General features: G+C 39.1%; 7 protein-coding genes and 1 long non-coding RNA gene across 14 annotated transcripts; 2 read left to right on the top strand and 6 right to left on the bottom strand.

Moving 5' to 3' along the window:
* Nucleotides 1–3,983: 3,983 nt before the first annotated feature.
* Nucleotides 3,984–32,126, bottom strand: LOC146699159 (uncharacterized). The gene is made up of 2 exons (XR_014922785.1): nucleotides 30,238–32,126; nucleotides 3,984–4,835 (listed from the first exon to the last, which is right to left on the bottom strand). It is a non-coding gene; the product is annotated as an uncharacterized LOC146699159 (long non-coding RNA).
* Nucleotides 32,127–36,328: 4,202 nt separating this feature from the next.
* Nucleotides 36,329–38,303, bottom strand: mcl1b (MCL1 apoptosis regulator, BCL2 family member b). Its single transcript, XM_085472120.1, has 3 exons — nucleotides 37,700–38,303; nucleotides 37,223–37,473; nucleotides 36,329–37,098 (listed from the first exon to the last, which is right to left on the bottom strand). Exons 1-3 carry the CDS (start codon nucleotides 38,148–38,150, stop codon nucleotides 36,982–36,984), a joined length of 819 nt encoding a protein of 272 aa, XP_085328246.1. The 5' UTR covers nucleotides 38,151–38,303; the 3' UTR covers nucleotides 36,329–36,981.
* A 962-nt stretch (nucleotides 38,304–39,265) lies between these two features.
* ensab (endosulfine alpha b) lies at nucleotides 39,266–47,255 on the bottom strand. Its single transcript, XM_085472119.1, has 3 exons — nucleotides 46,924–47,255; nucleotides 44,206–44,328; nucleotides 39,266–42,893 (listed from the first exon to the last, which is right to left on the bottom strand). Exons 1-3 carry the CDS (start codon nucleotides 47,137–47,139, stop codon nucleotides 42,723–42,725), a joined length of 510 nt encoding a protein of 169 aa, XP_085328245.1. The 5' UTR covers nucleotides 47,140–47,255; the 3' UTR covers nucleotides 39,266–42,722.
* Nucleotides 47,256–47,272: 17 nt separating this feature from the next.
* hormad1 (HORMA domain containing 1) lies at nucleotides 47,273–80,163 on the top strand. 6 transcript variants are annotated; one of them, XM_085472113.1, is made up of 17 exons: nucleotides 47,275–47,349; nucleotides 47,871–47,905; nucleotides 49,570–49,714; nucleotides 49,824–49,887; nucleotides 50,586–50,622; nucleotides 50,770–50,790; nucleotides 50,988–51,014; nucleotides 51,328–51,395; nucleotides 51,864–52,015; nucleotides 52,773–52,930; nucleotides 53,096–53,146; nucleotides 53,596–53,656; nucleotides 53,892–53,944; nucleotides 54,685–54,768; nucleotides 55,614–55,671; nucleotides 79,446–79,571; nucleotides 80,015–80,062. In XM_085472113.1, the coding sequence occupies exons 1-16, from the start codon at nucleotides 47,298–47,300 to the stop codon at nucleotides 79,553–79,555; spliced, it is 1,176 nt and encodes a 391-aa protein (XP_085328239.1). In that variant the 5' UTR covers nucleotides 47,275–47,297; the 3' UTR covers nucleotides 79,556–79,571; nucleotides 80,015–80,062. The 6 variants fall into 6 exon arrangements, with proteins under 6 accessions (XP_085328238.1, XP_085328239.1, XP_085328242.1 ...); XM_085472112.1 differs by lacking the exon at nucleotides 79,446–79,571 and having other exon boundaries at nucleotides 47,273–47,349; nucleotides 80,015–80,163; XM_085472116.1 differs by lacking the exons at nucleotides 79,446–79,571; nucleotides 80,015–80,062 and adding an exon at nucleotides 56,688–56,728 and having other exon boundaries at nucleotides 47,280–47,349.
* On the top strand, nucleotides 80,163–92,679 carry onecutl (one cut domain, family member, like). The gene is made up of 2 exons (XM_085472111.1): nucleotides 80,163–81,392; nucleotides 87,689–92,679. Exons 1-2 carry the CDS (start codon nucleotides 80,348–80,350, stop codon nucleotides 87,997–87,999), a joined length of 1,356 nt encoding a protein of 451 aa, XP_085328237.1. The 5' UTR covers nucleotides 80,163–80,347; the 3' UTR covers nucleotides 88,000–92,679.
* Nucleotides 92,680–93,036: 357 nt separating this feature from the next.
* Nucleotides 93,037–104,916, bottom strand: LOC146699154 (cathepsin S-like). The gene is made up of 8 exons (XM_085472118.1): nucleotides 104,812–104,916; nucleotides 100,575–100,690; nucleotides 100,334–100,456; nucleotides 98,693–98,845; nucleotides 97,537–97,761; nucleotides 95,951–96,116; nucleotides 95,665–95,767; nucleotides 93,037–94,183 (listed from the first exon to the last, which is right to left on the bottom strand). Exons 1-8 carry the CDS (start codon nucleotides 104,828–104,830, stop codon nucleotides 94,084–94,086), a joined length of 1,005 nt encoding a protein of 334 aa, XP_085328244.1. The 5' UTR covers nucleotides 104,831–104,916; the 3' UTR covers nucleotides 93,037–94,083.
* A 1,542-nt stretch (nucleotides 104,917–106,458) lies between these two features.
* ctsk (cathepsin K) lies at nucleotides 106,459–139,663 on the bottom strand. Of its 2 annotated transcripts, none has more exons than XM_085472110.1 (8): nucleotides 139,546–139,663; nucleotides 137,843–137,966; nucleotides 135,460–135,582; nucleotides 132,925–133,077; nucleotides 108,355–108,573; nucleotides 107,236–107,401; nucleotides 106,755–106,863; nucleotides 106,459–106,573 (listed from the first exon to the last, which is right to left on the bottom strand). In XM_085472110.1, exons 2-8 carry the CDS (start codon nucleotides 137,963–137,965, stop codon nucleotides 106,474–106,476), a joined length of 993 nt encoding a protein of 330 aa, XP_085328236.1. In that variant the 5' UTR covers nucleotide 137,966; nucleotides 139,546–139,663; the 3' UTR covers nucleotides 106,459–106,473. The 2 variants fall into 2 exon arrangements, with proteins under 2 accessions (XP_085328236.1, XP_085328235.1); XM_085472109.1 differs by lacking the exons at nucleotides 106,459–106,573; nucleotides 106,755–106,863; nucleotides 107,236–107,401; nucleotides 108,355–108,573 and adding exons at nucleotides 127,601–128,349; nucleotides 128,540–128,648; nucleotides 128,970–129,135; nucleotides 130,089–130,307 and having other exon boundaries at nucleotides 139,546–139,655.
* On the bottom strand, nucleotides 113,751–123,681 carry LOC146699153 (cathepsin S-like). The gene is made up of 8 exons (XM_085472108.1): nucleotides 123,602–123,681; nucleotides 121,877–121,992; nucleotides 121,629–121,751; nucleotides 119,715–119,867; nucleotides 118,057–118,281; nucleotides 116,733–116,898; nucleotides 116,444–116,546; nucleotides 113,751–115,783 (listed from the first exon to the last, which is right to left on the bottom strand). Exons 1-8 carry the CDS (start codon nucleotides 123,618–123,620, stop codon nucleotides 115,684–115,686), a joined length of 1,005 nt encoding a protein of 334 aa, XP_085328234.1. The 5' UTR covers nucleotides 123,621–123,681; the 3' UTR covers nucleotides 113,751–115,683.
* Nucleotides 139,664–144,179: the final 4,516 nt, after the last annotated feature.

The raw sequence follows: 144,179 nt of genomic DNA, 5'->3' as shown, positions 1-144,179 counted from the left end.
CCCAGGCCCTGAGGTTCGAGGCCCCCCCCATTTCCCAGAAGGGGCCTGACTGAGCCACAGGTGCCAGTTAAATATCAGTTAGATCACATAATTGTAATTATTTAGAAAGAGATAAAAGCTTAAAAAATTTTTCAAAATAAACATGCAATCTGATTTATTTTCTCATCATGATTGCAGTTGGATGTATATCAATGATTAACAGTATCAGTGATTAAATATGCATCATTACTTTTTTTTTGCAGTGACAGAAAAACTCCCACTTAGCATGTTATGGCCATGTTTTTTACCCTTTAAATGTCAGGTTATATATTACCAGTAACTTTTCAGAAAGAAAAGGGAATAAGTTGAATATTTTTTTCAGTCATCAGTGCAGGTCAGTACCAGTAACAGTAACAATGATTTTAACTTTTTTGCATTATTACTTCTATTGATGAATAGCCAAAAAACAAAAAACAAAACCTTGTTCTCATTTTGTTGGCGAGGTGAGGTTAACCATCTAGTTCAGACTACTGTATGTTCGGATCAATGGCAGAAGCGGCTGAGCATCAGGAACAAGGCCGTCTTGCAATTGTTGAGATCATCAGCATGTGCCCCAGCTCTTCGAGGATCACTCTTCATTTGTAGGTTTTAGACAACTCCCACTCCTATGAAGTGGTTTCCAAGGGACAAATGCATTGTATTCCAAGACATCCAGGAGATAGTAGGGCAGAGGACTTCTTCCTATCCTTGCTCCCTGATCACATCATATGGTCAGGGAGCTTGAAGCAGTTATGACCTTCTTGCCATCTATTCATTCTTTTAAATCACAGCTTAAAACATATCTTTTTAAACTTGCCTTCTCCACCTTTTAATTGCTGGTTTGTTTGTTTGTTTGTTTGGTTGCTGTGACCTATTGACCTCTTGTATTAATTCCCTCCTATCTTTCTATTGGTGTCTTTTATTATGGTGGTACAGCTTTTATCTTGCTATTACCCATGTGCTGTAGTCATTCTTATTGGTAGCTTTTATCTATGAACATAACTCGTTATTTTTATTTATCCGTTATCAATGTTTGAACCTTTTATTGTTTTATGTAAAGCACTTTGGTATGCCCAAGGCTTTTAAATGTGCTCTATAAATAAAGATTGTTGTTGTTGTTGTTGTTATCTTGTCAGAAGAAAATTATCTGGAAGCTGTTGGGCTTACTTATAGCAGCAGCACTAACTGAACCTGCATAAACTGCAGGACAGATTTACAAACAGTGTTTGTTGTTGTTTGCGCTGCAGCTGCAGCTGTGAACTCTGCAAAATGTCCTGTGACACACACACACACATATATACATACATATACATATATATAAATTTTTTGAAAGTTAATATTTTGGGTATGGTATTTTCTATGAAAAGTACAAGAATAAAAGTGCTTTGAAGCTAAGTTTGCCTGGGAAACTCAAAGATCAATAGCCTGCATCTACAGAAACTCACTGCAGCCTATGTAATATTTGATGTGTTGTAATTTATTCCACTCTATCTTGCAGATACATATTTGTGCTGCAATGTCATGCACAAACACAAGCTATTACATCCTTAAGATCAAACCTATGGCAACATAGCGTCATTCTTTTGGTCCATTGGAGTGCAGTAAGCCACCGTACGCCCTTATACAAAACTAAGAATATTACATGAAATTGCTTGTTTGGCCAAAAATGGGTAAATGATGTCAGGGCTCGCAAAATTTCAAAACCCCTGGTAGCCCTTCGGGTAGGGACTCTTCAGTTTTTGGTAGCCCAAAATAAATTTAAGTAGCCCGAAAAAAAAGAGCAATTTTTTGATTGATGTTTTGTAACAAACAAAACAATCAAAAAATTGTTGAAACACAAATTACAACATTGTATAAAAATTACAATCATCAACTCAAATACTTGGTTCTAATTGAACAGAAATTTCTATGAACTTGTAAGAACTGTGTAGGACATGAATCAGTCTGTGTCAGATCCTGAATTTGAAATTTCCACTGAAGTCATGGGTAAGAGACAAGTGGAACCAAGATCTAGGCCATTTGCTTTTTGAAGTTTGCAAAGACTGCTAAATTTTGCCAGTGGTAGTTCACTCTTTGCAACATAGTACGCTGTTCTAAACAGATTTTTCAGGTTTATTTTTAGTATGTTATTTGCAATTGGTGTTTGTTCCAGGAAAGATATTGACATGGCAATATCTGAGCAATAATGCATTTCTTGCATTTCTCATGGGTTCTAATGGGGGGCTTTCTTAAAATTACTGGTCCCAGTAACAAAGGCGCTTGTCGATTCAGAAATCGAGGGAAAACCAACAACACACCCGACAGAACATTATGTTATTTACACGGGTGCACATAAGTGGTCCGCAGGTGCGCATTAGCTGTCAAAATAAAAGACGCGCACCAGATAAGAAGTTGCAACGCGCATTTGCGTCCATATAAAAAGGCAGTGTTTTTGTCCGCTAGAGTGGGATTTTCACGGCACATTCCGCACCACATCTCTGTGCGTTCATCATTTGTTTGAAGCCAGCTCACCTCCTGCAACCACTTTTTCGAGAATACGCGCTTCTTTTGTGGTTCGGACTCCTGACATTTCTTTGGAGGTGGAGGAACACCAAAGTAATTGCTTAAAAGAGCTTCTTCGACATCTTTAAGAGTTCTACACAAATGTCTGTCCTCCTCCAGAAAATCTTATGTACGCAAACACGCGTTGCAACTTCTTATCTTGTGTGCGTTTTTTATTTTGACAGCGAATGCGCACCTGCGGACAACTTATGTGCAGCCCTGGTTATTATTTAGCTCGTCATTTTGCAGCCACAGAAATTCTTTTGTCCATGAAACCATAGCGCTGGACTTTCTTTTTGCCTTATAGTCTGATTTGTCATAACTTTTCCGTTTTGTGGTAAGCTTTTCTTTGGCTGTCACTTCTTCACCCTGACCTGTCTTATTTGGCTCAGCAGAACTAAAATATATACCCTGCTGCTTTTACACACGGACTCACATAACACTCAACGATTCTCTGCGCGATCAACCTCTCATATGTTTAAGCTTGCTGCGGGAGATTTCACTTGTCATGTTTGCATAGTAAGCTAACGAATTGGTGCGCAAATTATCGTGACTCACCAATCAGTACTGTCGCTCTCTATACACAGTTCGTGCGATTGCAAAGTGAAAGCAAAAAACAAGCGCAAATTCAAACGCGATTTCAATATGTCACATATTGACAGTGGCTCACCGATGCCAATGACATAATTACCCAGATACATTTCTGAAAGGATGCAAAAGCATTGACATATATTTTTCCTTCCCATGATAGCCCGACGGGCAGGGCAGAGATAGATTTTGGTAGCCCGACTGGAAAAAAATCGCTAGCCGGGCTAGTCACGATTTGGTAAAAACAACAACAACAAACAAACAAACAAAACAAAACAACAACAACAACAACAACAACAACAACAATACAATATTCATGTCTTAAGTTTAGAATGAAAGCAATTTTACCTAAACTGCATGATTTATTACTGTCAATAACAAGGAATTAAAAAATGTCATTATAATGGGTTTCAATTGGCCAAAATGTGGCCACGATAAAGCTATAAGGAATAATTGGATGTATAGTGTATATTATTGATATATTCAAGGAGCTGAAGTTGAAAATTTCCATATGCATTAACACTGTAAAAATGATCAAAAAAGAAAAAGTGGTCAGAAATGGCCAGCATAGAGCCCAGAGGGTTCAAAGGACAATACGGCATCCAAATGTTGAAACCTTTCTGATAAGAACCTGCTTTTACTTCCAAAACTATTTAATGTTTATACAATGAAATATAATTTATTTAATTACATTTAAATGTAACTAATAATCCATTAACAATGTTAAGAATAAAAAACTGGAACACTAAATGAGGCATAACAACAATAACAAATTGCACACATAATACATAAAGTATAACCCCCCCCCCCCCCCCAAAAAAAACCCCCAAACAAACTGCATTTCCATTTCAGTTTATAAATTCTAAAAGCTCATTTTATTCTCTTTCCTAAGAACACAAAGAAGTTCAGTCAAAAACAAATCATGGTTGTCACAATCAATTTTTGACAAAGTAGATCCTCCCGTTAGAAAACATTCTTAATGGATTCTTAATGTTAAGAGCTTCATGTACTGTTTTCAGTATTTTCAGGGCCACAAGACTGACATTTGTTCAGTTTTATTAAATGGACAGACAGAACTAAGAAACATGTAACTCACAACTGAAGCAATTAAAATAAAGGTTCTTCATTCAGTTTAGTTTTATCTATTTATAGAGCGCTAAAATCACAACAACAGTTGCCTCAAGACACTTTATATTATAAGGTAAAGACCCTAGAATAATACAAAGAAAAGAGAAAACCAAGTGCTTTGGCAACAGGGGGAAGGAAAAACTCCCTTTTAACAGGAAGAAACCTCCATCAGAACCAGGCTCAAGGAGGTCATGGTTATAAAATAATAAAATAAAAATAATTAAACCAAACAGATCAGTTAAGTGCCTTCATTTAAATTAATAAATAAATAATAAAAAATAAAGTGCATGTTTGCTGCAAAAACCATGAGTTTTTTAGCTAATAGTTTAACAGCTGGGATAGAGAAGCTAGGCTTTGAGTTTTAAATGTGCAGGATTCCATTATGTTAAGTCGATCTACAATCACAATGTGTAATGTGATAGTGATGAATGGAAGATGCAGAGGATGAGGATGCGACAGAGCTGGATAGAAACGTTGGTGTAGAGTTTATTAAGCTGATGAACTTTCATCTTGGCAACACTGTCGTTCCAGTGGAAGGTCATAATAATGCATCCCAGCAACTGCAAAAGACAGAAAACAGCGGTTATTATACCATTCCTCTTCTGATACATCCATCCATCCATCTTCATCCGCTTTATCCGAGGCCGGGTCGCGGGGGCAGCAGCCTAAGCAAAGAGGCCCAGACCTCCCTCTCCCCAGCCACCTCCTCCAGCTTATCCGGGGGAACACCAAGACGTTCCCAGGCCAGCCGAGAGATATAATCTCTCCAGCGTGTCCTGGGTCTGCCCCGGGGCCTCCTCCCGGTGGGACATGCCTGGAACACCTCACCCAGGAGGCGCCCAGGGGGCATCCTTGTCAGATGCCCGAACCACCTCAGCTGGCTCCTTTCGATGTGGAGCAGCAGCGGCTCTACTCTGAGCCCCTCCCGGATGGCCGAACTTCTCACCCTATCTCTAAGGGAGAGGCCAGCCACCCTTCGGAGGAAGCTCATTTCTGCCGCTTGTATCCGCGATCTCGTTCTTTCGGTCACTACCCACAGCTCGTGGCCATAGGTGAGGGTAGGGACGTAGATCGACCGGTAAATTGAGAGCTTCACTTTTACACTCAGCTCCCTCTTCACCACGACGGACCGGTGCACTGTATCTTCTGATACAGTCATTTATAATATGCTTTCCTCCTATGTTTCAAACCTTGCTGATATGAGCTGACAGATCACAACTGGCACAAGAGAGCTATGCACAAAGTGGTCTATGGTGTTAGTGTCACGGCGCACTAGCAGCGCGAACAGTCTGCTAGTCAACTACAAAGTCCTCAGTTGAAGGATGGAGTGGTGGTGCTGGAGTAAGTCATGAGTTTGTCAGCCAGAAGACAGCAGTTCCTTTCCCTTTAAGGAGCTTTATGTGCAATTGCAAAAGAACCGTTTTGCTAGCTTTCAAATCTAAAATCTAACTTTGATATACAGTGGGGCAAAAAAGTATTTAGTCAGCCACCGATTGTGCAAGTACCCCCACTTAAAATGATGACAGAGGTCAGTAATTTGCACCAGAGGTACACTTCAACTGTGAGAGACAGAATGTGAAAAAAAAATCCATGAATCCACATGGTAGGATTTGTAAAGAATTTATTCGTAAATTAGGGTGGAAAATAAGTATTTGGTCACCTCAAACAAGGAAAATCTCTGGCTCTCACAGACCTGTAACGTCTTCTGTAAGACGCTTTTCTGTCCCCCACTCGTTACCTGTATGAATGGCACCTGTTTGAACTCATCTGTATAAAAGACACCTGTCCACAGCCTCAAACAGTCAGACTCCAAACTCCGCCATGGCCAAGACCAAAGAGCTTTCGAAGGACAGCAGGAAAAGTATTGTAGACCTGCACCAGACTGGGAAGAGTGAATCTACAACAGGCAAGCAGCTTGGTGTGAAAAAATCAACTGTGGGAGCAATCATCAGAAAATGGAAGACATACAAGACCACTGATAATCTCCCTCGATCTGGGGCTCCACGCAAGATCTCATCCCGTGGGGTCAAAATGATCATGAGAACGGTGAGCAAAGATCCCAGAACCACACGGGGGGACCTGGTGAATGACCTGCAGAGAGCTGGGACCAAAGTAACAAAGGTCACCATCAGTAACACACTACAACGGCAGGGAATCAAATCCCGCAGTGCCAGACGTGTTCTGCTGCTGAAGCCAGTGCATGTCCAGGCCCGTCTGAAGTTTGCCAGAGAGCACATGGATGATACAGCAGAGGATTGGGAGAATGTCATGTGGTCAGATGAAACCAAAGTAGAACTTTTTGGTATAAACTCAACTCGTCGTGTTTGGAGGAAGAAGAATACTGAGTTGCATCCCAAGAACACCATACCTACTGTGAAGCATGGGGGTGGAAACATCATGCTATGGGGCTGTTTTTCTGCCAAGGGGACAGGACGACTGATCCGTGTTAAGGACAGAATGAATGGGGCCATGTATCGTGAGATTTTGAGCCAAAACCTCCTTCCATCAATGAGAACTTTGAAGATGAAACGAGGTTGGGTCTTCCAACATGACAATGATCCAAAACACACCGCCCGGGCAACAAAGGAGTGGCTCCGTAAGAAGCATTTGAAAGTCCTGGAGTGGCCTAGCCAGTCTCCAGACCTCAACCCCATAGAAAATCTGCGGCGGGAGTTGAAAGTCCGTGTTGCTCGGCGACAGCCCCAAAACATCACTGCTCTCGAGAAGATCTGCATGGAGGAATGGGCCAAAATACCAGCTACTGTGTGTGCAAACCTGGTAAAGACCTATAGTAAACGTTTGACCTCTGTTATTGCCAACAAAGGTTATGTTACAAAGTATTGAGTTGTATTTTTGTTATTGACCAAATACTTATTTTCCACCCTGATTTACGAATAAATTCTTTACAAATCCTACCATGTGGATTCATGGATTTTTTTTTCACATTCTGTCTCTCACAGTTGAAGTGTACCTCTGGTGCAAATTACTGACCTTTGTCATAATTTTAGGTGGGGGAACTTGCACAATCGGTGGCTGACTAAATACTTTTTTGCCCCACTGTATTTCCATATTTTTAAAGCTGTTTTGGTAAGAAGCGAGTTATGTAACTCCATGTCTTTATAGTTTATTTTTGAAAAACTAAAAAAGAAAATGAGTCATCAACCTTGAGACCAGACTGATAAGATGGGTTTCCTTTTAAAATACTGGAATTTATTTGATATAGCCATGCCAATCAGTTATCAAGCTGCTCAGGCTGTAAACATCCGGGTATGAAGTGTTTACTGTGACAACATTTCGCATGGGACTGCACTTCTGTTTTATCAGCTTCTCTGTATGGCATGGGTGTGCTGCAAATGCATGACTGAATCAACATACTGTTGAGTACTTCACTGTTTAATCACTTCTTGTCTGCACAGCCAAGTCGATTGTATGGCAGCCAAATTATACACAGCGTGATCATGTTTTAAATCATCTTCCCGTAATGGGACTATGGTACAAGTGCAGCATTATGGTAAGTATTGATCCAAACAACATGCCTAATAAAACTGATGTACAAAGAATTAAGTCATGGATAAACAGCTGGATTGGACATTTCTAAGCACAAATGCAAACAGATGATTCGACAGTAAATTAAAAACAGCACACATAAAACTACATGAAGGACAGTAGGTAGTTGCCTGTCTTTAAAAAAAAAAGTGTACAGTGGCTGTATGATGTATGTACAGTGCATCATGTTTTGCATTCCCTGATCTTTGTCATTAAAAACAAACTCATCCCACAAAGTGTCCAAGTGACACTGTGTTTTGGCAAGAAACAGATTGAGTGACTGGGTGATGGCTGACGTAAGTCAACCTGTTAATCACCAATACGGGCTTCGTATGTTACGAGCGCTAGTAGGCTGTATGGGTCACCGCTGCTCTGTAAACATGCATGAGGTAAGGTTGGCTGTCAAAGTACAAGAGGTCACACTGATTTCAGAAATACGAAAATATAATATCTACAGATGATTTCATAGTTTTAAAATGCTGTAACTACATCATGCAAGTTTCACTCAAAACCGCGACATGATACAAGAAACCTGACAGCTTAATAAGAGAAACATGACAGATTTTGAGCAACCATAAACCAACATAACCATTGATTATGGCGTTCTAGTGGTCTACAATGGACCTAGTATCTAACACACTTCAAGACATCTCTCATTCTTGGGGAACCAGTGATTTATTTCACTGATGATACCATAAAGTTCACATTTACGGTTTTGTATGTGCACTGGGCAACATTTTTGTTTCTTTCAGACAAACGAAACAGGCAATTGCGGAGTGGCTTACAGCAGACAAACTATGCAACATAAGCACTAATGACATGGTTGAAGGGTGTTTTTTTCCATTTGTGTTACTTTTCAATTTTTATACTTTGGCCATTATAAATGATGATGCAGACTGGCTAATACCTATTATCTGCTGATAAAAATATTCAATGGGACTCTAAATGTTACTGTAATTGTGAGCACACTGATGTGGATGTGATACTTAAAATAATCCCCAGTACAGTTAAACCGAGACGCTAGGGTAGCCTGTGCTACATAAATGCACTTCAGATATGACGAACGTGATTTATACTAAGCTATTACCCTAATTTAGTTCATCTGACATTCCCCGTTTCTAATGTGCGCCAGCTTCTACTCAAGTTCCCCAGAGCAACATACATGTGACGTGTCTCTAAAACCAGACTGTATTTGCTGTGTGCACAAAGTGTAAGCCAAAAAAAGATATACTCAGCAAAACCCTTAAATATAGTTTAAAGGGCTATGAGGCCACAGGCAATAATTCACTAAAGTGGTCTTTAACTTGTTGTGCAATCCTAATTACAAATGATGTGAGCCTTTTATTTAAAGTGCATGATGTCATCCAGCTTTTTGGAGCCTTGATCCTCTCTCAGCTGTTGGGCTCTTCTGTGGAAACAGCTGCACTGACACACAGTTTAAAGAGAGCCTGCAACAAAGCTAAATATTAATCATGAGTTAGGACTGGAGGACTCATGATTATTCATGTTGACAAGGCTTATGTGTACGTGTCCTTAAAAGAAGATGTAATCGTTTTACGTGAAAATACAAGTTACCAAAAAAAGAAACTCAGATTACATTTCATTTACAGATGTCGTAATGTTTTGTGATGATGTGCCACGTTAAATTACAGTATTAAGACAAAATGCTAAAAACTAAAACATGACATCCTCACCATTTGATTGACTGAATATTAGTAATATTTGTTTGAAGCTCAAAGCTTCCTTTATCAAAATTTTACATCCTTTTACTTTATTCAAGTAAATTTTGTTAATAAACTAGTTCTAAATTTACATTTTCATAGATTAAGAAAGTGTAGGAAACCGTAAGCGGGTTTGGGACTCTAGTGAATAAGTATGATTGGGGGGCTTGTTAATAAAGGGGGTAAATTTAGTGATACACAGGAAGAAATCAGTTGTGTGAGACAAATTTTTTTCCAGACTTCACTGCCAGTAAGTAAGTTCGAGGAAGTATTGCATGACTTGTTCTAAGATCTTTTGAGAAGTCTGCTTTGGCGTCTCCACAGCAATGAGTACAGGGCAGTAGTGATGGAGACAAAACACATGAAAACAATGATGCTTTTTAAAGCCTTTCATAACTATAATCTGAACTTTTCTAAGCACCCTTTTCCTCTCTTTATTCAATTTATATTGAGTTACAGGAAGAGACACACCTCTTATAATAACAAGCCCTGACACACCTAAAGCTTTGAGGCCACAGCTGCAGCATTCTCAGTTGCATTCAGTCAAATTTAACAGTGAAACAAGAGCAGAATATGTCAACCATTTTGCACTAGTTGCAGTTTTCTCTTCACAGGTTTCTCTAACTGACGCAAGCATTTAGGTACTTTCCTCTTCACCAAAAAAAAAAAAAAAAAAAAAACAACAAACAGCTGATCCGGGCCGCTAACCAGCGATGTGCTCCACCCAAGCGTTTTGTGCAGAAACATCTTTAATAGTTCACTAGCCTCAAATAAAGACAATCGTTTCATACTGTAACCATTAGCTTGTCAAGAGTGAGCATGAAGATTTGTTTGTTTTCTTCAAAAGTGCACCATTTTTTGTAATTTGCCAATTTTTCTTTTAAAGGTTGTAATGCTGAACAACCTTCTTGTGACAAGTTGTCTGCTCATGTTCACTGCAACACAAAATTTGCGGTAATGGAAGGTTTAGAACAGGGGTAGCCAACTCCAGGCCTCGAGTGCTGGTGTCCTGCAGATTTTAGATGTATCCTTGATCCAACACAGCTGATTTAAATGGCTAAATTACTTCCTCAACATGTCTTGAAGTTCTCCAGAGGGCTGGTAATGAACTAATCATTTGATTCAGGTGTGTTGACCCAGGGTGACATCTAAAACCTGCAGGATACCGGCCCTTGAGGCTTGGAGTTCCCCACCCCTGGTTTAGAAAGATATTAACTGGGTCCTGTTGGGTCTTTTTTGTATGAGTTAATGATGGATGAAGGTGTCATGCATGAGTGTTCACATGAGCTCCCTCCATAACCCCATGCGTCCACATTCAAATCAGGCAGTTACGCAAATTCTCAGTTGGTGTGGGCCTCAGGCAGGGTTACCCTTGTCACCGGGTTTGATTTTACTTTTTTTATTTGACAAGAATCTCTGCTCAGCCGGAGCCATTATCGTGAACTAAGAGTTGCATCGGTTCTTTTTGCTGATGTTACTCTGTTAACTTCAGTGAACTGTGGCCTTCAGCAAAACTGCAACTGAGTACTTAAAGCACTTTTTACTACAAGCCACACACACTCACAATCTGATTGATACACTGGGGGAAATTTGGGGTTCAGTATCTTGCTCAACCTCCAAGCACACTTTGAGTCAGGGATTAACAAACTGATTAACCTTCAGATTTATAGACAGCTTTTAACATTTTTCAAGAGTCTAATCACTTTATCTACCCTAGAAAAGTAAAAGTACTTAATAGTGTAACAAACTACTTTCTTCGTGGATAAAATAAGTAATTGATGCCTTACATCCTTTCACCCATTTTGCTGTATGACCAAACCTGCCTTAAATGTTGATCAACAGGGAACATTATGAAATGAAAGGTTTCTCTCCTGGGCACAGTTAGACAACAAATAGCAAATAAGTAATTATGTGGCATGTCAGAGTGTTAAGTTACACCTACTGGTATAGGCTGAAGTCAAGACTGAAGATGCAGTTTCCCAAAAGCAGTTATTAAGAGTAGCACACAGCCACGTCAGCAGGGATGTAAATGTTGTCCCCAGCTAAGTTAGAGTGTAGGCGAACAACCCTCCTAGTCTGACACCTTTCATGTCAGTGTTCAGCTGTCAAATTAGGTTGAGATTGGTACACATCACCGACAGTTAGATTTTAACCTCAACAGGGTGGAGGCTGCCATTTAACGCAAAAGCTCGAAATTTCACACACGCTATTCATCTAAAGAAAGCAGATCACTACAGAGGAACATTTATAGAGAACAAACATATTTCCTTTGAGGTTGCTAAAAAGCAAAATACACCTAAATACAGTAAATACTGGCCAGCTAACGAGAAATGACAAATCTCCCACACTAACCACGGCCTGTATATTCAATACATGATAGACATGTCCTCTGGAACTGAAAAGTGTAACAAATGTGTAAGGTAAGAGCTTTAACCCTTGTGTGGTGTTCGTATTTTTGTTACTCAGCCAGTGTTCATGGGTCTGGTGGACCCGCTAGAGTTTTGGCTTTCCAAATTAACACTATCAAACAATTTTATGTTAAATTACTCAACAGATGTTTACTTCATCCCAATTACAAGACATATGAACAGCAAACATGGTTAATTTTTTCCCTTTACCTTTGTTAGATCACATTTATGAATTAATGTGCTTCTCGTTTTTCTTTTATATAAAATGTTATAAATAAATCAGTTATAATCAAGTGGAGTGAGTGGAAAGACACAACACATTTACACGTGAAAAAATAATTAATTGTTTAATTTTTCTTTTGAAAAAAACTGAACACGGGTCTCACAGACCCGAACACCATACAAGGGTTAAACCTGAACCAACAGGGGGGTGACTCCTCACAAAAATCATTTCTATACAAGATTAAAATTCTCATAATCTTCTTTTCAACTGCCATATGACCTCTGTGTGTCTTTTTCTAATAATGTTACGATTTCAGTTACTCGTTTAAAGTCTTGCTGAATACAGCATGCTGTTCATTTTGTAAATTATGATCACATTAAAGGTCTTTACACAACAAGTGCATTGCTAAAAAAAGAAAAGTGCTTCATATGCACTTCAGGATGTTAGAGGGACAGTTTGAACTCTTTTTGGCAGAGTTGGGACCACATCTGAGATCCGACTGACCTGGAGCAACATCTACCTGTGTGTCTGAGGTAAATTAGTATTATTTTATCTATGTTATGGTTTATAATTAGAGTTGCACGATTTGAGCTACAAGCGTGCTTGTTGTGAAATGTGCAGGTCTGATTGGTCAGAATTGTTATTCACATACAAAAAAAATCTGAACAGTGGTTAGCACTGTTGCCTCACACCAAGAAGGTCCTGGCCAGGATCTTTCTGTGTAGGTTCTCTTCAGGTACTCTGGCTTCCTTCCACAGTTAGTGGGGTTAGGTTATTTGGTAATTCTAAATTGCTCATAGGTGTGAATGTGAGTGCGAATAGTTGCTTATGTGTTAGCCCTGTAACAGCCTGGTGACCTGTCCGGGATGTACCCTGCCTCTCGCTCTATGGTAGCCTAGATAGGCTCCAGCTCCCTCGTGACCCTGACAAGGATAAGTGGAAGAGAATGGATGGATGGATGGTGTGTAAAGGCCTTAGTAAAACTGATAAGATTGTAGCAACCAGCTAACTAATGAGAATGCAGTGCGCCTAGGGTTGCTAAATCCACTCATCCTTTGTGATGTTTGCATAGAAATTACCAGCTTAACAGCTGTACTCAAGGCATAGTCTACAAAGTAATGGATGACATAACACTGATCAAGTCTATTGTTTTATGCCTAACTTTTTTTATATTAACACAAAAGAAATGTGTCATGGGTCACAATATGAGTCGGTTGCACCCAGATTGCCCCAAAATAGAGTGAAATAGATCAAAGCTCATTTCAACATGGCACTATCCCCGTCCCTGTTTCTATAATAAATCATTTTATTATAGAAGCCCACTGCATTTTTCCTCATAAACAAGGAACAGCCCTTCTTAACTGTCAAAATAGAAGCTAGACATAGACATACTGCCTGAAACACTGTGGTGTTTTATTTGCACTGGGTGTTTGCCATCTCCAAGCTGCTGTTTGCCTTCAGTCAGCTGAGATTGTTTATACCAAAAGTGATGACTTGCTTCTTGCCTATAAGTTTCCTGAACCAGGGAACTGCGTGGGAATACTATTAACTATAGCCCTGAAGTAAACCATCTGTTACCGACACACACACCCACACTGTCCTGTGTACCCAAAACAAAAGGAAAACTGGAAAAACTGAATCAGGACAGCAGGTTGGTTCTTGACTTGAGAGACAGCAACTGCAATTGGACTAGCAGCTGTGTTATGAGCCGCTTTCATTTTTCTTTTTTCAGGGCAGTGCTTTAAAGTCTACCTTGCTATTCAAAGCAGAGACAAAGGCCAGCCCTCAAAAGCTTTAGTGAGTCGTGGCAAAAATAAAAGCTCTTGATATTCCTGTTTAACCATCCACAGTTCAAATAACCTTCAAACTAGCACCTGGAAATTCAGTCATCACTAGTTCCATGTTACACACCCTCATGCACACAGGTTGTATTAGTACACCATGTTCCCAGAAATTTGTATCCCTCTTACTCTGGAGTAACGCCACGATATGGGCTGATCGTCATTCCTTTCATTCCTCACACTTATCCCACAAACAGCAACAAACTTCGCAGCAGATTTAGTGTTCAGGAAATGTTAAAATACAACAACGAAGGGACACGGAGCAATAAAACTGTACAGTAAAAAGATGAAAGAGAAAGAATGAAAGGGTGACTTGAAAGGCATTTACAGATATAGGTCTTTGCCAAAGACAAGCCTGTTCTTGTGAGTTGGCTTTCCAGTGAGTAAATTTGCTTTAGGAGGAAGCAAACAAAAGAAAAAACCCTCAGAGCTAGACTAAATAGCCACTTTGGAAGACAGCCTCGTTAAAGACTTGCATACTGTACATGACATGCTGGTTTTAACCGTTTATAGATGACATAAAAGAGAACGTGGAATAATGATGTCAGCACTTAAACTGGGTTCAAAGTTTACAGTACCAAGCACTTAGAAAGTCAGCTGATCAGTCAGCTGAACAGGAAGCAAGTAATTCCACAGTAATATTAACAATTAACAATAACAGGAAGTTCCATTCATTTGTTTCAGAGTCCAAAGTGAAGTGGAACAAGGAAGGCCATCTGTGAGATAAGTTAAATTCCAGTTTGCGTAGTCCGTGGTTAGGAAAACAGAAACTAAAGACGCAAAGCCTCAGAAAAAGCAGAAATGTGGCGTTTGCGACCATTATAACTGAGAAATGAGCTCATCTGTTTCCTGTGTAGACTGGATCTGAATGGCTGATGTGGATGAGTTCACATTGCACAGAAAGGAAAGAAATTCTGGGCAAAGTTCACGGACACTGGCATTAAACTAACCCAGGTAAATTAACCAGAAGAAGGTTGGGCGCAGTTCAAATGAACCACCTGACTCATTCAAAATCAGTTAAGACAAAGACAAAACATACTATTCATAATCCTCTTAAAGATGGCTGTGGTTTCAGTTAGAACAGGGACTATGCTCAGATCCAAATTCAGTTAAAATGATTTTCAATTCATTTTCATGTTCTTACAGTCTAAAACTCAAAAGAAGGGCAAGTTCTAACTCTTCATTATTCAGCTAAGAAAACTGGCAAGACAAATGATGTCAAGTTCACATAATCAACTGTGAACCATTTTGTAATTCTTATAGAAATCACTTCTTGCTCTTCAGCCCTTCAGTTCAATTAAATTTTATAGCGCCAAATCACAACAGCAGACGCTTCAAGGTAGAGACCGTACGATAATACAGAGAAAACACAGCAAACAAGCAACCAACTTTGAGCAAGTATTTGGCAACAGTAGGAAGAAAACTCCAGCAAAACCAGTTTGAGGCAGCTTACTCACTGGCTGCCTTCTGACTGACTTTTGTCAGGAATTAGTTTCTACGAGTGACCTGAGTTTCACATATCTGACATATTCTAATTGCCAAAAATATCTTAACTGCTATAAGGTGGTTTGGTGTAGAGGTTTGTAGGACACGTGCCAGCCACCATCCACCAGTATACTGAATGTTTACGTTACTTTCACGTGGCCTCGATTGTGCATTACACATATCCCACAAGGTCACTACTAGTTTTTTTTTTTACTGCTGTACAGAGAATCTATGCTATTTTTATATGTAATATGCATAATGTTTGCACAAACTTTCTTGGATCTACTGACATGTGACTAGAATTCCTAAACCAAGTTTCACAAATCTTGTGACTGCTGCGGGAAGCTATGATCACACAAACTTCTGTGACGAAACTAAAACTAAAGTTTCCTTATTTTCCACCGTCTCCAGTATTAAAAGCAATTGATTTGTTGTGGATTTGTGTAGAATCTCTTGTTAACAGCTGCCCTTATCACCAAAGGCAAAAGACTGAAACTTGTGTAGGAGACTCACTTTATACAGCTGCACTGTGAAACTGAATCAGTCTTTGAGCGTGGGCGTGCAGCTCAAGAATGTGGAGAGTGTGCCAAAGCTACCTCACATTTGGTAAACAGACATGTACTTCCCCAGTCCACAGACTCCTGTGTCAGGACCTTTAATTATGTCAGATATGTGAGTGGGATGTAAAAGTCTGCCAGTATTTCACTCAAAACACCGAAGGTGTCAGATAATTTTTTATTTTTTAGGTGGCAGAAGAATTTTTCTGCGTGGGCTGATAAAGCACAGAAAAACATGTCTTTTGGGATATGACATGAAACCATAACCAAGTCTTATGAAAACATAGCACATGGAGACCAAATCTGTTCAGGCAGGCAAGTATAGAAAGGTCTTAAATTGGGTGCATTGCACACCATCAGCCTGAGGTGCATGCCATATGCTTGAGGCTAAGGATGGATTTTTGAAGTGTGCTTCCCATAAAGCCACAAAAAAATAAATAAAAAGAACAGCCAAGGCTGGAGGAAAGAAATGTTCCTCCAGACAACAAAGATGAGATTTCTGCACCTATGTTGGTTAACGGTGAAAAAACAAATGCTTTCTATAATTTTAGTAACAGATTTCCTGGTGTTTTAGCAGATTAAAGCCATTTAGTCTACATTTAGGTATGTTCTGTGATTTTATTAAGAGACTAGCTGTGTTTCTGTTCCTTTTACTGCACAACAGACTATCAAATAGCTGTGAACCAGATTCTTCCAGACAAGGCGGGGTGCAAACCTTACACAGGAAAACATAACTGTTCCTCTCTTTCTGTAAACTGAGGAGCCTGTTCGAGGTTCACTGAAGGGCTCTTTGAATTCCTTTGGACTAAGCTCTTGTTTTTCTGGACTAAAAAGGGAATGTCTGGGTGCTCATACTGAAACTGGAAAATGCCTTGGATCACTAAACTAAAGCAACGCAACTCATGTGCACTTCATGCAGTCTGCATATGACTACATTAGCTTCTCGGGGTCTAATTCCAGGGCACACAGACCTGTGATTATTCATCATAGTATGCCAAATAAACTTAATGCAGAGACTTACAAGCTACATCACAATCAAAGGTGAAAAAAGTAGATGGAACAAACTAGCATGGTGCTACAGCATTATGTCAGGATAGCAAACTCCTTTTGACATAACTACCGTACTAATGGTTGATACTCTTTGATAATCTTCATTTAACCATTTAGCACTAACACTGATACTAGCAAAAAAAAAAAAGCAAAAAAAAAAGCTATTAGTTGTATAGGTAATCGATTATAGTCAAAAGTACTGGAGGAAAAATGAAATTTTGACCTGGCCCAAATCTGCATTTGAGGTTAACATGCATCTGGAGACATGTTAACTAGACCACAAACAAAATGCACATGTAGGCACTACAAGATGAAGGATCACAAAGTTGATAAGAGACATAATCTGTTCACGTTAGCATATCAAATATTACGTGTATGCATGATGTATGTTTAATAAAGTTTGTGTATTTTTCTCATGTAACTGGACGTGAGGACAAACATCAAGCGTGTTTCTCCTTGACCTTACGTACATGTCTTCTCCACGTGCCGTCATTGAGCTTGGGAACACCATTTGTGTTAATCATTGCTCGTTGCACCATGTCTTCCCATGAGACTGTGCACTTCTTCCTTGTCTCACGCCTATCAGGTTTCATTGCCAGAATCTGATGCAGTGTCAGCTAACACCTATTTTCCCCCAAGTCCTACAGTAAGCCTAACCTGAATGTTTTTCTTGGATGCTCTGGGACTTTCTCACCTGTTTAATCCCATGAAAGAGAAAAAGAAAATATTCTCCTTTTCCTTCCAGTCAATAATCAACAACAAAAAGCTTACTGAAAACACATTCAGTTGTCCTGGTGTAAACAGTTCCCACACTCAGCTGGTGTTGCTACTACTACAGAAAGAGCTAACGTCACTAAAGGGAACGGCCCTTTTCAACGATAATAGTTGTAGGATTGTTTGGGAAATGTTACGAAATGAAAACACATTACATCACGTTGAGATTTTATCGTTATGTTGATACTATGTGGGTACAGTGTTCTCACGAGAATTATTTTATCTAAAAAAAAAAAAAAAAAAAAAAAAAAGGCATTTTCTCACACGATCCATGTCAGCTATAATGGTCACAAATCCTGACAGAGCAAGTGTGGAATACATTCATAGAAACACAAAAGTCTGCACACAGCACATTTGAGATCAAATGCACTCAGAAGCATACTGTTCTTACAGAAGTCACGCAGCAGAGGTCACACACAGAGGTTATACAGTTTACCCCAGATTTATCAGAGCGATCTGCTTCCAGTCAGCAGGTATGGGATAACTGCACAGTTTTGTGACACGTCTAATGAAAATGTTTGTTCAGGTTGTAACCTGTCCATTTCTGATTAAGAAACAAATGGGGTAAAAAAGGTGAATGAAGGAGGTTCATCACTGTATATTGAAGGTGGTGACGGAGGAGTGATGAATAGGGTCTGTCATCTCTGCTCACATACAGAGATGAGTAGGAGGATGTTGTTTACAACCTATTTCCGACAAGTGCTTTCAAGTAAATCTATTTGGTTTCCTCTGTCACTGTTGTGAACAAGTTTATATTCTGCATAAGACGCTCCAGGCTTTTGAACTCCCTTTTATTAATCAATTTAAATTTTATTTATATAGCACCACATCACAACAACAGTTACCTCAAGGCACTTTATATTGTAAGGTAAATAACCTTCAACAAAATAGAGAAAACTGCAACTATCAGACGACACCCCCCTATGAGCAAGCACTTGGTGATTTGAGTGGGAAGGAAAAACGCCCTTTTAACAGGAAGAAACTTCAGGCAGCACCAAGTTCAGAGAGTGGCAACCATCTGCCGGATAACTGGAGGGAAACAGAACAAAAGATAACTATGTAAAAGAGGCAGAGATTATAATAACCAATTAAATGCAGAGTGGGATATAAACACACACGGGAGAGAGAAAATAAGTAGGACGTGAAGAAGGAACGCTTGGTGCATCATGGGAAGCACGCAAAACCCTAGGCCTAATGCAGTATAACAAATGATCAGATGATTCAGGATCACCTGATCCAGCCCCGACTATGTGTTTCATCAAAAAGGAAAGTTTTAAGCTTCAGCTTAAAAGTGCAGAGAGAGTGCATGTCCAGCCAGCTTCCAGTTTGTCCAAATTCAAACTGGAAGCTGAAAGCTGAAGCATTTGCCTTCCATTCTACTTTTAAATATCTTAGGAACCACAAGTAAGCCCACAGTCTGAGAGCATCGTGCTCTATTGGGGAACAATGCGGTCTTTAAGATAAGATGGGGCCTGATCATTTTTAAAAACATGTGCTTGTACAATGAATACTGAACTTGAGCTGACTGTTACTGTGATTTGGTGCTATATGAATAAAACTGAATTGCATTGAGCTGGCATTAGAACCTGGTTAGCTTTGTCTTCTTTAGCTGATGTGAGAGGAGAATAGCAAGAATTTTCACAGTTCACCAAAATTAGACCACAGAAGATATTTTCTTGGCACAAAACTACATAATTTACACACCATCGGCTACCTCTGACCATGTCTATGACTTTATGACCACAGTCAAAGCAGCCATCTTCTGATGGCTAATTTCAGCATTGTGATGTACCAGGTCACAAAGCTCAAATTATACAAGACTTGCTCCTTAAATGAGGTTATTGTACTCAAATGGCCTCCACACTGATCAGATTTCAGACAGAGTATCTGTGGAATGTGGTGGAATGGAAGATTTGTAACACAGATGTGCAGCCGACAGATCTGCAGCAATGACGTGAAGTTATCGTGTAAATATGGGAAAAGATCTGAGGAATGTTTCAAGCACTTTGTTAAATCTATGCCACGAAGAACGCAGTACTAAAGACAACAAGAACTCCAACCTGGATAAACAAACATGGTGTAACCAAGTGAAGTGTCTCTTACATTTTATTGTGGCAGCAGCATCTCTTGGACAAGGTGAATGTTGTGTATGTCAACCATCTACCAAACATGGATTAGAACTTTCCTTTCAAACCTATAGTTAATATTATTTTTGCTATGAACATTCTGCCTTATTAGTCTAACCAAAGTTCTTCTGTATATTCCAGGGTGCCGTTTTCAAGATTGTAGATTGTGGTGGGTTAAATATCACACGTGAAAATGTTGCCCTTCTCATTAAAGAGGCACATTTCCTAAATGTGAACCTTTTCATTCAAGGCTGAGCTCATTGTTGAAGCAAACAAATATAGAACTGCAAACAGCGTCTGCACAAACACCACGATCAGATGACATATAATATAGCCCATGGCAAACAAGTGGCATGTGTATATGCACATTTCGCGCTGGTGTATACCTGATATCGCCTGAGTTTTCAATGCTTTTCTTTCTCCATTACTGTTCATTAGATACGCAATGAAATCAATCATGGTCAGGCCAGGTCCTGTGTCCTTGGTTTTATGAAGTGCTTTTTAAAGACAGAAAAGCTTAAATGTTAACCTGGTAAACATAATCAACTTGCTTTATATTCAGACTTTAGACCTTCATTGCAATCTTAAGGTTTGCTTGTGGTAACACATGAATTACCACAACTTCCCGATAAAGAAATTATTCACAGTACTTTTTGAAAAATGTGTTTTTCTAAAAAAAAATATCTCCTCTTTTTTGGTGAAAGTGTATAATAAAGTAAAGACCAATCTTTAGCAGCAAGTCAGTGGTGGTATTGACATATTGTTCCACTGTTATTGGCTTACATTTGCTTAGTATTATAATCACACCACCCACGCAGTAATTTCCGTTTGATGCCACGCTTACCCAATCTATCAGATTTCTATCTTGATAAGTTTCTACCTTATTTAGCAAAGCATTTTTAAGAAAGATTTAAGCAAACACCTTCCCAGCTACATTTGGCCATTCAAATGAAGTGTAGCAAATATAACACTGTATTCTCGTTGCTTGGACAGAGGCGAGTGATAAAGTAATTTTGAACTGCAAAACCAGTACAAGCAACCTGATGCCTGGCACTGGCCACTGTATTGCAAGCGTGACATGCAGCAAATTAAAGTTGAGCTGGCCTTAACATTTTCAGCTCTGCAATGATGCAGTAAAGCATCAACCATATGTTCATATGTTTGTGCACACAATGTAGCTGGCCACACTCTGCTGTTGTGTGCAGTACAGGAGCTTAGCCTAAACCAGTCTTGTACAGTCTAGCTAAAGTTGACATTCATGACCAACGGTGGTAAGGAGCTGGATGGACACAGATCAAGTGTCCTCAAGTCTGCTACCAAGGTACGTAAGCAATGCCTCCATGAGTGGTCTCAACTGACCGCCAATGTTCACAGACAAACAAGACCACGGGTGATGTCAAAAAAGACTTAGCAACAGTGTAGCCACACTTGGCTTAATAAGCTTTCAGACTGCAGTAAACAATAGATTTGCTGGGGACTATCTTCAGCTGTGGATTATTACATGTTTCATGAGTCAAAGTAAACTACACTAAGTGTTTGTGCGTCACCTATTATAACATTGTGGACGTCTGATGAATTAAAAGTTTGGAACATTGATGAGAATCTGTTGCAAAGAATGAGATGATATGCATCAGTTTGGTCAGGTTACTGCTGGTTGTACTCTTCTTATGGAATTTTGTAATAATTGGGAAAATATCCCCAACTCAGTTCTGATTAGAAGAAACTTCATACAGTTCACGTTGTTGTTTATGAACACATTTGATCTTCAGCTAAACCGCTTTTCTGGTTTGGACTTTGATTGAATTCGTAGGATTTGTATAGTAAAACTGGATTAAGGCATTGGAGGAATGCGCATGTATATATAAAAATTCTTAAATCAATTTGATAAGCATTCATGGCAGAATTAAGTGGATTATGTTTTTAAATTGTGTTTTCCACAACACAATGACCAATCTTTTCTTTGTCTTTATGAAATGACAGCCTACCAACACAGGGATCAACACTTTACCAAGCAGCTTTTTTCTGGTAATGTGAAGGCGACAGGCTCGAGCTAGCAGACCTCTCTTTTTGTCTTTGGTTATCAGCTGAGCTTGTATTTTGTCTGTGAAGTAATCCCTCGTATCGTCATGTATGGGGGAGGATGAAAGACTTTAGACCTGACCCAAATTCACAGAAAGTCCTTGAGACATAACAATGGCAAAGCCTACAGCAAAAGCCCCTAATTATCATTTTTGTAAGTGCGTAGGTATTCTCTGAGGCATGTAACTGGGGAACTATGCACTGAAAACAGTAATTTAATTCTCTTAGTAAAACATTTAACAGAACTTGGACTCTAACTATTTTATATGCTACAACTACTAAGTTATTTAAACCCCATGTTGTTCTGTATACTATAAACTTTATTTAAAAAAAACAAAAACAAATAAAACCTCCACAACTTTAAGGTTAAAAGTAGAGAGGGTGTCCAACTCCTGAATACAAATTGGGGGTTGGTTCAAGAGCAGAAGCACCTGATAGCTGAAGGCTCTGCCTCCGATTCTACTTTTGTAAACTCCAGAAACCGCAAGTAAGCCTGCAATCTGGGAGCAAAGTGTTCTGATGGGATAATATGATACTATGTAGTAGAGCTGGGCGATATGAGATTTTTTCATATCCCGATATGTTTTTTTTTCATTTCAGGCGATAACGATATCTTTAACGATATAAGCCAAATAACTATATTTGTAAGATTTAAATGTGCCGTTGCTCACAAGTAAAATGTGAAATAATCAGCAGCTTGTTTTTATTTAAATATTTATTTCCCATAATAAGTTCAACAGGGTAGATGTACTTAAGGAACGTGAGACTTTTTCAGATAAATAAAGGCAAATATTGCAAACTACACAAAAGGCAGCCGCTAAAGCGTTTAAGTTTCAAAATAGAACAAACGAAACAGACTAAATTGTCAATTCCACTTAGAAACAAAATATTAATTCTAAAAATAAATCTTAGTTTGTTTTAAAGAAGAACAGACAAAACTGACTAACTTTTGTCAATATCAAATAAACTGAGAACTAAAAGGAAATTCTCAATCTCTCCTTGTTGTATAGCTGAGCTTTTCAAACAGTTTTAACAGTTACTTTAGTCTGACAAAAGCCGAATGACGAATTAGCGCTTCCAGTCAGAGACTGAGGCTACGTCCACATGTACACGGGTATTTTTGAAAACTGAGATTTTCCGTTTTTGTTTTAAAAAATAATCCCGTCCACACATAAAGGCAGAAATGAAGGAAAACGCTGCTATGAACATGCCAAAGCAGCAGGTGGCGCTAGATTCCTAACCGTGCAGAAATGTTGGCCAATCAGAAGTCTAGAAGCCTCGGTGGGAAAAAGTAAACAAAGCTGGGGCATAGAAGCAGAACCCAGTCGTATGTGTGGATGGACAGTAACTGTGTGTATATGTAAGCATTTAAACACTGCAGAGAGTACAATTAACAGTATTGTAGAAATTCATTTCACCGAAACAATAACGTGGCGCACAGTGTGACGCATGCACCAGTTTATTGTATTTCCAGACTTGCTTTCGGCACAATTTACAGTGCACGCTACTCTGTTTTTTGTCAGACTTGAAATAGCCGAAATACCTTCACACTACGGAACTTCTATGGCTCTTCCGTTCGACAATCTCTCCGGCATTGGAACCATCATCTGTTTTTTCTTCGGTCACGCTCGGTTGATTTTTCTAGTCGGCACACTCATTTCCTCCATTACGCGCTGGCTCCATTACCTGCTGGCTGCTTCCCAAACAAACACACGTGCGGCTTGGCACTTGTGCTGTACGTAACAAGTCACGCGACGTGACGCTGCGGCTGCGATTAGTTCGGCTCTGCGCTACTTAATTTGGATTGGCTGACCTTTTTTTTTTTTTTTTTTTAGAGGACAAGAGCGGCAAGGTCTATCGCGATAGCTTAATTTCTCTATCGAGTAAAAGTTATATCGCGATACATATCGTTATCGTTCTATCGCCCAGCTCTACTATGCGTGATCATTCAAAAAGTGGATTTAACAGGGAGCTAATGAAGTGAAACTAATAGTACCAACACAAAGTCATTTTAATGATTTCTGCTTATCTTGACTTTGATTGCCCCATATTTTAGCTGCAAAGTTCAGCTTATTCCAGTACACAAGTTGCATGCATCTTTTCACTGAAACTTCAAACATACCCTCTTGTCTTTAAGTTAAATTACAGGTGAACTGAGAAAATGAAAGACTCTTTGGTAAAGAAACTTCTATTACTTACACTTTATCTTTGCTTAAAAACAGTCACTCTAAGCAATCTAACACACCCTAACCTCAGAATTATCTTAGTTGTTAGTCTTCAAGGATAAGTTATATAGTGGGTAATATAAGTGGACAATATAAGGTTTCAGAAAAATGTGTGGAATCATATTACAGTACTCTTACTAGTAAACATATCTAATGTTGCAAAGGAATGAAGGCATAACACTTCTGTTTTTAAACATGTCCTGTTGCAATAGGGCTAGTTTAAGATGCTGTGGTGTTAAGAGAGGCATTGGGCTACCAACATATAGTGACTTAGCTAGAACTGTAGTCACAACCAGTGGTAATTTAGCACATACAATAGACTACTTGATACTCTAGCATCATATATTTCAACCTTTCCCCATGGGTGCGTCCAAATAAAAAAACGTTACTGTTAGGTAATGCACAACTCAGATCTCTGGAGGACATTGCAGTGAATTAATTCCTGCTACAGATATGCAAAAGAAACCGCGTAATGAGAAAATTTACTGTCTCTAGTACAGAATATTGGACAACATCTACAATTTCTTTTTGTTTCTATGAGAAGTTACACAGCAGATTTAAAAAAAAAAAAAAAAAAAAAAAAAAAAAAAAAAAAAAAATAGGCAACACTGAATTTGGGAGTCTCCAAATCTTCTAGGAAAAGGTTAAGAAAATATATAAAAGTAATGTTATTCGTTATAGCCTAGCTAAATACACTTCATTTTGAACACCATGATTTCATTATCAGTTAGAACCCATTAACCAACTTCCACATATCAAAGTCAAATTAGTGGTTGGGCTGGAGCCTATCACAGTTACCATTGGGCAAAAGGCAGATCACAGTCCTGACAGGCCGACAGTCTTCAGCAGGGTTAACACAGAGAGGCAGAAAACTCTTCACATTCTAGAATTATCGACTGAAAAGGCTAGCTCCCACACCACCACACCAAAAACAAATAGATGACAAAGAATCTATGGATTTCCTTCTTAACAATTGGCCAAAAAAAAAAAAAAAAAAAAAAAAAAAAAAAAAAAAAAAAAAGAAGTATCTATGAGTATGCCTACTAGTGAAAAACGGAACAATCCAGACTGCCACAGTCATAGGCCAGCTGATACTATTGAGACAAGGGACTTTATAAAACATTATAGAAGTGAGAAATACCTTCCATACTTAAAATTCTAAGTAAACTACACAAATATGGTACTAGAAATCTACCAGGAAGCTTACATGTAGCTCTTGTGCTAAGCCTTCTGCCCAGACTGCCCTATTGTGCCATATGACTGGGACCACTAATGAATGAATGATGCGTCAGTCAAGCTTAGCTCATGACATTAAAGTATGACTCATTTTTGTCTCCTATGCAGCAGTAATATTTGCTAGTCCAACTGAAAATCTGTGGGTTTGCTTGAGAAGTAAATTTAAATCTCAGACACCGGAGATTCATTTGCAAAGGGTCTGTGTTGAATCTTTTTGCTGACCAAGTGCTGAAACAAGAAAAGTGGATGTATAAATCCTGCTGACAAAAGAGACACGTGTTTCAAAGCACTCATCCTTTCAGCAAGAAGAATCATGGAAAAAAAATTCATGTGATACAAAGACGCATGATCCCATATTTTCAGTGGTGAAATGGTAGTAAGTCATATGAATTATGTTCAGCACCGAGGTTCTCGAAAATGACCACATAAATGGATAACTATCAGGAGCATACTGTGTTTTTTTTTAATAAACACAATAACCTCCATTCATCTGGGATCAGTGGCTTTTAAACATTGAGCTCCAGAGATTGTTGTGAGGAATGTTAAAAGCTGCAGATCTCAATAAACAACCAGCGGCAAACATGCAGTTTCCCAAAAAAAGGTGAAGGCAGGGTGGGGGCGCCAACAACCTGTAACCAACACTGACCACCTGACCTCCACCCACCAGTGATATCATCATCACACCTTGGAACATTCAGGTTAAACAAGTTCAGACATGTCACAGTTTGACCCCAAAATACCAGAAGTCAATGGAAAGAGACGCCTTGCAGCCAAGTCACGATGCTTCTGAAAACAGAATGCAGGGCAAAATCTACTTCTGCCACAGGTCATAAGAGTTCAGTGACTAAGAAGGAAACATGATGCAATTCTCAGGTGGCTGTCACCCCCTGTTATTTTTCCCTTACAACTGTATCATCAACACAAACACAGAAAACATCATGAAAGTAACCGATAACATAAAAACTGCATGTATGAAGGTTCTCAGTCATCCAGGTCATCGTAATTTAAGGAGCTTGGAAAGAAAAGCGCTGGTCTGCTTTAAGTTTCCTTGAAGACGTTTCACCTCTCATCCGAGAAGTTTATTCAGTTCTAAGAGCAATTGGTGGAGAATCCCAGATTTTAAGCCCTATGGGAGTGTCCCCAAGAGGGTCATAGACCCCTTATTGATATTGATCCTCTAATTTACTGAGTAAATCACATGATAGGGTGAGACTAGGCTTCACAATGGGTTCAAGTGAAACCTTGGCTGATTGTGACCCAAACCCGTTTTCACACCTTGGCTCGTGTGATTAGGTAGAGGCTCAACAGGGGATCCATGACCCTCTTGGGGACACTTCCATAGGGCTTAAAATCTGGGACAATCCACCAATTGCTCTTAGAACTGAAGAAGCTTCTTGGATGAGAGGAGAAACATCTTTAAGTCCACACACTTTTCTTTCCAGGCTCCTTATAAAAACTAAATCCAAAACCAGATTTTATCAGGTGACACCAATCTGCACTTAAGAGTCTTTAGATTTATTATATCCCCTCACTGTCCAAACTCTTACGATAAATCTTCTGTTTATTATGATTATAACGTAATTTAGTTTTGCTTTCATTTTCATTCTGACTTTGAACTTGAATATTTTGCATGAATGCAGAGCTGGACGGGATTGCATTTTCTCGTTCTCTTTGCAAAATGTCATTGTAAGAATATAGATCATTGTACATTCTTCCTAGACCAGGTTCCCAACCAGACAATATCACCAACTTACATGGAGCCCCCAAAAGCTTCCACGAATTACTTTTTTTCTAGACTAACTGCATGTTTTTTCTGTCAATTTACAACTTTAAATATTCTTTATTGACTAAGATAGTTCCTGCATCATGTGTTAGGTTTGTGTGTGTATCTTATAGGCAGGCTGGCTCTGTGTCAATATCCAGCTGAATAGCTATGCTCAAATGGTACATGTTAAAAAATAAAGTTGTTTTTTGTGAAATTACCATATATGGAGATAAATGTTGACATAATTCCAGTATTGTACTTACAGTTCTAAACTCAGATGACGGCACAGAGTTGGGAGTCAGTAAGGACATAGTTGGAAATTTTGACCTTGGGCCACACTGATGGGTTAATCTAACCACTTCCATTTCTCAGGTCACTTTATTGTGTCAAACTTACGAAATCATGTTACTATAGAACTCCAACGGTAACCCATGTCTCAACAGCATATTTGTACATTGGGCTACCAGACTATATCACAGCAGAAGACAAACTGTAACTTCAAAAAAGCAGTCAGAAAGTTATTTTTCTGCCTTTGTGCTCCTTTAAGCCCATGCAAAGTAAATTCAGAGTAAAGTTTTTGTTGTTAAAAAAAAAAATATAAGAAGTATAAGAAAAGACACTGCCATCTCAAGGCTTAATAAATAGTTACTGATTGACAAGCACAGGCTTCTGTGGCTTGCTATTTATTCCTCAATGCGCTGCAATTTCCTTCCTGTTGGTAACATGCTGGGAACATTGCTGGGAACATCCCACCCTTCCAGACAGAATGTGACTCTTGTTACCAAACTGTTCTATCCTTGGAATAGAACAAAACACAACAAGCTTCCAATGACTTCACTCAGGGTCAAAGACTGGCTGTAGAGTACAAAATGTGCTGAGAAAAAGCCTAGCGTTAAGCTTCAGCTTGAGGAAATAAATGAAAATGTGCCACAACCAGCCAATAGCACGTTGTTGTTGGTTTTTTCTTTTTCTTAAAGGACTATTTATCTTTAAAGACGCATTATCTGTGCTCACAGGATTTCCTTCAGGCAGAATAAAGAATAAAGTCTTAAGAGGTTATTCCATTGACAGTTATCACACGTGTGTTTGCATCAAGGTCCCTGATGAAGGCCAATAGCTGGTGATTTGAACTAATTCAGACACCTTGGAAGTAGTTGAAGTTAAGCTAGAAACTTCTACACAGTTCCAAAAACATAGAACAGGCTTCATACACCTTTTTCAGGGTCAAATTCAAGCACTTCTTAAGCACTTTCAAGGTCCCTTTGCAAGCTTTTCCAGCACATTGATGCTTCTTTCCTGTGTGACAAGAAATAGGAGATGTTTGTTTTTTAAGTTAATTCCCAATTAAACCGCTTTATTGCTAACTACATTGCTGTCTGTATTATTGCTGAAGTCCTAAATGATCACCTTTAAAGTGTTTGTGCTAATAACATCATGTACAGTCAGACAGGCTTGGAGAACAGCACTGACTGGGAGAGGCTTTGAATAGATCACATTGTTCAATTCAACATATAAGACTTTAAGAAAATTTACAAGTATCTACTTAAAAGCTATTGAATTTATCATCCGTCATATTATCACGTACAATTCCAATGTATTTTGTTCATCTCCCTTAAATAAACAGGCAGCTTTAAAGTATGAAATATTCATATACAAATACACATAAATGTGGGGCTGATTGTGCCCCACAGGCTTCAGTGTGAGCTTGAAGACATTCATAATGTTTAAGTAGTTTAATGTGTAGGTGCTGGCCAGAAACACATTTTGAATGAAAGCCGGGGAACTTTGGTAGCACAGAAACAAGTGGCTATTCTTTGTGACCATATGGATCGGTCCCTCATATTACCATTATTTCACCCAAAGGCACCAAGTTAATACTCAAAAAAGCTGCAGCAATACACACAAATATAAACAGTACTTGGTGACAACTTTGCTTTTAGCCTTTAACCCTCTGGGGTCCAGGGTATAATTGGCCGTTTTTGACTATATTTCATCTTTGGCAAGATAGAGTTTTTAATCTGTTATTTTCTCATTTCGACATACTGTATCAGCACAATTTATCTAAATTCAGACAATTTAAAATACGAGTAGAAAGTGATATTTTTGACTGTAAAAACCACAAGCATGTTTAACACATCATTTTCATAAATTCAAATGCAAATAGAAATTGTACATTTTTAAATAAATTGTCAGTTTTGCAAACAACAAAGTTATATGGTACTATTTACCTAAAAATGCAGCCAAGGCTCAGTTTTTTACAACTACTTAAAACTACTTTACAAAAGAAGCAGCTGTTCTGCATCAGATAAGAAGGCACAAAAATTATTTATGCAAATTATTTATGGTCACTCCTAAAACTTCCCCCTCTTCCCAAACAACCAGATGCCACATGTTGCCATATCATTTTTTGATTGGTCGACATCAATCAGGATGGAGTGTTTTTTCTTTTTTCACTCACAGGCAAAACGTGTTTGCTAGCGCTCTCCTTAGAAAATATGTTTTTACCGTTTCTTCCCGGAGTAAACGCCACTGTTTTATTCAGAAAAAACCAAACACCGGTTTTACGTGGCCTATCAACACAATTTAACAACTGGTATACAGTTTGAAGTTCGCACTTTCAACCCAAGTTGAAATGGAGACTCTGGGTCCGTCGACCCCAGAGGGTTAATTAGAAAGCCTAAGTTGGCCAGTTATGTATCGGGCTAATGTTTAAAGCTTTCACTTGAGTAAATTAACTCATATCACTGCTAAGTAATGTTAGCTAAGTTCACAGCGTATTCCATAACAGCGCTGCCATACTGCATCACACTCAGTGTATTTCAATCATTTCTACAGCGAGTTTGATAGCAAAATAATAATCATAATTTAAAAAAAAATATAGCGTGTGTAACGTACGCGTACTGGAAAATTATTTACTAGCACTCACCTATCATGCGACTGGAGAGCGCAAACTCCGCCATTATCGTTTTCTGACATCACAACAGCAACCTACAGGTATGTTAGCGCACTCATCCCCGACTGGCCGAGGGAGGGGCGGGGTCACACATTGAAACAGACACAAGGCAGCCAGGCGGGGAAAATTTCCTTTTACATTTTGCGACTCATTTTATATCTATCTGATAGGAAAACTATTAAATCAGATAGTTGTTTGTGGTGAATGAAATACAGCTACACTTTCAAGCACTTTTAAGCACCACATCTGAAATTCAAGCACTTTTCATACCTTGAAAAGACAACATTAACAACAACATTTTCAAGGATTTCAAGCACCCGTACGAACCCTGAAAGAAACCTGTATGAGCCGATAAAGTTAGATGTTCAGTGCTGTTCCCAAAGCAAGTTGTAAGATGTTTAATTTAAATGCTACTTAATATTACTAACAAAGAAAACTGACACTAAGAGCTGTTACAATTTGAAAAGTCGATGCAAATCTTATTGCTAGCAAATAGTGAAGTTGGGTAATACCAAATGCTTTTGTTACATTCTGGAAAATCAGACAACTAATCAGGTTAATTGACAATAGGTTTGCAATGTGATTGGGTATTGGATAGTCAATCGTCAGTAGCACTTCAGTGTAAAATTACACAGAAATGGCAGCCAAACTATTGCTGAAGAAATTATAAGAAAGCTTGATTACAGTATTAGAGTTGAGGCTGTGCTGAAGAATGAAGATGGTCAGATGTTGACTTTCAAGTTTGTTAGAGTTGTACAAATTCTGTTTTAGGCTTATATACTGCATTTCCATGTAAATTTCAGTCAATCACACCCCATTTCCCTAGCAAAATATAAAGAGGGCTGGCACAAAACATGTGCACAGTATTGTGTATAAACAAGATCTAGGATCACTGGTGCCTTCTCTGGGCCTGAACTCATTTAAGATGGCGTTAATGAAGTGGAAAACTATCTCAGTTTTTTGATCTTGATCAGAACTGAAGAAGCTTCTCGGATGAGAGGTGAAACGTCTTCAAGCAACTTAAAGAAGTCCAGACACTTTTCTTTGCAAGCTCCTTTGACTATCTCAGTTTTGTTAACAGCATCTTAACGAGCAGAGAGACAAGGGACAATGTGTTCTGTTTAGAAGCTAACATCAAATAATAGCATCCATAATGATGGGGCACTAGTACACATTGCACAAGCAACTTAAACATCTTAATGCTGAGTAGCACATACAGGATTTAAGAGGAATGCATACTGCCATCTTCCTTACATCTTGTTCAAGGAAGGCCTTACTTATTTCAGCAAGATGTTCTACATCTACATGTTACAACAGCTTTGCTCCATAAGGTAATACCGTGTGGTTGCTAAACCGGCCTGCCTGTAGTCCAAACTTCTCACGCACTGGAAACATATGACCAAAGTAGGTGACACAAAATATTACTGTTGTGCAAGTGACATCCAATATAAAGCAAGAATGGGAAAAGAAATACAAGAAATGGTCAGTTCACAAATGACTTTTGTCAAAAGAAGAAGTGATGCAACACGATGGGAAATGCTCATCTCCATGATTGGACTTTTGTTTTTAAAATGTGCATATATTAAACAAACCACAGTAATTCAGATTAAAAATTTTATATGATTACCGACCCTTTCTCCGACTTTTGCTACACTACATGTCACATGTCTAATTTTTCTGAGTAGTGTATGAAGAAATGAAGGATGGATAAGACTTTTGCACATTACTGTAGAAGTGACTCCAAATGTTAAGCAGTCTTCCAGCTTCTCCACAGCAGCCATCGTGGACATTTTTCACAATGTTATGATGCTTATTGCTTACAAATGAAACCAAGAAAAACTAATAAAAATAATAATAATTATTATTATTATTATTATTATAAGACTTTGTGTGAACAGCCTACAATAAGCTATCTTAAAGCAAACACTCACTAAAAGAGAAGAGTGCATTTATTTCTATGGAGAATCCTAAACTTGCTTGGCAACTTAATTTGGAAACAAATGCATCATTTTCCTGTAGTTTGCATATCTTTGCGTACTAGACAGTGGTAGGCCTTAGCTATTTATAACATCACAAACTAGACGCCTATATCAAAATTACAGAGAACCTAGGCAGAGAACTAAAACTGATCCTGAAGTGATCTAGTCTGCCAAACAATATAAAATGTACTAATTTAAATAAATGTCATTAATAAGACTACTATAATAAGTGTTTTTTGTTTGTTTTTTTAAAGAAAAAGGTATGAACACAGTTTAAACGTACAGGGTGTCAAAAGAAAACTGAGGACTGCAGTAGAAACTGACAAGAGTCCAGCCTGTATGTCATAACTGCCAACACGGATAAGCCGATAATACTGCACTATGGTCATCAGTCAAGTCAAAGAATAAAGTTTCAGGAGGAGAGATGACTCCACTCAGGAAGGAACATGACACGTCACCCAGTGGATCCAATTTGATCTGAGATAAGTATCACCTCACCAAGAAGAGATTGATGTTCAAAGGTTCAGGCTGAGCCATTGACGAATGCAAACCACACAACCTCTGGTCTGCAATTATTATTTAAAAACAAACACACTTCTATTTAAAGACATTGTTTCCTTTATCTACATCCCGAAATAGCCGCTTCCAACAACAATGCTAAAAAGGCTTTGGAAATGCATGGGAGCAAGACACTCATATCTATGAACAGTTCCTACCACAGAACACACAAGTATGATTAGACAGGAGAAAAATAGAATTTTAAAGCTGAAAACCCAAAGACAAACAATATGGCAATCTGACACAGCAGTAGATGGCTCATTTATATTTGAATGCTTAATTAACAAAAAGCAACAATGGACGGAGAAATGCCAAATGGGAAGTCAGAATGAGTGGGACTTACTTCTGAACTGGAGTGGCTTTATTCTGTTTCCAGACCAGGTACACCGAATCAGCTAATTAAGCTGAGCTTTACAATGGTGCATTCAGGAATACCTAGGAAGACTGAGATATTAGCCACAGGCAGGGGCTTTCACAGATTCTGATACATCCTTCAAGTTCTTTTTGTTGTTGTTGCAACTGTTGTATAGTATCTCCTCTAACAATACCACATTAAAAAAAAAGGACTGCAGCCACGTTTCTACTTTCTGACACTCGAGGTGGCAGGTATCCACTGGGTGTAAGGTGAACTGAAGTCAACCATCTTATCATAAAAAGAAGAAGAAAAAAAAAAAAAAGATAGTGTGATGTAGTGAAGTCCAGTATCATGGAACCATTGTGGTGCAAAACAATCGCTAATGAACAGTCATATGAATAAAGTTGTTCATAAATTTGTTAAATTTGTCTGTAAATCTATAGAACTGTAATTTGTCCTTAAAGTTTTGCAATGTCATCTAAGTAGCACTGAGTGGCAATGTGGACTATATGACACAAAGTGGTTTCAATATTTTCATGGCAGGTTTCTTGCACAACGAGCACATAACAGATCATATGTACTCTTTGCTTCTGTTTGTTTCATTTATTTTTTTACAGACTGTTGACATCCATTTATAAGTAACTGAGCATGAATGAAAGGCTTGTGTGAGTTATAACAAGGACAGGTTTGTAGCTGCTTTTATCAGAGAGAATGTGCATGCACATGTCTGCTTTTTGCATAAATGGCATTCAACAGGCGTTTCTCTTCTGGGCAAACCAGTTATAGGTACAGATTCCAAAGAAGCGTGGGACACTAGTGTCAGCAGAGATAAAGGCTGTGAACGGGCCCCAGCCACCAAAAGTAACAGAGTGAATGTTTAGCTTTAATGTCTGCAAAATGTAGTGTAGAAACTAGGATTTGATCTAGCACTCAATACAGGCCATTTACATTTTATTTAAACTTGTTTAGCTCAAAGGAACTCCTGCCATTAAAGGAGAGCCATCAGCTGATACTTTGCACAGTTATTTAAACAGGTTCTCTTCAAGTCAAGCACAGACTTAGTCAAAGGTTTAATTAAAGTTTCCTCTCAAACCTTAAAGTAAACAGTGCAAGCCTCTAATTCTGCACCAGTGAAGCAGCTCTGAACTCTTGTTTTGTCTCTTTGTGGCTAGTAGGGCATGCAAGCACTTAACTTTTTAATCTAACAAATTTTGCTCCCCTTTTACGCAGTGTTAAAGCAAACTGCGAAAACTGGGCCTATCTTTGTATCTCAGGGTCAGAGTTCTCAGAATTCTACAGTGTGCAGCGTCGTTAAAGATTAACTTCTGCGTCAGCTGACTTCTCAGAAACACTGCTTATTTTAAAATCAAGGGGCGGGCTGTTGCTATGAGGAAGTAGAGCAACTTAACCAATACCATCTTTGCCAGGTCCTCAGGCTCATGTTTCAAAATTGCAAAAGAAACACTTGAGCAACTGAAATGGGTTTGACTTGAAACCAAAACTGTTTTCTGAAGTTTACTTTTGAATATCTCTGATGGGAGTTAAGGCAGACTGCCTTATCAGAGGCACTATAAAACAAAAACCTAATGAGCTGCAGACCAAAATCACTAGTTTTAAATGTCAAAGGGGGGTATATTGACTGATATCCAGAAGAGTTCTGCAGTCTGAGTAAAGACAGATTAGGCCCAACCATTTTATCTCTCTGCGTGGGTAGTTTCTGTGATGGTATGTGCAGACAAAGGTTTCTAAACCACTCCTCAAACTATCCCACGAAAGGAATTCAAGCTGATGTGTTTGAGTGAGCTTTTTCAGTTTACAGCTTCACTATTGTATCTGAACGTAACTAATGCAGCTGGAAAATTAAAAAGTTTAAGAAAAAAAACAGAAAAAGGTATATTGTGAGACTGTCACAGAATTCATCTTACAGCTTCCCTTTGCTGCTACTGACCACCTATCCCAGTGTATAAACCACAATGACTTTGAAATTTGCAAGCGCAACACCCATTTCAGCAACTGTTTCATTTTCAGTTCAATACAAAATCTTTGTTTTTACATTTGTCTAAATTACTGGTATTTTCAGAATTGGTTTGCCAATATGTAGTGACAGTGTGCTTCCCTCTTTTTGTGCACACCACTTTTGCTCTTTTATATCAGATCTTCCACTTCTTACCGCTGGAAAACAGCTTTAGTCCTTCAGAAGGAGAAATACACACACACACACACACACTCTCCCTCTTCCTAGTTACCAGTCTCAAGGTTGTTTAAAGATTGTGTGCTTCACACTGCAGAGCTTTCTTTTCTGCATACCCAGTCCATTCGGGTATTGCGCAAACTTCTCTATGAAATTACCTCAGCCTTAATTCCCTATTGTCTACCAGTCTGTTCTTCACAGTTAACTACAGGGGTAACCTGGGTGGTAGATAACATTAGCCACAGGAGAAGACTAGGGTAGGCCTGCTGTGGATCATCACCATGGCGAGACACTCTCCATTTCTTCCTGAGACCTGAGTGAGTGTTTGTTCTGTAACCCGAGACAACAGGAGGATCTGAACAAACATGGGTGAAGCCACGCATCAGGATTGCTTTCAACAAAACAGCAGCAGAACACCGTAGAAGTCAAGTGTACTTTAGAAACCTCCTGGATGGCAAAGACTTTAAAGATGTGTGCAGTTAAAAGACAAACTAGAATAAACTGCATCAACGCATGAAAATATACCCAGACATTAAAAATGCAAAGACCCAATCAAATGTGCCATATGTGATAAGTCACTAGTCTCTAGGTAGCTAAAAACACAGGAAGTAGACAATGTTATGTAATTTCAGGATGTTATGAACTCCTTTAGCCTAGTTTCACAATCTGCTTGTTGAATTCAGTTATTGTGCACCAGCTCTTTGCAGATAATTTGCTACAGATGCACCTAGAAGTGTGGATGCAGCTGAGCACTTAGTGTGAGGAAGGTGCTGCTGCAGCCTAAAATTTCTAGGAAATGGCAGCCATTGTGCTGCATTTGGGTTGTGGTGTGACTGTATAAAGGCTAACAAATGTGTAGGTGTCAACTTTACTGCACAGGCCTAAATAAGCAGCATTAGAACTAACGAGCATAGATTTAACCAACTTCCTGCTTTTGCGAATTTCCTTTTTAAGCAAAGAGTGTGAAAAGGCCAAACTATGTAAATTAAATATCTTTAATTGATCTGTACAGGGTTGTAGCTTACAGCTGGATCATAGACTGCTTTCTGTTCAAGCACATAGCCTCAGCCTCCCCCCACCCCCCCCAACTGTTCTTAGTCCTTGTTCAGCTTTTCAACAGATTCAAAATTTCCAGAATCCTTTTACAGTCAAAAGTCCATGTTGTTGGTCTTGTCTCCTAGTGCAGTTCCAGCATTTTCATAATCAGGAAGTACTGCCACACTCATGCAAATCCACCTCCTCCAGCACTCTCTTGACTTCAGATATCCTCAAAAGATTGTAGAAGATCTGAATGGATTTTGGAAACTGGAATCATGCAGGTTTCGCTTCCTAGTTTTGATCTGGGTCATTCTTACAAACCACTGCCACCAAAGCATTATACAACAAAATATAGTGAGTAAACAATCATTTAAAAAAGACTAGCAAAAAAGGAAAAAAAATGTCTTTTTCCTTTTTATTATGACATCTTTTAGCAAAAATAGACTTCTGAATTAAATAATGTATTTCTGAAACATTTTTTTCCTTTTGTCCATTCCACCTCCCGAAAGCGGTTTGAAAAGGTGTCCAATGGGGAAGGAAAAAAAAAGAAAAAAAGAAAAGGAAAAAAAAAGGTTGCTGCTCAGTGTCCACCAAATTCACCTGATCAACAGGGCCAGTGTTGCCCCAATACCAGCAAATCCAGCAAAGGCCATGAGTGTGTGCCTGACTATCGACTCAGGGTCTGCTACTCGAAAGAACTCCACAAAGCCATCCTGGAAAGGAAAAAGAAAGATGGGGTAAGAAAGAGGCAGATTATGTTCACTGGGCACAAAATACTTTCTGGGACAATAAAAGGAAGTTATGCAGTTATTTTCCCCCAATCATGTCACTACTCACCCATGCATTGTTTTTTACAATCCAGTCTCGCTGTTCAGACAGCAGGTATGCAGAAATCTCTTGGCTCACTAGCGCCACGTAGTTGTCCCTGCCCTTTTCCTTCAGGTGCTGAGAGACCACTGCCCCGAAGGCCATAAAGCTGACAATACGACCCCAGTTGGTCGTGTGGTCTCCAAAGAGGCTCTTCGCTACAGCACCGACAAATGACATATCCTCGTCTCTTTCATCCAATGACAATTTATTAATCATTCCTGCGAAAAGAAAATTAGACTAGATCAGAAAATCGAAGTCACTTATTTTAAGTCGAAGTTTAGTGAAATGTGTAAATTCTATTTTAGTATATTAGCAGTTTGGTCTCGGTTTAAAAATTGCAAGCTTGTGGTGACTTGAAGCAGTTAAAAGGCAGCCTGTGAGTGAAGCAGACAAACGCTCTGAAAGGTCTTTGTGCAAAATCCGCACAGACTGGTTTCAACTTACCGTTGTAAGCGTATCTGTGCTTTTCTAATACGTCCGCAACAACTCTTTTCATCGTCTTTAGTGCTTTGGTTTCTTTTCGTTGAGGCTGAGAAAGTCCAATAAAGTCACCCAAAAAACTGTGAATAAGGAGTTTCGTTTCTCTCTCCAGCTGCTCGTCGGATTCACTGTCCGAATGAAACTCCGGGGTGCTCGGCAACGAACCGTCTTCCTCCCGGTCCCGGATAGCTTTTGTTTTATACCCGTTTGTTGAGGTTACCTCGAGGTTGTCCGGCCGTTTGGGGGTACCATTGGACACAATCCCATTGCTAGAGTCTTTAGAGGAGCCTGTGGCGTTCTGCGGAGAGGAATTTCCCGATCCGTAGTGCATTGGTCCCTCCAAGACTCCATTTTGAGGAATAAGATATTCCATTAAGGTGCACTGGTTCCTTTTCAACATCATATAGTTGGCCATCTTGTTAACTTCAAACGAACACCAAACTGTTACACGAAAAATACTTCGACAAGAAAATCGGCGTTAGGCTATATTTGACAAAAAGCTAGCTTCTTGCCTAACGCTTCATCTCTGGCATTTTCTCTCGAGCGGAAGCAACGCACTGAAAACGGTTGAGTCCGCCTTTTATAGTCCTCACTGACGCACGACGTAGGCGTGGAAAAATTTCCAGTTTAAACCGTGTTAGGCATTGTCATAAACACTCCCAAAATTAATTCTAAAAATTTATAATAACAATACAACTGAAAACACGCACAGAGGTTATAATTAAAACTCTGTTGTTATGTCCTCATTATTAATTATTTTCCTACGCTTGGCAACATAACAACAAAAATAATAATAATGATAAAGCAAAGTAAAATATTTTAAACTCAAAGCAAAACACAATTTAATTTAACTAATAATAATAAAGTAGTTTAAGACTTTATGGTTAAAATATAATGTTAAAATTATAGTGTATTGGATTATCTTCTGACAGATGTGTTGCACTGTAGAGGGACATTCACCTAGGTAGGAAGTGACACCATTACACTCCTTTGATATCACTCCAACACTAATCTACCAATAAAGGAGTATAGGAAACCATCATCTTAAATCTCCGAGCTCCATAACGTGCCATTGATTTACAACAACCCTATCCTCACATAAGCAGAAGTGCATTTGATCTATGACAGAATGCCAATGTTGACACATTTCCTTAAGTTAAAGAACTGTCTTTGCTTTGCCAATGTCAAAATATATCCTAATTAGTAGCTTTCATCACCTTTCATGTTATATGCTGGTATAACAGAAACACCTAGAATTTTCCATCCTGGCTCGTCTCTCACACCTGCATGATTATGCCTCCCCCTAGTGTTAAATGTAAGCTTGCGCCTCCTATGCGTTTGTGTGTCTGAGAATGCTTCTTCCTTCTTCTGTTTTTTTTAAACCCAGAACATTCCGGGTTTTGCGCCTCATCCCAAGATTTCTTCTGTTGACCATGCAAGAAATCTTAGGATTTAATCAGCAGCTAATTCATCTGTTTAACATGTAACAAGGATGAACAACTGAACTCATAAAACAAAACCCCACAAAAGCACCTTATTAATGTAAAAGTTTATTTCAAATACTGACAAAAATCCTCTCACCTACTTCCACACAACTTAAACATTCCAAGTACCCTTGTACTTCTGAAGTCTTAAAATCATTCCTGTATTCTCCAGTCATCCTGTTTATCATGTAAACCCTTTTTTTTCTTGGAAGCAAGGGTGCATCTGATTTCCCTGCAGTCTTGGGCCAGGATGAAATATACTAATTATGCATTAAGAGAACACAAGAAAAAAAAATATTACTTGCAAAACAAGAAAACAGATAAGGTAAAAGCAGCACAAAAGTACTTCAGAGCACACAGCCTGTTAATTATTTTATACATTCTGGCACATATTTATCATAGCTGAACAAGAGACACCCTGTGTGTTGGGTATGAAACATACCCAGCTATTTCCTCTTGTTGCACTGCTCCTTGCAAAGCCAAACATCAAGTAGCATTCAAGAACATCTCTCCACTGTTGTTTCATAACATCACAGCATATTAACCTTTTCTTTATTTAACCTGGGCTTACTTCTTGAAGCAGAAATAATGTAGGCTTTTTAAACACAACACAATAGTCTGTTCTTATCAAAGTGACAAAGCAGCTCAGAATTTTAAGATCTGGCTAGACCACACATTTGTTCCAAACCAACGATGCATTTATACATACATTTTTTGGAATCTGCACTTAAGTTGAAGTTTAACATAGTTAACATGTAACCAGTTTTTGCCACAGGAGCTTTATGACTCTTGAAGTGAGATGCTTAAAGAGTCAGACTGGCAGAATCAAGAGGACAGATGTTCTTTACAGGGTATGCTCTCTTAGATTTGTCATTGACTGAATCAGCAGCATTTACACATATTTCCATTTGATACAGATTCACATAGCCTCTGCGATACAATAAGATACAGCAGAAGTAGTGTTAAACAGAAAGGAGAGAGGAACCATTGAATCAGAAATAGCTTGGGCTATGAAAGAGTGGAACGCAAGTGGGAAACAACAAAAATAATTTCCTGTTTAAGTCTATTTACAACAGCTGGAACAGAGAAAAGCAGTGCATTCATACACCACCACAACAACAAGCATATATGCACAAGTCAGTCCTCTTTCACCCACTGCAACTTTGACACATTTTAAAGTCTCATTGAAAAATAAGTGAGGTCGAGAACGTGATGGTGCATGCACCCTGTTACCTAGCCTACGTGGTGGAGTGTGCGTTTGTGAAGGTTCCCTGAAGCAGTAATTTACACTGATTCTCAGTGAGTGCCGGCATCCAGTTCAGATTCTTGACTGTGCGAAGGGCGCACATTCAAAGTATAGAGATTTAGCGATCGTTCCATTGACCTGTTTCAGAAGCTGAATCACGATAACAGGTGGGATTACCCCCTCACCATGTGTTATAAAATCTCTCTCTGCTTCGCAAGTGTTGGCGCTCCTGCAGATATGCCCTGTTCCACTTTAAGCCCGTGATGATGCGTTATAGAGCTGCACTTATCAGGTTGCCTGTCGTTTACCCTCTAACACCCCTGAGATCAAACATCCATATGAGTAGTGTGAGTTTTGGAGAGAATAAACTTCTACGACGTGCTGGTAGTAATGTAGGGCAATACTCCAGCTGAGATTTTAGTGAAGTAGTTGAACTTTTTTTAAACTAAGGTTAGTGTTTCATTATGTGAACTGCAGTGAAAGGAGGTCAGCTGTTAAGGGAACCACTATGACATACTGTTCATTCTTAAGTATTAAAACATTCTCTTACATGAAATTAGAAATCACTGTCAGAATTAGGTTTTTTTTCATAGTCAACCCTTAAATACTAAAAAAAATTTACTTTACATATGGCCTTGAAAGACACAAGTATGACTGCAACGACTCTGGGTACTTTTTGTCATCTCAATGAGACTTTTGTGGCTGGATACAAAACCTTTAGAAGTGCTTGCATCAGTGCTTCAAAAATAGCCAGAAAGATATGTGGAAGCCACATCACTCCTTACATCTCTAGCCAGATCAGTGTGGGCTCAAAGCTGCCTCATCACATTGCAATGTAAGCAGGATGATTGGATAGTAACAGTCACATTGAAAAGACAAGTGTATCCACAGTCTCTGGGCTTGCAATGTGGAATTCGGCTCAGTTGTTAAAGCAAAGAATATCCAAGCCAGAAATCCTAGGGTGTAATCCTTGATTTAGCACTACCATTTCTCTCAGGCATGCTAGCCGGTTTAGTCCTTAAAGCGCTAAGCTTATCACGAGTTACGTGCTTGTTTGAGTATTATTTACAGAAGCATATACACTATGCAGGGTGCTTCCCCCCCAACAAATCTTTTAGGCTCATAGTTAGCACATATCTTGATGCATCTCAACAGCAACCACACAAAGGCTGAGCTCATAGGCTGGCAGGGTTCCCAGCCTTTAAAAATAATACCAGGATATACTCAACTGGCTCCCACCCTGGGCAGCAAACAGGAGCGTGTGTACATGGATTGTCAGAATAGCATAAAGCAAAGCAAGTAAAGAAGTGTGACTGTGGACATTTCAGGACTTTAGGTGGTTGTTTTGATCACTTACTAAGCAGCTGCTCCACTCCTGTTACAAAAGCATGTTAATTTTTTTTTTTGTTTGTTTGTTACATATTACAAACATGCAGCCATGTTTTTTTTAAATGAGAGAAACAGGAGCAAAAGGTGTAGGAAATAAAAGCAACAGAAGCACACAGACAGAGAAAAAAGTGTTTCAAATCCCTGCCTGGATGAGCTGCAGCAGTTGTCGTCAGATTATATTTGACTGAAGTGACTGAAGGGGTGAGATGCAAGGAAACTTCCACTCATTTCCCAATAGGGTGTTAGTGAATGCCAAGTATCCCTTAAGCTGCCCCTCACAGATTTGGTAAGCAAGCAATTATTCACATATATCTTCCAAACCCTCCCGCTGAAGCTAGCTACCAGCATAGAAAGGGAAGATGAAGCTCAAAGAACACATTGTGATCATGGTTCCTAACTCCCGTACACACATTATTTTGGTGTCATTCAGGATGCAAAAATGAAAAAAAAAAAAAAAATACTATACAGAATACAAAGTGCATTAACTCATCCCATCCTACCCCTGCCCGATGACACACACACCTACTGTAATGCATCTTGGAACACTGAAAACCAAGATATAAGGGAGGCGGTAGCGCAGAGTGCACAGAGGGGGCAGAGCTGTGCGTTGTGGGAAGGCAGAGAAGGCTGTGACCTTGTGGGCCGCCTAAACCTCCGTCCCTCCCATCCCGCCCCACCCACATATAAGCAAATGGAGTTTTAACTTATACAACTCTGCCCGATATGTTAAAGCCAGTGGTGCATGGGGATGTAAAAGGAAGAGAGGGGAGTGGATGGACATATTGGGGACACAGGTGAAGTGGAGGAGGGATGCTTGCTGGGAATCCCGGGGGGGAAGGGGGGGAGGGTGCTTCTTGAATGACAAAGGCTAGCCAGCTAGCTTGCTGGTCACCAAGGAGGACTTCCTCTGGGGTAGATCTTGTGGCGTGGGAATGTGGTCACCAGTTACCAGATTCTTGTCAGGCCCTGCCACAGGAAGCTGTTTGTTCTTCATCTTGGCCTTGGCCATGTTGTAGTCACCCGAATCAAAGTACTTTTGCTGCGTGAAAAGAGAGAGCAGAGGTGCTACAAAGTTTAGCGACATGCTAAATACTGAGAACAGTGCTTACATATTTGTACAAAGGGTTATTGCTGATTGCACTAGTGCTATAGAAAACTTTCCAAATGTATTCCTGTGTAACAGATGGAGGAAAATTCATACTCATCTTTAGCAGCCTGAGTTTAACTACCATATTTTTTTAATGCTGAACACCACAATCATACCCATAAACCAGAACAGCTTTAAAAACCGGTTTTGTGTGTGCCTAATAAAATTTGAAACAATGCTAACTGAATGTAGCTTTAAGACCCAGCCGCATCATCTTCTACCTCCTTCCAAATTGCCTTTTATAAAATGAGGATACAGTCACCATATAAGCTGTAATCATTATAAAGCATGCTTTGCATTTCCTTCTTTAATATTGTTCCTTACTATAAATTTAACAGTGTTCAGTTTAACAGCTAAAGAGAACTAGAACCAGCACAATAACAAATATGTCGATAGTGCTCACACATCAGAGAAGATACCACAGTGGTAATGCTATTCTCTTTAATCAAATCATATGCTTATGTTTCAACATTTAAAAAATTTAAGTATGAGATTACCTACCTCCTCAGTCTCTGATAGTGTTTATTATCTTATGATAAAACGCTTTTCCCTCTGAATGTCTTGGCTACTCCTACTCCTACCCATGTTTCCCAGAATGACTTTCAACAACCTCTAGAGGTGGAAGCATATAGAGCATGTGCAGGTGGAGAGAGACATACAATTTTAAATCCGGGAAAAGTGAGATTGGAGTTAAAGTTTCCTTTGGGTGCTCTGTTCTGCAGTTCAAAATACAAATTAAAGTTACTCTGTCACACAAGCTGTACTGCACGTGCCATCAATCTAGCAGCTTTGTATTCCAGTCTATTGAGGATGGAGAAATTATTTTTCTCTTCGTTTCAATTAATTTACCCTTGTAGCACTGATGAATCAACAACTCAATGGTGGTTCTAGGTAGAGCCTTGATTCTTTGGTTTCTAAGGTGAGCATAAACTTTATCAGTTGGGTTTTTAGATCGCTGATATCTTTATTAAAAATTAAAGATATGTTCACTGCAATTACATTCAAATTGTTCGTTGTTCAATAATAGTAACAGCAGCTTGACCATACCAAAACAACAGCTATCCTTTTTCAATTTTACGTGGGGTGCAGGTGTTTAATGACTTGTTTTCTGAGAAGCTCTCATTAACGCACAGTCCTGTTTTTCCACTGCTGTTGCGGCTGCTGCTGTCTCTGATCGCATCATAGGCAAACTATAGTAACTCACTCCTTTTTGTAGTCTCTTCATCAGGAAGTCTGACCCACCGGGTCTCTGGCCCAGACCAGGATATTTGGCCTTCAGCTTCGCCTCTTCTGCTTTAACTGGGTTTGCATTTTTCTCTTGAGAGTCCTGTAGAGACAAAAAAAAGGTTTAACCCTCTTGTTTTGCAGAAAAACAGGGATCCTTTAAAATGTCGGTGGATGCAGCTTCAGAAAAGTTCACAACTAGAACAGCTGGTCATGTGATAGCCACTCACTTCTGGCCACCCTGCAATTCTACAACTTTTTCCACAAAGACTACAAGTTTACTGTGGAGCACAGGACCAGTACATTAAAAACACCTAAAAGTAATGCTGTGAAAGGGATTCAAAAGCATGACAGTGACTAGCGGAAACTTCATATACTCCATGATAGCATGAGTCACAGCATGACTGTCCTCCTCTTACAGTCTCTCATAACACCATAATGCCTGAGAGGAAACTTGGTACGACCAGGGACCTTAAGAATGAATGCTGAATGATTTTAGAAGCTTATGATAGTAACAAACAACTAAAGCTCTATTGGAAAGTTGTGTTGCTAAAGATCTTGTGACCAAAATATTGTTTATGCATATATTAAAAATAAAACTAGAATGTATAAAGCTGAAATCTCAAAATTACTATAAAACTAAACGCTGTAACAGAGTCCATTATTTATAGTAACTGAATTCTGCAACTTTCCATTTTTTAAACAAGACACAAAATCTATGCTATTAATTGCTAAATCCTATTGTGATCTTGTGCTCAACTGTGTTTCTGGTAATAGTAACTACTATGTTATGTAGTCATACATTTAGAGAAAATCTGAAAATTTGGGTCAAGAAATAACAACATGACCGGGCTGTCCAAACAATGCTAGGGTTAGATTGCTGAAGCCTACAGTGGGAATTCTGAAACAATGGAAGGGCTTATGCTGATGCCTCTGCCGAATACTAGTAAAACTAGTCAGACATTGCCATTCAAGTACCCGACAGGTAGATACTGAAGCTACTAATCTGGGGCACCACCCTGTGCACACAGCAGGAGTCAAGCGCTTGACTCCATGTTAAAACTATTTCAGAAAACAGGCTAGTGCAAGACTATAATGGACAAACTCCAAAGGGCATTTAGACATTCCTTATAAACACACCTCAAGTGAGCTGCACAGCATAGACCTACTTCCACTATAGAGACAAGATAGGGCACTCAGCCTATAAAGCTTGCTGGGGCAGGGATAAAATGTGACCCAGGACACAGAAGCCGATGAACAGATTCCCTTGGGGGGGTGGGGGTGGAGGAGGTGTTGCACAGAGTGTGCTGATTCACTTGGGTCCATGAAGAGAAATTTATGAGGTACTATATTTGGTTTTGATGCAGGGAAACTGCAGATTCCAACACAGTCTTTGTGTACACAGTGGAACTGGGGAATATTTAGTTACAGTATAACTAAATATTCCCCTCAGGAAGGACTGTCTTTTTTTGTTCACTTAAAGCAACAGACAGGGTTAAAAGTCCTGTTTATAAGGTTTGCTTAAACTACTGGAAAAGCTTAAATGCACAGGCTGTGTCGCCATACGAAGAGATGAAATATTAAAATAATATTTCCTTTTGTGGCATCAGCTTAATTCACACAGAATCTCAGTAACAAAAACTCATGATTCAAATTGAGTTATGACAATATCAACAGTCATAAAGCAACATCTGTCACTGCAATACAAACAATTTCTATTCCCTTCAACTTTATGATTAGTAGGGCATGAACAGTAATGCACGGTTATAAACAGAAATCAACAAGTTTGCCAAGCAAAGTCTGAATTTTTAACTTCCTACCTTGTAAAGGCTGGGCAACGTTTAGTTTCCACTTTTCATTAGTTTTCTCGTATTGAGTAACGCAATTTAGATATGTGAATAATAAAAACAAAGTTAAAAGTACTTAAAATGAGAAAACTAGACTTTACATTATAACCTTTGCTTTATAGTGTTAGGACTGAACATCTTTCTTGTAAAGATAATAGATACTGACATTAATGTTAGCATCCACCACGGGTGTTTATCTTGTTATTTCTGCCCCACTGTTGGTACAGTGTAAATAAACTTAACGAGTGTCAACACTAATCTAACAGATACTGACATAAGAATGTTTGGCAAACCCTCGATCCTAATAATGGACTACATGGCATCGCTGCTGTGCTTATGGCATAGTATGGAAATGCGGAAGCACTGCAGCTGGTTGTCACAGTCAGTGCAAGACCACCAGGAATCCAGAAACTGCTAGCCATTCAGGAAAGACAGTTTTCTATTCGACTTTAGCGCAGTTATCTTTACTTACTCAGTGTGCACTGAGTGAAATTACCCAGTCATGCCTTTATCTGGAGACCGCAGGCCACACATTTAGTGCGTAAACCCCCCCTCGGGTACAGACCAATGAGGCCTGAGCTGCTGTGGACTCGCCAGCCAATGACACCAAGCAAGGGACAAAACAAAGTGACACACAAGCAAGGTGCTTCTATGCTATGGCAGCTACAACTAAACCACTTCCATTATACAGAGCAGCTCATATCGGCTGTACGCATCTTCCAGGTCTTCCCCGGTGCATTGGTGCAGCGCTAAGCTTACTGCAAACACTTATGCTAACTGATGCTAGCCACTGCTTAGTTAGCATGCTCTGAGGTTAGCTAACAACATCAAGATAGCAGGCAGAAACCCACCTGTTTTTCGTCCTCGTAGTCCACCTGAGTATCCGAGTCCAGGTTTTCTGACGACATTTTGTGAGTGTGGAGGACACGCAGGTGTCTCGTCGGTTGCTGGACCAACTCAAAGAGATGATTATTCAAGGTACCGTTTTGTGTACCTGTACTGGATCTAATCCTGCTTTTCTGAACACGACTGCTCTCCAACAAAAATGGCGTAACGACATATGACATCACCGTTAGGGCCGGCGTTTCCCTTGTAACTAACAAATACAGTAACCAATAGAAGTGGAGTAATATCCCACACGAAGCCAATAAGATTACGTTGAATGTGTCCCGGCTGTGATTGACAACCGGTTGGCCAATGAAATTACAAAGTGAAGACGGAGGCGATGCGGGGGCCGCGCTGCATCAACACAAATCACCACAAAAAACATATTTGGGGTAAAACGTTAGTTTTCAGTTAACGTTTGACATATCAAATCAAAATTATAACAATAAAAAAACAAAACAAAAAGCGGTAGACAAAAGGCTCTGAAGCCCTCTTTGTTTTTAGTTTTTATCTCCCTACTCTGTGATTGGCTCCCTGGTGGTGAACCTGTTGCTGCCATTGATTTCTACAGGTTGCTGCCCGTTAAACATTTAGCGGGAACCTTTATAATAGCTAACACCAAAAGGTTAGCTTTTATTTCCTAGTTCCCCAGAACGACTGTACCGTGTGTTTCTGGTTATTGTTCCCATGTAATTACAAGAGCATAATCTATAGAATAACTTCACGGTAGGTCAAAGTAGTGTGCTAGAGACAAGTAGAGGGCTACATCAGCTAGAAACTAGAAGGTCAGCTAGCTAGTTGCGATTTACAGTAAGTACAGTTTTCTGAGTAGACTCCTATCTGTCCTCAAATTTTCTCTCTTTGCTTTGCTTTTTTTTTTTTTTTTAAATTTTGTTGTTATTTTTCACCAAAGGTATGGCGTGTGCACAGCAAGTGAGAACATCACAGGTAAAATACATTACTCATATGATTTTATTGTGATGTAATCCTGCAAACACTAAGTTGCTTAGCTAGCAGGCAGTTTCCTTTTTTTCCAACGGCAGTTTTTAGTTTTGTAAAAAGTAGTTTTTGTATTAACAATGGATCACTATTAGTGCAAGAGCCAAGGCGTCAACATTATTGAAATAATGTGGAATCACCTTTAGTGGGAATGGAACAAAAGGAAGCCAACATCCAAAGCAGAGCTTTGAATGTCCTTCAAGAAGTGATTCATTCATGTATGGTTTTACTGCAGTAGCAGTGTGTTTGGGATTATTGTTATGCTGAAAGATAAGATAAGATAACTCGTTATTGTCATTGCACAGTCATACATAGTACAGTAGTACAATGAAATTGGAAAACTGTCCTACGTCGGCACTACATATAACACAACACAACACGATATGACACATCACAACGCAACAGAAACACAACACAGTATATTAACTTAGTAATAAAAAAGAAGAAGAAGAAGAAGTGTATGTGTACTGCACACTGTTATTATTGCAACTTGTTATAAATATAAATATTATTATTGTTATTGTTATTGTTTTTACCGTTGTTGCCTCCCCCCCAAAAAAGTCCAGGGAGGTAGCCAATCAGGTCAGCTATTTGCATTGATTAGGGCTATTGCCCTCTTGTAAAAGCTGTCCTTGAGTCTGTGTGCTGTGGTGTAGCTGGAGAACCATACAACGATGCAATATGTCAGCACACTTTCAATGGAGCAGCGGTAGAAGACGGTCAGCAGCTCCTTCTTCAGGTCCATTTTTCTGAGGATTCTCAGAAAAATGAAGCTGTTGTCAATCAGATGCTTTCCAGCTGCTACTGCATGGTGGATCAAATCTAATGTTACTTTTTTGCATTCATAATTACACTTTTGACAAGCTATCCAGTATCACTGACCCCAATCCATAACAGAGCCTCCACTGTGTTTTACAGATGGCTGTAGACACTCAGTGCTGTACCTCTCTCCTGACCTCTGTACATATTAATGTTGATTTGCAACAACATTTTCATATTTGGATTAATTATTTCATTTGAACTGTTGTCAATAATCTTCAGTCCAATTCTTTTGTAATGTGGCATACCTCAGCCTTTTCTTGCTATTTCAGTCCGTAAGAATGGCTTCTTAAAAGCCACTATTCTAGTGAGACTATTTATAATGAGACTTAAGACTTTTGAAGGACATGGTACAGATACTGAAAGCCAATAAAACTGCTGTAGATAGTTTTTAAGGCTTGCCACCTTTGTCCATCACTTTTCCAGTTTTCTAAGATTTCATTGTAAGAACACACGGCACACTATGCTGAGATATGAGATATACTAACAGTAGAGTCACTTGGTTTGTGATAAAAGTATTGTTTGTCATGCATGTTTCATAAGTAATTATTTAAGTTGCATCATGGGTGAAATAACATCAGTGCTTTTTTTTCCAAATATCAACAGACTTACACAGAAACAAATTGTGGCACTAATATTGAGGTCCACAAAGATTAGAAAAATTCTGTTTGTGTATGTATTAAATAAGGTGCTATAGCTGAAACGCAGCTGTTGGAGGGCAGGATTTCTAATAATTGTGTTACCTGTCATGACTAAGCAGTGCTGAGTCTGATTAATTTGTTTCACTCATACAGAGCACTCAGCTGTTTCCTAATCAGATTGCCTCGGAGCAGCAGTCATTGGTTGTTATGAAGAAGCTTCTGGCCATTGCAGTATCTGGCATCACATACCTCAGGGGCATTTTCCCGGGGAAAGCCTATGGGAAAAAATATGTGGAAGGTTAGATTACATATGAACCTAATTTGACTGTACATCCTATTAGCTTTCAAGTTCACTTACCTGGAAAAAGTTCCATAGAACATTCACGCGTTCTATTTTTTCTTTTTAGATCAGCAAGTGATGATCCTCAGAGAGGAGCACAGCTGTCCTGGTGCCACTCAGATTCTTCAGTGGTAAATTACAGCAGCTTGACATTTGCTAGCAAGAGCTGTTTATTAGGGTCACTAAAGCCAAATAGACACCATCTTGTGGAGTCATATCAACTGCTCCATTGTGATGTACCAGTTTTGATTTTGTCTTCCAGTGTTATCCCTTTGACAAAATCTGTTCATAGACAAACCCCTACAGAGGTACTTTATGATAGTTCTCGTTTTAGTAGGTGTCACCAGAACTATGTTTTACCATAGGTAGACAAACAGACCTACAAGGTAAAAATAAGACCATCATATCTTTTGTGGTTGGTCAAAAATTGAACTTGATTGAACTTGGTGAAGTTGAAATGATATTCTTGATCTGTTTTCATCAAGAAGATATTTACATGCAGTGAACAAATATAATCTAATTAGTGCAACAGACAATTATGCTTCATAAATAAAACGTTCTAGCTCTTAGGGTCATGGAAAATGAGATGAGAAGTATATTGTTATGTTACACGCAACAGTTTCAAGTGTGTAACAGTGTAAATAAGGGACAGGCTGTTGAAGAAATTAGTTTTTTTAAAATTTCTTTTAAATTTACATTACAATTAAATTAATGCCAGTTTGTTCATCAAGAAATAATTTCAGTGGCTCCTTGTTCTTGTTTCATTTTTTGTGCTTAATTTTAATTATTATTTTTTCTATGGATCATAATTGTTTTTAATTTCCACCAGGATGCAAGGATGTTTTGATGCCATCGAAAAGAAATACGTAAGTCACATTTGACCTTTATCAGTCAGAAGATTTGTAATGTACACATACGTTAGGGGAGATTTAAAAAAATAAATTGTAATTTCCACTTTTTTTTGTATCAGAGCAACTAATGCAGTCAAAATGTTGTTTTTTCTTCCTCACCAGCTTCGGACAGTCATTATATCTGTGAGTATTTTGCTAATACTTGAATGTGTGTTCTTGAATAATGACTCTTTGTATTAAAACCAGTTAGGGTCAGCCTGGAAAAGCGAGTGTATCTAACACATGAGCAACTAAATGTCGGAAGAGCTGTAATGTTTTAGATAATTTAGTCTTATATTCTATGCGGTACTGATGTTTGTCCATTTGGCCTTATTTTTTAGATTTATACCGACCCAGAGAACCCACAGGTAAATATCAGGTTATCTTTTTGCAATATTCACTGTTTAACAATTTGAAGGCTGCTCCAGTCTACAGTCTGCATGCCTAAGTATCTATGGGCAAGATACTGAACCCAAGGTTGCTGTCCCATGTGTTCATTGGGGTATGAATGTGTGTGACCGTTAGATGGAAAGAAACTGGTTGTAGAAACAAGTTCTTGTATTATTGGGTGAATGAGGCACTTTGAGTAGAGTAGAAAAGTGATATATAAGAAGTGGTCCATTTTCCGTTTACTGTCTCCATAGTGATTACCTATAACATCTGGCATGTCGTCTTTTTCAGAAAGTGACCGAGTTTTACCACTTTAGGATCCAGTACTCTGCAGCAGGGGCACACATGGATTTTGAAAGGTGGGGTGTGTTTATGCTTACAGATTACACTCACGTATGAGAAAGTAACTTGAGTTTCTGTTTTAATTGTTACCTAGTCAATCTTTGAATTTGCCTGTCTTTCTTCGGGCCAGAAGTTGCTTGAAAGTTGGAGAAAAGAAGTGAGGAGCTTAAAGAGTTTTATGTATGAGTAAAACTTAAACCCAAGGTGATATGTCTGTTATTGTGTCAATAAATCGAAGCCTTGAAAGAATGATTACTATATCATTGTATCAGCACTGGGCTACAACTGAATTAAAGGGTGGAGCTCTTAACATCTCTCCAACTGCATCATCTTTGAAATGTGACTTCAGAGTGACTGGCTTATGTTAGACCACCCCAAGAAACTATATACCCTTTACCTGCCAGTGTAATGATTGTCTGGCAGAGCAGCTGAAGTAGCGGGCCCTTTTATGCTCATTTTTCTTCTTGCTTGACTTTCTTGATCAGCAATAACAACATCAAAGTCTCATCAATGTCATGTGGAAACACCAGGAAAGCCATCATCCTGCTGGTGAGGAAGCTCTACACTGTGATGCAGTACCTGGGCCCTCTGCCAGAAAATGTCTACCTCAACATGAAGCTGGCTTACTATGACGATGGTAACACTCACATCAAAATTAATGATTAGCATTAATTATATAGAACCCACATTTTTTTAAGGCTTTGAACATTTTTATTATTTTTTTTTTATTAATTCATTATACCAATCACAATAAAGACTCTTAAATCCAGTGTTTTAGGTGGTGCTGCTTGATGTCTCATACGTGCCCCAGCTTTGATCTTTTTTGGCAGTTATTCAACAATGGTGATGTGCTTTTCTGTTTTTTGAAAAGTAGACAAAAAGAGATGAAGGTCTGGGTTTAGATGATTCATACGCAGGAAAAACAGAAAATTTTTCAGTGTGTTGTTACGATTTGCATATTTTCCTCAAATGGTGTCCAAGTGAATATTAACATATTAACAACAGTTCATTAACTTTTTTGTTTTTTTTACTGCCACTAAGTTTCTACACATACTCACACATTATATATCTATTCAGCTAATGCAAGTATCTAATCACACAATAACATAGTGAGAAACCCAGCCCATGCGCCAGACAGCAGTTGAGAGTACCCAGCCCTCTTGGAGTCACTGGATGGGGTGCTGGAGAGTGCTCCATCCAGAAACTTCATTGTTTCGCAGAGAGACTGTAACACTCATATGGGCAATAACAATGTGACTTGGAAGAACTGCCTGCCCTGACTTTGAATGTGGCATGGTCATTGGTTCAAAACAGGCTGGTCTGCGTATTTGAAAAAGCTGCTGATTTTCCCTTTCACTGTTGCTTCACTCTGTGTTTGCTTTTTTATTTTCCAGTTACTCCTCAGGCATACCAACCACCCGGCTTTAGGGAGGCTGACTGTGACACTATGGAGTTTGAACAGGAACCTGTCAAACTGACCATGGGGGAGGTGGTCAGCCCCTACCATACCTTAAAGTTTGACATGGCAACAGAAAGACACAGGCTAGAGCAGGTTAATTGAGAGAACTGTAAGATAAAGGGATAGAAAGTGATAAAAGACATTAAAATGCATATAAAGGTTTTTGTCTTTCTTTTTCATGAGGTTTATGTTAAATGTGCAGCTTTTTCATATTAGCCCTTCTGAGAGCTCAATAAGGCATATTCTTTAATTATTCAGGTGGAGGAAAAGTGGGTCTTGAAGATAGATGAAGAAGATGCCATCACCCAGGTCAGTGGACAAATACTTGGTTTTTTTAGCCCATTAAGTGATTTATGTTGTTTACAGTATTATTTATCCTGTGTAATAGCACATTATCATTTTAGACACAATAGTCTTTACAATGGCCAAAAAAGCATTGCTAAATGTGTTTTATTTACATAACCCTGGTAAATCAACATGATGTGTATAACTCGTTGTCATTTTTATAGCAGATTTTACAAATTTTCCTGCTTTTTTTCCTCGAAAATGTGCTCTACATATTCATTTTATGTTAGAATGAAGTATGTTCTTGAGATCATTGTCCAATGCACTGAAGTAGTAGCTTCACTACTAACATACAAAGTGGGAAGTACCTAAATGATGCAAAAACCGGTGAGTCAGTGTCAGCATTTTGTCATTGTGGTAAGTTTTGACATTTTCCAGTCATGATGTTCAGTAAAGCTGTTGTAACCCCATAGAGTGAAGACCCTAAATGTGTGGAGGAGGCTCAAAAGGAGAACACAATCCTGGAGAACACTGGTAAAAATCTGTAAACATAAAACAGTCTAAAACAAAGCAATAACTGAAAGTCTCCCATCTTATTTTGTTAAACTTATTTTCAGGATGTCTCAGTTAATAAACTGAAAAATCTTAAACTGAAAGATGTAGAATAAATATTATTGCTAGACTCTGTTAGTAGTCTTGACTAAATATGATAATAATAACTCAAGCTGAACTAAACAATCTTAAGGTATTTGTGTTTTATGAATTCTAGAGGTGCAGGTGAGCTGTCATGAGGAGATCAATACTTGTGAGGAAGTCACAGAGGTATGTGTGACTCACTGATGATGCTCAACACATTGTGAACAGGTGACATTTAAAAATATATGACGACTTGGCCGTTAAAATGCACTATATCTGTTACATATGCCTGTGGTTTGTAGCTTTGTTGTTGTTTGTTGCATCGACTCAAAATATAAAAGCCAAACCAAAGAAAAACTTCTTTTGAGAAGTTATAGGAGAAATTATAATATTTTGTATCTGAGCATTCTGAATATTGATATTCTAGCGTTTTTTGGGAGCTGAAACTAAAAAAGTGTTTCAAGAACTGTTTTGTAAAATTGACTGGTTAACTGATGTGGAGGTTTATGGCGAGGTGAGGCTTATCCCCTAATGTTTCCATGACAGATAGAGAAAATAAAAATAAAGATCTGGATTTGATTCCAAATGTTGATCTTGTAGCTGTTCATCGAAACTCTTACTATGAGGTCCAAAGAGATACAAGTTAAGGAAACCATTTATGAGACTCAATAAAAGGAATGAAACAGTTAATGCATTATTTTTGTGAATCCTTGAGTTAAAGCTGAAAGTCTGCACTATTTACAAAAAAACAGTGTTATTATCCAGAAATGTGGGGGGTTAACTTTTCCTTCAAGAGCGCTATAAATGCTAATACTAAAAAGTTAAGGACCTCTAATCTGTTCAAAACGCAAAAATGCTGACGGCAACCGAGTGCCTCAAGTGTACTTAATAATCACTGGCTTTAAGGATCATCTCTCCTCTGTCAGATGGACACTCTGGTGAAGAAGACTTCTTATATGGAGGTGGGGACGAAAAGGACCAGGAGTGGAAGGATCATCAAGCCAACTATGGTCAGTCTAACATTTAAAACCTATTAGCTACAGGTCCTCGCCTCACTCTATTACAGCTTGACAACCCCCTCCACACTAAAACACTTTGTAACTGTGCAGAAATTGAAATTGTACTTATGAAACTCTCTAGAGTTTGTAACATTTTGAACAGTGGAAGACTAGTTGCCTTTTTTAAGGCAGCAATTACTATATTATCATGTAAACCTGATGTCTTAATCAGGCACATCTTTGAAATATATAATAGATATGGGCCCAATAAGGTCATCTCTGCTCATTTAGGATGTAATGGTCTTCAAGCACAAAAAGTAAGCACAAAATCAGGCATGAAAATGGTCATGTAGCTGCTTAAGTAGCATTGCTAACATCTTCTGTAATTCTGTAATAATGAAAACTCTTTTTATTATACAGACTTTTGTAGATTTTGCAAGGTTGGAAAAGTAAAGTGTGTTTCTCTACGTTTGTCAGCAGGAGACAAACCTAAGCATGCATGGGCAACAAACAGACTGTAGTTAAATAAATGAAAATAATTTGGTAGTTTATCCAAAACTACTACCTGTTGTCAAAAGAAATGTAAATGTGGGTGGAAACATGTCCTCACATGACCTATCACTCGGTTCGTAAAAACACGATTTGATTTGTTTGATAATACTGCAGTATTCGTGCATAACCAAGATGTGTTCTGCAGATTTAGGATTAATAAGTGGAAAATGCGTAGGAACCGTTTGTTCCACAGATGAGTCAACACTGGTCGCTTTGGTTTCTCAGAGTGGGATGGTGCCTGTCAGTAGACACATAAAGCCGTGCTTTACTAAATGTCAAATGCATGTTTCTTCTGCTGTTTTCAGGCTTCTCAGTTTCCCACCAGTCAGGAAACGCCGTCCACCGACTTGCCTACGAAGAAACGTAAGTTTAGCGAGCCTAAAGAACGCTACTGACATCACAGCCTACTGTTAATCCAGCAGTGATGTTTTTTCTTTTTTGAATTTCGATTTTGATCACAAGTTCCACAGTTTGATTTTTAGAACGTGTTACTGACTTTTTTTGGCGATGTTTCAGAAACATTTTGAGGTTGTGCCATTACTGTCCGATGGTTAGGTTTGTTGTTTGAATGACATAGTGATCTGAAATACATTGTTAAATGATGTTCATCAGTAATGTTGGAATACCTATGCCCAAAACAGTGTTTGTTACTTTTTAATGGTTGTTTGTTTTATTGTAACCATTATATATGCCCTATGTATAAATCAGTTTGCAAACTTTAATTAAATAGAAAGAGGGCATCAAAGTATAACCTGTGTTTTCAACTTGTTAGTGGAAAGGGGGACAAGGTACTACAAATTTGGCTGTAAATTATAAAAATGAGTTTTTACACATAGATATTTTTGCTGTATTTCTAAGTTTGTGCATTTATTTGCTCCATAGTGTAAGGGTTTATACATTTTCCACTGGAGTGACAGAGCTCCAGTTTAATGAAATATGCAGCACTACCTGCTGTGTCAATATCTTATGAATAAAATAGGGCATTTAAATTTTTTCAGATGATACATTTTTCATTATTAGGTGTCATAAAAACACTGTGGTCATTTCTTGATTTGGGAAAAGATGATGTACTCAACCACTAAAGCTTAAGCACTGAACACTTTCAACCCATCTCTGAAAGAATGTTTAAAAAAACCCTGCCTGCCTCTTGGAAAAACAAAACCTCAGTCTTTGAATAGACCCTGAAATGCCACCATTTGCATGCGAGGTGCCTTAAATGAAGCTGTTAAGTGAAAGTGGATTATATCTGTACACAGTGACCTTTGGGCCCAGATAAGGGCCCATCAGCAGCCTCCCGCCCTGCAAGCTGTGTGTTTTTAATCTATTGTTTTTCCCAGAGAGAGGGACATTTGCTGATAGACTGCCTTAACCCACTGCAGATCAATACTGCAGGAAGCCTTTGTGATGCATATCCAAGCAGCCTGCCCCCTCTCCCCACGTCTGCAGCAGGCCAGAGTGGAGAAAGAGAGACTCCATCAAATCAGCCCTCACTTCCTAACTCAGGCATTGTCTTGGTCGTCACATTTATTTCATAGTCTTTGTGTTTTATGGGCATTTCTGAAAACAGAGAAGCATAAAGCAGAATGGACTGGGAAATCCATGGTGGACAATACCCACTCACCGATGCGTTGGTGCTCTTTATGAGCTGTGAAATGAATCAGGGTTACCTAACCTCTCAGCCTGACTTTAGTGCCCTTTTCAGCATTTTTATTATTTTAACAGCAGGAGATTCTCTTGCTGTTGATAAGTGATGAAATGCCTTGACAACAAAGGCTTCTTTACAGGTGTTTTCATGTATTGTTGATAAACAGTATCTCAGTTATAGTAGAGATATTGTTACAAAGAAAAAATGCCTCAAGGCCTGGAAAATATAATGGCCTGACAAATAAAAATATTGAGAAATTATCTTCACTCAAAGGGGTTAACCTCTGGTGATTCAAGACTTTAATGCTTAGAGACGCAGACACTGTTCACATTTTTGTTAAAATTGTAAGAATGATATAAGGCCATGCTTTAAGGGTTGGTCAGTGTTCCTGTTAGGCACGTTCCAAATATCTAATGATAAAGGGTGGAAAAGAAATCTAAATTGCATTTTTACTTAGATATCAGATGAAACCATCAATCCTTCATTTGATCCTGGGACTCTACATCATTTCTGTACACACACGTCCCACAGAAATGAATTCTGAAATTAAATTCAGAGACACACGTCCAGTGGCCAGTGTTAACAGATCAATCACCTGGTCAAACAGCAGGAGGGGCCCACCGGATGGCTCTGCAAACCAATCACAAATGTGGGTTCGGATTGTCTAAGTCGATAGCTCTGGTCCATGGCTGCTTATGTACGGTCAAGGCAAGACACACTGACAGGCTGATGGACAGACAGCCGCAGTCCATCCCAGGGCTCCATATAGATTAAATCCAGCTTCTGTGGGCCTATAGTGGCGTTGCAGTGATTGTGCCTGCAGGGCCTATAGGCCCCAAGGGGAGGCTGGGCTTTACAGCAATGGGGGAGGAGCACAGGATGGAGTGGACATCCAGCCCAGGGACCGTGACCCTTTTGACCTTGCCAGAAGGGCAGCAAATGTTTCCGAGCTGATTAGCGCTTCCCCAGCAGAGTGCCCTGCTCACAGTTAACCCCTTGGAATCAGATAGTTGGCAGAGATATTGGATGAAATCCAGAAAACGTGTCATTCACGTATCTTCTGGAAAACCACATAAAACAGTGAACCATATCTCAATGTATTCTTGATCACTATAATTAATGTTACTATTAATACTATTACTATTGCTTCGCAGTATTTTTTCTTTGCCTTATTTTACTGCCTTTCACCGATTCTCCTTGAAAATTTTGAACTTTGAATTTCCGAATTTGAAAGAGAGTTGCAAACAGGACTTTCCAGACAGTTTTATTGGTTAATATGATTAAAAATGTATCTTAATATATATTATTGAAATAATTCCTTCTGCATAATAAGTAGAAACTCACGTGCATTCTGCTAAAGCAAAGCAATTTTATAAAATGTAAGATAAAAAGACATTAAAACAAATTAAAGAAACTGAAACAATTAAAAATGCAGATCACTTTGATTTTAAAGTGTTACAAATAGATATAAATAAGCAAATACTCAAAACAACTTTACAAGATGTAAAAAAAAAAAACCCAACAGCCTTAATTTAAAAATGTATTAGTGTTGCACATGTTTACATGAATCTCATGTTCATTCTCCCACAGTCTGAAGTAATTCAGTAAAAGGACGAGATGTCCTTTTCCTGTTTTCCTTATGTGTGGCAGAAGGGCAGCGTTGCTGGGTAAACACTGCCCTTCTGCCATAAATAAGATAAACATTACAGGTACAGTGCGGTGGAAAGGATCATCCAATAATAATTTAATCTGATAAATGATAGTATGTAACAACATTGAAAAAGTTTACATACATATAACCAGGTAACCATATAGACCAACAGTCTCACCATAAAAAGAGTGGACAAATTTAAAAGCAGGAATGATGTATGCTGAATGTCCACAAGGGGGTGATAAGTAGCCATGGACTCTGCTGTACGTATGAGGCCTACATAGATAACTCTGTGCCCTGTGTCTGAGCAGAAAAGCATCTTCTCTCTCATGCACGCCTTAATCAGCTCATGCAGTTTTGCTGCCACACTGTAGACAATTTAAAAAGCATGCGATCCTACTGAACAGCCAGCACAAGGCTATTCAACTTGTCTTTTGAGAGATACTGCAGTGGAGTCAACAGTATTGATCCAAATAAGGAATAATAAAAGGAGGGGAGGATGAGAGCAGGTGGTAGTGGGCCAGCAGATTCAGGGATTTAGTTGCACACCGTGTTTGTATGGTCAACGCTGCTGAGCAGCGAGGGGACCAGTACCTACTCGAAACAGATGCTCAAAGCAATGGGATGTGCCCCCATTGTGATCAGAGTGGACAGCTGAATTGTTTATCACCAAAGGGTCCTTTTCTTCAGTGGAAGACCCGTGCACAATGGAGCCCCCACCGTACTGACATACTGAGGATTTCTGCAGGGTGAAGCATAGAGGTGGGGGGTGAGTAGTTTGTGTGCATTGAGTAATAGGGGGTTTGTAGGGTGAGCCTCTGCCCGTACCCCCTTTTTTCTTTCACTGTGCTCAGATGGACCTCTCTGTGGCCCCCCATCTACTCCATAAAGCCCCCCTAAAGCTACCGCAGGGCAGGGGTTTAAATGTCACGCTTGGCCATCAGAGCGCCCAGCCCCCGGCTCGTGTCTCCTGGGGGAAGCACGCCAAGAGACAGGGTGAGGGAGAGAGGAAAGCTTAGGAGAGGGAGACACTTGCCCTTGCCCCATTGTCCATTATGATAGGCGTGAGCTGGTAACTGACTCCAAATCAAGTGTATCCTCTCACCACGTGCCCTAGCCGTGTCCTGCTTCTGCTCAAACACAAAGGCCCTCTGTGTTTTTATTTTTTCAGCCATCCATAGGTGAATAGCTGCTTTGGTCATGGTATGTCTGAACGAGCAGCTTAAAGGAGGCTGCAGAGTCTAAATTCAGCTGGCCAACGGACTGAATGATAAACACAGTTTGTCACCCCGAGATGCTCGAGATCCATCCACATTGCACTCTGGTGAGCTCTAACATAGCAAGAATCAATGCTAACTTTTTGCGTTCAGTCACACAAGAGGGACTTCAAAACGTTAAAGTGAGTGGAGGGGGTGTGGGGTGACAAAGTGTCAAGCTGAAATACAAGTACAGGACGAAATATACGAGCTGCTGGCCAACTTTATCCCGGCCCAAGGTCCTGGCCCATACCTTATACACACACAAGATTGAGTGTTTTATGTATCTATTTGTTCTAAATAGTGGCACACTTGACCTTGAGGCAAGATGTGTGTGGTTGCAGCTTGGCCCGGGAATCATCTCTCCTGTCAGAGACGGGAGGGAGTGACCTTGAACTGCCGAGGCACAGGCGTAGCTGAGTGCACAAACTCATTTAACTCCTGGGTTTGTTATCGACATGCTGTAATCGTTAACATTATGGATGATGAATAACTACTGACTGCCTTATACCTACGCAATATGTTGCCGTGCCATGCAGACTTGGACCAGCTAGGGGCCCACAGTGGCATTCGTGATGGTCAGGTGACTAAAGGCCCACATCACTTAGAGGTGTTTTTCTACCCACTTACAGCGACAGCTCATCAGGAGAGCCAGCAAAGCACACCAAGGTGCTTAAGGACATAGATCACTTCTGCGCTTTACGCTTTTCTCTCATATATATGTATATATATATATATAATTATTTATTTATTTTTTAGCACACATACCCCGATGTGTACTCAGGAACACTTAACCTCTAGCATCGGCTGTTCAGGCATCTGCAGTGGATTTTTTTTTCTCTGAGTCTGTATTGATCGTTCTAAATGGTTGAATTTACTGTAGTTTCTGAAAAAACTCAGAAAACAGACAAAGAAATTATTATGGTCAACATTGCCACAGCTGGGGGCATGAATTTTACATTTTTAAGCAAGTTAATTAATGTAGAAGTCATTTGTGAAATGAGCACAGAATAAAAACACTATAGAACATTGAGTTCATTTTTTTTTAGAGCTGGAGTGATAGCAGTGTGGTCTCTGATCACCAGATGTTCACAGGAACTAAAGTAAAAAACTAAAAGTTCCTTTGGGCATTCTTATTTGCATCTCCCCCGCATCTGATGAATTTATCTTAATTTTGAATTAGATTAAAAGATCAGCCAGACACAATTCTGAAGTAAGTCTGTCAGCATTTTAACCTGTTAACAAGCTATAAGGACAAAAAAAGCAGATGTCAATTTTAGGCGAGGATGCTCTACATTAAAACAGAATCTAAAATATTCTTTCAATAAAAATTCTAGAAGCAATCAATCAACAATAGTCTCTCGTAGTCTATCAATATGTCAATATGTTTGTTTAAAAAACAAAGAAGAAAACAAAAAATGATGGACAGAAAACCTTTTTCATTACTAGTTAAACAGATAAGGAAACTTCATGTACTTTATGGTAACACTGACTTGTAAATGCTTTGTTAATGTCGCATAAATTTTGTTTGTTAGCACACTGTGTCACATTTGCAACATAAAGATAGTATTGTATATGGTTATATTTTGTATCCTTACCTGAGATCACCTTTTTCAGAAAAATAGACCCGTTCACTTAAAATCAGCAAGTGGAGCAAAACAAAAAATACATAAATAAAACAAAAAACCCAACAAAACAGCTGCTATTTCAATGAGAATAGAATCTTTTGTGTGTCACACATTATTCAGAACAACATATGTATTTGTCAAGCATTTTAAGAGGTAAATGTTGCTCTTTCTTGCATCACATACATATTGTGTAGTGCTCAAATGTCATGTGTTTGAGTAAGAATAATCTCATTTCAAGCCCTAATTATAATTGCAGGTTTGTTCTGGTACATTTCACAATAACTTTTATCAAAATTAAATAAAAAATGTACTACATGATGCAATACCTTGTGCAAAAAACATAAAATAAAATTGTGCTAAAAATTTCTGAAATTGTACTTGTCAAACTCACTGTACAGTGAAATACCAAATGCAAAACCAGGTCACTGCTGTCAGGCAGCTTTTCACAAGTTGCTCAGAAGTTTTCTGTGGCACTGAATGCACATTTCATATACAATAACTCAGTTTTAACACTAAGCCCTCAGTTTGACCACACACAATCTGCCAGAGGATACAAGAAAAAGTTTGGGATTTTTTCTTCTCTCTCTCTGTGGCCTTAGGAGTTTGACTTTTGCCCTGCCAGTGTTTTCCTGCTCTCCAGGCTTTGAGAGCTTTTCATCTCACCAAGGTGCAAGGGCAGCCACTTCTCTCCACTCCCAGCCCCTTCCCTCCCGTCCAACATGGACGTACACATGCGGATTTCCAATTCAGCTATAGTGTGAGATTAGCAGCTCCACCACCCCAAGGCTGGCTTAAGACAGGAGGGCAGACATCCAGCAGTGTTGGTGGGATGCATGCGGGGGAGCAGATCCCACAAGACTTGTTTGAGGCCACTGTGGATTCGATGGATGAATCCTCAAAACACTCATGTGGTTGTTTAGGCTGAGCTGTGTTCTGAAGTGTCAATTTGTTGTCAACTTGATGACCTCACATATAGCTAACTCTCCACTGCGTGGGGAAAAGACATTTAAAGATATGTTATGTTGAAGAAAGCTATTTGATCTGTGGGCTTTTTTTGTTTTCTTTACTACAAAAACCAATAAAGCTGCGTGATTTTTGTTTTTAATTATTGAGGTAATGAATTGATCCATATAACATGATCATGCACGCCGCCTTATTGTTGTATAGGCACAATGGTGCTGTAGGCGCTCTTTTTTTTTTAAACAAAATTTAACATATTTTCTGATATGTTTCTAATTGTGCCAGATGAACTGTAGCAAACCAGATCAGGAAACAAAACATGCGTAAAAGAATGGTAAAAGTTTTCAATAAATGCACACAAAGGTAGTAATTTTAATATACTTTTTTTTTTTGTTTATTGAACTTACCCTGCACCCTTAAGAACAAAATAGACCTTATTTATTTGACAGTATTACCATGACCTGCAATTGCACATTATTCTGAAATGCTTTTGGCAAAATTCAGCAGACTTACATGGAGATCTATATTAGTCAAAAAGTGATAGGACACCCAGGCCATTTGGCCACAAACCTCCTGCAAAACCCATCAGATGGAGCAGGCATCCGGTAGCAATAGCACCCATTACAACTGACCCGTAACATGTGGCCCAACTACAACTAAATTGTGGCTGAATTATTGATACAGTGGCGTCGGCCGCTTTGCAAGTGGGGGCATGAAAGGAAGCCAACATGGGAATGGTCTGCTAATTTTATATGGGAGCCTCAGGGCACATTCCTACCACTGAAGACCAAACATATTGACATATGTGTGTAGGGGGAGAGACTGTATATAAGTGCAACTTGGTTCGAAAGGAGAAAAATGGACAATATGACCCTCCATATAGGCTCAACCTCATCCACATGTATTAAGTCTTCAATTTTTTTTGTAAATATGGCTATAAAATGTGAAACTTTGAGAGGTGAAGTGGTGCATGAAAGGAGAACTTGACTGGTGGAGTAAAAATATATGCAATGTCCTTTACACTTTTGCTCTCCTGCTTTTCAGATTTCTTCCTAAACTCATTACATCTAAACTGCCTGTTTCACATTCATTTGTCAGTGTAATATCAATACTGTACTGAGAAATGGTGAGTTGAATGATGAGTGATGTATGGGATCATGTCATTTAGAAGGGTGGGCCAAGGGGGGGTGTGGGCTGTTTGTAGCTAAGCCAAGGTGGTTGACCATCAGTGAGCTGACCGGCTAATTTCTCCAGAAGTGCCAAAAGCCTTTGTGTTCTCAGTGCACTTTTATTTCCACCTTTCTTGGAATTGTGATGACCGTGCCTCGGGGCGACAGAGACACCTTGAGGAGTGCCCACCTTTAAATTTACTGCTCCATGACTTCAACCATGACCCCTCGCTTGAGGGATCCCTCAGGCGAGATTTAAACGAGCTCCCCCAGGTCTGCAGAGGCTCCTCTATTCATCGTCACGTTTTTAAAGACATGAATTGGACCTCTCTGATGGTTGATAGTAAAACTTAATTTAAATGAAAAAAGATTTCAGTAAATTGAAATAAAAAACATGCGGGTAAATGCAGCATGACACGTATGTGAAAATAGTCTGCCAGAGAGAAGTAAAAGGTAGAATTTGAAGTGACTGTGACAGAAGGACAGGAGGAATGTTGAGGTTTTCTACAACTTTCTGTCTTTCTTGTTTGCTTGCTTATTTGTTTTGGTAGGAATTTTCAGTTTCCTTAATACAAATACAGCTCCACAGTATTTACATTTCATCAGACTCCAGGCATTTTTCTCTTGATTTGATTTTTTTTTCAACTCATCTTTCCTATTAAATATGATCGCTTACATTTTTACAATTCTGCCTCTCTCTCTCTCTCTATGCTGTTTTTTTTGGGGGGTTTTTTGCTATTATGGAGGGCGAATGGTGAGAAAACCATACAATATACAGGCTATTGATCCACGCCCATCACTGCAGAAAAAAAGTCGGTACAGGGGGTGGGGGAACGTAGGGGGACTGGACACAGCGATCGATAACCTACTCTATCAGCCGTTTCCATGGCAACCGGTCGAGCAAGGACAGAGGGTTGCCATGCATTTTGCACCTGTCTATTTCCTATACCTATCGTGATAATGAAAATGTCAGAAAAACGAATGCAAAGGTGACGAGGGGCTCCTGTCTGGTGTCAACTTTCACAATTAAAAAAATTACATAAAGGTTAAAAGCTTGCTGGAAATCAGTGGTGAAAAATGGCAGTGAGGATAGTGGTTCTGTGGAGATTTAGGTGACCCTCCTTATGGGGGTTGAAGGACGCTCGAAGGCAAAGTAGGTTGCGGCATGTTGGGTACAAATCCAGGTTCCTTGTTCTGCGTTATTTTCAGAAGAAGACGTACAAATGACAGTTTGAAAATGGCAATTGTTTCCTGACACTGGAGACTTGGCCTCTTTTGTTGTTGACCCCAATTTGGAGGTCGAGCAGGCATGATCAATGTGGTGGTCATTAGCTCGCCATGAGCAACTGTAGACGCAACAGCAGAGAATTATGGCGTGGTAGATACTGAAAAGGACTGAGAAGTGAAGACAGGCAGGAGGGTGGGAGTGGTGCTGTGGCCAAGGTTAGCCCGAGCTTTCTTCAGATCAAAACCCAGCAGGCTGAGCCAGACAGACTGTCAGGAGAACTTGACACCCAGGCGATCACTGAGTCTCTGTCTTTCTGACCATCGCAGGCACTGAACTTCTAACCCCGATTGAACCACAGGCTCCAGAGCCATGGCGCTGAGATGGGTTAGCCCTTAGAGAAGGGAATAGATATCATGATCTAGGGCCCGTGTCGATCATATACTGTATTGATCGCCAATTGCAACTACTGCTGAAAATGCAGGATTGAGAAGGAGAGAGCAAGAGACAGAGTGGGAGGGAAGGCAATCAGCTGTGGCTTCTTGCTACGCTCAGTGCTCCTGTTTCTGGCTGTTGCGGTTGCTGACATTGCTGCATAGGAGGAGATGGTGGTTCCTGAGAGTGTTGTATGAAATGCATACGGCTCGTGCATTTCTTTGAAGACTGCCCTGTTTTACAAGTGTATTCTGGTATTTTCATTGAGGGAGAAGTCATGAATGACAAATCACAAACTGCTGCGGATTTGCTTGAATGACAGCATAGAGAAACTCGAGCGTGAGCACAGCATGCTGGTGTGTAGAAGGCAGCACTGCTGTGGACAACACAGCGGTTGTCCTCTAGCACCAGAGGCATTCTGTGTTTTGTGAGCTGTGACAGCGAACTATTGACAGGCACGTGGCTCAACACTGTTGTTCAGGGACCACTGGCTACTGAGCTGACCTTTGACACCCCATCCATGCGCTAGCCTTCATTGTTAGGGGTAGAGGAAGTGGGAGTAAAGGGGAAATAGATGACCCTTGGGCTCCAAATGTTTGGATCCTCCTTCCCCCACAGCTTCACCCCTCCCATCCCAACACTATCCATCCCTCCCCCTTGCCTTACCCCTCTTCCCCCACACACTCCACCTTATGCCGATCAATGACAGTTTCATGTGGCTTCTCTGGGCTTGCAGTGACGTGTGTCCTATTGATTTATCGACATTACTCCAGGCAAGCAAACCCAGAAGCCCCCTCTCTCAGTAGGCAGCCAGACTCCAACCCAGCAGAGGCGTACCTCCCTCTGCGCCGGGTGAGCCCGTGCCAAGTCATCCAACTGTACCAGTATCTGGAAGCAGCAGCGCATTAGTTGCAAACAACTGAACAGTATTCTAGTCTGACTGCATGTGTGCGTATGTCACTGAGAATGCTTTTAAGCATCACCCCTCCCTTTCCCAGTCTAGTTTCAGCCTGTCCCCCCTCTTCTCCTCTGCCCTCCATGAGACATGTAATAGGGACAATGAGTGAGACACCCTGGCACTCACAAATGCATTTACTGTCGCCTCCAATTTCCAGAGGCGACTATTCCACTTTTATGGTTAAAAGGTTCTTTTCTTTCGTCCGTGTCAATGTCATGCCTATGTGGTCATCATCCTTGTGGCTATTGCTCTCATCTCCCCTTTTTGCTGTCTTTTACTGAGGGGGGAGGCTCAGACCAGCCCACCCTTTTACACTCTTCCCCACCCCCCTGACTCTCCTGTGTCCAGTGTATTCAGGGAGGGGAGGGTAAGAGGGCATCTGGACACTCCCTGTGGCCTGGCTAGCCGGTGATGTGGGGGGTTTTCAGAGGGGAGGTGATCCAACACCATTAGGCTAGGACTGTGGCGATGGCAGCTGGCCCCAAAAAAAAGGAAGAGGAGGGGGGTCAGGGGCAGCTAAGAGATCAGTGACCTGGCCACAGTGTCCAGCTGGGAGGGTCATTTCACAGTCCACCTACAGCCACGTGCTGGATGACCATCTGGGGATCTGGCAAACCCCACAACAGAGGTAGAATCATCTTCTTAGTTGCAGAGATGGACAACAACAAAAGTCAAGAAATCTGTCAGCCTAATCCGGAGTGAGGTGGGAGGGAGCACTGCAGCTGCCTGTTGTTGTTTAGTATTAAGTGTGCAGAACTACTTTTTAATGCAATAGGGTTGAATGTTTGCACTTCCAAGAACTTTAGTCTTTGCGAATAAATGCAAACAGATTATTTACTGCTTGAAGTGTTACTTGTTTTTCAATATATTTTTCTGATTTTCTTAACAAAGGAATTTCAGATATGAGTTATATCAGTATCACACATTTCCAGACACCACAAATAACTTGCATTGTCTAGCAAATCGTTTCCAAAAATTTTGTTTTTCATCCCAATAGAAACGAACAAAAAGCAGCAAAACTTCGCATCAAAATAGCTCCAACCATTCTACGTTTTGAAATTAATTATTCTTTCATTTGATGCGACATTCATGAGTTTACATTGTCAAAATTAGTAAAGATAACTATAGTTCAGATATCTTTGAGAAACGGGAGGTGTCACACAGGACCCCAGATGGACCACCGGATTCTCTTTTAGCTAAGCTGCTCAGTTTGATGACTCTGATCAGAGAGCAGCAGATGAGCACCGGTTTCTTGTCATTTCTAACCTGACCCCTCCTTCTTTGTCTCCACCCCTTCTGTCTTCTGCTTCCAAGCTCTGTCCTCCCCCATCTTTTCATCGTCTTCTCCTTCTCCCAGAGCCCTCTGTCTTCGAACTGTTTAAGGTGATCGAATTTTCCCCATCCTCCCAACGTGGTCAGAGGGGATCAAAGGTTGCTGACCCCAGTCTGATTGTAAAGATTTCAGTGAGGAAACTCCATCATAAATAGAAGTCCTGCTAAACAGATCTGACCTTCTAGATGTTTTTATGAGCTTAAAAAAATCACATTTTTTGATTTTAGTGGGGACCTTGTAATCCCTTTAACATTTATCATTGTTCTGCTAATGAAAGTGATCTTTGTGTTCATGTCTGATAGGCTTCTAATTAGATTCACATAGACCCATGTGGAAATGATCCAAAAGATGAGCCAAGGGAGTATTGGAGTGGTGGAGTTATTGCTCTCAGAAACACCAAAGTGCCACAATGTGCTGAAAGAAATTCATAAATGTGGTGGCGGAGTGGGGTGAGCTGCAACTGTGCACCAATGTAATCTTTGGTCAGCACTTCTTCACGGCCAATACCATGAAAGGAGAGAAATGCTCCTCTGAAATTTGATTAATTGCTGTCTCTCCGCCTCTCAATCCAAACATTGGTGGAAATGGAGGCCAGTTGACAGGACAGATACATCAGCCTCGGGACCTGCAAGCCCCTGGCAAGCAGAGGCATTTCTTATCCTGTAACAGGATATCCACGTACACTGAGGTGTGGAAAAGTGAGAACTGCATCGTCTTCATTTGGCCATAACAAGGGAGAGAGGGAGGAAGATTGTGAGGAGGGAAGGTATGGGGAGGAGGGGGGACAGCCAGCCAGCCAGGCAGGCAGGCAGCTCTCTAGGTTGGGCTGAGGCGTATCGATTGATTTCCCAATAGCCTCTGGTCCATGAGCAGCGAACTCTGGCCCCGGTTGCTAGGTGACCACACCATCCAAGATGGAGAGCAGGGTGATGAAGGGTGACAGCAGCTCTGAGGGTCAGTGGGGCCACTGGTCATTCTGCAGCCCCTCTGGGACACTCCGGACATGCAGATAATGCAATGAAATTGGACCTCAGCTTGCAGCGAAACTCGGGCAAAGCAGAAATATAGAAAAACAATATCAGAGCACAGTGTTGTTGTGTGGCATATTTGTTGTGCTCGGCTGTGATCGATGCTCGGTCAACATGTACTGTATCATTGCACGCACGTTGCCATATGCACGTTTATGACATACATTAAAACAGAGTACAATTGGAAAGCAGCTGTTAGATCAGTTTTTTATGAGGTTTCAGGTTTCACGTCACAGCATCTTCTGCAAAAATAGATTCCCTGAAAAATATTTATGGCACCCGTGTGATTTCAAAACGGCCGTTGACCATATATGAAAATATTGATTTGGAAAACAAAGGGCTATTCAGATAGTCATTGTCTAAAACATATTGCCTAAATTTGAAAATGGAGGTTATTGTCTTCTTGCAGTCACAGTAAAGGTACACCACAGTTCTCATTACAGAGCCAAAGCAATTTACTGAAATGTACAATTTACAAGCAGAAGAGGTCGAGAAATTTATTGTCATGGTTCTGCCAATATAAATATGCAGCACAGAGTTCCTTTTGTCCGGAGTGAAATTTTTTATCCATTGTCGTTGTAGGCTTAAATGCAGTTTATAATATAAAGTGCTTTTCCTTTCTGCAGACTGATTATAGGCGTGCAAGTAGAATGTTTTACAGCTTTTTATTCCAACTGTGGTTTATGATAAGACATCTTACATGAACATGTGTTTTTACTTATATAGTCTTCTGTTTTAAATAATCAGTCAGCGAAAGCTTCAATTTAAAAGCATTATAAATCTTCGTCAAATGCAGGCTACACACAAATGGCAAACAGTACAAAAGAAAAATACTGTAAACATGAACTGACCATAATCTATATCACATATTCCACAATGATACATGATACCGTAACGCTTTTCTACATATCGATTGTTCCACTGCGCGAGTGAAAAATGATATGGAGGTAAAAGAGAAGAAGAAGAAGCAGAAGTAGGAGGAGGAGGAAAAGAAGAAGCACGGGGGGTGGAGGGGTGGGGGGATAAACTGGGAGACAAATGTAAAAGGATCTACCTCACACTGTAAGCTTTGCACTGAGACAGAAGTTACCAGAAGGCAAAAAAGCAGCACAGAAGGGGGTGGGAGGTTTGTGTGTGTACTTGTGTGTGTGTCGGGGTGAGGGTCATGGGGAGAAACCCATTCAGTCAGCCCTGAAAGGCCACCTTGCATTCTTGCAGTTGCCTGTGTTGTTCCTGTATGAAGGATTTCCCTTCATCCTGTGCCATGCCTCTAATGTCCTCCTCAGAAGGAGCCTGAGTTTTTTCATGTCTGTTGGAGTTCCATATCCTGAGGAGGGAGGACTTATGTGTCTTTGTGTGCGCGCTTGTGTATTTTCCTTCCTGCTATCTATTAATAATATTGGGGAGAGAGACAGGGAGATAGAAGTGGATGTTTGCTTTGGTATAAGGCGAGATGTTTCTCTGTTTGCAGCCCTAAGCTGTGTGAGTATTCAGCTCTTAAATATTCCCTTCCCTTGTGATTTCAAACTATCTTGTGCCCTAAAGGGATGCATGGACCTCCCTGGCCAAATATCCACATACCTTTAACAGCAACTGGCAACTGGCTTTTTTTTAAATGGGAGAATTTAGGGCTTGGTGGCTGGAGACAGAGTTAAAGATGAGAACAAATGGAACAGAGCAAAAGTACAGTGCTGGATATAAAGGCAGCCATTTATTAGGAGAGATTGGTACCTTAAAGCTTCAAAACTCAAAAACTGTAATAAGTGAAAAGCATGAAAAGTTCAATACAAGCTAAATGTTTTAAATTATCTGCCTAAAACCTTTTTTTCTATTCCAATCTCGTCTTTGAGAAGCATTCAGTCCTACAGTTCAGTCCACCTGCCTACAGCTGTGAATGTTTTCCAAAGCATTTTTTTCCCCTTTCATCAGGAGAAAGTTACACACTCTCGTGTTTTGTCATGTAGATCACTGTAACTTTAATGTAACGATTGAATTGCTTTCAGTTTAGTCAACTTGATCAGAATGCTTGTACTGATTTTAAAATGACGATGCTTGTTTGTATGGCGTGTATTTGGGAGTTCATGCCAGGTTTCATGGTGAAAAATCAGAACAGCTGCTCTTTCAGAATTGATTGACATAACAGGTCTTTTGACTTTACCTCCAAATTGCTGATACGTGATCAGGGCTTTTTCTTATTAAAAGAACAACTTTGCTTGGTGCATGTATAACCAGCCTTTAAAAAAATTATGATATGCATGACCATTTTCTCATCCACCATCACTCTGTACGCTCCAAAAGCATATGTCTGAAGAGTTAATTTACAGGTGGAAGAATAGTGTTTGATAGCACCGAGTGTGGGGCTTGGGGTGCGGCTGAGTGCATGTTATGTGTGTTTATAGCAGTGCAGCTCAACTTTACTGTCTGAGTTAGTTTGTTTAAGGATCAGGCAAAAGGGCTATGACTCTAAAAGTCACTGCTTTGAGCTGACCCTCTAACCTGAATTTATCTGTCACAATCACTAATGTGACTCTGAGACTAGCAAAAGGCCTCACTCTTAACAACCAAATGATTCTACAAAAAAAAGTCCTGCATCAAAGGTATTTGAGCATTTCTTTAACTTCTTTGTCAGCTGCACTCGAATCACTATCAGTGTACGTCCCAACATCTGATTACTCACACATGAGAAGAGTTTTGACATAATTTTAGGTCAGGCTTTGCTGTTTATTAATGTGCCTTCTAAATAAAATGACTTGAATAAATTACCATTAAGGGCCTCTGCACCCAAGAGAGTCCTGCAGTTGTGTGTCCGTGTGTGCGTGTTGATCCGTATGTGTGCGTGTGTGTTTAGCAGCACAGAGCGAGGGGGAGGTGGATGGAGATCGTATCAATCGCCAAGCCAGGCCATTGAATGTATTGATTAGTTACCTTTCTTATTAACATGCTGATTAAAGAGAGAAGAGAGAGAGAGAGGGAGAGGGAGTGAAAGAGAGGCAGATGAGGCTGCACACACACACGCACTCCTTCCCTCAGCTCGGATGGACGGAGAGGAAGCAGCAGCCGATGCCGGGGAAAAGAAAAGGATGCAGAGTGGATTTAACAGCCGAGCAGGGAAGGAAAATCAGGGAATAATTGGGAAGAGGAGGAGAGAGGGAAGCGAGGAGCGGATGCAAGAGAAGAGGAGGAGGGTGAGGAAGAGGAGGAGGTGGTGGCAGTGGTGAGGGGGTGGAAGTAAAAGGGAGGGGGGTGGTGGTGGTGGGGGGGAACCTGACTGGAAAAACCAGGAAAAAGAGAGAAACCCTGCTGCCTTTGATCCCCCACCAAGTTACACTGGCTGGATAGGCTGACACACAGTTTTCAGCTGGTAGACACACACTTTTACACCCACACACACTCTCACAAGCTTATACACACACACCTGAAAGCTAGCGTAGACACACACTCACACACCCTTAGAGACTGACAGGCCTTGGCAAACGCATGCATTACCGCAGCCGAAAATAGCTGCGAGTTTTTATGTGATCAATATGTAGATGCTTTTTAAAAGGTATTTTTTATCTGTTAGTGACCATGTTAAGCAGCATGCAACAAGGGATTTCTTAAGATGCACACCAAGGTTGCCTGAGAAAGGGCGTGTTTTATTCCGATAGGGACCAGAAGGTGTGAAGGGCAAGATGGAGGAAGAGAGGGAGGGATGAAAAACAGGATGCAAACTTGTTTATGTGTATGTTTGTGCGGAGGCATTTGAGTTGGTGTGTCTGCTTGTTTCTCAGTAATTTTGCATGTAAGAGAAGAACGTGGGTTTCAGTGTTTCACCAGGGAGCCGACTCTCATTAGAAATGGACATGTGCATGTTGTCTCATTTAGAAAAATAGCTCAGGCTGTTTGCCGCATACAGTAATATGGTGACATTTTCGGTAATGTGTATTTTGTGCAGTGTTGCTGTGAATGTATACCTGCAGCTTGCAGTGCTAACAATCCAGGCCCAGAAATGCATGTGTGTATTATACATTAGGCCATGTGTTGTTCTTGCGTCTTGTTTTTCTTTAGCATGCGTGATCTTTGTGTGGAATCTTTTTAAAATTCACTCAAAGTATGTGTCTCTCGGCCCTGGCATTAATCTGATCTCCAATCAGAAAACAAGTGGAAAATGACAACAAAACAAATCCACTGACTGAGACCAAACTCTTTTTTTTTAACATTATTTGGTTGCCTAATTACTAAAGTATATTATTTTATTTTTTATTGGAAGGGAAAAGGGTTGAAAATGACCTTCACAGTCCTTTCCCCCTACAAATGTTATTTTTTTCTTCTTTTTTCCTTTTTTTTGGGGGGGGGGGGGGGAAGTGTGAGTGGGTTTGATTTATTTTGCAAATGATATTCATGTACATTCATGTGACATCTTATTGGCCTCCACTTAACACTCAATCCCCAGAAAAATAAATTGGATTAATTATTACTAAACCCCTGCACTTTCAGCAACAACACCTATATGCAATTAAAGCTTAGACAAAAAAAAATTGTAGACACAGTTACAATTTAACATATTTGTCTCAGTATAAGGTGATGAACATGAAAACATAATTTCTGACCGACCTGCACAGTTAAAGCACCAAATTTAAATCATTTTTCAAAACTTGGTGAAAACGTCTGAGTGCAGGGCTTCGTTTACTTCCACTGCTCCCCGACTAACATTGGAAAGCGCTAATTGTTTAACTTTTACGAACTTGTAATGAGCACTGACTCAGAAATAGACACATGCACAGAGAAGGGGGGGGGGGGAATAAACTCAGACAAGTTGCAACTTATCGACCTTTGCACCCCCTTGAGCTCCATTTTGCATAAACACTTTTTCTTTTCTCCCCTCGCGGACGGGGGCCAGCAGATAATTTCATTTACATAAAGAATGCAGAGCCAATTACAGAGGGACATATTTGCATTTTATATGAAAAATAGTTGTAGGGCAAATAGGAGGCTGTTTAAAATGCACGGATCGATATTAACTGATGTGCGCTCACACACACACACAAACACACGCACACACCTACACTTTATCCCTTACAACTTCACAAAATAAAAGCTTTTATCTTCCCATAAATAAAAAAAAATTACAAAAAGTCCGAGAGATGTTTTAAACACCTTGATATGCTGTTCGAAGGGAAAATATAACAAATGAAATCATTTAATTTCTCCTCATGTTTTCTTTGCTTTTTGCAAGTTTTGTAGATTTTTTTCTTTTCTGTAGTGCATTATTGGCTCGTGAGCACAGGAGGCGAACTCAGTGAATTAAACGAGTGAATTTGCATTAATCCAGATATGATCGATAATAACATTATTCACGCTGCGAAGTCAAGTTGCACATCACGGCGTACACGATCATTACTGCAACTAAACCTGCAAATAATAGACGAAAATAATGTGATTATCATTCATTCACTTGCTCAAACTTTCCAGCAGCAGCTCCAGTAGGCTATTTTACATTTTCGACCTGATGGAGGATGGGGCCAGGTGGACTCCACTCTGTGTCGAAAAAATAGATTTTTATTTATTTATTTAGGGGTTTTTTTTGTTAAACATATTTCTATAGCGTGAGGCATCTGTTTTGAGCTGTAGGCTAACTTAACCACCGCTGAATATGGTGTGAGAATAAATATCTATTATAAATAATATAGTATAATATTAGGCTTTATTCATTTTGCTGTAATATTTAGTGTGAAATCGAGTGTTCATATTCAGTTAACAGTGTGTGTGTTTGTGTGTGTGTGTGTGTGTGTGTGTGTGTGTGTGTGTTTTTTTATCAGGCCATACACTGATAAATTGTAGGCCTGCATCATGAAAACATATTTGCCTGCAGCTTATTCTTGTTTGTTTCAACCCCCCTTAAAACAGCGTATGTGAAAAGGCCATAAAAGGATCACCCAGCATCATATTGATCACATTTTCTCATATTGGTGAACAGATCAAATGCTGAAATCATTTTTAACTTCATAATGAGCCACATGTATGTTGCGCAGAATCAGTCTTGCAGGTTAATGAGTGCGTCATTCATTCAGCTTGTCTGATAACCAGCTAAATGTGTTGAGTCAATATGGTGGTTACATCTGTGCTCATTTCTACCATTATTATCATCAGGTATATTTTGTTCATTTTCTTCCCATTCAGGTCTCATCTAGCCATACTTATTTAGTTATTGATTATTCACATTGTGATCTGTGTAACGCCAGGTCTCGTGGTAATAATTGATTCTATCGATCAGTTAGGGATGGGAAAGGGGAGAAAAGGCAACAACAGGGGCAAAGGAAGAGAAAAACAGCGCACTGTCAAAGTGATAAAATATTATTATTCACTAGTGAAAGTTTTATTTGTAAATTATAACAGGGTAAATTTCACTGAGCTCGTGTGATGTCAAAATTAAATGTTTTTGTTTGTTTATTTTGCAGACGCAAATTGTTACATTTTATTTATTAATTTTTTCCCTTTGTCTTTTCTAGTTTTCAAGTTATAACTTAGTTATTATGTGCTTTAAAAAATACAAACATTGTCAGGCACCTTAGTAAAAACCGGTTAAATAATAAACATTTTTAGAAAATAATATAAGGAAAGTTGTTGCTTTAATTACATTTGTTAACTCTTTACAAAGTCAGTCTAAAGATGTGCATGACAAGAGCATTAAAACTAAGTCTCAGTCGGCACAAAAACGTCAAAGTTTGATTAATAAGTTTTAAATGTCTGCTTTAAAACTTCTATCTGACACAAAAAAATCAAATAACAGTGCTACCAAAATTTCTGAAGTCAATTTAATAGATAGTTTTTTGTCTACATATGGAAAAACCATTATTATTATTATTTTTCTTTTTAAATATTTCCGCTGGTAAATAATGCCAGGTATCTAATAATAAAAACCATCTTTGGCAGCATAAGGAATTTATTACTTTATTAACAACTGTAGTTGTGATTTTTTTAATCGTCTCGTGAAAGCCATATTTGCGTGTCTTGCAGAGGAACAGGTGATATTTGTTTTTTCACGGTCGCCCTTTTCTAATGATTTCCATCACATAGAAAATCCCCCACTCCCACATATTTGTCTCACATGGTTTTAGTTTGGATCATATATAAACTAGTTGTAAATAAATGTGCGACGTTTATAGCAAACCCTTCATGGCACATTGTCATTGTCAAGCAAAATAGAAGTGACAGGTAACGGGGGGCGGTGAAATGAGTGAGAAAGTTAGACTTGATGAATGTATATGTGTGAATGTGATGAACAAAACCAACATTACTGATGGAAACTTCAGGTATGAAAACTGAGCTTTTCACACCTGTAATATCCCTGATGAACTTTGTTTCCAGTACGCGTGTTTATGAAGTTGTTTTTTGTCACAAAAAAGATGAAAACTTGTCCACTGTATATTTTTCTTTCAAAATAAGACATGGGGGAATATTAACTGTTCTGTAAGTTTTCTTACATATGACAATAAATAACTTGAAAATCAACTTGTGTTTTGTGTTCATTGTGTAGCGTATGCGTGCTGCGAGCTGAAGTGTTTACACACCCACGCAACACTCAAGATTGTAGATGCCACATATACCAGCCATTATCGCGCGCGCGCGTGTATGTGCGCTTGCGTGATTATATGACGCATGGGTGTGTAGATGAGATGAAAACAAACTAATCTAATATGAGAATGAAACCTTGAATCTTCCACCTCATCATCAACAAGAGATTTTTAGGGATGCATGAATATATGAAATATATATTAATGTCTATGTTTGCAACTGAACAGGCAAAATCTCATGACTTAAGTCACCAGAATGAGAAGGATGCTGCTTTTTGTCGTTTAATTCTTCAGAATAAATTCCTTTTCCCTGAAACAGGCTGCATAAAATCGTCAATTTGGGTGCTTATTTTTTTTCTTTTTCACGGCTGCAAAGAGAGCGTCAATATCTCATTCAAAACTGCAACCCTGCGCGTGCGCTTCATCCATTATGATTTGCCCATAAGTGATCACGTTTACTCGGTGATTAACCAGAAGATTTGAGAAGGGAGTGTAAGTTGCAGGATGAAAACAAAAACGTTGCTGTATTTTTCTCCTACAGATCAGTGTGGTGGATGTTTGCAGGCCGTCGTGTCCAGCATTCATAGCACGTCCATATCTGCAGACATTTTTTTTTCCTAATAAAATATGAATTTATGAATCTTGACAAGCCAGATGCTGGAAATTCATCTGCTCGGGAGAAGCTGTCTCTCTCTCTCACACCGTCCTTAATCAGTGCAACAGAAAATCAGCCGCTTCTGTTCCTTTGACTGATTCTGTTTATTTTCTGCTGCATGCATGGTCATTTTAAGGTCAGGACAATGTCCTTTGACCCCCTGACCTTCCTGCTATTGCATGTTTGTTTTATTGGCGATGGAGGACTGCAGTCATATGTGTCTTTAATGAAACTTCAGCTAAACGGTTGCAATCTAAAAAGGCTCAGCATTGGATTTAGATTAAAAAGTCTTTCCCCACCCACCGTATCTATAAAGCAGGCCTTCCTTTGATAAGAGCTGCAGTTAATACTCAAACAGAGCATCCTTCGGTATATTTATTGCCTGTATTGTAATGGGGAAGTTGGGCATCCACCGTTTCTTTTCCCAAGTCCTTCTGAGGGCATCAGCTAAATGGCTGAAATGGAAATGTTTTGGCTGCAGTGTTGCTGATCCTGCTGCCGCTCTCATTGTGAGGAAAGTGACTCTCAGAGCATCAGCTAAATGCCTAAAATGGAAATACGCTTATTATCTGTGATCAAAAGATTTGAAGCTTGAATAAATCAGATAAATCAGGTGGATAGAAATGCATTTTTTTCATCAGAACTCATTAGGCATAAGACAGAAATATGAGGCTTTTTCAGCATTGTTATGACTGTATGTGGCTAACTTCAAAACCCAGTGTTGACAAACCCACACCCTGAACATCCTGCTGTGTGTCAGTTTCCCCTCTAGGCCCGCTGCGTAAAAGTTGGGGCGTTTTGCAGCTCGGGTGTCGGCCTGCTTTCTCGGGTTTTCCAGCCACAGCAGGTGAACTTTCACCCCGACCTCCGAGAGGACCTTTTATTTTCGTTCTGTAGCCGTTGACCATTTTTACCTCCAGCTACTTGCCATCCATACACGCATCCCTTCGTGCTTGCTGTGCGCGGGGCGGATCGATAGGGCAGCATCTGCTCCAGGAAGCCCGCGGTCCCACACCGCGCACCGCTTCGCTGTTTCCAAACGCCAGAACTGCTCATCTCTGAAAATTAAACTGACAGACAGATATGATTAGTATGCGCTCTGCCTCCCTGCTTCTGTCTGTCTCCCTGTTTCTCTCTGAGGCCGATTCGCGCGCAAACATGCAAGCTCAGGTCTCGCCACACAGACCAGATGTAATTTGCGCATATTGTATGCGCATGCAGGCACTCTCATGTAAACACACAAGTTGCACAAGCCACACCATAAGTGCACAGAGCCATGTATGCAGGCGCGCATTAGCGCGCTCCCACACACAAAACGAGAATAAACTAAAAAACAAACAAAACAAAAAACAAACAGAAAACCAGGTATTGTAAGATGCTAAATTTACACACGCACGCGCTCTCCGTATTCCGGGCCTGCATTATATGTGTCTACGTGGTGCTGCGACAGCAGCAGGTCGTGGGGCTTCTGGAAAAAAGGGTCGCATTGATCTTCTTTATAGGGACTTTCCAGATTGAAGTGTTGGCAGTGTGAGTGAATGGAGGCGCGTGCTGAGTGCTGATTAAGAGCTGAGCAAAACACGAGCGCCACTTGACACCATTGTTTTCCTGAGAGGTAGGATTTACATTAAACCAACACAAGATATTAAGACCAAAAGCACAAATCATTTTCTATTAATAGTTTATAAAGAAAATAATAAAAACAAATAAATTGTGGCATGGGTTGAATTTTATACACAACACACTGCTAAATGAGATATGTTTATATTATTTATTTATTTCTATTTTTTTATATTTATTTCTATTTTTCCCCTCAGTTAGTGAAGTGACTCATATAACTACATATTCACTAAAAGGGCCTCCTGTTCTGCACATATACTTGAAATTATATTAGGGGGGAAAGCACAACCTTTGACAAAATCATGACATTAATAAATGAAAATAGCATTAATAATAATTTCAAAAACAAAAGGCTCGCGTGTTAGCTAGCGTGGTCTCTTTCCGTCTTCGTGATATATTATTTCATACTGACAAAAGGAGCAACAGCATTACTTGTTACATAAAAAGGACAGAATGACATTAGCTGCAGCCAGTGAAATCAATTGATCAGACGCGATAAACAGGCGAGCGCAGCAGAATGACCAGGCTGTGCGCACATAATTCATAAGTTGTGCTTGCAATCAGCTGAAGAAGGCTTAACCTGTGGGGTTATGAGAAAGAGAGCATCTCCACCTCAACGCTTCCCCCGCCTCGTCACACCCACACCCTCTCCCCTCCTCCCCCCGGAGAGAAAGGGTTAATTGGAGTAGGAATTTCATCGCACATCTGTCAGATTTTTAAGGCCGTGACGCACTGAAAGCAGAGAGTCAATGTGAGCAAGGGGGAGGAGGAGGAGGAGGAGAAGGAGAAAGAGTTGGTGGTGAGATCGATGAAGTGGCAGGCAGAGGGAAGAGGAGGAGGAGGAGGAAAATCTCACGAGATAATGAAAGAACAAGAAGAGAGCTGCTAGTGTAGAGCAACAAACGAGGCTAGAACGGGACATTTTTTGGAGTGAAAACCAAAGACTGGGAGAAAAACAAGGACGGAAAGACCGAGAGAGGCTCGTTTGTGACCGCAGATGGTTTGTGGTGTCTGGTTTTAGTGAATGTTACACCCCGGGGCGCAGCGGACCAATTGTGTGAATCTGCAGGCTGCTCGCTGACAGAGTCGGAGAGATGCACAGGACGGACAAGAGTCGCGGACGCGCTCTGAGAAGTGGATAATAAAGGTAGGATTTTGCACGTTTTTGTAAAACCAATACGTGGTGGTGATATATTTTCTGAATCGCCACCATGTGTGATAGTTAGTTTACGTGTCCTACATGTGGAGTGAAAATGCAAAGGAACTGGTCATTTACAGCGCTTCGCATGCGCGCTGTGGGCTGCTTCTGTATCATAACTTTGCATAAGATTCAAAAAGAGCAAAAATATTACATTCCAAGAGAATATTAGGTTGGAGTGAAAAGTGATATCTGTGTTTTCTGGCGCTTTCCGAGGAGTGTGTGTGGCAGAAAAACAAAAGTGCTTTTTAATTAATTTTTTTAAATTATTTGTTGCTCTTGTTGTTGTTTGGGCTACATTTTATTTTCTCTCACTGGGCTGCTTTATTTTTTCTCTGTAACGACTGAAGTTTAAATAAAGCGAATAACAGCGCCTGTCTTGTCTCACGCAGGCACAAAAGCGAGGCTTTTGCCGAGGAACCCAGCTGAGCACCAAAGAGACAAGCAGAGCGCTGATGCACAAGCGAGAATAAAATCTCAGTTAGAGCTCCTAATGTTGTTGCAATCTCGTTTTCCGGGAGTTTGAGGAAGTACTTAACGTTATCAGATAATTAATTAGACACCCTATAAGCCCGGAAATCAATTAATTCACAAATCAATAAATCTATAGTCTGGTGTAACAAGAGACCTTACAGACTGTTGGCCCAGTTGTCCAACAACAATAACAAGAGGAGACCAGCCACACATCACGGCAAGAAATACAACTTTATTTGTTGAAATTAACGATGGATGGGAGTCTAGGGGAGATGTCCCTCCACAGCCACTCTGATCTGGCTCACAGCCAGGATGGCAGGGCTATGCTGCACTCCCGGGACCTTTCAGCTGCTTTCCCCAGGCCTTCCCTTGGGGGCTCCTCCATGTCTCTGGAACCTGAGCCCCGTCCACCAGGCTTCGATCACTCCATGTCAGCACTGGGCTACAGCGGCGACTCCCCATCCAGCTCTGGCAGCACATACACTACCCTGACCCCCCTGCAGCCCTTTGACGACAAGTTCCACCACCACCATCACCATCACCCCTGTCTCCCTGTCAGCAATGTTATTGGTAGCTTTACCCTTATGCGTGAGGATCGAGGCCTCAGCACCAACTTCTACAACCCTTATGGCAAGGAACTGGCCATGTCCCAAAGCCTGTCGCCTCCATCCACAGGATCAGGCCTGGGTTCCTCCATGCATGGCTACGGAAGTCTGGGCAACAGCCCTAATGGTAACGGCAGTCAGATGCTCCCTGGTGGTTATGATGTACATGGAGGGAGCCTTTTCTGCCGAACATCGGATTTTGGCCGAGAGATGTCACCGCCAGGCCTAGGAGGAGGTGATGTTTCAGTGGGGCATCAGCTAAATAAAATGGAGACTCACCAGCATGCCCCAGGCCATCACCCACACATCTATAGCCAGCACTACCAGCCACACCATCACCCGAGCCAGCAGGCCACCAAGATGGGTGACCACCTGCACTCTTCATCGTCTGCTTCATCCTCACCCAGCGAGGGCATGCTGCTGGGCTCACAGGGCAGTGGAGGCAGCACTGGAGAGGAGATCAACACCAGGGATGTGGCCCAAAGGATCATCACTGAGCTGAAGAGGTACAGCATCCCCCAGGCCATCTTTGCTGAGAGGGTTTTGTGTAGGTCACAGGGCACACTGTCTGACCTCCTGAGGAACCCTAAGCCCTGGGGCAAGCTCAAGTCTGGCCGTGAGACCTTTAAAAGGATGTCCCGCTGGCTCCAGGAACCGGAGTTTCAAAGAATGGCCTCGCTCAGGCTGGAGGGTAAGATCTGGCTTTACTCTGTATTTTTTCCACACACACACACACACACACACACACACACACACACACACACACACACACACACACACACACACACACACACACACACACACAGAGGCTCAAACAGAAACCACAACAACAGACACGCTCACTCTCCTTGTTTTCCCCAAACGCCTCCCTTCTCCGTGTCTTCCAAAAAAAATCTCCTCTCCAGCAATCAGTATGCAGCTCAGGTTGGTACATGAGTAAAAGCAAAAGCATCATACTGATGTTTCCCTCCTTCCCACTGCTGTGAATGTACAACCGCTGTGTCTGTTGTCTCATCAGCCTGGGTAATAAGAACTTAGCAGCACATTAAGGTCAGTTTGATCAAGAACAGGCCATATGTGCCGTTCCTTTGTTTACTTTGCTCCCAAACAGTTCCTATTGACTTGTACAGTAGCTACAATAAAAAAAAACCCACAGACATTTGCCCTCCTCTTAAATGAACCATGAAGATCAGTGTGAGCAGCGATTGGCAATTTAATCGCTTTTGAGCCCACAAAATAATTTGCGCAGATATGCCATTCTGAAGCGATTGATTAATTTCAGCAGTGATTTATAGCTGCTCAGCGCCTGACTCAAGTTGAGTTGGCAAGGTAACTGATGCAAATTAGACTTGAGCTTTTGCCAGACACCTTTTATCAACGTTGTCACTGAGGCAATTACTGCGGGGCTAAATACGGATGTTGTTCAGCTCTAAGGCAGCTCCTTCCAGGTTTCTCACATGTGGAAAAGAAGATGTTGCTGCTTAAGTGAGGTGCATGTAGTCATTAGTGCAGAATCACTCAGTCATGGAAAATTTGACAACAGTTTTGAACGTTAATAGAATTTAGTTACAAAGTAAAAAAAAAAAAAGAAAGTTTTTTCCAATGTAGAACACCAGCTTTCTTCTTTTGCTATGATTTGCTACATCTTTTCAGTTAAATAAATATCATAATAATAATATTTCATTGTAATTATTTCTTGCTTTTTATACAGATTTCATGGCAAATTTTAATTATTACTAGTATTATTTTTTAAAGGCACATTACAGTGTGCTGCTTGCCATTTAATATTCTTTGGGGATGTGGATTCAAGACGTGACAGCACGCCGTACAGTGCCGTGTTACAGTGTAGTCCCTCCACAGGGACCTAAGACCCATCTGATACACGCAGCACAGAAAGAGATCCAAGTGAACGCGGTAATATGAGATGAGCATAGACGAGTGTGTATCTGCAAGTGGTCGGCTCACTGCGGGGGTCTGTGAGCTGTACGTGTGTGTGAGCCTCCCCACTTGATCACCGCTTCTTTCGTTTCTGTTGGCAGCTCGACTGATTAAGCCGAGCAACACAATAGGGTTCATAGGTAATGATTGTGCGCTCTTGCAATCCCTTCACAATTATTGATCTTTGATTGTTCAACTCTGAGAGCACATGTGTACATCCTCCATTCAGCAAAACGTTAGCGCAATCACAACCAAACCTCTTTTCTAAAGATTAGTTATCTTGGGTTTTGCTCTGTAATTTGACCCAAACGCCGTTTGATTAATCCCATCCCGTGATGTGTGAATGCTTTGTACGCAAAACACCTATTATCTCCCCCACGAAAAGGCAAATCTTCATCATGATAAATCAGCCCTTTGTTCTTTGGAGCAGATTTAATCATCGTTCTTTCTTTATGTGCAGCATCCTTGTTTCTTCATTGTCACAAACACAAACATTATTTTTAACGAGTCAGACCGCCAAGTCCGAGCAGCCGATCAATCAGACTCATAAAAAATTAAAGTCCCTACACAGAGAAGCGTACTAATGTTTGACAATGCTCCTACTCTCTCTCTCTCTCTCTGCTCTCACACTCTCTGAAATTGCATATTTAGTTCTTGGCAAAGCCACAATTTGGACAGCTCGGCACTTTTCTACATAACCTACTTTCCGAAGGGGGTTGTTGTGTTTTCCCCCCCCTGGCCAACCCCCTTTTGTTTAATTACAAGCCTCTATTGATTTCCATGGGAAAGAGCAGCACGCTTTGCCCACACACACCTCGGCCGCATCGGCAAATCGAGACTGGAATTAGAATGCGCGGTGCCCTGTGCTCCCCAGTCTGAAGATAGCTCAAGTGCTCTCTGCTTCACGCCTCAAGTTTTAAGATGATCCTCCTTAATGCAGCACTTGCTTAAATACATAGAAGGCCCTTTAGTGTCAGCCAGAAGCACTGTTATTTCCATAATGTCTCTTCTATAGAGGGCTGCAGAGCTCTCTCCAAAGCTTGACGCACCGTAATTGTGGAATTTAGTTGCTGCCATTTTGTATTTTCATATGTCTTTTTTGCAGAAACCTTTTGGTAAAAATGCTGTGATCCCTGGGATTTATCTGCAGTATCTTGTGTGTGTGCTGTATGGATTACTGCACTGTATATGAGATGCATCTCCAGCCCAACCTCAGGCTGTGGAGGAGGCAATCAGGATTTAGTCAGAGAAGAAGGCAGGATAAAGACCACACAGCCTTGCTCTGACACTTAAAGTCAAGGAGGGGGGATCAGAGACTATAACTTTAAAGATGATGGCCGAAGCCCTTGACTAAAGGTCTAAATGAATAAGAAAGGTCAATGCGGTTTACGTGTCAGCTCCAGTGCCTGCACCACCCCCACAGTAATGAAAGCCACAAAGCCTTGTCCACCGCTCGCTGCGTACAGTTCACGTTTTGCTAGCGAGGCTCAAAGGTCAAACCCAATGCCATTTGCATATCAGGAATTGCAAACAGGCCGGCGTGACCTTAGCTGTGCAACATCAAACAAACAGGGTTGTTGTTTTTGTTGTGTTGTTTTTTTTTTTTTTATCTGACTCTTGCAGCTCCCCCCACTCTGGCGCTGAAGGGGTTAACCAGCCTCTGTGGGTCGAGGAGTCTGAGCTGCACAGATTTAATCAATAATTTCTATCAGCCCCTGGCCCAAGAAATCAGCAGGGGGGTGGGCTGGGGCTGGGTGGGGGTGGGGGGTGGAGGGGGTGTGGAGGGAGAGGACAGGGAGGGGAGTGGTGGTGGTTGTGAGGGGGGGGGGGGGGGGGGGGGGGGGCTGAGACGCCAGGGGGTAGGGAAAGGGCTTTCGATCACGTTTCAGCAACACGAGACAGGGGCATACATCATGATTAGGGGCTGTTCCCACGATCATAAGAAGCCTATAGGGGAATATTTATGTCTCCAAGAGTAGCCCCGGTGCTGGGGATTTATAGCATGGTAATTGTGAGCCTTTTACACATGATTACAGCATAAGGAAGCATTTACTTAATGGTCGGCGTTATGATCGTCAGTAAGGGAGAGAGCTGAGGATAGGATGGCGGCGAGGAGGAGGAGAGCGGCAGGACACGGCAGCTCCTCCAACGAGCCATAAATCCACGCTACAAGCGAGCTAGCCAGCACTATCATGTCATTCCTTTCATTACTACATGAGCTCAGAGTGCACCACTGTATATACATTCCATAGCTGCAGCTCACATCCCAACACCCCCAACCCTGAAATATTGACCGTGGTGATGGTATAACTCATATGAAGAATGCAGCACAAATACTATATATATGTGTATATATATATATATATATATATATATATATATATATATATATATATATATATATATAATTTCACTTGTGGTGATATTGACATGTTGCTGACATCTCGGCCTGTTCAGATTTTAATGAGACGTGGTTCGATAACTCTCAGAAATGCAAACGAGCTCTGGATGCCTAAAAGCTAACAGGCCCCTGTAATCTCAAGTTGACAAGAGTGCATCCCCGAGTCAAAACACTTCCTTCAGATAATGATTTTAGAGGAGAATGTTCACAGGGAATTCATGGGGAGATTTATTCATGTCCAGTTGAGTACTTAAGTTTCAGAAACTCAGCTGGATGTTAGAGCAATCAAAGCCAGACGGTGCGAAGTACACACACACACACACACACACACACACACACACACACACACACACACACACACACACACACACACACACACACACACACACACCCTTTAGACCTGCGTCTAATTCTGCTGTTGTGATTGCACTCTGTGAAAAAAAAGATGGCGGTGAGGTCACACTTTTTCCTAAAACGCTCTGCTAATGAGAGAAATTTGCCACTGTGCGTTTGAAGAGTGAAAAGACAGTCATACAGTTAACATCAGCAGCACCCCTCAGTATGTGAGATGTTTCTCAATGGGAAACTGTGAGCCAATCAATTGGACGCGTCAGTGCTGTTGTGAGAGCAAAAGGCAGCATCTGTGTTTTATATAATGTATGTTTGCAGCGTGAGTTGGGTTGTGTTTCTCCGTGTGTTAGGGTTTGAAATATTGGATCTCAAGGTTATTGCGAGCTGAAATCTCCATATAATCACATATTTTTTTTGTCAATAATAGAACTCCATACATATTTCTCTGTGTTTTCTTAATATAAGTTAAAAAAAAATCTGCCTGTGCAGCAGGATTATTTCAACCAGCTTCAACACGAATACAGCTTATTCCTCTCTTGCTTGAAAAATGGTGTGTGTTAAATCTCGAAAAGAAAGAAAGAGTTTCTCTTTTCTTGCAATAAAAATGACACGTTTGTTACACTGAGGGCTGTTTTGGTTGGCTAAATGCTCAAAAAGCCCAAAGAGCATGTGTAACCCCAGCATCTTATCTTTCTGAGATCGAGAAAGCTTCTGACGCAACATGCCAAATAACATGCATATCTAATATCATACCTATTAGAAGAATTCATATTTTATACCCCCCCTGAAAAAAAACCCACTGTCTATATAGGCACTAATCCATCTGTCCTTGCTCATTTGTGTGTGTGTATTTGTGTCTTTGTGTTTTTTGTGCACGTACACCAGTGTGCTTACACTTAGAAATGCATTTGATACCATCAGCAAAATAGTCGCCCAGCAACCGCACAGTGCTGATTGAAACCTCTTAAAAGTGTGCATTTAGGTAATTGCACGACTCTCCCAAATATGTTTTAGCCCACTTAAGGCTTCTAAATGCCCTGGGCAATGCCGACTCTGCTTGTTTCACTCACCCCTGACGTAACCTGCCTTTAATAGAAAATAAATTAGTTCCCCCTAAAGTGATTATTACTCACTCACTGCCGCCACATGTAAATGACTTTTATGAGAAACTAATGATGTTGAAGTGTCCACTAAGGGAAAGGAAAGAGTGGAAGTGGAGGGAGATGGTTAGAGAAAAAGAGCGGGATGGAGGGTGGGAGGGAAGGGAGGAGAAGTTGGCTCGGTACACAAAGGCAGAGGTTGGTGTTGTGTTTCCTGTAAATACAGAATTACAGCGTGTTAGAGGTGAAAGGTTCAGCGATGGATATGCAGAGGAACATGCAGCCTGAATTCAAAATGCTCGTCTGATTCTCAAAATGGATCTGAGCTCAGCCCACACGCATCAGGCTATTTTTCTCTCTCACTAAACAAAACTGTTCTTTGCACTCTTTTTTTTCCCTTCAAAATAAATTTCAGACTTTTTCGCGAGAAAATATCGATTATATAATTGGGCGGGCTGCCGCAGCTAGAGTGGTGTTTAACCCAGACCCCGGGATTTTATTTTGTGGTTGTTGTACGCAAGACTTAGATTAAAAAAAGAATCACCAGAAGACTTAACTGTTACTGTAGATTGGATTTGGATAACTTTGATACTGGACAAATGCTGCTAAAGCTTTTTATCTTCTGAGGACTAAAGATGCAGAAATATACGGATGTTAAATAAGGGAGAGTCTAAGAGGGACAAAACGTGACATTTGATGTGATGAAAGGTTATATTTCAAATTTTTAAGGGGAGAAATTTGATATACATCTGTTTTTGTGTTTGAATTCAATTTTTGTTTGGAAGATATTGCCATTATCAGTGCAACACCAGATTTAGTTTGTCTCCAGGCCATATCTATGTAAAAAATTAGACCATTTTCCAAAATGTAATTAAAGGGAATAATGAAAAACATCATGGAAGACTTCAGGACTTTGGTCTGGATGTAGTTATATGTTTTTTTCTCCCTAGCAGCTTAGAGCAGCTCACTGGTAATAAGATGTGATAGGTTGAACATCTTGATTCCTTTACTGCACAGTGAAACAAGTTGCTGATTCATCTCTTTTAACTAATCAAAGTTGCTTAGCTAATCTGTTTTCTTTCAACAAATCCACTTTCCCACAGCTTAATCCATTTGTCCTAGTTAGCCAGCCAGTCTGTTAGCTAACCTGCTTCCCCTTTCCTTTTTTTAATTTATCTTTTATCCATCTGCCTGCAGCCTGCAAGCGTAAGGAACAGGAGCAGAACAAGCTGGAGCGCAACCAGGGCCCGAAGCGCACCAGGCTGGTGTTCACAGACCTGCAGCGGCGTACGCTTCTGGCCATCTTCAGGGAGAACCACCGCCCAACCAAAGAGCTCCAGGTCACCATTGCCCAGCAGCTGGGCCTGGAGCTCTCAACTGTCAGCAATTTCTTCATGAATGCCCGCCGACGCAACCTCAACAAGTGGGCAGACGAGGGCCGTCCTTCTTCCACCGGTTCCTCGGGCTCCAGCATTTCCTCCTCCGCAGTGTCCTGCAGCACGGCGTGATGCTAGACCATCGCGGAGGTGCGGTGAGGAGGGCGCTGAGGGAGCAAGGGGGCACATAGACTGGTCTAGGCAGAGATCAGCCGTAATAAATGTCCTCCTCGTTATCAGAAGGAGAGATGGAGCCAGCTATTATAGATGAGTTTATGAAGATGAAGCATTTTTCCCAAACCAAAGTTAATTGCTCCCTTGAAAAGGAAGGGGCAATGCTTAGTGATATGATTGCAAGATGTGAGGTCTTGCCTGTATAGTCAAGGGTGCAAAGATGATTTGACTCAAAGAAGAGTCACACCCTTACATAGACACCATCTCATTGCATTATTTTGATTATGTAGATTAGAGATAATGAGGGTATTGCAAATCAGGAGTAAGCATATTTTGGTGTACCTTCAAATCTTTTCTCATCTCTCCAAACGTGAAGAATCAAGAGGTGTCGTTTGCTCACATCTGGAGAGCTTCATTGTGTAACTTCCTAATCAAGTGATCGCCATCATCCGAAGACATTAATCCTTCCCCGATGTTATTGTAGTCCCTTTATTCCTCCAGAATCAAGGTGAAAGAGGAAGAAGAGGCATTTTTTTTAAGTCCTCTTTTTTTTTTCTTGGAGAACTGAATGCCCTTTTCTTAGCATGTGTTTCCATGGTAATGGTTCCCAGGACTGTATGGCGTTGTTCCAAGCTTGGAGCCTGGAATAATCAGGAGGGTTCTGTAGCGCCTGTGACTCCCAATTGTCAATCATTTCCCATCAACAGGAGCCTCTTCTGTATTGTGTCAAGACGGTCCCACCTCGAATGAATCAGAGTTTTCAAGGGGGAATCGCGGCACATCTCACCGTATGCCAGGACAGAATCGATAAACACAAGTAGGACACAGAAACAGACTTGTTGGTGCAACCGTCTAGCTTTAAGACTCTCACTGAGCTTCCAAATTAAAGCTCCACAGCCATTTTTTTGGACTCCAAATCAAAAAGAAAAAAACCAAAACACACACACAAAAAAAACGAAAACAAAAACAATTTGAACACAAAGGCTCTCTGGAGAAGAGGTACACCTGACACAATGTATAGTGACATTGTAGTATTTTTTCCACTCATTTCCAAACAACTGTATACTCCTCCATTACAAAATCTTTTTTTTACAGATGTCTAGAAAATGGAGGAATGTGATTCTTTCCAATGTTTTTGTACAGATTTCAAGCACATCGCTCTATTTATAGTGACACGTTGGAAGTGTGGGGCAGTTTGTTTCAGCCCTGCTGACGTACAAGGTCATTTTTTTGGTCCACAAAGGAATGGCTTTAACCATGCCTCCTTATAGCCAATAGATGAATCAAACCAAGAACTTTTCAAATGCAATTAATGATCTGATCAACATATTTATTACTGCATTTGTGTATTTATTGGTTTCCCTTTTTCTTTCCTTTATTTATTTGGTTATTTATTTATTTATGCTATCTATATACTGTAAGTATTTATTTAACAATGCTCTGTATGTCTGTGTGAAACTGAAAACTTTTTGTGATGGGCACTTTTAGCTGTAGAATCCCATCGTAATACCAAAGATTAACATTGCCTCCCTGAATGTACGGCCTGAATCCCTAAACCCAGTACCCGATCCACCCGGATCCAGCCCGACCCACCCAGTGATGTTAAGTATCTCTCTATCTTTAAGGCCTGGCCCTTTTTGTTTTCTTTGTTTTGTTGTAGAATTATGGGGAATTCTTTACTCTTGCAAATGTCTCTGCTGTCAGCTCTTAACGCCAAGGCCAAAGCTTGTTTGAATGTTGTGATAATATTTATAATTAATAATACTACCAATAATGACAATAACAATAATAACAAAGATGATGTGGCATCCCATAGGCTCACAAGTTGCTTGTAAAGTTGTGTTCAGACCAATGCCATCTGGCAGAGTGCGTAATGTGTCTGGGGACCCACTTAAAGCACTGTCTAATGTTGCGTAAGTCCTTCGGGGTCACGCGCAAACATGCGTACTGTGCATCTGCCTGGGGAAATGCATGGTTATGACCCCCCACCCCGCCCAATCTCCCTCACCTAACCCCTTCCCCAGTGCAGTGCAGACACTACTGTCTATGTCCTTCTCAGTGTGATCTCACCGTCCACCACACGCAAAGGCTTCTGCTAGTTGTCTCAGTTCCAAGACGTTTAGTAGGGTTCACTCCTGACTCCTCCCGTGTTTTCCTCAACTTGAATTGAGATACTGGAGTTTTTTTCTGGGTTTGTTTGCTGTCCAATGTGATTCTTAAAGGGTGTTCCTCATCTTCCGGGGAATTGGATTTATGTACCCGTGGTTTTTAAGGTCTTTTGAAGGTTTTTCCCATTCTCGTTTTCTGGGAATCTTTAATTTCTTTTGTAAGATTCTTTAGTTTTATGACCTATGCCCTCTGCCATCCAAAGTTCAGTGTTTGAGAAGTCTTAGATTTTGTTGTAAGGCTTGTGGGGCTTGTCCCTGACCCTGTAAGAGCTTCATGGATCTTTCCAAATCATTTGGAGTTTTGGCATTTGTTCTAGGTCCTCCTTCCTTACCTGGATTTTCCATTCTGAGTAGTGGGTGCTGAAATCAGGAGAAGTCACCTAAGATTTAATTTTCTCACTCTCGACTAAATGCTGCCCAAGTGTGGCAAAGCTAGATTTGCCGTTTTCAACACTGACTCTTTCCCTGTCTCATTTTCTCTCCCTTTCTCTGTCTTTAACGTTGTAAGAGGCGGATTGCCGGGGCCCCCTTCACAGCGTGCACTTGAAAGACGGGTGGTCATGAAAGAGGCCATCGACTTTTTCGTGGACTTCAAAGGGGAGGCTTTTTTCATCCCGTCTCCTCTCTGGGTATCTGGTCTGGGGTCTGCTCTTGGCCAGACCTGTGGGCTTTAGGGGGCATTCAAAAAGGGGTGGGGGGAGATCAGAGAGGAGGCTGAATCGTCCAGAATGAGGATGGTGGTAGCAGTGTGTGCGGAGAAGTAGGAGGGGGGGTTGTTTGAGGAACAGGAGGTGTTGGAGTAGTGGGGCATAGAGCTGAATTAAACTTTAATGAGCAACAATTGTAAGCATGCTGAGAGCTACGGGGGGTGGCAGTGGGGTTGTGTGGCTGTGTCTGTACAGCGGTGAAAAAATTAAAAATAAAAGAGCTTGAAGGCTCTTCTGCTGATCTCTGCCCACTGCTGTCATTGTATCAAAGCTGAGGTGACACCTTTCAGGTTTTTCTTTGTCTCTCTGACTGCGAGTCTAAAATGGAGACAGTGCTTTTTGTATTGAGCCACCCTCTGCTCCGTGTCAAGCAGGGAAGCTCTTCCCTTTCTGTACAGAGGGTAGGCGGGAGGGAGGAGTGAATCCAGTTGGCTGCTGCAGGTGATCCGCATTGCCATTTTAGCCTGCGGCACCCCCTAGTGACTTTTCTAGAAACTTGACCCTGAGACAAGCCTGGCAGCCGAGGCCATTGCAGAGCAATTCTTAGGAGCGCGTTAATAATGAAATAGCAGAACTGAAAGCTGACATATACTTTCAGAATAAAAAATTTAAAAAGACCAAAAAAGTACTGTTTTTGATAACGTTTGAACGAAAAAACAACCAAAGATCAATGAGTAACTGCTGAATCATTATGTAATGTAGGTAGTTTTAGCAGTTCCTCATCAGAGCTACCGTAGCACTCAGAGGATTCAAAAAAGCACCAGTGGGGTTCCGTGTGCTGGTTATTTATGTTGCATAAATCAGTATTATGTTGAGCTGGAACTGAGAAACTGACATGAAGCAGTGTCTTCAGATGAAAGTCTTTTGACCCCAGTGTCTCCCCCTCTGTCCCTGTCTTCTCCCGTGTGCGTACATGAAGACTTTACCCATCTACCTCAACTGTGTGAGATGTTGTGTGGCAAAAATGTTCCTTAACCAAAGAATCCATTCTGTCAGGGTGTCTGTCTATCTATCTATCTATCTTGTCTGTTCATCCGTCTCTTCTTCTTCATGCCTTTTACTTCTTCAAACCAAATGTGCTGGAATCAATCTGTGAAGGGGCTGAAGGAACCCCCTGTCCAGCCAAAGCTCAAGTCGAGTATGCTAGTGTCCCATTGATCCATGTTCTGTATATAAATAAAATCATTCTCAAGACCAAAAAAGAAGGAGGTGACAATCCAAGCAAGGAGGATCTTGCTGTAATCAACGTTGCCTGTTCCTTGTTTTCCAAAAGCTAGAATTATGCGAATTGCTGTAATAGAAAAAAAAAACCCCAAATCAAGCACTCATCCTAACATAAAAAAAAGATCAGAGGAGACAGAAGCTATTTTTCCACATTTGTAAGCCACCCCTCCCACCTGTTTTTTTTTCAAAATGTTTAGTGTAGTTGAAATACTGTTCAATCCCACTGTTGTAAGTAGGAATTAATAAGATCCATACAAAAAGCTTTAAACGGGAAAGAGCTGAGGGAAATATCTGACTGAGTCTGACTTTCCCCAGCTTGGACTCGACCCACCATGCTTTATTGTGCCATTCTTGTCCATGTGTTAGACTTACTAATGAATGTGGCTAACCAACCAAAGGCTTTAAAAAAAGATATACAAAACTTTAAACGTCAATCATGGTGGGACATTTTGTATCAACAACTAAAGAAAATCCCTTTGAATACCTCATGTGAAAATTGTTTGTTGTGATGTTGCACTAAAAAAAATAAAAATGACTCATTTGTAACCCAACACTGCAGTCTGTTGACTTTATTCTGACCTTGTTCAAGATGTTAGCAGGAAAGATATGTGGGTTTTAAAGGCCAACACCAATAGCTGCTCTGAAATCTGATTTATTTTTTATTTTGTCCAAAAACAAGAAAACACACTTACGAAACCAACTCTTCTTTTTAAACGTCCTTTTTGTTTAACGAAAATGCTGTATAACATGCACATTTTAGTACTCAACCAGTTAAAACCCTCTACATCCCAGGCATGTTTACATAAATACATATCCCCCTTTTGTCAGGTCTGTGATGGCAGACTGTGTGGGGAGTGTGGACCCAATTGCAGAGTAAGGAGGACTGCAGTCAAAAATGAAAGTGAGCTTTTTATTTTTGACTGCACAAAATACAACCAAAGCAAAAGGGAGACTAAGATTAAATCAACAAAAACTAAACACAAGGTACCTGGAACAAGAAAACCTGAGACTTGAAACATGACGGATGATGAACATGACGAGGATCTGACGAGGGACAAAGGGACAAACTCACACAATAAAGATACACAAAGGCAAAAGAGAGGGAACGAAACAGAGCTAACTAAAAGTAATTAAGAACCAGAAATCTAAATGATTAAACCAGGAAACTAAGTAATACCAGAAAAGGGCTAAGAAACATAAACCGCTACCATCGTAAGAAAACAAGGCCAAAAGTCCAAAGACATAAACGCAGTAACAGACACAGCACCATGACACCCTTAAAGTTAAATATTATAATTCCGTGTTCATTATTTTGTGAATAAGGAACCAGATTTTTGGAAAATGTTTTATTTTTACATTGAGTCTGATTACATAATATAAGTGTCAACAACAAAGCAGCAGTACATGTTGTGTTGTGAATTTAATCTTAATCTCACTCATGTCATAAAATATACAGTAGTCCAGCGCTAAACATCCAGTACATTCACAACTTTTTACCACAGATATAGAAAGATTTTTAATTAAACCTTGTAACCTTGAACAAATGTCTATACTTCTGGTAACCCCCTGATTTAGTAGTTAATGCTAACCAAAGTAAACATTGGGGGATAAATATTTTTCTTTAACTTGTGAAAAATCAAATCTTTTAAAGCAATTGCTGAACCTTACCTTTCAAGGAGAAAAGTAGTTTGAACTTTGATAAGCGGGTATACCAAAAATGTGTGTACTCACACACAGAGATACACACATTAGCATTTCCACAATGTCACACGCCAAATAAAGTCAGTGATAATGATTCCTCCTCAAGATATAATTTTTCAAGAGAAGCACCAAAAAGTGTTAGTTTGAAGCTGTAGTTTTTGAAGACTTAATAAAAAAAAGTCATAAATGATATATTCATTTATATTCATTTTGCAAGAGATTCATTTCAGTTCCCTCTGCAGTTACATGACGGGGTAGCAGGCATCCAGAGCAATGCCACACTGATCATTCTGGTTGCGTGCCATCCGGATGTATCCCTGATCTCCGAAGGAAGTTCCCCAGCTGGAGAGTACAAAATAATGAATTATCAGATAAATGTAATTAAATGTTTTAAAACTTCACATTTTGTTATTGATGTATTAAATCATTCTTATCTTGTTTTTTTGACGTTTTTATTAAAAAAGAAAACAAAAGAAGATAAAACCAGGTCCAGTGGATGATTAAATGCTTGTTCATATGAATTCTAAAAATGAAATGACTTCAGCAGCTGGTACATTTGTTTTTTCATCTTTGAATAAACATTAACAAAACTGTCTTTCTTCCTACTTTTACATCTAACTCAGTATAGTTTATGTTTAAGTATTAACAAAGGACAGGGATGTCATATGAATGGATGTGTCCATTAGTCGAACCTCAGATACAGGAGGAACAATGCATTTTTTTGTCCTGGTCGTGGAACACTTGACCAGCTCTTGGTCTGCAAAGTCCAATAAGTTGGACTTGTTCCTGGTGGGTGGTGGGCTTTGCCAGGGCAGCCCTTAGTCACCTATTCTGTTCATAATTTTTATGGACAGAATTCCTAGGCGTACCCAAGTGGCAGAGGGCTTTCACTTGGGTGGTCTCAGAATGTCATCTCTGCTTTTCGCAGATGATGTGGTTCTGTTGGCTTCATCGGGTGATGGCCTCCAGCTCGCCTTGGAATGGTTCGCAGCTGAGTGTGAAGCTTTGGGAATGAGAATCAGCACCTCCAAATCTGAGGCAATGGTCCTCAGCCAGGAAAGGGGTGGAGTGCCCACTCCGGGTCAGGGACAAGTTCTTGCCCCAAGTGGAGGAGTTCAAGTACTTGTTCACGACTGATGGGAAAAGGGAGTGGGAGATCGACAGATGGATTGGTGCTGCGGCTGAGTGATGCGGACGCTGTATCGGTCTGTTGTGGTAAAGAGAGAGCTGAGTGTAAAAGCAAAGCTCTCAATTTGCTGGTCAGTCTACGTCCCTACCCTCACCTATGGTCACTAGATGTGGGCAGTGACCGAAAGAACGAGATAAAAGAGGCAGAAATGGGCTTCCTCCGAAGGGTGGCTAGCCTCCCTCTTATAGGATGAGCCGCTGCTCCTCCACAACAAAAGGAGCCAGTCGAGGTGGTTCGGGCATCTGACAAGGACGCTACCTGGGTGCCCCCCTGGGTGAGGTGTTCGGGGCATGTCCCACTGGGAGGAGGCCCTGGGGCAGACCCAGGACACTCTGGAGAGATTATATCTCTCGGCTGGCCTGGGAAAACCTTGGTATGCACGTAACAACACACTCATAGATAACCATGTTGCTGAAAACCTTGGTATTCCCAGGCCAGGTCAGTTTTTGCGTGTTGATGATATGTACTTTTTTAAAAAGCCTGACTTCTCTCTTTCACTTCTTATTTGTCTTCTAGAGTCCTCCAGTATGCACCACATTAGTGAACAGATGGTGGAAGACAATAGAGGCCCTGTCCATGAAATCACTTTGTATATAAAAGCCAGATTCAAGAGAAATCAGTGAAAATGTCTCACCTGTTCTTTATGAGCCAGTAGTCTTGTCCATTCAGAGTGCCGTAGCCCACAGCTAACACAGCGTGATTCACATTCTGAGTGCATGATGGGTCATTATACACTCCTGAAATTATAAGAAGAAATGATCAATCTGATTAAAATTTTCTAAGCAGCCATAAATAATAATTTCCAGGAAAACTGAACTCAAATTTGTCTTCTAAAAAACAAAAAAAAAAACCTCCTTCATCCTCCAAACATTTTAAAACTGTTTTTCCATTTACTTTGCATCTGATGAGGTGTATCTTACCACTCCTATATAAAATAAACGTGGGCCGCCTAGCATCAATTCCCACTGAAATGGGTCCAATGGTAGCAAGACCCTGCTTCAGAGCGTTCTCGTCCCCTTCAGGCAGACACTGGTAACTGGAGCAGTTGGCAGCACGGGTTGCTGGGTTGTAGTGGCACTGATCATCCTGAAGTTAAAGAAAAAAATGTTAAAGGATCTGATGCAGTCAGGAAAGAACTTCATACACATTAAAAAAAATCTAAAAATATTCTTGTTTTACAACATACAGGGCTGCCCTAAGGCAGAATTGGAGAATTGGGAGGGGCACCAACAAATTGAAAATATATTCATTAACTAGGTTTTTGAACTCAGTTAAAATCACTCCTTTAGTCTTGTAGGCTCTCCATTGATTGGACTGCATCTCACTTCTCAAAGGAATAAGTCAGTGGTGTCATAATTTGCACTTCAGGACAAAAATAAACCTAAAGACTGTTGCAAACTACATAGATATTGTCATAATTTCCATGCTTGATTTTTTTGGTAAGGATAGTCACTGAGTATTTCACATTACAAAGTTCTTGTTTTGTTTTTGTTTTTTCGTTTTTTTTTTTTTATTTTCTTTTGGCTAAATTAAAAACATTGCCACCCCCGCGAGGCTGGAACAGTCTGTTGAATCGTCTCAGAACTGGCCTCCTCCACACAAACAACAGCGAACTACATAAAGCCTGGAGGACAAACATGTTGTCCGCTCCGATTAATTTATTGTTGCTCCAAAGAGACGTTAACAGCTGACCACAGACAAGTGTGAGTGTTGCTGTCTACAGCCTGAAGGATCGGACTCAACTTCTTGCTGGTGTTTATACACCCACCTAGGTGTCTCATACAGGGTTTTGTAAAGCTTGTGTTAGAGTCCTATGTTTAAATTTTTGTAAAAGTTTTGTAAAAGTTGGCTTGTTGGAACAGAATATACTGATTTCAAATTATTTAAACTCTGTTATTAATTGAATATAATATAAAGACGGTATAAACTAGGATTATATTAGGATTTTATTAAAAACATAACATTTCTTAATTAAAAGTTACAAATTGTTTTTATTTCTACACACATTTTAAACTAAGACATGTTTTTCTTTATATAATCATAATATAATCCTAGTTTATGTTTATCTTTATGAGCAAAAATAACTTTGCTACTGTCTACTCCATTTTTGTTGTAAATAATGAATTTTGATATTTGACCTTCTGTTAACGAAGAAGGAGATACACTTTATTAATCCCATTGGAAATTAGTCCACTGCATTTAATCATTCACTCAGTGAAGCAACCACCAATACAGTGTCCGGGGAGCGGTGTGTAGAGATGCTGAGGAAAGTACCTTTCTTAGGGGTACTTGCTTCTCATATGTTTAATATTTGTATTAATTATATTTGTCCCTACTAACCTGGAGATGGCTGATTAATGAAAGGAGGGTGACAGGGATTGTGATGAATTACTATTTTAACTGAGATTTTGTTTTTGCCTTGGAATTATCACTTAAATAAGTGCTGAATGTTCTTTTAGCACAGAAGTGTGCACATGAGGTCACACATGCATGTATGTTTACTTACATGTCCTGTATATGGGTATGAAGCATCAGAGTCAATTCCGTGGTTGTCGATGACATATTGGAAAGCTCGGTCTATGTAGCCTCCGTTGCAGCCTTCGTTACCATATTTGCCAGAACAATCCACCAGGTTTTGGGGACTGAGATCCACCAGCTTTCCTGTTGTCTTGGCTAACTGACCTTCCAGGGCCCCTGCAACACTGAAGGCCCAGCAAGCTCCACAAGCACCCTGAATAAAAAAATAAATAAAATGTCATGCTCATATTCTTAAGTCTTCCTCTAAATGTCCACTTTAAGAGCATAGAAGCACTTTTTATAACTCCAATTCCAAAAATATTGGACCGCTGTGTAAAATGTAAATACAAACAGAATGCAATGATTTTCAAATCCAATATTTCATTTATAGTAGAACATAAAAACTATTTCATACTATTTCATGTCAGATATTAGCTCATTCTACATTTCATGTTAGCAAACGTTGTCTCAAAAAATTTAGGCCACTGACAACCAAAGGCTGGGAAGGCTACAAAGAAACAGCTGGAAGAATACTTTTCAAATAATAAGGTTACTGGCAACAGGTCAGTAACATGATTGGGCATTAAAAACATCTTAGAGAGGCAGAGTTTGTCAGAAGTAAAGACTGTCAGGGGTTCACCAATTTTTTTCACCAAAAACTGCTTATATGAACTGTGAAATATTTTTAGAAGAATGTTCCTCAACATAAAATTGTAAAGACTTTGAACATCTCAATATCCTGTTTTCTAACATACATGATTTATTTTATAATCTTATCATATCATATAAAAAATGCAAAAATATAAATAAATAAATATGCACTGCTTTAAAACAGTGATGATTGCTATGTTCTAGTGTGAATACAGTACAGGTTTATGAGATTTGCAAATTATTGCGTTCTGTTTTTGTTTTTTTTTCAACAGTGTTACACCTTTTTTGGGATGTAAAACTATGAAAAAACATAAAAAAAATAACAAACAAAAAAACCCCAGAGAACTTTCAGGGTTCAGTAAACGAGAGGCAGTCATCTTCTTCGTAGTAGTAAAAGTGGATATGGTGAAATTCTTCTCGTGCAAACATGAACTGATTCTTCTCAGCAGCACTAATACACAAACCCTGATATAAATGACCTCTTTTTTTTTTACCTGCATCTTGACACTGGTGACATAACCCTTCTCTCTCCAGTCCACAGTGTCTGGTATGCCAGAACCTGATGCCCCTGCAAAGGGAGATGGCGCCCTCTGGATGCCAGTGGGAGGTTTGAGAGTTGCAAAAGACTGCAGGATCTCTTCTTCTGTCTATGAGGAAGAACACAAATTATGGAATGAGACACAAATATCTGTTACAATCAGCCTTTTCTGTCTGAATGCGGAAATTCCAGTTCATTTAATGGATGTAGGATTATTTTGACAGTTTTTTGATGTCGCTTTCAATTAAATAATAAAAAACACTTGACATTTTTAATTCATGAAAATGCTATATTATTATTTAAGTTTTTGTTGATTTTTGCTACAATCATTTTATATGTTCCCAAAGACTGGGAACATTTTAAAATATTTTTTTCCCTCAAATGAATTATTTGTTGATTGCGGATAACCTCTCCAGGACAATAAGAGCCTTTTTAATATTGATTGAATGGAGAGAGCAGTCAAAAAAGAGAACAGTTTCAGTTTGCTGCTCCTGCTGTTGCATGAGATCATATGTAAACAAATAACTACCATTTCAGATTTTCATGAGCACATATTAAAAAAATGCCCTGATAACACTCTTGACAGTATGCAAAATAAAACCAATGTGTTAAAAAAGGTAAACATGTTTCACTGTCCACTTTATATACAGTAATCTGTGTCTGTCCTTTTCAAATCTGATTCCTCTCAGGAATCACGTTTGTTTCTTTTGGTATAGATGAAGTCAATAAATAAACAGAATGGACTCAGTTCTGTCTGAATGCTCAAAAACATTCTCCAACAAAGACTAAGGTGAAGCAGGTCACTGACCAGACAACGGTTGAGATTCCAGTATGCAGTCTGAGTGCTTTGGTTATTCATTAAGTTAGCTCAGGAATATACTGTAGGGTCTTGACTGGAGAATAGATCCTAGTCAGCCTGATGATTATTTGAGCTAAGAGGAGAAATCACCTCATTACTCCAGTCAAGTCTCAAAGGCCAGAACCAAAACTCTGCAGCTAATCAGGAAAGAAAGGTTAGAAGAGCCAAAGGGTTAAAGGTAAAGCTTGGTGCTTTACCAGTTAATGTTGCTAATTTACATTCTGCAGAAAGTCAAAGCAAAGGTACCATAATTTATTTTTTGAATATTTGATAGTTTTTTTTAAACTCAGTTTAAGTGTTACCACAGCATATTGAAATGTTATGAATGCTAACTGAATAAATTAAGAGACCTGAGATAAAATTAGCAATGTGAAACTATACATGTGTGCTCCAACATATGTTTAATATTAGCCTGCTTGACTTGTATTTGTTTTTGTTAGAGGTATCTAGCCTGCATTAATTGATAAAGCACCCAAAAGACACTAAATACAAAATATGAAGACACTGAAACATGAAAACTGACACGGAACATAAAGACAGAGAAAGGGGAACTCAGAAAACAAAAATAGGGAAACCAGAAACATGAAGTGCCAGTAATCTGTTATCTATTCATAGCTACTCTTTAAGACAGATCAGCTTTAATTCTGTTGACCTTTTCAACATCATTAATACAATCACCATTAATGAATAAAAAATATCATAAGTCAAAAGCATTAATGAAGCAAGAGAGTGTCTCACCAGGTCTCCCATGTGATTCATGCCCAGTTCATAGGTGTGAAGTCCCATTGAGGCCTCCAGGTTGTGCACGGTAATCATCTTCAGGTTATTCTCCCACAGCTTGCGGCGGTGAGCATCCTCCACCTCACATAAAGAAAGAGCAGATGAGGTGAAAATGCCGTATAAGTTAATTATAAGCCTTGTGCAGAGTTTGTACATATATAACACAAAAAAATATTTATTACTACTTTTTGTCACATACATCTTTTTTGTAGCTCTTCCCATGTGTCTTCTTCCACAGCTCCCAGTGTGCGTCCAGTGTGGATTCAAACATGGCTGCTGCCCCGGCACACAGGGAGATGAGCAGCAACAGCAGGCCTGCAAACACACAAACATAGACGATGACACGAGAAGACAGGATGTCACCTGACCTTTGATGAGACTGATGCTCACTAACACACTGAGAAAACAACCTGCCTGGCAGAAAGTTCTGGTTTCCAGTCAGAAACAGACCTTAGTTTCATAAAAACCACACATAGAGACTCTGGCACGACACAGGCCAAAATATTTTCAGTGCTGTTTTACATACTAACAAAAAGAAAACAACAAAAAGATGGAGATAGGCGTTTAGTAACTCTAAAGGGTCAAAAGAGGCCACAATTATTTTTCTAGATACATCCATGGTTATTTTTCCCAAATGAAAAGGCATTTTTTTCCACAATTTTACTGTCTCTAATTCTCAGAATGGGGACAAAACACACTTGTAAATATTGGTTTACGTCACTTGTTATCAGATTGCTGGCAATAAATCTAAACCAAACTGATCTAGGTCACCTCTGCGTCTCAGAAACAGGGCATAAACATATCAGCATGTACTAGAATCAACAAAAAGGTCTCAAAATACAAAAAGGGAGAGTGTTTGGAAAGTTTTCTTACAATGACTAAGATGAAATATACAAAACTGTAGACATTAAAGTGATTCCACTGAAAACTGCTGTTTGAACTCAGAGTTCAAGCATGTTACCAGGCTGTAATTGGTGCTGATGTTGTCTTCAGGGGTTTTATACCAAGGTGGCTCATTGGCCTCATCTACATAGCAAATAGTGATGTGTCATTCGCGAACGAAATTGCTCTTTGAGCCGACTCTTTGAAGTGAACGAGGCAAGGCGTGTTTTTCTTTTCTTTCTCTCACCCTTTCTCTCGCACTGTTTTTCCGCTTCACTCCGCATGCGAGCCTTGTGCTTGCGCTGAGCAGAGGGGGGAGGGGCGGTAGTTAAACTCGCAGTAGCACAGGAACAGAGCGGGAGGGCAAGAGAGCCAAGGACAACAACGTCACATCAGAAAGGTACAGTGATGGGAATAACGGCGCTACAAGTAACGGCGTTACTTTTTTCAGTAACGAGTAATCTAACTAATTACTGTTCCTATCGTTACAACGCCGTTACAGTTACTAACGAGAAAATGCGGTCTGTTACTATTTTTCAACAAACAGACGGTTGAAGCTGTGTTCAGCTTAGCATCTTATATCAGTTGCACGGAAGCAGCTGTAAGTAATCTGGGCGATACAGCTTTAAGCAGCTGCGCGCGCTCCCGCGGACGGTAATCATGATCACTGTCTAGCACAACACCTGGAGCTAAGGGGGCAAAACAATGGCATGCTGCTGTTTGACTGAGGAAGAATAAAGTAGTCGTGGTAAGCCAATCACACGGCCACTTAAAGACAAAGCAACAAGGTGATATATACCAGTTTTTAAATTGTGTTGATAGGCCATGTAAAACCAGAGTCATGATAAACAATATATACGTGTGTTTTTTCCTCAATAGTTTCATCACGTTTACTGTCTAAGGACAGCGCTAGCAAGCATGCTCTGCTTATGAGCAAAAAATAAAAAAACAAAACAAAAAATAGGGGAAGTTTTAGGAGTGACGCGGAGAGAGAGAGATAGATAGAGAGAGAGAGAGAGAGAGAGAGAGAGAGAGAGAGGGAGTTTTGAGATGTGAGAGATTAGTGACGTTTAGCGTGTTTGGGGTGTGTAGTTAATGTGTTGTCTGGTGTAGTTAGTGTGTAGTGTTGTGGATAGTTTTGTGTTGTGTGTCAGAACAATGAGGCGACTGTTTTTTTTTTTGGAATGGCACAAATAATTTGTGTGGCATCTTATTGAATGCAGAACAGCTGATTGTTCTGTAAATAGTTTGAAATGGTTATTTAAAAAAATCAATGTAAAAGGTAAATGGATGCAAATAACTTTGTTGTTTGCAAAACTTGTGCATAGGATTTTAAAATTGACAATTTATATTTCCATTTAAAGTTATGAAATATGATTCATTAAACATGTTTGCGATTGTTAAAAAATATAACTTTTTCTTCTCTGATTTTATGTTCTTTGTCTGATTTTAGATCAATTGTGTTAATACAGTATGTCAAAATGAAAACATAACTGTAAATTCAGACACATGAGGTTGTGCTGAAAAGGATGATACCAAACAAGGTAAAGTAAATCGTTTTTAAAGGTGAAATGTGGAGGGAAAATCAAAAGTAGTTAAAAAATGGCCAATTATACCCTGGACCCCAGAGGGTTATATGTTTTTTTTTTGTTCTTTTGTTTTTTTTAAGTAATGCAATAGTTACTTTTCAAGTATTTAATTACTTTGAGAATATTGTAACTCAGTTACTAACTCAGTTACTTTTTTGAAGAAGTAACTAGTAACTATAATTAATTACTTTTTCAAAGTAACTTGCCCAACACTGGAAAGGTATAGTAACCATCCACAATTTTCAGTTGTGGATGATAAAGGATTCAGAAAGTTTATTCATGCAGACCTATATGACAGAGAATGTGGATCTTTTTGTTTTGCATATTTTAATCTAGATTTAATTGTTTTGTGGTTTGCGGTGTTTTGTGTTGTTTCACTTTAAAGCTGAAAGTTTAAATAGTTAAAAGTTGAAATGTAAATAGTTGTTCTTTTGTATTATATGATTTATTGATTACATTTTATGTGGAGTGAATAAACAAAAGTATATTTACGGTGGCCCCAAAACACGTGCAAACTCAAAACACAACAGAAGTGCTCCAGGATGCTAGGCACAGTGTTGAGCTTTTGTTACCTACACATGCCAAGAAGTACCAATGACTGGATTTGGTGTGCAACAGGTAAATGAACATTTTTTTTAAATTATTTGACTATATATGAGTGCTTGTGTATAAATACACAAACAATACACATATGCTTTCAATTGTGTAATTTAAGTGATCTAGATATCTCTGTTTTGGAAGTTCAGTTAACGCTAGAAATGTGTTTTGGAGTTTGTAAATGCTTCAGAGTTTTTACATGCTTTTTTGAGTTTGTACAAGCTTTGTCTCCAAGGACCACCATTTATATTTATATGTAAATATATAAATAAATAAAAAAAACAACGTTGTTGTTTTTTTAATTACTAATTTCTTTTGTGCATGATTTTATATTGTTGTTGATAATAAATGAATTAAAGCAACAAAACAACCTGAAGAGTCGATTGGGAGCTGAAAGAGCCGGTTTTTTTTTTTTTAGTGAGGCGAGCCGAAAGAGCCGGTTCTCTAAAAAGAGCCGGAATTCTCATCACTAATAGCAAAAGTCACTTTAAAAAAAAACAACTTTTTGCACAGATCACTATGTCTTTAGGGTCACTGTGTTAAGATGAGTCTCAAGTATCACATCCACATATTTAAGGCTGTGCAAGTTTTCAAAATGACTCCACAGTCACAAGACCTGAAGTGAAACTTATGAAAACGCAAAAAGTACAGCGATGAATATGAAGCTCCACCTCTTATACCTGGTACAGTTCTCAACTGGGAAGAGGACCCTCTTCAAACAATACCGGTACATACAATACCCTCAGTGTATAACCTTAATTTAATATGATATATATAATATTTTTTAACGAGAATTTATAACTCATCAGGCTTCTCATACTAATGTATGCGATTTAAAGCAATTTAAGTAAGCCATCTACTCCGTTTGTACTTGGAGTTTTACCCAAAAGTGACTTTGACTGGCTCTTTTTTCCGCTTCGCTTTGTTGTCAGTTTCATAAATACAAATACAAAAACGAAGAATTCCGGTTTTATATTACTTTTAAATTGTTTTACTAAACAAATGCTACAGCGTAGTTGTACAACACAGCCTTCATTTCTATGGTGTAATTACATAAGAATATACTAAACATACACCGAGTGTGTTTGGACAATTTCTTTCTTTCTTTCTTTTTTATTTTTACAATTATTAAACATTATAGAAACACTTTACTTCACTGTCATGACATTATAACAAGGTTACAATATATTTTTTATCGTTGAACACACCTGCAGCCTGAACAAAGAAAAGTCTTTGATTTTTACAACAAAAACGAAAGTAAACTAAATTATGAAGCTTTTTATGGGGCGATGTCCGCCTTTTTGTTTTACCAGCGATTAATATTTCTACTAAAGCTATTAAAGTATTACTGGAAAGTGTTTCACTTGCCTTGATTAGTCGGACTCATCTTTGCTGCGCGGAAATTCAGTCTGACTGCGTTTCCTTGTTGCTATTATTTAAGAACGAAGTGTCACATGTTCTCTCGCAGTTCTTCCTCTTTCGAAAGTAAAAGCTACACCGTTTTCCTCACAGTGCAGGAAAGGAATAGTTGAACGCATAAGATATGAAACAGAAGGTAAACAAAAAACACTTATTCAGAGGTTTTCTCAAAAATTGAACCACACAATTGCACACTTTCGGAAAGTATGACAAGTACACACACTCAGCATTTTATGCACATTAAAAGTGTCTTACTTCCCACATTTAGCATTTTCATTACACTTTATGAGCAATCAAGTTTTTTTTAGTTTTAATTTATTAATTTATTTATCTTTAGTTCAGTGTAGTTGGGTTTATTTCCAGATTGGGGTTTCCTCGTTATTATTTTATGTTTTAGTTTAGCTTCTTATTAGACTGAGAGTTGTGTTTCTGTTTTATATTAGTATGGCAGAGGCAAGATTAAAGTTCAGAATAAACACAACAGAAGCACATCGTTTTGTCAAAGAAGGTATCTCACAGTCATGTTTCATATGCCAGAATTCCTTTCTTGAAATTACAAATTCGACCAAGCTGACAAAGTTATTTCCAACAATATTTCCTTTGAGTTTTCATTTGATCTCAGTGACTAATATTCTAATATTCTATTCTATTCTATTGCCTCAGAATGGCATAAAATCATAATTTTAGCTGTAGCTACCCATATTAACTATGAGACTATCATGTGTGCAAATGACAGTTTTCTCTGAGGGTTAGAAATATGGAAATGGAAAACTTGGAGAATGGAAAATTATATTATGGCAATTTACTTATTAGAATTTTATATTTAATTCATTGAAACTAATCAGAAAGGTCAGGAAGGTCATTAAAAATCTTGGAAGTTAATTCTGCAGTTACAGAAGGTCAAAATAAATATTTGACCTGTCAGCTGTAAATGAAAGATCATGAGGTCAGTACGTTGTCTGCTGTTGGATGAACACAGAACACTGAAAGAGGAACAAACCAAATCATGCATTTCAGTCATGAACATATAAGTTCAAGCAATGGTTTCATGGCACTTCATGCTTTTATAGAGTAATTCAGCACCATATAAATAATAATCATTAATGCAAACTCCTTGTGGTGCCAATTATGGCCGAAAAAATACAAACGTCACTCATTTTCCTACATGAAAATAGTCATGGAGTTAGTGTTGGAGTGATGGTGTTCCTTACTTCAAAAAATATAGAAATATTGCACACTTAGTAGAATAATTAAATTATAAATATAAACACAACAGCCACTTTATATACCTGTTAAACCACTCATTAAAACAATGACTGATTATCAGCCAATCCAATGGCAGCCACTCATTACATTTAGGCACATAGACAGGTCAAAACAACCTGCTGAAGTTCAAAATGTGAAAATATCCATTGATATTATAGGAAGGAAACAGTAACTCAAAAAAATCAGTAATTATAACCAAGGTGTGTAGAAAAGTATTCCAAATCTTTGAATGCACAACATGTCAAGCAGCTGTTATGGCCGGTCTAGGGGTGGGGTGTTCAGAGTAAATGCTTAAGTGTATATTCGTCTTATAGTAGTCTAAGCAAAGCCCATTCCCTAGTCTGTTCACACGATGGGGTAGCTAGCGAGGTTGGTGATGCCGCAGACATTGCCACGGTTATGTGCCATCAAGATGTATCCCTTGTTGCCCCATTCCTCACCCCAGCTGTGAAGAAAAGACAAAAGATGGACTTGGAAATAACGGAGAAAATGAAATATCACCAGGAGTCAAACAGCATTTCAGCTTATCATTTTGACAGATGACATGAAAACAACAACCAACCAACACTTAATTTTAGTGGACATTTGAGCCACCTGATGCCATTCAGACAAGTGACATGCCCCACCTGTTCTTTACAATCCAGTACTTCTTCCCCTTGGTGTTCACTCCATAGCCTACTGCCAGTACGGCATGATTGACGTCATCTTTGTTACAGTTGGGATCGTAGTAAACACCTGGGTTCACAACAGAGAGAGAGAGAGAAAAAAAGAGTGAGCTGCATTAGTGAACAGTGCATAAACTATGTACCTCGCACACTTTTTAATGTTGAATATAACCAGAAAGTTGTTGATGTGTTATGTTTAATTGTTTTACTAGCTTATACAGACCATTATAACTAAATTTTACTGCTGCCTAATTTAAAGTTTATTGCTCAAAATGAAGGTGTGAACTCCATGTTTAGTTTATTTAATTCATATTTAATTAAGAAACCCTGACTAAACAGGCCCTTAAATTCTAGGATTTTATTCCACACACTTTCCTTCCCTCATATGAAGTAGGTGCAGGTAACAATTTCATTTGACCAGACATATGAGAAGTTCACTGACCATGCTTGTAGAACTGGAAGCTGCTCTGTTGTGCATCGATGTCCACAGACACTGGACCAACTTTGTAGAGTGCAACAGCCAGTGCGCGCTCATTACCCACTGGGATCTCCTTGTAGCCTTTGCACTGGGCTGCCATGCCTGATGCATTGTAGCGGCAGGTCTGATCCTGCAGGCAAGACAAAGGAGGAGAAAATGCTAAAAGCGTTTGTTGCCGATTTTAAAAGTGTCAATTCTTGATATTTAAGATGCTACTTTTCATGTCCTTACCTCACAGTATAATCATATTTAGGTAGAATATCGAATTTTAATCCAATGGTTATTACTGATTAACCGACAATAAAAGAAAGTTAATAATTGCTGTATAAAATCAATAGTCAAAATACTTGCTATGCAAGGTTTTAGTACCTTGTGACTCTTCTGTCACATGTTATATCACATGATGTGTTTGGTGCAATTCCAACTAGCCAAACAATAGAGAGACGGCAGATTTTTATCATTACCGAGCAGATGTACTTCCTTCTCATATTACCAAATGACTAAAGAGGAAACTATGCTCACTCTGTGGGAGAGTTTCCACTTCATCATTTCTGCTGAATCACCTCCCTCTGGTAAGATGTTTGCAGCTACTTTACTGTCAAAATGAAATATTTTCTTCCTCGTTGCGTGTTGTTGGTGAAGCGTGTGAAGGGGACAAACGTGACACCCTCACAGCCAAGTGAGAACCTCTTCACCATCTATGCATCTGCAGCTAACAGCTGATTACTGGGTATTATTTATAACAACTAGGTTAAAAGACTTTTTGTGCAAAGCTTCTTTGTAAGAGTGCCTTACCAGAACAACTTCGAGCTTATCTTAAGTACTGGAAGAGGTGGGGCAATCACTCATTTAAAAAACAACAAACACCAACTAAATTATACTTGTTTATTACTTTAAAACCCCCCGCTTGACTGCTTTGGACCATCTTGCTTTTATGTGTTCAAGCACCCAGTGATATTAAAATATAAGTGCTTAGTTTATAGAGGATGTGGCACTCACTACATGAAACGAACTCAAGTGAAAGGCTCAGATTAATAAGCTACTTCAAGTTTAGTTGTGTGTTTGGCAGAGTGGGTTGCTCACCTGTCCAACATATGGGTAGGCCGCTTCAGAGTCAATACCTCCATTTTCATTCACATACTGGAAGGCATTGGTCATGTAGCCTCCTCCACAGCCGTCGTTCTCTGTAACACAGTCCACCAGGTTCTGAGGACTGAGGTCAACGAGCTGCCCGGTCTGCTTGGCCAACTGCCCCTCAAGGGCCCCGGCAGAGCTAAAGGCCCAGCAGGAGCCACAGGAGCCCTGTCAGGGGTCAAAGAAAGACTGGTGAGTAAGAGGTTTAGTTTGATATGTACATACCACTGTGACTGGACTGTTGCTGACAACAGTAAGAGGAAACTAAGCCGACATGGAAGCTATAATCAGCAGAAATGTAAGAAACCCAGACCAGACCAGAGTTGGTAGGAAACAGGAATAAATGTGCACATTGTAAGGAAATAAATACCCAGCTGTTCTGATAGGCATTATTGTTTAAGCAAACCATTTGCAGAGAGCCTGTTTTTTTCATCAAGATTTATCATATTAAAGAGAATCAAGTTAAACAGATTAAATCAACATCACAGCAAATGCTGTGTCTTCTCCTGTCTGTCCACCGGGAGGCAGACTGTGACCACATTGACAATGAAAGAAAGCCATTTCTGTTTGCTGATCGAAATTCTGTAACTGCTGTGAATTTGGGTTGTAAATAGAATCAGCTGCTGGGCAGTTTGTGGTGTTCAGTAATGTTGAAACAGTGTTAATGACACACAGTGAGAAATGGGCTTTTTTACAGGTCTGGACTGACACATCCAGCGCTAATGAATCACTGACACCGCCATCGTGTTTGGCTTTCACCCAGGAAATAGGGACTTGCTGTAATATAGATGAACGTTTATGTTGAATTTAAATGAAAAGGTTATTCTTGTTAACATGTGTTGGGTGTAACTAATGCTTCTGTGCCTGAAAAGGAACAGATCCCTTTCCCTGCATGTTATGAACAACCTCCCTGGAGGAGTGCATGATGTAATAAACTAGATTAATGCTTATAGCTCTGAAACACTTACATGTAAACATACATTTGGTTTTAAAGTGTGTCTCATTCCCTAATCAGACGAACATTTATTAGCTTATTATTTTCTTTTTTTGGCCTTCATTTTGAAATATCTGAGTCTTCACACCTCTAATGCTCCACGTCAGTCTGCTGCTTAGAGATGCCCCAATTAAAAACTTTGTAAATCTTAAATCAGATCGCTGAATGTTGTTTGTGGCTTTGAGCTCTGCGATAACAGAAATTTGCCTGAACTGAAGAAAACATCAGAAACAGAATTCAGTCATCATAAAAGGAGCTCAGGATGAAGCAGCAGAGCTGTTACTATGCAGAGACTGCAACCAGTCTGCTGCATAATTCATGAACCAAAGGAACCAAAGCAAGAGCTAAAAAAAAGAAAAAAAAATCCTGTTTATGGCTGTGTGTTCAAATACATCCGCCAGGGGGAGACAACGTAACACACAAGCCCTCAAAGAATGTATGTTTTACTAATTTATATTATCTGGCCTGTGAATGGCCTGTATTTGTATAGCGCTTTACTAGTTCCTAAGGACCCTAAAGCGCTTTACACATTCAGTCATCCAAACTGTTGAAATACATTCATACAAATATAGTCACCAATTCCACCAGATGAATGTTGTTTACATAAATGTTTTTTTTAATTTGCTCTTAACAACCAATTACATCTAATAATGAAGGCCTTTGTTACCAAGTCAATTAACCATGAGAACAGCCTGTTACTTTTAGTGTTGATCTGAGCATTAAGTGGGACTGGTTACGTCTTTAAATGTTTAAATAAATGCTGCAAAGATTCAAGCTTTTTTCCAAGTTTTTCTGAATCTTTTTTTTTGAGTTTACAGTAAAAAAAAAAAAAAAATCTTCACAAATTGTGAAGTCAGTCTTTTCAATTTTACACAGTTGGTTGGATGTTACACTCTGGAAATGGAAGGAAGGTGAGTGTTATTAACCATGTGGTCCACGGACATGCTGCACCTCCACCTCCATGACAATTTTAAGCTGACATAGCAAAAAGCTGCAGCCACGCTGAGTCTCTATTTCAGCCCACACTGAAAGTTCGGACTTCAAAGTTTTTAAATTTTAATTACAGGCCAGTAAATCCAGAGTTATGATAATATATATAAGCCATGCTTTTTCTAAATACTGTCGTCACGTTTTTGTGTGTGTGTTTTAAGCGTTTTCTAAGGACAGCGTGAAAACAGTAAAGAAAGGAAAAAAAGCCACCTCTTTCCTATCGGTAGAAAAATGTACCATGTGGACGAATTAAAAAAAAGTCAACATGTGGGATTTGGTTGTTTAGGAAGAGGGAAAAGTTTTGGGAGTGACAGTGACAGTAATGGCAGCGAGACAGAGCGAGTGAGAGAGAGAGCGAGAGAGAGAGTTTTTAGATGTGGGAGATTTGTGACGTGTGGAGTGTATACTTAGTGTGTTGTGTTGACTTGTGTAGCTGTTCTGTTGTGTAGTCGTTTTGTTTTGTGTGTCAGTGAGGGGACTAATGAATGTCACAAAGGCACATTTGAAAGGTAAACACTGTCACTAAGTAGAAAACCAGCGGAGTGATACACCTCCTGTTGTCAGGCCTGCAGGTTTATCCCTGTGCCGTTCTCCTCTGTCTTTTGGTGGACAAACTTTTTTTTTACTGGCACACATCATTTGTGGGGCATCTTATTGCGAAACCTGATTGTTCTCTCATTTTAGTTTTAGTAATATTTTTAAATGGTTGTAGAAAATGAAAAAACAAAACAAACAGCAGGTGTATTGTCTGCATTTTTAGATAAATAGTTGTATATGTTTAGAAAATGTACATTTTATATTTGCATTTCAAGTTATAAAAATTTACTCAAAATGTCTGGTTTTTTTTTACAGTAAAAAATACTACTAGGATTTTAAGTTCTTTGTGTGATTTCAGATCAGTAATAGTACTATTAATAGTAATTGTAGTACAAATGCAGTATGTCAGTGAAAAAAACAACAAAATTCAGTTGAGCTGAAAAGAATGATACCAAACAAGGCAAGGGGAAAAAAATAAAATGAAACAAATGTAAACTCAAAAGGAGTCAAAAATGGCCGGTTGTATTTCAGGCCTCAGTGGGTTAATCCAACAAATGATGAAAAATTAGGTTTAAATTTTTGTTCATGACAGTGCATTTCTGACATTTTGTGTAATTTAAGCATCTAACAATGTGATTGTTTTCTAACAAAAAACAGTGTGAAACTTAAATTAGACTTGTGTTTGTAAATGAACCGCTCCATGTTGTGTAGCTTTCTGGATTGGGCTACATATTATTTAATATACAGGCTATACAGTACATAACATCAAAACTCACATGTTTTATGTAACTAAAGTGTGTAATTATGTGGGCTACAGACAATAATTAAGTTATAGACTATATTTATACGAAAAACGTGTATACTTAGTGCATTTGAATCATTTTAACCATATGTAACCACCTGCATATGTGGGGGGTTGATTTCTTTGCCACCCTAAGAAAATTTCTCTAGATCCGCCCCTGCTCACGGGCACACGGGGAATAAACTCAAAAAGCACAGCTTTATTGCTGGAAAACAGATCACAAATAATACAATATTAAACTGGGAAAATCTAAATGTAAGGTACACCAGGAAACACAAGGAGAACCACACACAGCATATGAGAGATCTCAACACTAACACAGAGAAACACAGGGCTTAAATACACTGGGAAATAACGAGGGGAATGAGACACAGAAGGGGAGCACAGCTGAGAGAAATTGGACATAACCAGACCCAAAGGAAGCGAAACTCAGTACATTCACGTAGGACACAGACCTTCAAAGTAAAACAGGAAATGTAACAGACACAGACTTGACTAGGGGAGACAGCACTAAGAAACACAGAAAACAACAACAAGGAGACATGGAGGGCAGCTACTAAATACTTAGAAAACTAAAGAGAATACAAGAAAGCCAAACTAAGACACTAGACTAAAGAATAAACTGGGGCAACAAAGAGAAGTAAGATAAAAATACAAAAATTTAGAGACACAAGAAACTCAAAACACTGGGTCACCGACCCAGCACCGTGACAAACAGGGGAACTGTTGTGTCCCTCCCACCTGTTCTTTTCAAAATGTTTAGTGTAGCTGAAATACTGTTCAATCCCACTGTTGTAAGTAGAAATTAATAAGATCCATACAAAAAGCTTTAAACTGGAAAGGCTGTGGGAAATATCTGACTGAGTCTAACTTTCCCCAGCTTGACTCGACCCACCATGCTTTATTGTGCCATTCTTGTCCATGTGTTAGACTTACTACAGTCCAGCTCTGAGGTCTTTACACTGCCTGCCTGTCCGTCAGAGGATAGACTTTAAAGTTCTGATGCTGGTCTATAAAGCTCTGAATGGTTTAGTACCAAAATACATCAGTGACCTCCTGACCCACTATGAACCTTCCGGATCCCTCAGGTCATCTGGATCGTTTTTTTTTTTATCAGTTCCCAGAGTCAGAACCAGCCACGGAGAAGCTGCATTCAGCTTTTATGCTCCATATATGTGGAACAAACTCCCAGAAAGCCTCAGATCAGCTGAAATTTGCTTAGTTTACTTAAATCCAGGTTGAAGACTCACCTATTCTCAGCTGCATTTGAGTAAAACACCAAATCCACACTTTTAAGCTTAAATTTCAAAGCTTACATTTTAACTACTGATTTCATCTGCTGTTCTGATTTTATCTACTGTTTTTTTTTAATCAATTTTAAATCATGCTTTTTATTCGTTTTTGTTTTTTAATGTCTCTGTAAACCACTTTGAATCACCTTGTGGTTGAATTGTGCTATATAAATAAACTTGCCTTGCTAATGAATGTGGCTAACCAACCAAAGGCTTTAAAAAAAGATATACAAAACTTTAAACGTCAATCATGGTGGGACATTTTGTATCAACAACTAAAGAAAATCCCTTTGAATACCTCATGTGAAAATTGTTTGTTGTGATGTTGCACTAAAAAAATTAAAAATGACTCATTTGTAACCCAACACTGCAGTCTGTTGACTTTATTCTGACCTTGTTCAAGGTGTTAGCAGGAAAGATATGTGGGTTTTAAGGACCAACTCCAGCACCAGTAGCTGCTCTGAAATCTGATTTATTTTTTATTTGATCCAAAAACAAGAAAACACCCTCACGAAACCAACTCTTCTTTTTAAACGTCCTTTTTGTTTAACAAAAATGCTGTATAACATGCACAATTTAGTACCTGATCAGTTAAAACCCTCAACCTCCCAGGCATATTTACATAAATACATATCCCCCCCTTTGTCAGGTCTGTGATGGCAGACTGTGTGGAGAGTGGACAGAGTGTGGACCCAAATGCAGACTAAAGACACGGTACTGGACTGCAGTCAAAAATGAAAGTGAGCTTTTTATTTTTGACTGCACAAAATACAACCAAAGCAAAAGGGAGACTAAGATTAAACCAACGAAAACTAAACACAAGGTACCTGGAACAAGGAAACCTGAGACCTGAAACATGACGGATGATGAACATGACAAGGATCTGATGAGGGACAAAGGGAGACTCACATAATAAAGATACACAAAGGCAAACGAGAGGGAACGAAACAGAACTAACTCAAAGTAATTAAGAACCAGAAATCTAAATGATTAAACCGGGAAACTAAATAATACCAGAAAAGGACTAAGAAACATAAATCGCTACCATCGTAAGAAAACAAGGCCAGAAGTCCAAAAACATAAATGCTCAGTAACAGACCTATCACCATAACATCTATAAATTTACATATTATAATTCCGTGTCCATTATTTTGTGAATAAGGAACCAGATTTTCGGACAATGTTTTATTTTTATATTGAGTCAGGTTACATAATATCAGTATCAACAACAAAGCAGCAGTCAAAAAATATACAATTGTCAGGCGCTAAACATCCGGTAAAGTCACAGCTTTTTACAATAGATATAAACATATTTTTAATGAAACCTTGTAGCCTTGGACAGACGTCTGTACTTCTGGTTACCCCTGATTTAGTAGTTAATAATAGCCACAGTGTTGGAGTGTAATGGAATACATGTACCGCCGTTACGTATTTAAAATACAAAATACGAGTAACTGTATTCCGTTACAATTACCGTTTAAAAAGGTAGTATTCAGAATACAGTTACTTTGTTGAAATGAATGGATTACACTGTGGTATTTTTCTGTTTCATATGTTAGGCTATGCCATCTCTATTTTTGGGAATTCCACGCCGGTGGAATGTGTCTGTGAGCGCGAGGATGGAGAAAAAGAGGTGAAAAGTACGAGATTCACCGACCAGAAACGGGAGCTGGAAGCATCTAAATATAATAATAACCATTGCAGCCAAAAAGAATGCCTGAGGAGCCCATTTGTAAGTACGCTATTAAGACTCGACTGTACACTGTGTTTGTGTTTTCCTCCGAAACAGTAAGTTCCATTGGAGCAGCCTTTCAACGCCTCTCTCTGTCTCTCGCTAGCAAAGTTGACCCAGACAACAAAGTAAAGCTAGTTTTCAGCTATGAGCTGACACGGAACCCACCGTATTAGCCAGAGGACCCTTTTTTACGGTTCGGAGCCACAGAGCTGTTTTATATACGCGCAGAATTGTTTTCTATACGACATACATGTCCATCCTACTGATACTCATTTTATATTAAAATGTAAAAATCCTGTTGGTTTTGGTATGGTGAATAACCTTCAGTAATAGTAATAAATCACTAGCAATAGTACATTCATGTAGTTGTAAAAAGCATGATAATATATTAAGTAATCCAAAGTATTCAAAATACGTTACTCTCATTGAGTAACGTAAAAGAATACGTTACAAAATACATTTTCATGTATTCTGTAATTCGTAGTGGAATACATTTTAAAAGTAACCTTCCCAACACTGGATAACCACAGTAAACATTGGGGATAAATATTTCTCACTAACTTTTAAAAATGAAATCTTTTAATGAAATTGCTGAATCTTGACTTTTAAGGAGACTTTTTCGGAAAGCAGCTTGAGCTTTGAGAAGAGGGTCAGAAGAAAAAAAACATACAAAAAAGACTCTTAAACAAGCACTCACACACAGAGATAGAAACATTAGCATTTCCACAATGTCACAAGCCAAAGAAAATATAATGCTTCCTCCTCAAGATATCATTTCTCAAGAGAAGTACCAAAAGGCATTAGTTTGAAGCTGTAGTTTTTGAAGATAAAAAAAACTACAGCTTCGAGGTGATCATATAAAAAAGGGTCATCATATATGAATTTTTTATTTTTTTTTGCAAGAATTTAATTTCAGTGCACACTGTAGTTACATGACGGGGTAGCAGGGATACAAAGCGATGCCACACTGGTTGCCTGTGTTGCGTGCCATCCGGATGTATCCCTGATCTCCGAAGGTTGTTCCCCAGCTGGAGAGTAAAAAAAAAAAAAAAAAAATCATTATGAAATAATAGCTCATCGGTGAAATTGAACTGTTTTTAAAACTCCACATGTCATTCAGCAGCTGGTTGCTTTGTTTTAATCTATGAATAAACATTAACAAAGCTGTCTTTCTTCTTCTTCTTCTTCTTCTTCTTCTTCTTTACATTTAACTAGGTGCAGTGCATGGTTAATTATTAATACGGATAGGAAACTTATATACATGGGTATGTTCAAACTTTTGATTGGCTGTATTCTTTTGAAGTCTTGATGTTTCCATGGAATAACTAATGTTTGATTAAACTTTAATTTAATGATGGAGGCCAACTGGTATATCGCAGCCCAACAGTCTGGAGAGTTATTGCTTAAGTTTAAAAATATATATAATTTAAAGAAATCCACTTTAGTCCTGTCAGCAAAAACTGAAAGTCTGAACAGAATGTAACAATCAGTCTTTGCATGTTAATGATATGTACTTTCCTAAAAAGCGCTGACTTCTCTCTTTCATTTCCTGTTTGTCTTGTAGAGTCCTCCCAGAATGCACCACATAAGTGAACAGATAGTGGAAGACAATAGAAGCCCTGTCTATAAAATCACTTTGTATATATAACCCAGATTCCAAAGAAATCAGTGGAGTGAAAATGTCTCACCTGTTCTTTACGAGCCAGTAGTCTTGTCCATTCAGAGTACCGTAGCCCACTGCCAACACACCGTGATTCACCTCTTGTGTGCATGATGGGTCATTATACACTCCTGAAATGATAAGAAGAATTACCAATCTCATTGTAACATTCCAAAAAGCTAAAAACAATAATTTCCAAGAAAGTTTTATTAATTCAAGCTTTTCTCAAAACATCTTCATTCCTCCAAACTTCTCAAAACTATTTTTCCATATTAATAGACAAGAGTACACTTGACACCTGACGAAGTGTATCTTACCACTTCTATAGAAACTAAATCTGGGCCGCCTAGCATCAATTGCCACTGAAATGGGTCCAATGGTAGCAAGACCCTGCTTCAGAGCGTTCTCGTCCCCTTCAGGCAGAAACTGGTAACTGGAGCAGTTGGCAGCACGGGTTGCTGGGTTGTAGTGGCACTGATCATCCTGAAGTTAAAGGACAAAATGTTAAAGGATCTGATGCAGTCAGGAAAAAAAATTAAAAAATAAAAATCTTAAATTATTCTTGTTTATTAAAAACATACAAGGCAGGCCTTAGACAGAACTGAACAAACTGGGAGATGGGACCTCATACCACTAGAAGTGACACCAACCAGCAGAGCAGTCCTTGAGCTTGCTCTACTTGCCCATTCTAATGTGACATTTTACATATGAATGATACTTTGGCAAAGTTGTGGATTATTTTGGATTATGAGCTGCAGTTTTTTTTTTTAAACCACCCCTTTAGTCACCAGACACTGGAAAACAGGCTCTCCCTTGACTGAACTGCACCTCACTCATAAAAGAGAAAGTCAGTGGTTTCATAATTTGTACTTCAGGACAAAACTAAACCTAAAGATTTTTTCAAAATACACACATATTGTCATGTCCATATTGAATATTTTTGGTCACTATGCTTATAGAATATTTAACATCAAAAAGTTGCTTTTTCAAATATCTTTTTCTAAAATTAAAAACATCGCCACCCCCGTGAGGCTGGAACAGTCTGCTGAATCGTCTCAGAACTGGCCTCCTCCACACAAACAACAGCGAACTACATAAAGCCTGGAGGACAAACATGTTGTCCGCTCCGATTAATTTATTGTTGCTCCAAAGAGACGTTAACAGCTGACCACAGTGTGAGTGTTGCTGTCTACAGCCTGAAGGATCAGACTCAACTTCTTGCTGGTTTTTATACACCCACCTAGGTGTCTCATACAGGGTCCTGTGTTTATTATTTTTTTTGCAAAACTTTGTTCACATTGTATGAACAACAAAAATAAAACAGAATATGATGACTGAAAATCATTTAAACACAATATTTAAATTGAAAATTTTAAATTAGACAAAGACAACATAAACTAACATTATATAAACATATTAAAAAATAGTAACATTCCTTAGATTAAATAAAAAATAAAGTAGCTTTGCTCCTGTCTACTCAATTTTTACTGTAAATAATGGAGTCAGATGTTTTGGTTTTACCTTATGAACATTCACCTATCACTAATATTATAGCTGAAAACATCAGTTAAGTACGTAGGTATGTTCTTTTAGCACAAAAGTGTGCTTATAGGGCCACAAAAAGGTTGTGTGTTTACTTACACGTCCTGTATATGGGTATGAAGCATCAGAGTCGATTCCGTGGTTGTCGATGACATACTGGAAAGCTCGGGTCATGAAGCCTCCGTTGCAGCCGTGGTTGCCATATTTGCCGGAACAATCCACCAGGTTTTGAGGACTGAGATCCACCAGCTTTCCTGTACTCTTGGCTAACTGGCCTTCCAGGGCCCCTGCAGCACTGAAGGCCCAGCAAGACCCACAAGCACCCTAAGATAAAAAAAACAAACCCATAGGATCTAAAATACAAATATGCTTATATTCTCAGTATTCCTCTAAATGTCCATCTTAATAGCACTGATGCACTTTTTTACAATACCAACTACAAAAAAAAAGTCCTGCAGTGATTTGCAAATCCCATAAATGTTGAAACTGAGACACTTTACAATTTCATGACAAATATGAATTCGATTTTGAATTTCATGGCAGCAAAAGATGTCTCAAAAATGTTGGGATGGAGGCAACGAAAATTTTGAAAATAATTAGACTAACTAGCAAAAGGTATTTTACACAGCATCCCAACACCCTTGGAATTATGGTTGTAAAACTTTGACCCCAAATTACACATCTGACTGCACTTGTAGCTGTGACAAAATAAACAAGCTGAAACACACTGGTCTGGCAACAAAGGTGTTCTTTATATTAGTTCTGTTGCTTGAGTTTTCCTTTCTGGTCTCTTTCCACACTTCTTAGAAATCCATAAAGAAATCCATCTTGATTTTGATTTAATATATACAATTCATTGATATAATAATAAATAAAGACAGAGTGAAAAATCCCCCTTCAACAATGTTCCTGTAGCTTGTCACTACATCAGACAGAAATAGAATAAATTCCTTGTGCATCATTTCACACATTTCTGTGTTTGGCAGCTCAACAGGCGTTTGTAGAGGTGTTGGTGAAGCAAGGGTCCAGCAGGGTGTAGGAGGTTAAAGAACTCAAGTGATTAAATGAGAATGTTTTTTGGTCAGTTACATTTACCCTGTTGCACAGAACAGAAGCAATGCCAAAATCAATATGTGTGTGTCTCTGGTTAAATGATATTCATCTGCACAACACAAGTTAATAATAAATTGGGCATCAAAATCTGTTTCTTTCTTTTAAAATTATTATTTTTATCTTTATGATTTTTCCCCTTAGACTCCACGCAAAGCAATTTCAGCACAGAAAGTCATATGGATTTAAAATACCCTAAAGTAATGCATATTTTAGCACTAAACGTTTCTAGAGACAAATAAAGTGAAGCTTTGGAATGGACTATTTACATACAGAAAGAAAAGGCAGAACATTAAGACATATATTTCCTTATTTCACCTTAATTTTTGTATATTAATCATCCAAAAACTAAGATAACGAGACAGTTTTGAAAGTATCTAGGTTAAAAAAAAACCCTGTAAGACTGTGCTACCCACCTTCTTTGCACCAAGACAAATGGATGTGACCAAATAATTGCTAAACTAGCAACTGTGGTAATGACATCCTGTGTAAACATGAACCTTTTCAAAGAATAAGGAACAGGATGAATGGGGGATATGTTGACACTACTGCCTGTGTGGCTATGAGACATCAAATGTTTTTGCTCTTCTCAGCAGCACTAATACATATACATTGATTTAAATGCCCTCTTCTTTTTTTTTTTTTACCTGCATCTTGACTTTGGTGACACAACCCTTCTCTCTCCAGTCCATGGTGTCTGGTATGCCAGAACCTGATGCCCCTGCAAAGGGAGACGGCGCCCTCTGGATGTCAGTGGGAGGAGTGAGACTGGCAAAAAACTGCATGATCTCTTCTTCTGTCTATGAGAAAGAAAATGGCAATGATGAAATAAGAAACAAAAGCCAGTCACAGCTGGCAGACAGTTATCAAAGTTTTCAACTTCAATGTGCTTTATAAACTTTCTAAAAGCTTTAATTTTTCATATAAATCTCCCCTATGCAATATTTATATGTTATAATCTCCCTGACTTCATTAGAGTCATTTTAATGTTTAATTTCATAATCAAACTTTGCATCTAATCCAACTACTAACCAAGCTGCAGGCAACTGGAGCTGTAAAAACATTGTGGTGCATCAAGTGCCGCTCCAAGCACTAACAGGATGTGTCAACAGGAAGACCAAACATGTTGCAAGACAACAAAAGGCCATGGTGGCTGTCTTTTTGATTTAAGCTACACTGTAAGAACAAGTCCTAATATAAAAGTATTTTACTTGTATTTTACAGTTTCGTTCTGTTCTTCTAGAATATCATTAAATTTACATAAAAAGACTGTGATTTCACATTTCAAATGTAAATTAACGTAAAATCACTGTAATGTAATAAAACAGAACTTTCTTGTTTTTTGTCTGTACAATCTAAATATGATTGTTAAAATACATTCACAAATGTATCATGATTGCACAGATATTTGTCCGTTATTTGAAGGATTGAACTGTTGAATTCAAATGTAATGCTATGGCAAAATATATAACATGATTCCTATAAACGTTGTTTACATAAAATAATTATCACTATTATTGCTACTTAGGGCCATCGTGGCTCAAGCGTTGGCAGTTCGCCTTGTAATCACAAGGTTGCTGGTTCAAGCCCCGGCTCGGACACTCTTGGTCATTGTGTCCTTGGTCAAGACTCTTCACCTACTGGTGATGGCCAGATGGTGCGATATGGCAGCCTCGCCTCTCTCAGTCTGTCCCAGGGTATGCAATCCATTATTATTTAAACCAACTGTTAACAGTATGTTTCTGTACATTTAAGTATTATTATTCATATTGCCACATTCATTGACCTTGTTTATAGGTAATTTCATTGTTTGATCACATTAAAATGTTCCTAATTTAATGTTTAAAAGCACTTGAGAAAGGCAAAATCCCATGTAAAATTAGGGCAACAAACTGTATTATCATTACTGAAAATAACTGTATTTTTATGAGAAAGTTATTTTCTGTTATTGTATGTTATTACTTTGGCGCCCCAGCTGCAGGAATATTACTGTTTTTCTAGGATTTTTTTTTTTTTTTTAACAGTGTAGACTTTTCACCTCAAGAATAATTTTCCAGAGCTCCATCTCACCAGACTTAATTTTTGGGTCATAAAGCTCGAGATATTTCTTGATGTAAACTTCTAGTTTCTCATTCATTAGCTTAAACATGAGAGAAGGCAACAAGGGAAGAAAGGGTGCTTCTACAGAAGCTAAAAATGTGAGCTGCAGAAGTGTAGATGTAAACGCAGGAAGTGAAAAAAAGTATTTTGAGGGGCAGGTGGAAACTGATCATATAACTGTGGCATGAGGTTTTGAGCCAGCATCACTGTGGAGGTTTTATGTGGAAAATGATGGTCAAGTGTTTTGACATAACTCTGTTGGGCCTGAACACAAAGACTTTTGAGCCACTTGTAGCCTCAGTTTTCTGCCAGTAATCTATCATCCATCACACACCCAGCTACTCTTCAATACAGATCAGCTTTGATCCTGTTGACCTTTTCAACATCATTAATACAATCACCATTATTGAATAAAAAATATCATAAGTCAAAAACATTAATGAAGCAAGAGAGTGTCTCACCAGGTCTCCCATGTGATTCATGCCCAGTTCATAGGTGTGAAGTCCCATTGAGGCCTCCAGGTTGTGCACGGTAATCATCTTCAGGTTATTCTCCCACAGCTCCCGGCGGTGAGCATTCTCCACCTCACATAAAGAAAGAGCAGATGAGGTGAAAATGCCATATAAGTTAATTATAAGCCTTGTGCAGAGTTTGTCCATACAAATATAACACTTTAAAAAAATATTTATTACTACTTTTTGTCACATACATCATTTTTGTAGCTCTTCCCATGTGTCTTCTTCCACAGCTCCCAGTGTGCGTCCAGTGTGGATTCAAACATGGCTGCTGCCCCGGCACACAGGGAGATGAGCAGCAACAGCAGGCCTGCAAACACACAAACATAGACGATGACACGAGAAGACAGGATGTCACCTGACCTTTGATGAGACTGATGCTCACTAACACACTGAGAAAACAACCTGCCTGGCAAAGAGCTCAAGTTTCCAGTCAGAAACAGACCTTAGTTTCATAAAAACCACACATAGAGACTCTGGCACGACACAGGCCAAAATATTTTCAGAGTTGTGTTACATGTTGACAAAAAGAAAACAACAAAAAGATGGAAATCAAAACAAAGAATAGGCGTTTAGTGAAATATGAGCACAACTGAACTTGTTTATGAGAGCCCCTGATATTTAATTCTTCTTATTAAAATCCAACATTTACTCTAAAAGGTTAACAGAAGCCACAACTATTTTCCTAGATTCATACATGGTAATTTTTCCCAAATTAAAAGGCCTTTTTTTCACAATTTCACTGTCTTGATCTGCTTCTCAGTCAGAACGCGGAAAAACATGATTGTAAATATTGGTTTACGTCACTTGTTATCAGAAGGGCTGGCAACAAGCTGAAAAAGGCATACAAGAATCAACAAACAGGCCTCAAAATACAAAAAGGGAGAGTGTTTGCTCAGTTTTCTTACAATGACTAAGAGCAGATATACAAAACTAAAGACAGTGAAGTGATTCCACTGAACACTTCTGTTTGAACTGAGTGTTCAAGCATGTTACCAGATTATAATTGGTGCTGATGTTGTCTCCAGGGGTTTTATACTGAGGTGGCTCATTGGCCTTATCTACATAGCAAAAGTCACTTTTTAAAAAACAGCTTTTTGCACTGACCACTGTGTCTTTAGTCTCTGAGTGTTAAGAGAAGTCTCAAGTATAACTTCCACATATTTAAGGCTGTGCAAAATTTTCAAAATGACGCCACAGTCACAAGGCCTGAAGTGAAACTTATGAACAAGCAAGAAGTACATCCATGAATATGAAGCTCCACCTGGTACAGTTCCCAGCTGGGGAAAGGACCCTCTTCAAACAACACACACGGGTTGTACCCTCAGTGTATAACCTAAATGTAATATGATATATATAATATTTTTTAACCAGAATTTATAACTCATCAGGCTTCTCATACTAATGTATGCGATTTAAGTAAGCGATCTATTCAATTTTTACTTGGACTTTTACCCCAAAAGCACTTTGACTGGCTCTTTTTTCCGCTTCGTTTTGTTGTCAGTTTCATAAATACAAATACAAAAACGAAGAATTCCGGTTTTATATTACTTTCAAATTGTTTTACTAAACAAATGCTACAGCGTAGTTGTACAGCACAGCCTTCCTGTCAATGGTGTAATTACATAAGGATATACTAAAAATACACCGAGTGTGTTTGGACGATTTCTTTTTCTGCAATTATTAAACATTATAGAAACACTTTACTTCACTGTGATGACATTATAACAAGGTTACAATGTATTTCTATCGTTGAACACACCTGCGGCCTGAACAAAGAAAAGTCTTTGAAAGCTACATAAACGAAAGTAAACTAAATTATGAAGCTTTTTATGGGGCGATGTCCGCCTTTTTGTTTTACCAGCGATTAATATTTCTACTAAAGCTGTTAAAGTATTACTGGAAAGTGTTTCACTTGCCTTGATTAGTCGGACTCATCTTTGCTGCGCGGAAATTCAGTCTGACTGCGTTTCCTTGTTGCTATTATTTAAGAACGAAGTGTCACATGTTCTCTCGCAGTTCTTCCTCTTTCGAAAGTAAAAGCTACACCGTTTTCCTCACAGTGCAGGAAAGGAATAGTTGAACGCATAAGATATGAAACAGAAGGTAAACAAAAACCACTTATTCAGAGGTTTTCCCAAAAACTTGAACCACAGAACTGCACATTTTCGGAAAGTATGACAAGTACACACACTCAGCATTTTATGCACATTAAAAGTGTCTTACTTCCCACATTTAGCATTTTCATTACACTTTATGAGCAATCAAGTTTTTTAGTTTTAATTTATTAATTTATTTATCTTTAGTTCAGTGTAGTTGGGTTTATTTCCAGATTGGGGTTTCCTCGTTATTATTTTATGTTTTAGTTTAGCTTCTTATTAGACTGAGAGTTGTGTTTCTGTTTTATATTAGTATGGCAGAGGCAAGATTAAAGTTCAGAATAAACACAACAGAAGCACATCGCTTTGTCAAAGAAGGTATCTCACAGTCATGTTTCATATGCCAGAATTCCTTTCTTGAAATTACAAATTCGACCAAGCTGACAAAGTTATTTCCAACAATATTTCCTTTGAGTTTTCATTTGATCTCAGTGACTAATATTCTAATATTCTATTCTATTCTATTGCCTCAGAATGGCATAAAATCATAATTTTAGCTGTAGCTACCCATATTAACCTTACTATAAGACTATCCTGTGTGCAAATGACAGTTTTCTCTGAGGGTTAGAAATATGGAAATGGAAACTTGGAGAATGGAAAATGATATTATGGCAATCCACTTATTAGAATTTTATATTTAATTCATTGAAACTAATCAGAAAGGTCAGGAAGGTCATTAAAAATCTTGGAAGTTAATTCTGCAGTTACAGGAATAAGTGGTTCTGGAAAGAAGTGAAGGTCAAAATAAATATTCGACCTGTCAGCTGTAAATGAAAGATCATGAGGTCAGTACGTTGTCTGCTGTTGGATGAACACAGAAAACTGAAAGAGGAACAAACCAAATCATGCATTTCAGTCATGAACATATAAGTTCAAGCAATGGTTTCATGGCACTACATGCTTTTATAGAGTAATTCAGCACCATATAAATAATAATCATTAATGCAAACTCCTTGTGGTGCCAATTATGGCCGAAAAAATACAAACGTCACTCATTTTCCTACATGAAAACAGTCATGGGGGTTAATGTTGCGGTGATGGTGTTCCTTACTTCAAAAAATATAGAAATATTGCACATTTAGTAGAATAATTAAATTATAAATATAAACACAACAGCCACTTTATATACCTGTTAAACCACTCATTAAAACAATGACTGATTATCAACCAGTGCCATGGCAGCCACTCACTGCATTTAGGCACATAGACAGGTCAAGATAACCTGCTGTTCAAAATTTGAAAATATCCATTGATATTATAGGAAGGAAAAGTAACTCAAAAAAATCAGTAATTATAACCAAGGTGTGTAGAAAAGTATTCCAAATCTTTGGATGCACAACATGTCAAACCTTGACGCAGCTGTTATGGCCTGTCTAGGGGTGGCCAGACCACAACGTAAGGGTGAGCCATCTTCATCAGAGCCAAGCAGCCACATCACGCAATTGGTAAAGTTTGATAATGATTTATTTACAATATATTGATTCGTTAGGTTATTTGACACAAACGAGGAGCTGATTATAGCTTTGGGGTGGACCTAAACAACAACAAAACAAAACAACAAACCAAAGGAGCCTATCTCGAGTATTCACCAAACTTACCTAATCAAACCAAATGACAGCAACTTGCCTCCCTAACTACGAAAAACAGGAGAAAACTATCATCAAACAAAAAATATTGTTCGGTGTGATGGATCTCACACTGTAAGAAAAAAACCCCAAAAAACAGTGATATTCCAGCAGCTGGGGTGCCAAAATAATACCATACAATAACAGAAAATAACTTTCTCATAAAAATACGGTTATTTTCATTAATGACAATGCAGTTTGTTGCCCTAATTTTATATGGGATTTTGCCTTTTTCAAGTGCTTTTAAACATAAATTAGGAACATTTTAACGTGATCAAACAATGAAATTACCTATAAACAAGGTCAATGGATGCGGCAATATGAATAATACTTAAATGTACAGAAATATACTGTTAACAGTTGGTTTAAATAATAATAATAATGGATTGCATTTATATAGCGCTTTTCGAGACCCTCAAAGCGCTTTACAATTTCACTATCCATTCACTCTCACACACTGGTGGAGGCAAGATACAGTTGTAGCCACAGCTGCCCTGGGACATACTGACAGAAGGGAGGCTGCCATATCGCACCATCGGCCCCTCTGGCCATCACCAGTAGGTGCAGGCGAAGTGTCTTGCTCAAGGACACAACAACCGAGACTGTCCGAGCTGGGACTCGAACTGGCAACCTTCTGATTACAAGACAAACTGCCAACTCTTGAGCCACGATCGCCCTAAATAACATTATTTGATGCAAAAAAAGTTTATAAGAATCATTTTATATATTTTTCCATAGCATTACATTTGAATTTAAGAGTTCAATCTTTCAAATAACGGACAAATATTTGTGAAATTATGATACATTTGTGAATGTATTTTAACAATCTAAATATGCATATGTACAGACAAATATATTTGAAAAACAAGAAAATTATGTTTTATTACATTTACAGTGATGTCATGTTATTTTACATTTGACATGTAAAATCGCAGTCTATTTATGTAAATTTAATGATATTCTTGGAAAACAGTACAAAACTGTAAAATACACAGTGAAATACTTTTATATTACAATTTTTTTTACAGTGCAGTTTCTGCTGCCGCATTCAGATGGTTGGGTCAGAATTTGATCTAAACAACATGAAATAATGGATTCAATCTGCCTTCTATCAACGCTTCAGCCTAGTGGTGTTGTAATTACAACTCTTTCTCCAATCGATCTTTCTGAGTTAACTTCAATAATTACTTCCTCCAAACCATCAACGTGTCTTTTAGACCCCATTCCTGCCATTAATTAATGCTTCAATCTTAAATATGATCAACCTATCTCTAATAATCGGCTATGTACCACAAGCCTTCAAGCTGGCTGTAGTTAAACCTTTACTTAAAAAGCCATCCCTAGACCCAGCTGCTGTCTTAGCTAATTATAGGCCAATCTCCAACTTTCCTTTCATATCAAAAATTCTTGAAAGAGTAGTTGTCAAACAGCTAACAAATCATCTGCAGAGGAATGGCTTATTTAAAGAGTTTCAGTCAGGTTTCAGAGATCATCACAGCACAGAAACAGCTTTACTGAAGGTTACAAATGATCTTCTTATTAGAATATTAGTGCCAAATCACAACAACAGTCGCCTTAAGGTGCTTTATATTGTAAGGTAGACCCTACAATAATACATACAGAGAAAAAACCAACAATCACATGACCCCCTATGAGCAAGTATGTTTGCGACAGTGGGAAGGAAAAAACTCCCTTTTAACAGGAAGAAACCTCCAGCAGAACCAGGCTCAGGGAGGGGCGCCCATCTGCTTCAACCGGTTGGGGTGATAGAAGCAAAGGACATGATTTCAGTGTAAGCTGCCAGTATTATCCAACATGATCTGACAGCAGCTCATTTACAGTTTTATGGAATGTGAGGCTGTTTAGAAAATCTGTAAATGTAACACACAGGGTTTGCGCATATCATATGATTATAGTTTATGATGTTGTGGTGTATCATTGAATTATTGTACAGTTAAATCCTTTCATCTGACTTACTTAAGTGCCCACATGGAGTAGAACCATTGGAAAGTATTTTTGAGTGCATATCCTGATCCTTACATAACTTATTCCCATATTTGTTTGTGTTTTTGTAAAAATTCCATAAAATGTTTTTTACAAAAACATAAAAAAATTCCAAATGAGGCATTCAAAGTCAAAATGAACCCTTTATTCAATTTCATAGAAAACATCTGTTTACAATGTAATCATTGGAAAAGTGCAGAACAGAACGACAAGTCCTTGTGATCACAAGAGAAAATAGTTATAGGAACTCACACTACCAGCAGGAAAGGAGTAGCTCCCATTGCACAGCAATGTTTCCTGTCTTTTTTCACACAGAAAGCAAGTAAAAGTAGGGACTGAAACTATCACTGACTACCAGTCAAATACTGTAAAAAGAAAAAGTATGTTGTGCCATGTAGATATGTAGATTTAACTTGCGACTTCAGCATAAAACAAGCCTGTGTTCTGGCTTAGGTTTATTCAACAGCATGCTCTGAAGTTACAATAAACTGTATGTGTTTCTTTATTAACCAGAGCACAGCAGAGGTCTGCAGGCATGAGATAACTCATGGTTTAAAAGTGTTTTTTGGAATCCAAGACTCAGAAACATTTAATGCCTGTTTTCAGTGAACCTGTTCGTTATCTCCAAATTCCATTTCCTGTTAGAAAAGACTGTAAACAAACATATTGTACTGTAGTGGTTGCGGATGTGTTGAAATGAACATTTACTCTGAACATTTCCAAGTGTATATTCGTCTTATAGTAGTCTAAGCAAAGCCCGTTCATTTTCCCTAATCTCTTCACAAGATGGGGTAGCTAGCGAGGTTGGTGATGCCGCAGAGGTTGCCACGGTTACGTGCCATCAGGATGTATCCCTTGTTGCCCCATTCCTCACCCCAGCTGTGAAGAAAAGCCAAAAGACGGAGTTAAGATGGAACGATGGAGACAATGAAATATCGCCAGGAGTCAAACAGCATTTCAGCTTATCATTTTGACAGATGACATGAAAACAAATCAACAAACAACCAACACTTAATTTTAGTGGACATTTGAGCCACCTGATGCCATTCAGACAAGTGACATGTCCCACCTGTTCTTGACAATCCAGTACTTCTTCCCCTTGGTGTTCACTCCATAGCCTACTGCCAGTACGGCATGATTGACGTCATCTTTGTTACAGTTGGGATCGTAGTAAACACCTGGGTTCACAACAGAGAGAGAGAGAAAAAAAGAGTGAGCTGCATTAGTGAACAGTGCATAAACGATGTACCTCGCACACTTTTTAATGTTGAATATAACCAGAAAGCTGTTGATGTGTTATGTTTAATTGTTTTACTAGTTTTACTAGGTGTGAACTCCATGTTTAGGTGATTTAATTCATATTTAATGAAGAAATCCTGACTAAACAGGCCCTTAAATTCTAGGATTTTATTCCACACACTTTCCTTCCCTTATATGAAGTAGGTGCAGGTAACAATTTCATTTGACCAGACATATGAGAAGTTCATATGTTCATATACCATGCTTGTAGAACTGGAAGCTGCTCTGTTGTGCATCGATGCCCACAGACACTGGACCAACTTTGTAGAGTGCAACAGCCAGTGCGCGCTCATTACCCACTGGGATCTCCTTGTAGCCTTTGCACTGGGCTGCCATGCCTGATGCATTGTAGCGGCAGGTCTGATCCTGCAGGCAAGACAAAGGAGGAGAAAATGCTAAAAGCGTTTGTTGCCGATTTTAAAAGTGTCAATTCTTGATATTTAAGATGCTACTTTTCATGTCCTTACCTCACAGTATAATCATATTTAGGTAGAATATCGAATTTTAATCCAATGGTTATTACTGATTAACCGACAATAAAAGAAAGTTAATAATTGCTGTATAAAATCAATAGTCAAAATACTTGCTATGCAAGGTTTTAGTACCTTGTGACTCTTCTGTCACATGTTATATCACATGATGTGTTTGGTGCAATTCCAACTAGCCAAACAATAGAGAGACGGCAGATTTTTATCATTACCGAGCAGATGTACTTCCTTCTCATATTACCAAATGACTAAAGAGGAAACTATGCTCACTCTGTGGGAGAGTTTCCACTTCATCATTTCTGCTGAATCACCTCCCTCTGGTAAGATGTTTGCAGCTACTTTACTGTCAAAATGAAATATTTTCTTCCTCGTTGCATGTTGTTGGTGAAGCGTGTGAAGGGGACAAACGTGACACCCTCACAGCCAAGTGAGAACCTCTTCACCATCTATGCATCTGCAGCTAACAGCTGATTACTGGGTATTATTTATAACAACTAGGTTAAAAGACTTTTTGTGCAAAGCTTCTTTGTAAGAGTGCCTTACCAGAACAACTTCGAGCTTATCTTAAGTACTGGAAGAGGTGGGGCAATCACTCATTTAAAAAACAACAAACACCAACTAAATTATACTTGTTTATTACTTTAAAAACCCCCGCTTGACTGCTTTGGACCATCTTGCTTTTATGTGTTCAAGCACCCAGTGATATTAAAATATAAGTGCTTAGTTTATAGAGGATGTGGCACTCACTACATGAAACGAACTGAAGTGAAAGGCTCAGATTAATAAGCTACTTCAAGTTTAGTTGTGTGTTTGGCAGAGTGGGTTGCTCACCTGTCCAACATATGGGTAGGCCGCTTCAGAGTCAATACCTCCATTTTCATTCACATACTGGAAGGCATTGGTCATGTAGCCTCCTCCACAGCCGTCGTTCTCTGTAACACAGTCCACCAGGTTCTGAGGACTGAGGTCAACGAGCTGCCCGGTCTGCTTGGCCAACTGCCCCTCAAGGGCCCCGGCAGAGCTAAAGGCCCAGCAGGAGCCACAGGAACCCTGTCAGGGGTCAAAGAAAGACTGGTGAGTAAGAGGTTTAGTTTGATATGTACATACCACTGTGACTGGACTGTTGCTGACAACAGTAAGAGGAAACTAAGCCGACATGGAAGCTATAATCAGCAGAAATGTAAGAAACCCAGACCAGACCAGAGTTGGTAGGAAACAGGAATAAATGTGCACATTGTAAGGAAATATAAACCCAGCTGTTCTGATAGGCATTATTGTTTAAGCAAACCATTTGCAGAGAGCCTGTTTTTTTCCTATAAAATAATCAGTCATCAAGGAATAACAGCATATTTAAACCATATTTATCATATTAAAGAGAATCATTTAAACAGATTAAATCAACATCACAGCAAATGCTGTGTCTTCTCCTGTCTGTCCACCGGGAGGCAGACTGTGACCACATTGACAATGAAAGAAAGCCATTTCTGTTTGCTGATCGAAATTCTGTAACTGCTGTGAATTTGGGTTGTAAATAGAATCAGCTGCTGGGCAGTTTGTGGTGTTCAGTAATGTTGAAACAGTGTTAATGACACACGGTGAGAAATGGTCTTTTTTACAGGTCTGGACTGACACATCCAGCGCTAATGAATCACTGACACCGCCATCGTGTTTGGCTTTCACCCAGGAAACAGGGACTTGCTGTAATATAGATGAACGTTTATGTTGAATTTAAATGAAAAGGTTATTCTTGTTAACATGTGTTGGGTGTAACTAATGCTTCTGTGCCTGAAAAGGAACAGATCCCTTTCCCTGCATGTTATGAACAACCTCCCTGGAGGAGTGCATGATGTAATAAACTAGATTAATGCTTATAGCTCTGAAACACTTACATGTAAACATACATTTGGTTTTAAAGTGTGTCTCATTCCCTAATCAGACGAACATTTATTAGCTTATTATTTTCTTTTTTTGGCCTTCGTTTTGAAATATCTGAGTCTTCACACCTCTAATGCTCCACCTCACTCTGCTGCTTAGAGATGCCCCAATTAAAAACGTTGTAAATCTGAAATCAGATCGCTGAATGTTGTTTGTGGCTTTGAGCTCAGCGATAACAGAAATTTGCCTGAAATGAAGAAAACATCAGAAACAGAATTCAGTCATCATAAAAGGAGCTCAGGATGAAGCAGCAGAACTGTTAGTATGCAGAGACTGCAACCAGTCTGCTGCATAATTCATGAACCAAAGGAACCAAAGCAAGAGCTAAAAAAAAAAAAAAAATCCTGTTTATGGCTGTGTGTTCAAATACATCCGCCAGGGGGAGACAACGTAACACACAAGCCCTCAAATTTATGTTTTACTAATTTATATTATCTATCACAGTTACCTATTTTTGACACTCATATAACAATGATTTCTATCATAATTTGTTATCACAATAAAGAAACTGTTGAACATTGTAAAACATTTCCTACAAGTATATTCACCAATTCCACCAGATGAATGTTGTTTACATAAATGGTTGTTTAATTTGCTCTTAACGACCAATTACATCTAATAATGAAGGCCTTTGTTACCAAGTCAATTAACCATGAGAACAGCCTGTTACTTTTAGTGTTGATCTGAGCATTAAGTGGGACTGGTTACGTCTTTAAATGTTTAAATAAACGCTGCAAAGTATTTTTCTGAATCCTTTTTCTTTTTTCGAGGTTACAGTAAAAAAAAAAAAAATCTTCACAAATTGTGAATTACATTCAATTTTTTCAAGGCAACAGGCTGCTGAATGTTTTCATTTATACTAGAGATGAATATAAAGGTGTTCACCTACACTTACATAAAACTTTTTAAAACTATTCATTTCTGATTTCAGATGGTTTCATAAACATGTACTTTGACCTTGTGTAAAACAATGTCAGATATTGCCACTGAACACAACATAAAATGTGTAACTGAAATCCCAGTTGATGTCATTATTCTTGCCTCTGCCTTCAACAGTAACAGTTCCCCACAGAAATCACAGAGGTTTTGAGTTTCACTCTTAAAACTTTTCCTGAAAATAGCCCTAGGAACTTTTTCTTAGTTCTCCACAAACTTTTAGACAAACAATCATATGCCAGAGCCCACAGGAATCCTAACTGTAGATTACTCTGCTAAAATCTACAAAAACTTCCTCCAGTAAGAAACCTGCTGTTTCAGATTTGATTTCCAAGAACTGTGACAGAGCAGATTGTCTCTGTCCTCTGTCCTGTTTGGTCTGCCCCGTGTTGCGATATGCTACACTGTACTTGATCACGTTAAATGTTTCCATTACACAAGCTGTGCCCTTGTGCTGCTATCAATTGTGTGTTGACTGACACATTTCATTTGAATGCTATCTCTAAAACACTTGCACTGAATCTATTTATTCACACATTTCTGATTCATGCTTTTTTTTTGTTAAGTGCCTATTTCTTTCTTTATTAAAAGCAGCAGCCACACATGTTTTTTTATGCTCACTTGGTCAGTGAATTGTGGTTGTGAAAAAAAAAAGAAGTTAAAGCCGCACTTTGACAGTTAAAGAGCTGCTTTCTGAAAACCAACACATGCAGCTAATGATACCAAACAACAACATTTCAGCTGATGATATTAATCCACACTGACAGAAACTAGTCAAATATTATTCAGTTCTCACCTGGTTCTTAACTGAAGTCACCATGCCCTTCTTGCGGTAGTCAACAGATTTGGGAATTTTGGAGGGCATGTCATCCATAGCCAGTGTGAAACTGCGCTCCTGGTTCACTGGGATTTGCAGGCCAGTCATCTTCTCAACCACCTCCTCTGAGGTCTGCATGAACAGAAACACAGTTAAGGTATTTTAAATTGTGTTTCACATCATAGGGATGTTACTGAATGAACATTTGAACAAAGTTGTAGTCGGGGTCATAGGTCATAACATCCAGGCAATGGGATTTTTGAATAATTGAATGAGAGAAAGTGTTCTTGAAAAAGAACCAGAGTGCCGGGGGGAGCTGGAATACAAAAAGATTTTCAAATGTGCATATGACAAACTGCAGACTTCAAGAAACTGCAGGCAAAGGAGTAAAGGAGAGAGGGATATAAAGAGGTCAAAGGGAATTCAAATTTGTGATACATTTGTACTTTTTACTGGCTGCCACAATGGAACTTTTTGCTAAATAAAATAAAAAAAATCCCCACTTTGTTATTGTCTGGATTCCCTGGGGCTTTTATTACAGCTGAGTCTAAAAGTAGAAAGATCATTAATGGAAGAAATACAGGCCATCTGTTAATTTCGTTTATTTAATTTAAGTGCTTTCAATCAAAATGGAAAAGCATCCTTCATTTCCCACCACCTGTTATTTCATAAACATGAAATTGGCCATTTGTCAAGAATTCAGATGCGCATACTTGTTCTATCACTAATAAATGAGCTTGAGCCCTGCCATGTTGTGCTTCATTTCTGGAGCAGCCTTTTAAAGCCTCTCCGTGTTGATGAAAAAAAGCCACCATCAGTCACAACCCATGCTGGCATGTCACTGACACCGGCTGATTTAAGGACACCAAACCCAGTTTCACATCAAGGGGCTGCAGCATGCATTAGTGAATAAAAAAAGCAGAGATGACAAACCGACTGCAGCTGCAAAAAGCCAAAACTGCTGAAGAAAACATGAATGTGACATGCAGGAGCTATTTTTTACTGTCAAAATTACCCAGATCTTACTCAAACAAGCAAAATATTTGCTGTTCCAGTTTCTCAAAAAGATGGATTTGATTGTGTCTAGCGTCATACATGAAAGATGTACCAGAAGAAACAAAATATTTTGTACTTTAGTATATTCAAATCTATGTTGGTGTGTTACACACTGCAAGTGACATGTATAAAAAATAGGGACAGATGGTCTTATAGAGATGTAATGTGCTGGGATCACATACATGTCAAAAACAAGATGTAAAAAAAGTGAACATGGAGTCGTGATTAGGACAGAGATGTGCCAGACTGCATGACGACCCACAACCAATAAGAGCGTCTGGTTTTTCAGAAACAGGCTTCTGGGACGAGCAGTGTGAGCTATGGTATGTCCACTGACTCTTCTTTTTGTCAGGTTTTAGACAAAGTCTAAACCAGTGTCCTTACCGTAATTGTCGGGCTATAAGCCGCTACTTTTTGCACAAGCTTTGAACCCTGCGGCTTTTAGTCAGGTGCGGCTTTTCTATGGATTGTCCATGAGCGGATTTGTTTTGTTTGTTCCGCTGTTGTACGGCACTACGTTGCCTGGCGGAAGGATCGGAGTTCAAGAGTGGTATGTTAGTCACATGTCCATCCGCCAGGCAACGTAGTGCCGTACGAAGTAGCGCGAAAAACAAACTTCAAAGTAGCACTACGCGTTCAGCTGGAGGCGTGGATGATGAGCGGCGATAAACTTGCAAAAAGCAAGTTATGCCCAACTCCACCACTGGATTCTGACAGCGTGGGAAAGTGTGAAAACATCCACGATCACCAACGGATTTCGAAGGGCTGGACTGCTGCCTGATGGAGAGGAGGCTCTTCAGAAGGTGTTCGACTCTGACACTGACAATGAGGATTTCTTTGGTTTTGAAAGTGACAACGAAAGAAAGGAGCTGAGAGTGGATGATGAAGCCACCCTGAGCCTGTTCGTTTCCGACACTGGAGGAGAGGACTTTGGTGGTTTTAGTGCGCAGGAAGAAGAGAAAGATGGTGGTGAATGACTGACTTTTCTTCTTGTTAAAGCCGTGTCACTGCACCTGAGCCTAAAAGGTAGTCTGAATCTATTTTTCTGGTGTGCTGTAGGTTATTGTTATGTACTACATTTGTTACTCATTTATGAAGCACAGTACATGTTTTGTACTTGTAATTACCACTACTTGTACACATACCCTAAAAGGTTATGCAAATATGTACCCATAACTTGTTTTTCAAAATATTAATAAAAGTGGTGTGTCTCCAAACAGCCATCTCTTTCCTGACAATTCGATTTGTGCATATTCTCTTACATATGATAAGTCAACATTGAAACACCTGCGGCTTTTAGTCAGGTGCGGCTAATGTATGTACAAAACAGGATTTTCCCCTGCTTTTAGCTTGTGCGGCTAATATTCAGGTGCGCTCTGTAGTCCGGGAAATACGGTAATTATGATGCACTTCATGGAATAAAAAGTTTTATCTGGTATTTGACAAGATTGAACTCACCATGTCTCCCAGATGGTTCATCCCCATCTCAAAGGAGTGAATGCCCAGCGCGGCCTCCTCGTTGTGAGCCTCAATCATGCGCATATTCTTCTCCCAAATGGCCCTGCGGATCCCCTCCTCACCCTGAGGGGAACAAAAGTACACGTCACTGTACTTAAGTTAAAAAAGAGCTCCCTGGCTTACACTTACAAAACAATCCACATTTTTAGAAGCTTTAAAAGTATCACAAATAAATATTGTAGCAGATGTTATAAAGAAGTCATTATCATTTCGTTGCTTCCATTATTATTAGAAACAACGGTGACCCTCCTAATATGAACAACAAGAGGACTTTTACTTTCTAGGATGATGATGCAGCCTCACTTTTGAACTGGTGTGAATGGTTTTCTTATAAAAAAATCTTTATAAAAAATAAAAGAAACACTTTTTCCAGTCTTAAAGTTTGCTTTCCTTGTTTCTACACTCATGCACGAACACCTGACAGCTGAAAGAAACTAATCTAGGCAAACAGGACAAATTTGCATTATAATTAGCAGATTAAAAAAAAGCTTGTCTGTGTTACAGCCCCATTTCATTAATTAGGTCAATTAAACCAGTGCACATTCACACAACAATCTTCCCTACAGATTATACATATGTGGGTTAAAACATTAGTTTGCCTTTATTCAAATTCCACCACTATGTGTCATCCACGAAAGAGTAATATTATAATATGGAAGTGAGATAGAGCCAAGTGTTTGGTATTGAGAAAATCAAATATGCTCTACTTAGTAGTCTAGGTAATCTCACCAATGATTAGCATAACTATAAGCATTATTTCCATCTTGATATTCATTCCAGTAATGGAAAATGTAAATATGGTAAGGGGACTTTGATTATATTAGATCAGTGATGCCAATTCAAAGAAGGTTGAAAAGCTCTCCTGTGCATAAATACTGATTAAAATCACCATGAGGGGGAGAGAGAGATGTCTTTTCTGCACACTACAGAAACACATGTTATAAAAACTATATACGCACATTCAGTTCATGAATCAAAGCACATGTAACTATACACACTCATGAAAACTAGACATAAACACACACACACATGCCCCAGCTGTGGAGTGCTGACCTCTAGCTTGAGGTGAAGAGCAGAGGGATAACAGATGCTCAGTGAGCATTCATGGAGTAAATCACAGTCCGCTATGGTTTAAGAGCAAACTGCAAACAACCCCTTCTTCACAGCCAGGAAGAGAAACAGAGTATAGGGATTTTTTTGCCGCAGAGAAACCAAGAAAGAGGAGTGGAGGACTTTCCTCTGTTAGAAATTTCTGGCTCTGGTGATATGACACATAAAAAGCTAATGATAAAACTAAATTACAAAATATGCTAGGATTTTTTTCTCCTCTTGTTTCATAATATCATTAAATAATGATTTAAATACCCATAGTTGTTGAATTAGTCTTTTAAACTGAAAAGTGTTGAATTATACTAAACAAAAAAACAAAAATTTAAAGTTTAAAGGAGGATCCAAACATCTACTGGTTATGGATGAGAAAGTTGGACTGACAGAAAATTGCATGTCCTGCTTCAGGTAAGCTTCTGTCTGTTTAATTTTCAGCCAAAACAAAGAAGAAGATCAACCAGTGCTGCCATCAAGTAAGGAGGTAAAATTATCAACAGTTTAAACATAACTGATTCGATCATATAAAACAAAATGTGACTGGGGAAGCATATTTGTTCCCTGTTAATGTTGCTGATGCTTCCTTCTGTGACTCTCTGGCTTTACCTGATCTGCTGTTAGCGTTTCTGCCAAAATAACTGAAACTGGTGGAGCTTCCTTAAAAAGGGCAGCTTAGCCTGCAGACTTACAGAAGCCTGTCTTGGGCTAAGATGTGGAACATGCTGTGTATAAATAAAATATGAGTCTTTGCCACATGTGTATGCAAATGTATTAAACCATGTAAATTATAAATAACTACATGTTGCTGAGACTGGATGAGGTTTTTTTTTAAGTCAAACATAGCATTGTGCAGTCATGTCTATTCCTTTTCAAGGAGCAAGTTGCATCAGATAAGGAAAACCAATGATGTTTTGAAACTGTGATATGCACATTTGATGGGAAAGCACATAATGTGCATATTTTTTTATTTCATTATTTCATTTTAGAATTAATGTATTCACCAAAGGCTTCACCAATACTGCTCTCAGTTTTGTTTTCAGGTTTAGTGTTTTATTTGTAGAAGTCCTCTTTCAGGAAAATCAGATTTAAAAAGAAGCATCTGCTTTTTAAAAACAAAATCTTTATATTTCCTACCTTATATTTAAGTTTTCTTTGTGCTATTTATATCTCTTAATTTTATCATTATTTTAACTCTAAAACAATAGTAACACACACTCACCAAGCCATTGTATTCTTTCCTATGTGTGCTCTTCCACTCTTCCCACTGGGCATCCAAAGAGTATTCATCAAAACGGCCCAGCGCAGAGGTAGCCAGCAACAGCACACACACAAGTGGCAACATCCTAAAAGAACAAAAAACACCTTCATGTTTTTATTTATACCAAACCCAAAAGTTTTTTTTATTAACAAAGTTTTATTTTTTACAATAGAGTTTTCATATTTCAAAAGTGTCACAACATTATAATTAGGGTATGTGTACGCATATAAAATATCTCAGTGTTATCTTATGGGTGTCCAAGAGAGGAGTTATTGTCAAAATTCCCATTCAGAAACAGAAACAGTTTACCATATGAACTTGCTGGAGAAGCTTAGGTTTGAATCAGGTCACTTCTTCATTTATAACCTTCCTGTCTGCACTCGACTGTCATAAGGATAAAAGCTAATATATATATCTATCGATATCTATATATGCTTTCCTATAATCCAGTGAGAGCATTGTGTTTCTGCAGGGGTTTACTCTCATGTGGTTGGTTTCATTATCTCAATCATGCCACAGTGACAAAAACAAAATGCTAAGTTGCACTTCTTGGGAAACAAACCTCTATTCCATGTTTTGGTTTGAGACAGGAAACTCTCAGGATAATTCTTATATGATTTTCAACGAATTTCACTTTCGTTTTCAGGGTCAGACCGGACAATGCTGGATATAGTTTGACAGCAAACGTGAATGACAGCTACAGGATGAAGTCTCAAACACAACTGAACTCCACTGAGAAAATGTTTTCACTCTCGCTCTCATCAGTGATTCAAACATTTTAACTGTGGGTTTTTTAAGTCCAGGCAGTGTGAAATTTTTTCTCTGCCTTTGTTTCTTGGGCTTTCTGAGTCCATCTTGTATTTTAATACATTGTGCTTCTAATCTGCATTTGTGGGCTTTGTTTCCAGTAAAGGTCGCTGACCTTGGAGTTTCTCTTAACTAAGAGCAGAAAACAATATTTCCTTTTGTTTTCTTTTCTTTTCTTTTTCTTTTTGATTCCTGCTTCCTACACTCATGGATTATACACAGCATGGCTTCACCTTTGGGTGAAAATCTATGTTTTAAATAGAGCAATCCCATGATACATGCCAGTAATTCAGCATATGTGCACAATGCTGAGTATGAGTCACAAGACTTCTCCCTGTGGTAGCTTATGTTTTGAATATAAATTTATATTTTGCATAAAACATTAGCATTCATGACTTTTTTCACATTCCCAGATGTGTGGGTTTTTTTTTTTTTTTTTTTTGCATTGGTATGTCAAACTTTCCAGAACTCAAACTGGCTGCCAGTAAATGTTACGTCTCCCTGCCCCCCTCTTCCAAGAATGACTCTATTAATGTGCAGTTGGGTCAAAATTGTTCTGTAATCTTTTTTAAGGCTGATTACTTTCTTAGCTGCAGAAAAGCTATGCATATATTTGAACCAACATTTATGGAAAAATCTCTTTCAAGGTCTTGAAAATCAGTTCATGTAATTAAGTAAGAGCCATGTCTAAGTTCAGTTCAGCTGAGTTGTTTTTACTTAAATACTAAAATATCAGAAAGCAGCAGTTCTTTCAAACTGATTTAAAGTTTAAAACAATAAAGTTACAACACGCACAAAAGAGCAAAAAAGATTTTGTGTGTTAGGAGTGTTAGGAGATCAGCAGTAAACAAACTTACCTGAAGTCCAAAAGTCAAAAAGCTCAGGGAATTCTTCTGAGTTTGACTTGGTCTTCCTCTGCTGCTGAAGTAGGTCAGTGGGCGAGTTTATATCGGCTGAATTTTGAGGAAGTACAATGGGAGCTCCAGGCCTGGGGAGGAGTTTTCTTCTAACATGGAGGGAAATTACATCTGGTTTCACTGAATAAACCGGATGATGTCAGGTGTCAGGTTACAGAGACATGTCTGAAAACTCCACAGAGGATGTGGCACTGCTGCAGTCTGGGTTAGTGCTTGAAGAACAACAAAGGTGCTTTGAAAAAAAAAAGACCTGGAACTTGGCCTTTCTTTACAAGTCTAACACTGATTATCTTTTATAGCAGAACATTGATTTATATACATGATCATGCTTTGTATTTTGTTCAAGAATCAAAGTGACCTTTTAGTCTGCTTTCAAGTTTACTCTAAATCATGAAGAAGAAGAATAATGCTAGGTTAACATAGATGAATGGATGGGTCTCTGAGTGATTAATTATTGAGCAAAGATATTTTTATTCCAAAAGGAAGGAAGGAAGGAAGGAAGGATGCAGCAAAAAAGGCACATGGAAAAAAACAGTATGGTACAAGTGTGTACAATGTAATAGTTGTCAGCCAATAAACTGGGTTACTCAGTTTGCACTAAAAATAATTTGACGGTGGGCACCAGCAGCGGCTGTTACAAGAAAACATGTCATCTCCTGCACTGCAAATTTAGTACTGCTATTATTTATTTAGCATTTAGTGTGGTCATTATGAGTATCACTGGAACCAAACCAACACGATAAGTCAAAATATTTGCAAAGTTTTTTTTCAGGCCTGTCGGCTGAAGATTTCCAGAGACTCTTCCAGCGCAATTTCTTTTGTCTCTTGTTATGCTGAAATTTTTCTCAGCAGAACATTTTCTCAGAACGTTCTGACACTTGGTGTGGAAAGGCTATTAAGGCTACTATATGTATTTTTTTATGTTCATTGTGTGTAACTGGAAAACAATTTCTCTACTTGAAGAATAAAAACCAAACGTGCTTATTTTAGATTTTAGATTAATTATACAAGAACACAGCATGTGAAACTTGATCATGAGTGGCAGTTTGATAAAAAAACATTCCCACGGCAGAATCCAAATAGGTCTTTGCCATATTTGTATTTGCTCCAATTTCTGTCTGTTTGGTGGTACTTCCTCTTGCTGTTAGTCATGTGTGTATATACATGAATGTGTCTTATGACTCCTATACTCATACTGTTGTCTAGCACATATCTAGACAGTGAATTAAATATAGGAGCATCCCGTGCAGCTGAGATGTCCAGTGATACATGTCCATGTTGCTACAAGTTAATCAGACGTATAATCATGTCTCCATGAACAATAACACATTGTTCAATGGAGAGGCCTTGCTAACACAAGTGCTTGCACTACCATTATCACAACTGCTATTACAAGATTATTCATGCATATCATTACATATCAGTCTATCATGTGTTTGTGATCTGGACAAATATATATTTATGCCACCTTGAACTTGAAACATACCAAGGTTTTGCAGGCAATGAAACTTTAAGATGCTAACATGACATTTTGGTGCACAGCTATGAACAATAAATGACAGGACTATACCTTGTCTTGTATTTATGTAAATTTAAATCTTTATTGGCTCCTTAATTCCCTAATCAGTAGTGGCTATTTTATGCATGTCCTTGCTCAATACAAAACATTGATCCAGCACAACATGAAGTTTCAGCAATTTGAAGTAAATCAGACAAGCATGTATTATGCTTTCCTGCAGCACTGCAAGGAAACAAAGGAAATTAAGATACCAGTTTGAGTTGTTTAAGTCAGACTCCTGTTGTCTCATGTTAGCTTGAGCTTGATGTGTTGCTGAAAAGAGACAATTTGTATGTAGAACCACGAGTGTGGATTTTGCTCCCCATAATTTATCTTGCCATTGCATTACTGAGGGATATCTTCAGGTGCTAAAAAAACTACGAGTGGCCATGAATCCATTTATAAGATGGACAATGACAATGATTTTTCCATCAATATCTAACTAAAACACCTTTTTAAACTCAATAGTATTAAAATCTAATCTAAACTCATTGAATACTGGAAGTAAATGAAGTTCTCTGTAATTCCGATTGCCACTCTGAGATGAAAACATCAAACTTGATGGCGAGTTAGGCCTGTAGAACTAATTTTATTGATAGCGGTAGATGAAGCCACAATTAAGCCACTACAAATACACAAAAATATACTAAATGGCAAAACAAGGTGGGACAATTAAAAAAATAGACATGAATTACCTTGTTATTACTATTGTTATTACTCTTGTTAAAGTTACATGTCATTGTTAGATATCTAGCTAAAAGCTGCTGATAGTGGATTGCAAGTCCACAGTGCACATTTTTTTTTACATTATTTGGCCTGATGGTGATATACTTTTAGATTTTAATCTTTCTTGATAGATTTAAAATATGACTTTTGGTTTAAATAAATGAATTCTCCAAGATTTTTGTAAATTTCTGCGACGTTTAGCATATTTTTTTCATGAGTAGGTTCAGAGCTGTATTCTGTTTTGTTTGAATTAATTATCAAGTGATATTATTCTAACCACTTATGAAAATAGGTCATTGCAAAAGCAAGTTTTGAATACATGACACCAGCATGTATTAGACAAAAAGAAAATGATCCAGAATCCTGCCTTGTGGGACTCCTAAGGTTTAAAAAAGATATTACATGACTGATTTTACCCACTGGGACAGTTTAGTTAGAGGAAAACCATGAATATCAAAAGGCAAAAATTTAAATGAGCAGAGTTTGTTCAGCAGAATCCGACGATTTACAATTTCAAAGGCTTTATGAAAAAATCAATATGCAATCGGAGACGGTATCATACAGTGCACAAATGCAGCTGTCGCTCTCTCCTTTGCTGCTTCAGTTCTCCTCAAGGTCAAGAACAATCTTGGGTGCTGTGCTAAGATTCCTGTTGTGTTAAGATCTCTAGTGTGTTAAGTGCAGTGCAGGCAAGCAGCTCAAGGCAATGGCTTTCATCACTGACAGCTCACTATCTAACTGATCGATATTTTAACTGATGAAACATCTGCTCACTGGATTTCACCAGGCTGGAGAGTGCATCTTAAGCCTTTGTAAGACTCTTCCTTCCTCTTTGGCACTTTAGATAATGAGATTCATGAACGGGCGGTATTTTGATTGATCCACCATGCAGCACTCAACCCCAATCTTAGCATCAGGGAGCATACCATCTTGCAGCAGGTCATAACCTGTGTGTAAATGTATGTATTTGAGCAGATTGATTTATACAGGTATTCCTTACTAAAATGGTTACCTAGCAGTCCGTATAGCTCTGTTTTTTCTTCTTGAGTGCTAAAACAATCTATTAATATCTCCACATGGGGCTGATGCTGAGAATGCTTTTCTGCATTTATGACTTTTTCTCATGTGACCACTTGGCAGCCATTTTTTGTTCTTGTCTGACTCTTTGTTTTGAACAGTGAAAAGTACTCTGAGGCCCAGCTCAGCAGTAAATTCCTCTTGTCTTCCGTTTTTTCTCCTCCTATTAGGTCACATCTGTTTCCCATCTCAGCACATACTCACAACCCACCGCAAAACTGGAAACAGCTTACCTCCCAGAATCCTCTGCAAGTCATATGATCCTGACTCACCCCATCACGGGATAGGGTTGGGTTTTATCATTACAAAAACTGAACTGGCTCTGTAATAGCAAGAAATAGCCTTACATCACAGCGTTTAGGTACTGCAGAGTAAGCTGAGTGACATCTCATTTTCTATATGCATGTATATGGCTCTCAGAGGACAGATTATATGCCCCGAATGCTGTAACTTGTTGAAATCCATTGCATTTGAGCACCATAGAAAATCAGGCTTCATTCAGATTCTTTTCCCCTGGCAATCTAGTGAGAAAGCCCAAGAGGCTTTAAATTCTCATCTGAACTGTGTGCACTTTTCATTGACCAGTTCAGAGATTAGTGCCGCAGACACCAAAGAGGTTTTAAAGGCTTGTTTTGATTCCAACAGATTAGACAGTGTTGTCTTTTTTCATTCCAAGCTCAAATTGTTTATAGCAGGGGGAAAAAACCCATTACGTGTATACTGAGTTGTTGTTGTCTGAGCCATGCATGTCCTGCTTTCTCTATGAAAACACGAGTGTCTGTGTTTTACATTAAAAATGAAGAGGAGATGTTTGTCATGCCCTAAAAGCTGCCATTCAGTTTTGCTGTATAATTCTGTCTAGAAATAAGAGTAGTGGCCTGAAGCCAGGTGCATCTTTGTGTTACTGATGCTATTCTTCTAGAATTGTCAAATTTGTCTAAGGTATTTCTGAAAATTTGTTTCTGATGGATTTTCAGTACCTAGAGTGAAGACAAGACTTCAGGAAGTTACTGCTTCTGGTCACACAAAAAAATCTTTTCATACTTACATTTTTAGAATTCCTCAATTAGTAAATTAGCGAATATTAAAGCTGTTTCACTACTTGTGACTGTATGAAAGCTTCCTGCTATAATAATCCCCATTTCTGTTTCTGAATTTGATCCATTTTATTATGTAAATAAGGCTTTTTATGTCACCAAGAACAGAGGTGAGT

This window comes from Copadichromis virginalis, linkage group LG11, assembly GCF_057382275.1.
Source record: "Copadichromis virginalis isolate Kocher_CV1m ecotype Utaka linkage group LG11, C_Virginalis_male_GT1.1, whole genome shotgun sequence".
Lineage (NCBI taxonomy): Eukaryota > Metazoa > Chordata > Actinopteri > Cichliformes > Cichlidae > Copadichromis > Copadichromis virginalis.
Note: the sequence above shows the minus strand (reverse complement) of the source record. Positions and strands in the feature narration are given on the sequence as shown.

Excerpts from the sequence above, each read along its gene's own strand:
- mcl1b (XM_085472120.1), bottom strand. The coding sequence starts at position 38,150 with ATGGCCAACTATATGATGTTGAAAAGGAACCAGTGCACCTTAATGGAA. Across the intron at positions 37,474-37,699 it reads GCACAGATACGCTTACAACG|GAATGATTAATAAATTGTCA; the intron begins GTAAGTTGAAAC and ends TTCTTTTCGCAG. Across the intron at positions 37,099-37,222 it reads TTGTAAAAAACAATGCATGG|GATGGCTTTGTGGAGTTCTT; the intron begins GTGAGTAGTGAC and ends TTTCCTTTCCAG.
- ensab (XM_085472119.1), bottom strand. The coding sequence starts at position 47,139 with ATGTCATATGTCGTTACGCCATTTTTGTTGGAGAGCAGTCGTGTTCAG. Across the intron at positions 44,329-46,923 it reads ACTACGAGGACGAAAAACAG|GACTCTCAAGAGAAAAATGC; the intron begins GTGGGTTTCTGC and ends TTGTCTCTACAG. Across the intron at positions 42,894-44,205 it reads TGAAGAGACTACAAAAAGGA|CAAAAGTACTTTGATTCGGG; the intron begins GTGAGTTACTAT and ends CTTTTCACGCAG.
- hormad1 (XM_085472112.1), top strand. The coding sequence starts at position 47,298 with ATGCGGGGGCCGCGCTGCATCAACACAAATCACCACAAAAAACATATT. Across the intron at positions 50,623-50,769 it reads ATGCCATCGAAAAGAAATAC|CTTCGGACAGTCATTATATC; the intron begins GTAAGTCACATT and ends CTTCCTCACCAG. Across the intron at positions 52,931-53,095 it reads AAAGACACAGGCTAGAGCAG|GTGGAGGAAAAGTGGGTCTT; the intron begins GTTAATTGAGAG and ends TTAATTATTCAG.
- onecutl (XM_085472111.1), top strand. The coding sequence starts at position 80,348 with ATGGATGGGAGTCTAGGGGAGATGTCCCTCCACAGCCACTCTGATCTG. Across the intron at positions 81,393-87,688 it reads GGCCTCGCTCAGGCTGGAGG|CCTGCAAGCGTAAGGAACAG; the intron begins GTAAGATCTGGC and ends ATCTGCCTGCAG.
- LOC146699154 (XM_085472118.1), bottom strand. Across the intron at positions 100,457-100,574 it reads GGAAGAGCTACAAAAAAGAT|GTGGAGGATGCTCACCGCCG; the intron begins GTATGTGACAAA and ends TCTTTATGTGAG. Across the intron at positions 98,846-100,333 it reads TGAATCACATGGGAGACCTG|ACAGAAGAAGAGATCCTGCA; the intron begins GTGAGACACTCT and ends TCTTCCTCATAG.
- LOC146699153 (XM_085472108.1), bottom strand. Across the intron at positions 121,752-121,876 it reads GGAAGAGCTACAAAAATGAT|GTGGAGAATGCTCACCGCCG; the intron begins GTATGTGACAAA and ends TCTTTATGTGAG. Across the intron at positions 119,868-121,628 it reads TGAATCACATGGGAGACCTG|ACAGAAGAAGAGATCATGCA; the intron begins GTGAGACACTCT and ends TCTTTCTCATAG.
- ctsk (XM_085472110.1), bottom strand. The coding sequence starts at position 137,965 with ATGTTGCCACTTGTGTGTGTGCTGTTGCTGGCTACCTCTGCGCTGGGC. Across the intron at positions 135,583-137,842 it reads GGAAAGAATACAATGGCTTG|GGTGAGGAGGGGATCCGCAG; the intron begins GTGAGTGTGTGT and ends TGTTCCCCTCAG. Across the intron at positions 107,402-108,354 it reads CCTACCCATATGTTGGACAG|GATCAGACCTGCCGCTACAA; the intron begins GTGAGCAACCCA and ends TCTTGCCTGCAG.